This window comes from Carex rostrata, chromosome 23 (assembly GCF_964058835.1).
Source record: "Carex rostrata chromosome 23, lpCarRost1.2, whole genome shotgun sequence".
NCBI lineage: Eukaryota > Viridiplantae > Streptophyta > Magnoliopsida > Poales > Cyperaceae > Carex > Carex rostrata.
In genome coordinates, this window is record NC_135940.1 from 3,059,556 (window position 1) to 3,203,734 (window position 144,179).

Here is a 144,179-nt window from a genome sequence, read left to right on the forward strand (position 1 = left end):
GAATTTAGGCCGGACTGCCCCGGTTTATTCTTAATTATACCTTTTTTTTCTTAATCAATTGATTTAAGTACTTTGGTTTATTTCTTAATATTCTGATTTATTTCTTAATACCGCGATTTTTTTCTTAATATACTTCGGTTTATTATAAATCAATTGCTTTAAATAAATTAATATATTTCAGTTTGAACCGAAGAAACCGAAATAAAACTTTAGTTCGGTTCGGTTGCAATGCTGAATCGGTTTGGTTCGGTTCTATTTTTGAAACCAAATTATAACTTTCGTTTGCCTAGTTCGGTTTAGTTGAAATCGAACCGAACCGATGAACACCCCTAATCGCTTCCATAAGTACTTCAACACCTTATACTTATAAGTCATTTTGGCATTTTAAAAGTCCAAATAGTTGATCCAAACCGTTCTACATGATATCCATATTAAAACGTGTTTGGAGACTTTATTTTATAGTTTTTTGAATTTTTTTTACTATTTTTTAAGGTAAGTATAAAATAATTGTTTTTTATGGTTCAGAATCTTTTGAATCAATGAATTTTTTACCTATCTTAAGTAAAAAAGTTTTAAAAAATGTCAAATTTGGTCTCCAAGCACATTTTAATATGGATATTATATTGAATGGTTCAGATCGACTATATGGATTTTGAAAAGACAAATATAATTTAATTGGTATATAGTGTTGAAGTACTTATGGAAATGCCATCTCTTTTATGAATATTACTGATACATCCGGCATGCCCAGGAAAGAAGAAATGCACTTTAACAAATTGTATTCATAATTCTTCTAAAAAGAAATAACGCTTCTAAGAAATTCAGCGCTCCTGATGAAATCATGAAGAAGATCATTATCCTGTGCTACTAGGAATGTGTACATATCAAATGTATATTAATTAGACATGCTTAGAATACATACACTTCTTTAATTTCTTTATACTGTGAATTATAATATATACTGTTGCAATCAGAAAGGGCAGATTATATATTAAGCTGATTGTATGCATTAGTTGGTGTACAGTATGTGAATATTTGTTTAATTATCAAAATCATTGTTATATAATACCATTCTAGTAAATCACCCTGTAAGTGTAATTCTGAAGATTTGGTGTGAAGAAGAAATTAAATAAATGGTGATGTAATTAATGTTTTACAAATTTAAATAGCAATAAAAATATATGCTTGCAAGTAAATTAAAAAAATGGTACCGCATCTAATGTCCGATTTAATCTGACACTAATCTTAAAGAGTTCCCATACAATATACATCTAAAGCAGATCCGTATTAACTTTTATTTGACTCAGCTGGAAACTAACAAACTTTGACTCAGCTGGAAACTTACACTTCTGTCATACACGCGCGGTTATGTCAATTCATTAAGATTATTTTGAATGCCAAAAAAAATAATAATAAGACTTTATGTTAGGTATTGGTAAATTTCCAATTATTATGTTACAGCTTGACTAGTTCAATTAGGGGTATTTATTTTTACATTTTGGAACATTCCCTGGAGGTCACCTCCATTTGTGTACTTAATTTTTAATTGGTAAACTTCAGCTCTAGTTAATGGTAGTCATACCTTCATTCAAGTTAAAGATATAACCTGGTCGCATGTATAGTTACCAATTATGTATGAAGAGTAGTATAATCCCAGTATCCCACTGTATTTAAATATAATAAATTAAACTGAGTTCACCATGAGATGTTTGGAAATTTACAAAGCAATACGACCAAGTCAGATGTGGGTCTTATATCGGGGTGAAAACATATTGAATACGGATCGGATAGTGATCAGGCCCGACCCTAGTGCTTTGTTGCCAAGGCAACCGTTCCGGGCCCCAAAATTTAAGGGGCCTCCAAAAAAAATATAAATAAAATAATTTGTATATATTAAAACTAAATAAAATATTATAGCTCAAATTTTGTATATATAAAGGGCTAATAATTTTTTATAAATAGGTATAATCTATATATTGGAATATCAATAAAAAAATCAGATCGGCTAATTGCTTCTAGGGGTGTTCATTGGGTCCGGTTTAGTTGATTTTGAATCAAACCGAATTAGTTTGGACTAAACAGATCGATTTTTTTTAGTTTAATGGTTTAGTTCGGTCTGTTTTTTAAAATTGAATAATAACTTCGGTTCAGTTCGGTTTGAAAATTTTCAAAACCAAAATAACCGAACCGTGATGCGTCTAAAGGGTATGGTGCAAAGTTTCAGTACAAAGATGTACTTTTTAATCATTTAACACACGTTTGAGTTAAATTGCAAGTGCACAATTCTATCAAAGTAGTATTTGAGGTATCGAACCACAGGGAGTATGATAAAAACTTAGTTTAAAATTTACTAATAAATTTCAGAAAATAAAAGGAAAGTAAAGTGCAATAAAAGTAAATTGGGGGGGGTTGTTCTAACGATTCCTAAATTTGGGTTCAATACCCGAATTGAGAGTTTTAAACAATAAAAGTAAATGAATGAAAGAAAGATTGGATTGCTTTCTAGATGAGAAGATCTAGGGGTATTCGGTCTACAATCCCTTGCTAATTCTATCTATTCGGTATTTGTTTAAGTTCATGTATGATTTGAGGAGGTTTCTAACCTAATATGTCATTAAGGGTCACTTTCGTGAATTAATAACGTGTCTAAGTAATTCGAACTTCACGGTTAGGTCCTTCACCCTAGCTACTTAGACCATAAGCTCTTGTTAGTCTCTCATCTCCTCAAATATTGATACTTCATGATTAAGTCCTTCATACCAATACCCGATTTGATTTGAGATGTCCTAATTAGGGTTTGCCTTCACGGTTAGGTACTTCACCAAATTCCTAACCTTAATTTCTGTAGTTACGGCTTAGATTACAAATTGGTTACAATCCTAATCTAACCCTAGGGTATTTGTATTCATAATTTGGTACTCTCCTCTCGTCCTAACTTCTTTGGATCCTTTGACAAAGAGATACCAAAGCGGGACTACTGCGATTTCAAGTACTAATTATGTAATTAACACAGATGATAAATCACATAAATTAACATCAAATCCCATAAAACAATCATAACAAAGACAGATAACCGAATAAGATACAATTAAACAAGTTCATGCATTGACCTAAACCCCTAGAGAGAGAACTACTCCCTCATGGAGAGATCCATTACAAAAATTGGCAAAGTAAGAAGAAATGAAATAAAGGAAGTAATTACACCCTTTGACAAATCAAAAACCTCTATCTTGCCGACTTCTTGCTCAGGAAACCCTTCTTCTCCTTGCTTGAAAGCTTTCCTTTTCTCCAGAATTTATCGCTAAGTATTGTGTGTATAGAGAGAGAATGAAGGAGGAAGGGATGATTTGAATGGAGAATGAACCCCCTCTTTTATAGCCAAGGATCATGCCCAATTAAGAGCCTAGAAAGTGGAGTTAGTGGGTGCTATAATTGGATTGTTTCCCAGGATGCCTTGTCCACATTTGGCTGTAAAACGCGTCCATGAAGTGCCAAAAATAGAAACCGTGTTGAAATTATGTAAATTTGGCTTTTCTGCGGCTCCAGTGCGGATGGCTGATCCGCACTACGGGTGGTCTCACCCGCATTTGGCTTTAAGTTTCCTTTTTTAACTTCTGCGAATTAGTTGAATGCGGATGGCAGTGCGGATGGCTGACCCGCACTGCGGGTGGTTTTTGCTTTCCTGAAGGTTCTGAAATCGGCTAAGTATTGTGTGCGGCTAGGCTCATCCGCACTGCGGGTGGAAGTTCATCCGCACTAGGCTCGGACTTTTCCTGTGCAGCGCTTGGAGGTTGGAAATGCGGCTAAGTACTCAGTGCGGCTGCTCTGATCCTCATTGCGGGTGGTTTGATCCGCACTGAAGAGTATTTTCGCCATTTTTCATCATTTCCTGCAATGAAAAGCCAAACAACCGCAGTAACTTGATTCTAGGTGTATTTAAATCACTTTATATTAAAAATACAAGATATTTGAGGTCATTTTATGATAAAATCTAAATCAAATGTGTATATAATTTATGCTTATCAAACCGTCCGAATTTTTATATATTATGAATTTAGGCCGGACTGCCCCGGTTTATTCTTAATTATACCCTTTTTTTTCTTAATCAATTGATTAAATACTTTGGTTTATTTCTTAATATTTTGATTTATTTCTTAATACCGCAATTTTTTTCTTAATATACTTCAGTTTATTATAAATCAATTGCTTTAAATAAATTAATATATTTCAGTTTGAACCGAAGAAACCGAAATAAAACTTTAGTTCGGTTCGGTTGCAATGCTAAATCGGTTTGGTTCGGTTCTATTTTTGAAACCAAATTATAACTTTCGTTTGCCTAGTTCGGTTTAGTTGAAATCGAACCGAACCGATGAACACCCCTAATCGCTTCCATAAGTACTTCAACACCTTATACTTATAAGTCATTTTGGCGTTTTAAAAGTCCAAATAGTTGATCCAAACCATTCTACATGATATCCATATTAAAACGTGTTTGGAGACTTTATTTTATAGTATTTTTTAATTTTCTTTACTATTTTTTAAGGTAAGTATAAAATAATTATTTTTTATGGTTCAGAATCTTTTGAATCAATGAATTTTTTACCTATCTTAAGTAAAAAAGTTTTAAAAAATGTAAAATTTGGTCTCCAAGCACGTTTTAATATGGATATTATATTGAATGGTTCAGATCGACTGTTTGAATTTTGAAAAGGCAAAAATAATTTAATAGGTATATAGTTTTGAAGTACTTATGGAAGTGTATTAGCTGGCCTCATAAAAAAATTGTATATATAAAGGGTTCCAAATTTTCTCCCATCCCGGACTCCAAAATCTTCAGGACCGACCCTGATAATGATAAAACTATATATATTCATATTTGTTTTTATTTTTCGGATATGAATATGGATCAGATATTAATCGGATACAAATATGGATCGGACATAATTAGGATATTATAACAAAATTAACAAAATTGAAGACTAAATCTTTCTCTTACACAAACTACATCTTTTTCATTATTTTAATAGAGGATCAAATGGCAACTTTATAATTGTAAAATAATTTTAGTAAATAAGACAATAAATTGGATAAATATAAGAATAGTTTAAATTTAGAAAGATAAATGTGATAGAGAGATCTCTATATAAGTATATATAAAACCATCATACTTTTTTATTTTGATATTTTTCTGTCAAAATTAGCTATTTTTCTATATGAATTTTCTTTGGAAGCTCACGGTGCCACCTACTGTTTATATTTTAACGTCTTAAAATAAAATACTAACGGTTGCAATTAACTAAAATAATATTCTTCATATAAAAAGTTTTGGGTTCGAAATCTAATATTAAACTTCCATTATTAAAAATAAATATTTACGATTGACCACCTATGCATATATTGTAGCCATATAGTTCATATTTCAAAAAGAGAAGTTTCTTTATTTTTTTTAAGAACGGTCAAGTAACACCAATATTTAGAGGCACAAGTGGTCACTAACGTTTTCTATCTTATTATTGCATATTCAAAATTAAAATGAATAATTTGAACCATTCATTTTATTATTTTTCACGAGAGATATATCATAGTTTGTGTTGGACAAAATCAAAAGTTCAATTTTTTGCAATCTTTGCACAAATGAACTTAGAATTTTTTTTTTTTTTAAGACATTATCGCTCGTCAAGATTGACAAGAATAACAACTTGAGATTATCATTTAATTTTAGATTTTAAAATACTAACTAAAATATAATATTTGTAATAATGGCAAAACAAATCTATGGTATTGAAATGCTTTTTTGTAATAAAAACTCCAGTAGTGTTAGAAAAAAAAATAAACATATCAAATTCCATTACAACATAACTTTCATCTTTGTGCTATTGTTTCTACAAAATAAAGAAAAAAAAAATGAAGGATACAAAAAAATTAACCCTTATAATATCTGTAGGAATTCACCACGTATGGTCTAATTAATGTTTTCTATCAAAGGAATATGTACGGGTAATTATACACATTTTATTATTTACTTTGATCATAGATATATTGTAATTTACAGAGAATTAATATGAATTGTTGAACTGGTCTTAATGAAAGGATCTCCTAAAATACATGTATTATGAAATACCCACCAAAATTCCCCAGTGGGGAAAATTCCCAAAATTGTATTTTCCTAGTAAAATGCAATAACCGACCTAGATTGTTATAAAAGCACGCATAAACACAAATCATATTCATATCTCAAAATTACAACATTTCATATTTTACCTTATCTAACCTACATACGATGAGTTCCCCTGCTCCACTGCCCTCTAAGCCTATAAGCAAGGTCTGCTTAAAACTTTTTTTTTTGCTTGCTACAATTGCATCATTTAAATTTCTTTATTTTTTTTTTTTTAGCATGAAGAATCTCCTTTCAATGTTTTAAGTTTTCATGTTATATTATTCGAACTATTGTTTTTTTTTTTTTTTTTCTGTCATCATATATATTTTAATTCTATACCACGGAGAAGTATAAATAATATTTTTTCCCTATAGTTTGGCATATTCTATGTTAACATGTTTTAATGCCATCTCTTTTATGAATATTACAGATACATCCGGCATGCCCAGGAAAGAAGAAATGCACTTTAACAAATTGTATTCATAATTCTTCTAAAAAGAAATAACGCTTCTAAGAAATTCAGCGCTCCTGATGAAATCATGAAGAAGATCATTATCCTGTGCTACTAGGAATGTGTACATATCAAATGTATATTAATTAGACATGCTTAGAATACATACACTTCTTTAATTTCTTTATACTGTGAATTATATATAATACTGTTACAATCAGAAAGGGCAGATTATATATTAAGCTGATTGTATGCATTAGTTGGTGTACAGTATGTGAATATTTGTTTAATTATCAAAATCATTGTTATATAATACCATTCTAGTAAATTACCCTTTAAGTGTAATTCTGAAGATTTGGTGTGAAGAAGAAATTAAATAAATGGTGATGTAATTAATGTTTTACAAATTTAAATAGCAATAAAAATATATGCTTGCAAGTAAATTTAAATGAGAAAAACTATGGTGTTCTTAAGTTCACCAAGCTCCTTGGTGAATTCAAGTCTAAAACCCGTTAAATCGGCTTCCAATGACGAATCCGAGCCGTTAAAATCCGCCTATCTTATGAGTGATGTGTCTACATGTAAAATTTTTAAACATTCGAATTAATTTAGTATAAAATCATCGGTCAAAATTAGAAGGTTAATAAATTAATTTTAATGCATTCATTTTTTGAACGTGTTTTGACTGCTTGACTTAATACTAAATTAATTCGAATGTTCAAAATTTTTATATGTAGACGCATCACTCATAAGGTAGGCGGGTTTCAACGGTTCGAATTTGTCATTTAGAGCTAATTTGATGAGTTTTATACTTGAATTTATCAAGAGGCTTGGTGAACTTAAGAACACCCTAGTTCTACTCAATTTAAATTGCTAAGGGCAACATATATATATATATATGCTGCCTTTTGAAGCATGGCAGAGCCCATGGTTTGTGGTACATATATTGTTTGGTTTTTCTTTACTTATAAGCTTAAAACTTGAGTTCAGATTCAGCGAGGTACCGCATCTAATGTCCGATTTAATCTGACACTAATCTTAAAGAGGTCCCATACAATATACATCTAAAACAAATCCGTATAAACTTTGACTCAGCTGGAAACTTACACTTCTTTCATACACGCGGTTATGTCAAATTATGTTAGGTATTGGTAAATTTCCAATAATTATGTTAGAGCTTGACTAGTGCAATTAGGGGTATTTATTTTTACATTTTGGTATATTACCTGAAGGCCACCTACTTAATTTAATTGGTAAACTTCAGCTCTAGTTAATAGTAGTCATACCTTCATTTAAGTCAAAGATATAACCTGTCGCATGTATAGTTACCAGTTATGTATGAAGAGTAGTATAATCCCAGTATCCCACTATATTTAAACATAATAAATTAAACTGAGTTCACCATGAGATGTTTGGAAATTTACAAAGCAATATGACCAAGTCAGATGTGGGTCCTATATATTTCAGGATATTTGATTTAAACTGATTTAAAATATATAGTTTTGATATTCTCTTTTTGACATGCATGCCCTTTTTATTATTTCTTTTCTCTTTCTTTTTAAAAGTAAAAAAATAAAAATTGTCTCATAATTTTAAATAACCTATATTTTCACACCAAATAGATAACCTTGTATTGTTCTTTTTATTCTGTTACTTAATTGCAGGTAACTGGAAGATGATATCAACCACTCTCCCATAATCAAGCAAAAATACCATATAATTCCTCTCAAGGATTCACGCAAGAAGCTCAAGGTCTATCAGGCAACAGGAAATAATTTCTTTGTTGCCCTGATTTGGGTCTGTTATTATTTCTTTGTTGCACCTCTCTTCCATTATTTCGCGAAGAAATAGATATATCGTTGCATGCACAGCGTTTGCGAGACAATGTGCAGTGTGTGTGTGTGTGTGAGAGAGAGAGAGCCAGCAACGGTCCAATGAGCTCCAGGCCGTCCGATCGATTGTCGGCGTGGAGCGCTGGCGCCAATTGGTCGATGCACCCCTTGCCATGTACTATCGCTACAATGGAAGGTTATTTTATTGAGACTTTTATATAATTGTTGCCTGGTATGTTATCTATTTGTTCACCGTGGTGTGTACAATTATTGCTTGCTATGGTAAATTAATTGTACTGGTTCTATTCGGTACAATAATTTTCGCTTTGTATCTTGTTACAGGAGCAAAGCGCTCTCTTTTATTTATAAAACCTCCGACTCTCAGGTATTAATTAATATATTTGATCTTCACCAAACTCGATCCTCACCGATATTTATTTCATTTCACCGGAGAAAATTAAATCAGTGGCTAGCTATTGATTACATTGATTTATTTATTTTTAAATCTAAGACCAAGAATATACATAAAAGAAAATTGATTAAGTTGACAATATAACAGCAACTATTTGAATTATTCATTGCAACAAAAATGTCGCTCACTCAAGGAAGAAAAATATAATACATAATTATATCACATACAGCCTACCAACACAACCGTTATAGCATGCATTTAATTAACAAGTAATTAATCAACTGGCCAGGCTTGTAACTAATTAGAACGGTCATCAGGGGCTTGTTGCGGCGGGAGGCCACTGCCGGACAGAGTAGGGGCATCGGTGCCACCGCCATGATGAGGCCGGTCGACAACGGGGAGATGGCCCGAGGTCCCATATCCCTTGGTCTTGTAATCCTCGAGATCGGAGTAATTGACGTACGGGCTGCTGTCAGTGGGGATGTCGACTTGGACATTACCAGCATCAGCTGTAGCCTTCTTTGTCTTCTTATCATCTATGCTTGCAGATTCAGGTGCAGTTGTAGGTGCAGCTCCAGTTACAGCTGCAGCTGCAGCTGCTGCTTTTGTTTTTGATTCCATCTTTTCTTTGAAGTTATTATTAGTTGAAATTGAAGTGATCTGGTATGTAAAGATATATATAATTATAATTGTGAGATGAGGACAGCGAAGGGAATGCACGTGGCAGGCGGTGGAATACACGTGGCGTGATATTATGTGCATGGAGAATTGGAATGTTGGGGTGGGCCAAATAACTCAAACTAAGGACCTGTTGGGCCTACAAATGGGAATGGGCTTGGGCACGGAAATTGAACTGAAAAATATTGTTTCTGTGAGAAAAAAAAAATTCAGTTGACACGAGAACAGTGATTCGTCCGAACAGGCCCTAAGTGTTTATATAATAATTGGATTGGATTTTGAAGTTTTCTGTCAAAATTGCAGGGAAAACAAATTACTCCACAGTGGAGCAAAGTTGAATTATTCTTTCATAAATAAAATATTTCCAAAAAATTTCCTTGGAAAGCTCTAATGCTTGAACAGTGATTCTTCAAATAACTTAGAGAATCTATAAAACATTCATTGTTATTATTGTGTTTTTTCACAAGGAATGTATACTGTTATCAATTTACTACATTTGGCTACATGATTGAGAGAAATTATACACCACTACACATATATACATGACCGCGTGAGCCCAAAAATAAAAAAGAGATGAATCATAATTAATTAATAGAGTTTTTTTAATTGAAAGTTCATAAGCAATTATATTGATTCAATAAATTACAAAGTAACTACTACATAGATTTTTTTTGTTTAAATTAAGAAACATTACAATTTATACATTAGACTAATTCTGCAATCATATAATTTGCTATGTAAGAAAATAAAAGATACGTGAAATCAGAGAATGCGAATTAGTCTATTCGCATCTGAATAGCAAGTAGGTGGGTCTTCTAATTTTCTTCTCTGAGAATGTAGATCCAACAATAATTTTTTCAAGTTGCATAGCTCGCGGACTATGTCACGTCGAGTCCTTTCTTGAGAACGAAACGTTTTCTTCTTTCCGAATTCGACGTCACTTAGAGAAATTTATAGCCGAGAGATACTGAATCAAACCGGATCGGAACAGTCACCACTCAAAGAGAAGAAAGAAAAGAGCACTAAATCAAACTGAATTAGGACATCACTGAACTGAGATGACACCGAATCAAACCAGACCAGAACAATCATAGGAAGAAAGAGACAACTCTTTGTGTTCTCGTCATTGGCAACAACAACAAAAACACATATCTTATTGTAGATACTACATGGTGGAATGAATTCACATATCTTGAACCCGAAGAGTCGAGACGAATGGAAAAAATAACAAACAGCAGACAGAACCATCTGCTCAATTGAGACGAAAAAAATAAACCGAACAGACGAGGAGAAACGAATGGAGGAGGGAAGTGGAGCAGCCAGCCACAAATGGACTCTCAATCATCCGTCTTCGTTTTAACCGTCAAGATCGCCTTTTTCTTTCTCAGCGGAGTTCCTAAAGGGCGGCGGAGTTTTCTAGGCGTCGTCTTTTTTCAGTGAGAATTGTATTAAAGAATTAGAGTTACAATTCACTGTTCTATGGAAGTAATTAAGTTTAGCGTTGTAAAGTTGTCTATTCTAGAGTATGGTAAGAGTGGTCAACCATCTGACAAGAACAATTTAAAGATACAAATTGAGATTAACCACTTATATAACACAAAATTGATAATAATAACTGTATAAACAACAATGTTTTCTCTCCAGTATTAGCAATTCTAGTACGGGACTATATACTTAATTATGTGGTACAGTCAACACAACAATTAGAAGCAAATTTGGCCGGGAGAAGAGAAGCATCTACTTACTAATCCAAACTCTTCTAATAGAGGTGTGTACCGGAAGGAAGCACCTACCTATCTTTAAGTGCTTCATTTCCTATGGATGGAGGAGATCGGGGATGGGGAAAAGGATGAGCTTCTAAGGCCCTATATGCTAACCATTTTCCAACCGTACAAAAGATACAAAACATAAATATATAAAGAGTACAGCATCAGGAAACTATAAACATATATTACATTTAAACCAAAATCGGGTATGTGAACCCTGAGACAGAGCATTGCAGCCTACGAGCGATATTTGCTAGATAATGAGCTTCCTCATTTTGGTCCCGAGATACAAAACAGCAAGAGAATTGCGGGTGTTTAGCCATAAGAAGCCAGATTTGCATAACTTCCAGATGGGCACGCCAGTCATCACTAACAGGCTTATACACATTGTTCAACATGTGCACCAGTTGTGTCGAATCACTGAAAAAATGCATTCCTGTGTACCATTTACCAGTGCAATTTGCATCCCTTTGAGCAAGCTTGAAGCCTCCATGTGAAATGGGGACAACACAAGTTCATGTGAGGCATCATATCGTACCAAAGTACCACAGTTTTTAATGACAATACCCACACCCCCTTCGTTAGGCTCTTTAAAAGAACCATCCACCCAACAAACAAAGAAAATAGAGTTTACCTGGGTTGGTACCGGTGGTGCTTTAATGGGGGCACACTTACTCTGAAGAAAATTCGCCCGTTGAATGGTATGCATTTTGTGCTTGAACAGCCCGTATAGTGGTGACGTGACAGGAGGGTTTGCCCGCATACAGAGTAGAACATCCAGACTTCCAAATATGCCATAGTATGAAGTGAGAAATGTGTTGGGTTCAAATCATGCGCCAGAGGTCCATTAAAAGGAGGGGGAGCTAGTCACCCGGTCTCAGATCAGTTTTGCTGCCCAAAATGGAATGGAACCACATTGCTCTAGCATGAGGACATTGAAACAGGATGTGCAAAACCGATTCAGATTCAGCACCACACAATGGGCAAGTAGTAGAGAAATGAGGTAACCGTCTTGACAACACGGAACCAGCTGGAAGTGCTTGGTGAATGGCTCACCATAAGAACAACTGAACATGGGGTATTACACCTTTGGCTTGCCAGATTGTAGCCCACAAGTCTCGAGATTGGCTGAGAGGGGAAGATAGAGAATTGTGATGAGGCTCAGCAAGAAGACGGTATGCACTGGGAACAGTAAATACTCTATTTTGTATATATGTAAATACGAGCCTAACTTCTATGTGATTATTGAACATGTGATGAGAGTACTGCTGTAGAATTTCACTGGTAAAGCCTGATCCAAGTGTTTCGGTCATCCCAGCAACATCCCAGGTACCACTATGCAAGTCACACAACTGATTGACCTTGAGCTTTCGCTGTGATTGAGTAACTGAAGTAATTGCCAACCAGTTCTGAAACCATGGCTCGTCAAATACATTACATGCATGTATTACCATTCCCAAAATATCCATTTGACATGAGGTAACAACTCAGAAGTCAGAACGAGCCTGCAACATGGCCTTCCAAAGGCGTGTGCATTTGTAAGTGCGCTTACTTTTCCAAAGAGAGCTATGAGGCAGGTATTTAGATTGCATGAGGGATACACAAAGGGCACAGTTCTCAAAGCGCAGATGCATACAGATCATGAACAGAGCGCTTACATTTCGGACTAATAATTCGTAATAATATGACGTATCATTTTACAATGACTAAGCCACATTGGTCCGGAGCCTCCTGAATTCTGATACTATTATAAAAGTCTTGTCAATTTATAATTCACTTACCAATATATTTACATGCAGAAATATATCGAGAATGTTTTATTTAATCTATCTGCAGGCCCTGTTTTGCAAATTATTTTGTTAAAATTTAAATATTTGGAACTTGTGATATGTGAAACTTGTTTGTGCCTTCTAGGTGAATAGTATATTTAGACTAAAATGTAATTTTCTTATTTACACCGGTACCAACCGAAATATAATTTCAAAGTTTATCCTTTTAAAACACTTGACAACAATGACAAGGCACTTGATGAAAACAATTTTTTATAATGCCTCCGCCACATAGCTTTAATTGTGGCGCTTCACAAAAGATTCAACCAAGGGATTTACAAGATCTGGTGCCTCATCCTGCACAACCCAAAAAGGAAAAGATCAGATGTGACAAACAAATTAAGGATTGATGTGTTCTAAAATGAACATCGGACCAAATTCAGCTCGTACAGATGGGTTTAGATTCACCAAAAATCTAAACCATCCTGTGAATTAAACTGTCCACACAAATCTTAATGCGCACAAGATGGTTTGGAGAGAGCATAGAATAAAATTTAGTTTGATGCCTGTCAGAAGTCAGAACAACCCCCCCACCACCACCACACACACTCATTTAGTTTACACCAGAAAAGCTGCAAACTAGGATTTCCTTGTGTAATTTGTTTAGAGAGAGAAATAAGACATTTTTCAATGAGACACTTTTGGGCATCTGACAATGCTAAAAAAAAGAAATTAGGGGAACATAAAGGGAAGTAAAAAAATAAAATAACCTGGGGGCAATGGCCGACATTTGGAAGCACAATAAAATCTTCGACTGCTTTGAAATCCCCATAAGCTCTTCCTAGCTCCACTGGCTCCCAAGGATCCTTCTCGCCCCATGCCACCAAAACGGGGCACTGTTAATTTATAATCCAAGTAATCACACAAGTTAATAATTAGTTATCTTTATTATTATTATTACCTGTAATATTTTATTACTGGTTTATTGAGAAATACCGTCACTTTTGGAAGAAGCTCCTCGGGGAGAGGTCCATCAGAGTAGCAAATGAACTCCAGAAACACGTCAGCCGCACCCGGATCCAAACCTGGCTGTAGGATTGTCTGAACTAGTTCATCTGTTACAGTTGACGTGTCGTAATAGCACTGGAACAACCAACCAAGAATAAACTGATTATGTATATGTTTAAGAAACAACACGAAAACGACACAACAAAATATCTTCATGTGCTGATTGATGTACCTGACAAAGAATGCTTTTAACAGACTCTGGTGTAGCAACTGCATTGAAGAACAGCTTTCCAACAGGTGTGTTCCTGAGTTACAAACAATGTCAAATTTGCAATGTTCGTGTATGGTACAAATTTATCAAGTACACAGTAGAGGGGAGGAGCTTGTATGGCAATTTAATTACCGGAGAAGGCTCTGGAAGGATTTTATGAAGGGTTTACCATACCACGGTTGCTTTTTGATATGAAGCATTCGCAAAGAAATGTCCAATAACACTATTCCCTTGCAAATGGATGGATCTGTAACAGCAGCCTGGAGGCCAACAAGCCCTGTATTAAATCCAATCATGCATAATTATTTCAGTGCCATATAAGGTACCATAATGTACCAACTAGGTACCAACCCTGATACCTAGTTCATAATAACAGTGATGTGAGTCGTTCACATGCCTCACCTCCAATGGAGTTGCAAATGAAGAAGGCACGGTCCCTTACCACGTCAGAACAGAAGCTGTTGAGTTGATCAGCCCATGTCTCAAATGTATAGAAGCTACCATTGAGCTCTCTTGGGTTGGGTTTGTCTGAATACCCGTATCCGATAAGATCGATGGCATATACTCTGTTTGAGCTTGCAAGAACAGGTATATTTTTTCGCCAGTGATCACTGCACAAGCAGCTCAAAAGGTTAAACAGTAAGACACAGTTTAGTCATATTGGGTTCGGGAAATAAAACCCGAAACTACATTTGTTTGATTATAGTTCAGTTTTCTTTCAAAGTTGACTTACACCTGTTAGCCCCAAATCCATGAATCAAAACCAGTGCAGGACCACTTGTACCAGCATACTGATAACGGATCCTGTACCCGCGCCACATCCAGATGCTGCCACGAAATAGCATACAAAATAAACAAATCAGTTTTCTTCTCGTAATTTAGAAGCAATTTTATTGCGATTTGCACAAGGATATGATGCTAACCTGGTTTGCACTTGGGATGCAGTGGCAGTGGCGGTGACGGCTGTAGAGACAGGATCCGACTCGGATATCTCCTGAATCCGCTCCGCATTGGACGCTTTGAGGCAGTTGAAGGAAGGATTGCTATAGGCGAAAGAAGAGAGAGGCGAGAAGAGAAATTGACTTGGGAGAGAAGAAATTCTCTTCCTACTCGCTACGATGGAGGTGCATGGAGAAAGAGTCCATCTCGCCATAAGCGATTAATGCGAAATTGAAAGAAAAATTACATGAAAAATAGAGAGAGAATATATTTCTGACAAAAAGAGAAATTTCGGGGGAAAAATAATTTTGAGGCATTGGGAGGGATACGTGGAAGCTCCAGAGTCCCTGGATTTTTATTGCGCTTTGGACAAAGAACTGATGCTAACTTTATTTGAACTGGGACCTGATCCCTATAAAGTAATCCAAATTTTGCGTTTTGATCGAATCGTCCGATCAGAATTGGTGCCAACCCAGTTCGTGGTTAAATGACCGGGATGTCTTTAATATTCGTTCCATATAAGATCGAACGGTTCGGATACAAACTGAAAATTTGGGTAACATCAGGGATTCCGAATTCATTTGGACTTGGGATGAGGTCGCGGATGTTGGGACAGGATCCGACCCGGTTACTTAAGGTAACCTAAAGAAAACGAACTAAACACGTACCAGAAATAAAGCGAGGTAGTGTAGGGTAGACTTGTAGAGAGAGTAACCTAAAGAAAAAAGAGAACGAAGAAACAGAGGAGGTGAGACAGAGGGAGGGGGGAGAGAGAGGAGGTGAGACTGAGGTCAAGCAACTGGAGGCGCCGTCAAGGGGGAATGAACTCTGCTGTTTTTCGGATCTCAACCATTCAAATTTGTTGAGATTTGTGCATAAAAAAGTTTCTTTATAGAGATACGTGAATAGAAAATTTTGAATGGTTAGGATCGGAAAAGCAGCAGAGTTATATCCCGTCAAGAGAAGCTACTGCTGGGCCCGTGTGATTATTCCTTTTTAAAAACTAACAATTTTATCAAATTAATTATTCTTTTTTAAAAAATTTATAAAGTTCTCGTTTAATCTTGGGTAAGGCTAAGGTGCTATGGGTTGCATAGAGGGCTACGGTACTACGGCTCAATATTCGAGTTTTCAAAATCTAAACGGTCGATCTGAATCGTTCATCTTGTTCTCTATATTAATATGTGTTTGGAGACCAAATTTTATATTTTTTTGAATTTTTTTACTATTTTTTAGATAAGTTAAAATTAAATATTTGAATGGTGCAGAATTTTTTAGATCAAGTGATTTTCTGCTTATCTAAACAAATAGTAAAAAATTTTCAAAAAATGTAAAATTTGATCTCCAAACACATATTAATATGGAGAACAAGATAAACGGTTCGGATCGACCGTTAGAATTTTAAAAACTCAAATATTGAGCCGTAGCACTGTAGCCCTATATGCAACCCATAGCACCTTAGCCTTACCCTTTAATCTTTATTAAAAATAAAAATATATAGTATGTGTACGTAAAATATTCAACCTACTAATAATCTGTTGAAGAAGAAAAAATATTAATTTTTGTACTTGTTATGCATATGAAGTGACATTTAGGTATATGTTAGTGTACCGTTTTTGTTATGTTCATGTATAACTATTCTAAGTTTATGTGTAGTTTTTGTATGTTCTACCTTTATATACTTCTCAATCTCCTAAATAGTTGCTGCTGAAGTAACGCGAGGCACGTGTCTAATGAAACTTATTTTAGAACAGTTATAGAAAAGGATTTGGAAGAAGTAAGGTTAATTCCAGTAAGCGCGAGCAAATCAAGCTACTAGCCCACAAATTATCTATTGCTTGAGTTCATAAATCATAAGAAGATTTCTACCGTGTTTTGGTACTATAATTAACATTACTCGTTTTCTTTTTAAAAACATGGGCCAGATCAGCCCAATTATGGCTAACTCAAAAAAATAAAATTAAAAAAATAAATAAACTACTCATATGGGATTATTTGTTAATTTGGAAGTTTGTGGAGATCGGAAAGATTTAAACTACTCGTACCTACAAAAGTAAATTATTCACAATTAGCGAAAGCTCCACTTCTTACGTCGTAGAAAATGGGGGAAATCGATCTTTCATACGGGCCCAGCAGTAGCTTTCCTTGACGAAACCCAAAACTAAAAAACAGTTAAACCCGAAACCGCCTCCGCTCTTTATAGACTCTACTTGATTACTTGAAAACTCCAGTGAAAAAACAAAAACATTCCATTTACTCGGTCAATTTTACTTTTACCTCCTCTCTCTCCCCCCTCCCTCAGTCTCACTCACCTCCTCTGTTTCTTGTGCAACTCTAGAAAGGCGCTGGGTCGAGCAACTGGAAACGCCTGTCTCCTCTCTTTTTTTCTACGAGGTTGCTCTCTCTACTCTACACTACCTCGCTTTATTTCTGGTACGTGTTTAATTAGTAGGTTTTCTTTTTGACAATTTGTTGAGAGTTATAGCAAATGGGAGTACCTCAATTGATTCAAGCGAATCGTATTACTCATTTGTGGATTGTAATACATTCTTGATTTTGTAACTGAATAGTGAGGTTATTTTACTAGTCAGTCGATTTGTAGTTTAGGTTTCTTGGAACATTCTTGATTTAGTAACTGGATTCGTTGAAAAACAAGGATGATATTTTCATATTCGTTTAAAAGATAAGTCAATGTAGTAATCATCATATGTGATACAATACTATTCAGTACTGATTTGGTACTAATGAGGTTAGTTACTTAGTTTACAGATGCATTTATGGTTTTAGTGAATATCTTGCACCTGTTTAAATTTCTTGGTTTCAAATATCGCTGTATTGCTGGATTATTCTTAGGTATAGTTGTATGATTTTTATTTTCGCATTCTATTTCACATAAATTCCAAGAAGTATTCTTTCTATGCTCCTTATATCTATTTCATTAAACCTCGTAATCTTGTATTTTTCTTTTCTTAGGTCACTAGATTGGCTTTCTAATAAGATGACTTCACCAGGCAGCCGTGATAAATGTGCTACCTACTTAGAAACTGAAATTGAAAAACAAGTCGGAGGACATATCGAAGAAGAGAACAAAGAAGAAATCAAAGAAGAGAACAAAGAAGAAATCGAAGAAGAGAATGACGAAGAAATCAAAGAAGAGAATGAAGAAGAAATAGAAGAAGAGAATGAAGAAGAAAGCGAAGAAGGGAATGAAGAAGAAAGCGAAGAAGTGATTGAAGAAGAGACAGAAGAGGAGTATGAGCTTGCAGAGCAAAGGTATTCCATGCTCTCCCCTACAAATTTTGAATTATCATTCATGTCCTGTTTAAAAGGCTAATTTCTTTTAGGCCTAGAAACATGGGGAAGGCTAGTTGAAAGATGTTTGAAATTTTTTCAAGAAGAATGGAGAAGAGTCAAATCGATAATCTTTTATATTCATACAAATAGATGATATTCCTTATCTTGTATGGATGGCAGTTTTGCAGTGTCATACATAATTTGATTTGTTCCAAAGGTTGATGTGCAATTTCTCCTTGAGAATATTGATTCCTCAGATGTACATTAATGCTTGTGCAGGAACAAAAAAATAAAGGTTACAAATGAAAGTACTGATGAAAGTACCGATGAAGAAACAGCAGTAAAGGCAGTTGAGGTGCCGGTCAGAGATATCAGTGATGGTATATAATTTTTAACCATGCTATCTGTGTGGAAAATAAATCCAAGAAATTGAATTTGGCCAGTTGTGATTGTAACCATTGCACTGAGCATGACGGGTATAATTGTGTGTGTCTTAATCAATATGATTTATTTAAACAGATTGCTCTTCAGCGGGAAGTAATGCCTCTTCAGCAGGAAGTAATGTCAAATGCTCTCATCCAGCTGTTGAAGAAGCTGGATCGAGTATGGCTTATAACTATATTCACAAGGCATAATACCTTCTCAATCTTCACAAAATTTACAACTTATAATAATTCTGATCAGTTGAACCATGACACGAGCCATTCCTTTATTGAAACTTCAGGATTTGAGGGTTGAACCATTAGAGATGCAGTTGCGAAAACATAATCTGAGAGTCCTTCTGAATGATTTGAAATTGATACTTGTTTTGGGTCTGGACCACACTTTGATTCACTCGACTACGCCGAGTGATTTTATTCCCAGGGAGACATATGTAATACCCCCGGTTTATGAAGGGGAAGGTAAAAAAAAAAACAGCTGTTTTCCCAACAAATAGAAAATTTATGCTGTTCTGACATTTGCACTTGCTAAGAAATATCAAAGTTAAGTTATCCATTGATTTAATCTGTAGCAAACTGCTAAATTGAATTATGGACAAAACTGAAGCTAAATTTGATTAAAATTAGGTTTATACGAATAAATTTAATTCTGTAATCAACACTTATCTGCACAATTAATGAGACCAGAACAATGCAACTAGTTATTGAAATAGATACCAGACTTCTAGTACTTGTTTGGATTTTAAGTCTGACAGTCTGTTTGTTGCCTTCCTTTCTTTGATGTATAACAAATCAGATGACATGAACCCAACCCTCGTTCAGCTTGGCGACAACATGCTGATAAAGCTGCGACCCTTTCTTCGTACCTTCTTGAAGGAGGCCAATAAATTGTTTCGAATGTACATATACACAACACGTGAACAGGATTATGCTACGGAGGTTGCAAAGCTGCTTGACCCTCAATGTGTGTATTTCCCCTCTACTGTGATATGTCAGTCTAACAACACCACAATGGATCAGAGGGGGCTTGATATTGTGCTTGCGCCTGAAAATCTGGTGATTATTCTTGATGAGAATGAACATGTAAGCTCAAGTCATTATTTTATTTTATTAATTTATTTTTTGTTTGGTAACTACTATTCGGGAGTCACTAGACCCATAGTTTTGCTTGGGTCCTCATTTTCTCTTTAGTGGAAGATTTGTAGGTGGCTTCTTTGTCACTGATTTTTGTGGTACCTCATTTAATTTCTTTCTCAACCCCAGGAATGACAGTAGAGAATTCAATATTGTACTATTATCTTACCATAATGATCGAGCTGGTACTTGCCAGTGGCTGCCTTTTCATCAATGTTTGTACCGGTTTTCTAAAAAGCATGAATATATATAAATCAAACACTAAAGACCAAAACAAAAGGGTTCAACCTGATAAATGCATTACAAATACAGTAGCATAATGCATAATTAATTCTCCTCTGACAGGTTTGGTCGAAGCACAAGGAGAACCTCATTCTAATGAAGAGGTATTCTTACTTTGCTGATGGTGCAAAACTGCACAAATCCGCCCCTCAGACTCTATCAGTGGACTTAGATGATGAAACGGAACCAGACAGGACCCTTGCTAGTGTTCTTAATGTTTTAAAGCGGGCCCATGCGCAATTCTTTGACCCGGTTAGCTTAACTGCTTACTTACATCACAACCTGTGTAAAATTCAAAATTCGCGTTGAAATTCTCATGGAAAAACATTGTACCTGTTAAAATTTGCCAAATTCCTCACTGAAATTGGTTTTTGATTGGTTAGTTATTTGCTTTTGCAGATGAATACGATTGCTCTTCCTACAAGAGATGTGAGAAATGTACATGCTCGCATCACGCTCTTATTTAGTTAAATTTATTTTCTTCTCATGATGAATTACCTGATCTCTCTTTCTGTTCCTCATTTCTGTAGATACTGCAATTAATCAAAATGGAGATACTACAGGATTGCAACATTGTGTTTAGTAAGGTATTCTCAGGTTCCACGGTGTTGCCTGAACTACAGCCGCTTTGGAAATCAGCTGAGGACATGGGAGCGAAATGCTTTCATGACTTGAATGATTCGGTGACACATGTCGTCGCAGTGGTCTCCACCACCGGGGAGGTAAAGTGGGCAAGAGAAAACAACAAGTTTGTGGTCACCCCTCAGTGGATTGAGGCGGCCAATTACCTCTGGAAACGACAGAAAGAGGAAGATTTCCCAGTGCTGGACACAAATGACCAGTGACGGGTTCTTTTAGTAGCTAATTTCTTTCCTTAACCATTTTTTAAATCTGTGCCCGTTAGGTGTTATTGTACTGGGAGGAACAATGTTTCAACATTCCCGTGGTTGTAGTATTTGCAGTGACAAGATTTATTTAGGGTTTTCTTTAGTTTGTTTCTAGAATTTAAAATGTGAAATTAGAGATGTCATGTAGAAATGTGTACAGCTAAAAATGATATTCTTTGCTGGTGGTCAAAGGCACAAGATGGTCGAATTTTTTCTGAAAAGTTTTATGAGAAAATAAAAGAATTGTAGCTTTCAAATTTTTTTGTGTTAAATTGTGCACTTCTTTAGTTCATAGTTATTCACTAACAGCTTATTCTACTCAACTGAATAAGAAAGATTTTATAATAATGTAAGCATAGCGAACCCATTTATTAGTTGAAAAAAATATATTAATTCCATTTTTACAAATGATAAATAATTTATTACTGCATCTGTACCTTTTTGCATATCTACATACACGATTATTATTACAACCGGTGTTGTAAATAACGGTCGACGGACGGATAAGGTACCGCAAAACGATTAAATAGGAATAATCAGCCGATTAATCAGAAAAATTCATAACGACTTGGTCACCGGCAATGACTAATCAGCCGATTAATAGACCTAAACGGATGTTTTTTACCATTGTCTTGCAAGCACCAATTACTACTTGACACGTCAGCTTCCGTAAGAGTATTTCTCGAACATGAGATTGTTCGTGCAGCCTTCTGTGTGATAAGCGTGTTAAAACTGTCGAGTGAGTAACCCACTATCCGCAACACACAAGGCCATACAGATTTAAACTACTACTACTTCGCTCCTGCCCCTTGCGACCGATTTCTTTATTATATGTAGATAGGGCTGCACAAAAAAATCATAGTTCGTGATTCGATTCGAGTTTGATTTGAGTTTGATTCGAAAAAGTTTGTAAAAAATTTGATTCGAAATAATTTGAAATTAATTCAAATCAAATTCAAACTGGACCTGGTTCGTTCAAAATAGGTTCGCGAACTATTTTAGTTTGAAATTCAAAGTAACGTGAACCGTTGATTTCCATTAATGACTTATGTTCGCTGATGATTTAAAAATTAAAACATAAGGCCGCCCAGCCATAAGTCATAACTCGTAAGTCGTAACCCTCGCTCTCAGTTCTAAAACCCTAGACGACATTCACCCCTCGTTTTCGGCGACTACGATCACTCTTCCTTGTCGTAAAAAAGTTCGTAAAAAATTCAATTCGAAATTAATTCAAATCAAACTTAGATTGAAATTAATTCAAACCAAACTAAAGCTGGGATAAGTTTGATTCGGTTTGATTTGTTTGCAGCCTATGTGCAGTACTTGAAAAAGAAAAAAATGGACCAGATCTTATTTCAGAAGCGTTGCGCAGACAACGGGCCAGATTAGGCCACGTTTCCTCAGGAAAAGCGATTTCATCTCTCTGGAAAATTAGTTTATGGCAGGTTTGTTCTTATGGCCGAAAATACAGTCTATAACCATAGTAACCAGTGTTTTAAAATGCGGTTTTGTTCATGCATGCGGAAGGTCACTGCATACTGCATATGCGGTATGCGGACGCATATGCGGATTTTAAAATAAAAATTCACGTATATATATATATATATATTCATATTTATATATTTGAATTTATTTTCACATAATAACATAACCAATAATAATTTTTTGATTTTTTTAATATAAATTTTAATTAAAATACAATCAAATTATCAAAACCGTATGGAAAACCGCATGGAAAACTGCATGGCCGCATATTTCAGTCCGCATGGCCGCATATTCAGACCGCATGACTGCATTTTTAATCCGCATGACCGCATATTCGGACCGCATATTCGGACCGCATATGCGGCCGCATGGAAAAACCGCATGAGAATTCTGAGTACGGCTGCCGACCACATACGCATATGCGGCCGCATTTTATTGAAACAATGATAGTAACTAACAAGATAATTATTGAAACAAAAAAATAAAATTATTATAAATATATTTCATATAGTTTTGATAGATTGTGCATTAACTATGATATTATTTGAAAAAAAAAACTAATATCCATATAGTAATCAATAAGATAGTTATTAAAATAAAAAGTTCAAATTGTAAATATATTTCATATAGTTTGAATAGGTTGTGCATTAAATTTAAAAGAATTAACGGTGTTAATTAGTTTTATCAGTACTTGATCGGTGTTTAATTGATTCTCAGATTATATCAATTTTATAGAAATCTTCAAATTAATTCTATTAATTTTGCTAACAATATTTTTCAACTATTTTGTTGCAACAAAATGTTATGTTAATCTATATATAAGATGAGGAGCAACAAAATGTAATTGTCAATATATATAAATTTGGGTGTATTGCAAATAGTATTTTTTTTTGTCAGCGACTGAGGAGCAAAGAACCTCTCCGAGTAGCTTTTTTTTTTTCCTTAAGCGGAATCGCTCTCAATCTTTGTATCACTCAGAGTAGACTAGTGGTGATGTTTTTATTTATTTATTTACGTAATTGCATTCAGTTTTGCTAAGGAGCGATAATAGTTACGTTAATTTAGGCTACATCGCTAATTATTAATTTTTTTCTTTGCTTATTTGCTCAGTCGTGCATAAAAATCATTCTAAAAATAAATTAGCACACAGATCTCTTTTCTCTCTCTCTAAAATTTGGGTTGTCGCTAATCACTCTGGACTGCGCACATGAAAGAAAAATAAAAATTGTGGACCGTGGATTGTTGTAAAATTGTGAGGACATTTATTTTTTCAAAGTGGGATAAGAGTTCAAAATTCAGTATTCTCAATACTATTTATGAAAATTGTGGACAATTGATTGTTGTAAAATTTGTAAAATTGAGTTCATGGTAGGTTATTTATTTTTTGAAAGTGGGACAAGAGTCCAAAATTAAAATTGTTTTTGGAAATTTAGGATAGGACAATTGCACACCCCTATTTAATGTCACAGTGCATACGTCACAAGTAAATAAATAAATAATTTATTTTTAAAAACTGTCAATTAAAATGCATAATATTTTTCTTACACTGATTATATATATATATATATATTTCTTTTAGCAAAATAATAAAATTTTGCCTTTTTTTTAATTTGAATTGAGTTATAATAGAACAATTAACCGGAACTGGGTACACAGCGCGAAGTGTCCCTGTCTCGCTTCTCGAACCGAATTCGGATATCTTAACTCTAAGTAATCCAAATTTTAGTTTGGATCCGCTCCGTCTCTCTTCTGGGTTCAAGTGGGTCCGTGCATTCCACTTCAGGTCGGATTGACCGAATTATGATCGGACGGTCTGGATTTAAACTCAAAATTTGAGTTACTTTAGAGGATCCGGACCCTGTCGATTCTCCCTCCATCTCTTTTCTTTTCTTGGTTCTCCCGACGCGAGTCGTTCTCAAAACCTCTTAAACCCTGAAGGCCTGAACCCTAGAAAAGGGTCTCTCTCAGCTCCCCAACTCCAAGCGTCATTATATCGTTACTCTACTTCTCTACTCTAGTCGTCGCTATTACCTTGCTCTCCAGTCGGACCCATTCTTTTCGCTTTCCAGTCGCAATTCTACTTTCCAGCTAAAGGCAATCGCAGGGCAATGTGAGACAAGAATCTCTTTATTGTTTACATTAGTACTTTAATTTTAAAGGCAATCAATGATTGGGGTCTTGGGTTTGGGACACAATCTTTTCTTAAAGTTAATACATTTGCTCAGATGATTCACGAAGAAACTAATCTTGGAGGGCTATTTTTTATTTTTTGGGTTTTTTTCAGAATAAAGGAATGGGGAGCATAAAGCGGTTGCCCGATAGTGTTCACAGTATTGTCAGGTCCAGTGTAATCTTGTTTGATTTGCCAAGAGTTGTTGAGGAGTTGATTTATAACAGTATTGATGCGGGTTCCACCAAGGTACTCTCTCTCTCTCTACATTTCCATAGTTGCTGAAACTATGTGATTGTGGTTTAACTTTTGCCTAATTTAAAACAATGTATACTGGTTAAAATTTTTCAGGTTGATGTCTCAGTAAATGTGAAAGCATGTACTGTCAAGGTGACAGATGATGGTAAAATTACCCCATTTCAGTTTCAAATTTTCAATTTAAAATACAATAAATGCTAGTTTTTTATACAATTCTTATCGAACATAATTTCAGGTTGTGGAATTTCTCGAGATGGTTTGGTACTTCTCGGGGAAAAATATGGTACAACAACTATAATATTTGCTTTTATTTTGCTGTTCTGGATTACTATTTTTTTTCTATTACTTCACTCTTATTATGATTGGTTAATTTTTATTAGTTACATCTAAGCATTATCCAGTAGATGGCTTTGAATGTGGCACTTCGAATCTTGGCTTCAAAGGAGAGACATTGGGCTCTCTTTCTGATATTTCGTTGGTTGAAATTAGAACAAAAGCTCGTGGTTGGCCAAATTCGTATTGCAAGATTATAAAGGCAAGAAATTAGTTACATTAAGCACATTTTATAATTTGCTCAGTTATTTGTATTCTATGTAACTGATGTTTGAAGTGTTTGATTTGGTTAATTTACAGGGTTCCAAGTGTATTTATATGGGGATAGATGATAAGAGGGATGCAGTTGGAACCACCGGTACTATTTTTTGCATTTTGTATGTTGCTGAAATGTTGTTGTGATATAGTTATATATTACGATTAGATGCTAGTTGTTATGAATTTTGTATCTAATTTAGTTATTCTACATTTGGTGGCAGTTACTGTCAGAGAACTGTTTTATAATCAACCTGTACGGAGAAGATGCATGCAATCTAGGTTTGCCGTCTGCAAAACTTCTTTTTTGCTTATCTATGTTTGAATGTGCTTTGTGTTTTCTCTGTTTTTTCTATTGTTAATTTATACTTATAAAAGTTTGTTTCTTCTTTTGCTTGTTGCTGTTCTTGAAGCCCAAAGAGAGAAATGCATTCAGTGAAGAAGTGTGTACTTCGAGTTGCACTTGTTCACCCACAAATCTCATTCAAAGTTTATGACATAGAAAGGTGATTCTTTAAAATTGTATGTGTACACACATGTGAACTTATTTTTATGTATGCATGCATGTATGTATATATGTGACATTTTGGACTAGTGCAGTGAGGACGAGCTACTCTGCACAGTTCCCTCCTCATCTCCTTTGCCTCTGATTTCTGACGGATTTGGAAAGGATGTCTCCAGTTCTCTCCACAAAATATTTCACTCTGACCAACTATTAACTCTTTCTGGGTTTATTTCTGGACCTTGTGACACCTTTTCGACCAGGGTACACTCTGTGAACCTGAAATACATATTCTTACAAGTTTGCATCTGATTAAACTATATTACTAAGTTGATTGAAATTTTCATTGCAGGATTTGCAATACCTATGTATCCTTTTTTCCTCATCTAATTGTTCTATAGACAACACATCTTATCTGTTAGCTTGTTGATAAACTGCAAATTTCCACCCACTATGTTTGAAAAAAAAAAAAATTGAGGAACCTGTCATATCTTCAATCAAAATCCAATTGCATTTTATAATATTTGTAAATAGAAAACATCAACTGTTTGGGTTAGCACAATAGAAACTGTGTATTTCATAAAATACTAACAAATTCATCCCTTACTCTAAGGAGCTCCTTTCAGGTACAAGTTAACACAGACAAGACATGGAAGTATTTTTTAGGTTACTATTAAAAATTTGAGCACAATGTACTCATTTTTGTATTGCTTTTGCTAACCTTGGTACGAACAATTAGGCATTATTCACAAATAAGCCCCACGACAGGGTTTCAATTAAAATGCATAAATTGTTCGGTGATTAAGAAACTCAGTGCTTATTTGCAAAAGCACACCAAATGAATGCGACTCTAATGGATCTAAGCACCTAAAAATTTCGGGTATTTAAGAGACTCTTTTCATTGTATTGTCTTAACAATCTAAGACATTAACTCCAGATTTGTCAGGAAGAATCCTATTCATAATTTGATTAACAACTTGGCAACTCAGTGGCAATCATGCTCTTATCCAAACACGGATGAGCCCAAGGCCCAAAGTAGAAAAAGGCAGAAAAATGTTGCATACCCGGCCTTTTTGCTTAACCTATGCTGCCCCTTGTCTATCTACGATCTCAACAATGAACCTTCAAAGACAGTTGTCGAATTTAAGGTGCACTGCTTGTACATTTTTTGTTCTTCCCTATGAATTTCATTTATACCCCTCAAAAAACTTCGAAATTATATATTTCCCCCTCTAAAATTCATAGTATCATATTTACCCTTCTAAATTTTAAAAACTCACAAATTTACCCATTTTATTGTCTTTTCTATTAGAACTCATTTTAAATTTATAAAGTACCTATTTTACCCTTTATTAAGAAAAATAAAAAATATCTAGCATGATTCAGTCTTCTAATTGGTCGGTTTCCGAGGGCAAATGTGTTATTTTTCTAGTTCCGACTCTTACACCGTGACATTTAGGTATATGCTTGTGTAAATTTAGAAGGGTATATATAAATATGTATTACGAAATTTAGAGAAGGAAATACTTGATTTCAAAGTTTTTGAGGGGTATACATGAAATTCCCCCTTTTTTCTAATTGTTATAGTCACATAGTTCCTGACTTCCTGTCAACTATTTTTTTTTTCCCGACAGGATTTAAATGCTGTTTTAGCTTTCTTTGAGAAAACTGTGACGAACTATTGGAAGACGATGCCTCAGCTCCAACCGGAAGGCTTGTTTGTCTTTTCCTTGTTAATGTAACAAATGAATAGATGCTGTATTTTGCATAAATTGCCTTTATAGGTTATTCTCTTCTTGTAGAAATCCATCATGCCGAGGACACTAGCATGTCTTTGGAAAGAGAGATACCCAGTGAAGGTACTATTGTTTCAATGCAAGATATTTAAGCTCCTTTTTCTTGCAAGGAGCAAGGCTATGGTACTATGTATAGCGCGTATTGGTTCGTACTGTGGATCAATATTTTCGTTTTCAATTTTTAAACAGTTGATCTGAACCATTCAACATGATCTCCATATGAAAATGTACTTTCCTACTAAATTTTACATATTTTAGAATTTTTTTAATATTTTTTAGATAGGTAGAAATGATCACTTTTGAATGGTTAAGAATCTTTAGATCAAGTGATTTTAAATCAATCTAAAAAAATAGTAAAAAAAATCTAAGAAATTCTAAAATTTGAGCTACAAGTATGTTTTCATTTGAAGATCATGTAAGAATGGTTCAGATGACTGTTTGAACTTTTAAAATGGAGATATTAATCCATAGTACGGACTAATACGCGCCATGCATAGTACATAGTCTCACTCAAAAAATTCCTTACCAGTAAATTATTACCTAGTTATGAATTGATATTCTGATTACCAGTATGAAATTACAATATTTTAGACAAGACCAAAAAGAAATATGTATACACTTCCATCGGAATCCTCCAATCCTTTTAGAACCTGTAATTATCTATGAAAATTACAATAGGTTTGGATTATGCGTTGTTTGATTTTGTTTATTTATTTATTTTTTTAACCTTTGCCATTTGCTAGAGGGGCAGAAGCCACTGATGAGTGAAAGGAGGAAGAAAGCTAAAGTGGCTTGTTCTAAAATCTCACCGATGAAAAGTACACTTAAGACAACTGATCCGGGCTCTTCAAATCTAGGAAAAATGAAAACTGAAGTGGTCTCTTACAAGAGTATACCAATACAAAATGTTCCAGAAGCAACCAATCACAATGGCTTATATGAAACACCAAGAAATTCATGTGCTTCTTTCTTGGATCTAAATCCATGTACTAGTGGCGTTTCTCAGTCCGATTGGTCAAAGTGTGATCCTTCGCTTCATCTAGAAGATGAGTATGTACCAATTACCACCCCCATGATGGGAGCAAATTACAAAACAACCTATCCTGTTTTGGAAGGAAAACCTTCTCTCAGTTTTCAAAGCTTGAAAGAGGATGAATCTTTCTTACCAGCCTGCTCCATGCCTAGTCGAGAGAAGGCATGCACTTCTCATTACATGGAGTTTGAAAATTCATGTGAAGATTTTTCCGATCGTGAGACTTGTTATCATACTGATAAAATGCTTTATCATGAATCTGGTAATCGTAGCACTAGGGTATGGGATTCGCCAGGTGCTTCTGTGAGTGATTTTGGGTCTCCTCAGAAGGATTGTGTTTTAGATTCACCATTTTGGTCCAGTACTGGGTTGTATCAGAATAAGTGGTGTAGAAAGCAAAGGAGATTGATGGAGGATCAGGATCAATTTCTTGAAACTGCAAGGGATATATTTTCTGAAAGTTCTGTATTAAGCTTTAAGAAAGCTTTGTGGGATCACGACTTCAATTTCAAGAAAAGCCAGTTCTTTGAATTTCCGATTGATCGGACACCCTTTTCACCTTTTCTGGATTCTCCTATAACAGCAAAGAACTCTTTTACTTCTTTGAATGAGAAAGATTTTCCTTGTTTGGATTCTCCTATAACAAAGAAGTCAGATTGGAGTAATGTACTTGAAGACACTCTGGAAGAACAAAAATTACAATGCTACCCTTCAGCTCGTCATTATAAGGTTACATTTAGACCAAGGAGAAGTTGTTCGGCCCCACCATTTTATAGAGGGAAATGCAAATATTCGTACTTGAATGATCAGTTGACTACCTTGACGGGAGAAGGCTCAACTTCCCAGTTCCAGAAAACCATAACAGGTTAGTTGCAAATTTACTCCTCCAATGATTCTATGAACCTGTATGTTTTAAAGCAATCCATCTTTTGGTCTGAAGTGATTTGTAAACAGAAGAGAGGTTCGGAGGATGCTTTTTTTTTAACTGTTATATTTTCTGTAAATATAGTTGTTTTCCTCTTGAGACTAATTCTTGATACTTCTGAAAGCTTGCGAAACAATAATTGAGTTTTAGAGGGTTATGTTGGCAAAATACCTTGCACAATATTTTAGTGGGCGTCAGTACTGACATGCGGTGTAAACTTGCAGAGTCAGAGGCACCTGCACGGAGCACTACTCCAGAAATGCGTTTATCACAGCCATGCCCTGATCCAGTGTGGTCTGAGACTCTAGAGTTAAATTTGAGGTAGTTTCTCTTGACTTCTTTTGGTACAACAAATCAAAACACACTTCTTACTCATTTATTTTTTGTCTATACTAGAGAAAAGGAAAAAAAGGAGACTTCACATACGTCACCTGCTTGCCAGCATGACAATTTTGAGCACACTGGAAATGAATTGACCAAGTGGCGGGTCAATCCAGTCCAACCTCCAGTTGAGCAGAGTCCAATTTTTAAACCCTTTCCCCTTACTTTGCTTAATAGCTTACTGTGGTGTCAAATTACTGAGCCAAGAATTTGTTAGTGAGCATTTCTTCATTTTTTTTTGTAGGCAGTATCTTTTCCACACAGTTCAACTGACGATGTTCTTAATATCTCTTCTGGGTTATTGAATCTCTCAAGTACTTCCTTGATTCCTGAAAGCATAGATCGAGATTGCCTTGAGAATGCAAAAGTTCTTCTCCAGCTTGATAAGAAATTTATTCCTGTAATTGCAAGTGACACACTTGTTATTCTTGACCAGGTTTTGTTTACTGCCCTTTTTGTACTTTTTGGCTGTTATTTAGCACAACCATACAAATGTCAATGCCCTTTATATTCTTTTGTCAAAACTATCTGTAGCATGCTGCTGATGAAAGGATTCGCTTGGAAGACCTGCGTAGAAAGGTATCCAAATTTGAATGCACTCTTTTCTGTGATGAAATTGCAAAAAGAACCCACAGTATGACGAAATTGAAAAGCACGTTTAATTTCCAATATTAGGTAAAAAGATGGTTAACAATTGAGAAATATGGAATTATCATCAATTAACCTTTAGCATCGTTTTAGTTTTATAATTCTTTAATGTGATTAAATATTTCATAATGGCATTATTCTTTAATAGGAGTAGCAATGGTGTTTAAATTCATACAACATTTTATATTTTCAAATATACTGTGGTATAATATAATAACTGTGATTAATGTTTTCATAATATCAGTTAATAAACAGACCATATTTTTTTCTATCCTTTTACAAAATTATCTTTTCTCATCTTTACCTCGGCGGTCTTTTATCCATTCTAAAACAATATTTTTGGGGCTTTCAGGTGTTATCTGGTGAAGGTTGTGGAAGTGCTTTTTTGAACTCAGAAGAAGAGTTGGTAACCCTAAATTGCTCACAAGGAATTCTCTTTTTATTATATGTGTCCACAGGTATAAAAAATGATTACCTTACTGGTATATAAAATACCTATTCCATGTCAAATAGGTGCTTCCTGAGATGGGCGTTCAACTTCTTGAGAAATACAGTGAACAAATTAAGAAGTGGGGTTGGGTCACCAGTATTGACAACCAATCCTCTGATCCCTTCAAAAAGTAACTAGTTTTATTTTTTATTTTTTTTCTTACTAATATACTATTGTCCAATGTGAAGTAATGCAAAAGGTATTTGAAATGATTTTCTCATAATTTCAGGAGCATGAGCCTTTTGAAGAGACATGAGGGAAATAACTCTGTCATTAGTCTTGTTGCTGTAAGTACATGTTTGTTTTGTGCACATGCAACTCATATAACAGTGCCTATAGTATTATCAATAATATTGTGTCCCACAAATTGCAATGCAGGTGCCTTGCATTCTAGGTACCAACCTTACCAGCAAGGATCTTCTAGAATTCCTCGAACAGGTATAATTATTCTTTTATTGTGTCAACTTAAAGTACTATATTTTACATAATTGCTATCTGATTACTTTTTCCTATTTTCCTGTTATAATGTAGCTTGTCGAAACAGATGGTTCGGGAAATCTCCCCCCTGCTGTTGTTCGAATTCTCAACCTTAAAGCTTGCAGAGGTTAGTTAAAATTAGTAATATTGCATGTGGCTATTCATTTTTTTTTTGGGTGTTCGTGTGAGTTGTGAGTGTGAATGTCAATGTATATAGCTTCTTTTCTATGATTACAGGTGCAATTATGTTTGGTGACCCCTTGTTACCTTCTGAGTGCTCCCTCATTCTTGACGAATTGAAAGCTACATCTCTTTGTTTCCAGGTTAGTATATGACTCGTTAGTCAGGTTTGCAGATTGCAGTTTTACTTGGATTGGCAAGAAAATGAGTGGATTGGGAAGAAATGAGTTGAGAAAAAAAATGAATTTGACTCGGGGTAGGCAAATTTGTTCACTAGAGGCAGGCAATAGTCCAAAACACACGGGCTAAAACTTTTTTTCATAATCCACTACCTACCCTTGGGCCTTACTGGGTCCGCCCCTGTTTAGTTATATCTTAACCCTAATAAACTTTAGAGCAGTGAAATCTGTTAATGTTGTATACGAGGTAATTTGTTAAATGGATAGAGAGGGTTTGTGGTTTCACTCAGCTGAAAAAAGTGGTACAAATACCATTAATTGAGAATAGAAGAAGGAAACAGATATGAACTCGAGTTGGTTCCTTAACTGTACTTTGAATCTGTAATTTCAGACCCTTTCTGACCTCTACAAGTATTGGTTGACAAACGAAAACCCTTTAACCCATGTGCTTAACCTTGGGTCTTGGCATATGAAATGGTCAAATATGCAACTGAGATAGACCTTATACTTATTTTAATTTTTTTTGAAGTTATATTTTTAATGTAAAAGTTCGATCTTATTGGAGCCTGGGGTCAAAGTGCTAAATTAGTTTGGTTGGTTCATTACCTCTATTAACCTGACCAATTAGTGAAAAGTCCTGGTCTTGATATAGTCCTTAAAAGATATATTCTTGTAGTGTGCTCATGGGCGGCCAACGACTGTGCCTCTTCTCAACATTAAGCATCTACATGTGGAGTTGGAGAAAATCAAAATGCAGGATGTGGGGCCCAATGAAAAGTGGCATGGTCTTGCACGCCATAAGTTGAGTGTTGAATATGCACAACGGCGTCTTAACTGTGCAAAAGATGTAAATCAAAATTGAGACATATTACACTAATTTGCCATGCTGGAAAAGAATTTACAAGGCAACTTCATTTTGCGCACCTTAGTGAGTTTTAGATTTTACAAGCGAGAACTATTTGCTTGAGATAACCAGTGAGTCTTTGTACAAAATATAGATGTCTTCTTTGTATAGTCGTTTATAAACATATGTGTACACTAAGTGCGGAGAACACCAGCATGTATATAAGTGGTTCTTCACTTCTTTGTAAAGATTCATCTTATACAAGGACTCGTTTGGAGCAGTGTATATATATATTGTAAATTCCAATTTTCCTTGCAAACAAAGCTGCATAGCTTCAAGAAACCGCTGCCATGCACAAGTCCATTTGTTCTTTTGTGCAAACCCAAGATTTAATTATTTGAGTTTGTTATATTTTAGAATTGAAATTTTCAAAGGTTTTATTTCTTTCACTACACATTTTGATAATCCTTTGCATGTGCAGTTTGAAGATGATTAAATTAGCATATGCTTTGCCTTTGAAGACCAAGACCTTTTATTTGTTAATTGGTTATGTATTAGATTAAAAGTGTTTTGGTCAATTTGTTAGATTAGTGTGTGCATACCATTACCAAATACAAGCCAAATAACAGAAGTCACATCAATTGAAGCAAAATCAAACAAAATCGATGACCTCTCATATCCACATATGAATCAACACTTGATGAAAGGTCATTTGATAGATTATCAGTTACAAGGAATGAACAAACCTCAGGCGACTCAGCAAAAGGGGCGATGTTTAAAATTAGACAGCGTAGCAAGCTGAGCTATTAGAATCTGACTTGGCTAACATTTTTCCTCCATAATATAAGTACAAAATTAGACCTGGATTTATAAATAAAAGATTTGTACCATTTAATGATATCAGTCAAAATTGCATTTTTGCAACTTCTAACCTCATGATATACTCATACTAATCTGACTTAATTGATCTCCTCAGCTTGACTAAAATTGCACTGCAGTCCCTCATTGGAAATTTTGCACTTATTTTCCTTTGAACTTGGTGGAAAAATGCAGCCTTGAACTTTTCCAGCTGCAGTTTGAGCACTGTTCCAATTGGTCATCAATTATCAATGAAGGGAAGACATTAAGAGCCCTCAAAGAGAGGTCAAGTGGTATTATCATATTCATTCAAGATTCAACAAAAGAGGTCGAAAACTCAACTAGGGCATTGAAGATTAAGTGGTATTTGTTTAAATGATTTAAACTGATAAGCCAACAAGGTTTTCCCATAAAAAAAATTTTTGCTCTCTTTTAGGATGAGATATCTGGTATGGATTATACCCGATTTTTTCCCATAACATTTTTTCCTAGTCAAAATTTTTGATCTCGCCGAACAGAATCTGAATAATTCATTTATCAATATGGTTGGTAAAGGCAAAGTAGAAGAGTTAGTGACTTCCCATCGCCCCACTGTCAGTAAATGTTGTTCAATTCGTATTATTATTTTATTCTACTATAAATTACTTATTTAAAAGTTGTGCTATTAAACTAATGTTATTATATCAACGGATATGCTAGCGGATCAAATTTTACTTTTACTTCATATCCAAACGTTGGATCCAAAGCATTCAGTAAAATCTTCATGTCAAAATCTTGTAGAATATAAAAATTTACCAATTTAAGAATTTTTGTATATTTTTGTAATTTTAAATGATGATGTTTGATATACAGATATTGATATATATATATTTTTGATTTTATATTTATTATTCAATAAAAAAAAATGACATTAAGTAATGTTTAAAATATTATAACAGTTATATTTAAGTATAATTGTAATACCAGCAGGCAAGCAAATGGAATGAATTTACCTTTTTTTTCAAACAAGGTAAAACAAATTCATTTGAACAAAACACTTTTGAAAATTTTATTTCAGAATACAATTCTAGAAGACGGCCTGGAAAAATGTCGATGAGATTCCAAAGTAAAAATTCTGTGACCCACTGCAAACACTCCACTCTACTATGCACAATTTCTTTTCTTTAAATAGATAACAACAATAATAGTTAACAAGTTCAAGAATCTCAGATATCTTATCTAAGTAAGAACAATAGAAAATAAAATTAAAAAAATTGACTGAACGTTATATATTATAATATATAATATTCAATTACATTGTCCTGAATGTTATAGTTTATAATATATTTTTTTTTATTTAAAGTTTCGTAATTTTGTACCTCTTTTTCGATATTTCTTTTATTTTTCTAATAAAAAAATCGGCTCCAAATACTACGTGCACAAACAATAATCCACCTACCTAAGCTATAAGAGGCTATCATTGAAAATAACACGACAAAACAATCCATGTACCATGTGCAATAATAACTTCCTACTAGCTAAGAGGCTATCAATGACGACCTTACACATGGGGTCCAGTCCTAAGTGACCCATGCATAGAGATTAGAGAGCATGGATAGTTCATAATTGTACATGATTACACAAAACAGAGGATCGGTAACTCCATCATCCAAACTAACATAATTGATTAGTACAAAACAAGCGAGTTTAAGATTTCATTACAAAAATCAAGATACAAAAAGGAAATTGCAATTTCCATATTATTTATACACAATATATAACCGTAAGGAAGCATCAACTAATTAAACTCAGTATTTGTTTGTGTTAAATGGTTGATAATAAAATAAAATCATTAAATTTAATTTATGTCATTTTCCTTGTGTCCGTATAAAAACTTATGACATTTTAACTTTATTTTTTTTTCATGTAAAAAGTTTGTAAAATCCATTGATATGGACAATTTTCATGTGTTGGTTTTTCAAGTTATCGGTTTTCATTAATATAATATAAAAATCATAATATTTTTTGTGTGTTAATAAATTAATTTAGATTACATAATTAGTAAGAATAATATATGTATGAAAAAAAAGTATTTAAATACTTTTCATTCGATTATAGTTTTTTCATAATATTTAAATAACAATCTCGTGGTGGTATCATATGAATTGTATTCTTGTACAATATAACACCTCGATAAAAGCAAAATGAAGAAGTCTCAAAATAATTAAAGAAACAAACAGATGGAAAAAATAAATAAGAGATAACACGAAAGATGTGATTCTTCACGCCAAATGCGATGTACATATGAAATCATCCAACATTTATTTGAAAATGTGAGGGGAAACTTGAATACATTTTTGTGCATTCGAAAATAATCACTACTAAAACAATATTTCATGTTAAGTTCAGCTACTCTTATCTCTTATAAATAAAGTTCCATGAAATTGTGTATTACATTAATATGCGAACATCAATTATTCCATAATATTTTCTAATATGTGATATTGGAGCAAACAACAAATATTTGAATAACTATAAGGTATCATCGTTTAATTTTAAGAATAACTATAAAATTATTCTTAGAAATAATAAAAAAATATTAGTAACATGTTGCATTAATATATATATGTTACAATATTCGGTAGTTTTCAATTATTCTTAGAAATAAAATTATTCTGTAGTTTTCAGATTTGAAAAAAAGTCACAATATTAATATGTTAATTTCTCGCATAGTTTTTATGGTATTACAATTTAATGATATATGCAATTTAGAATTATGAATACAATAGTTATTTTTACTAATATATATCAATATCGATAGAGAAGACATTAGTGTTAATGATAAGTGTGACACAGTTCAAGAGAAAAAAGAAAATAGTTGATGAATAAAAATACTTTCATATTTATAATTGTTATATTAGCAATTTCAGTTTTGTCATTTAAAATAAAGTTGAAACAAAACACTTAAGATTATGATATAAACTAAATTACATGTTTCTGATTATCAACCATAAACAAATACTTTAGATTTCAAATAAGTGGAAACAAAACTGGGACTTTAGTTAATCAAAGTTTGTGTGTTACAAATAATTATAATTTCAATTTTTCAAGATGAATGGGGAAGGGTTAAATAGATAATTTTTTTATGTTTGTACGAAATAGATGACATTTTTTATCTTGTATGGATGATAGTTTTACGGTGCTATAAATATAGTTTGATTTATTCTAAAGGTTGAAGTGAACCTTGACAAATATTGATTGCTCAGAAGCTCAGATTTACATTAGTGCTTGTGCAGGTACAAAAAAAATAATATTAAGGTGTCAAATGGGCTTCTGATATTAGCAGGCTCTGGCTCAGGTCATTTGAAACAACGGAAGATGCCGGAAAGGTGTACGATGTTGTATTCATTTGTTTGAAAGGTTGTGAAATATTATTGAAGCTTAACTTCTCTCTTGTCGTGACATTCGACATGTCATCTAATGATGATATGTTTACTTTTTGAGGATTTAGTATTTGTAAAGTACATATGTTTTTAGCAAAAATTTAATTTTTGTTTTAACTTCATTTAGTCAATCAAAGTTTTTTTGTATGTTATAAATAATTATAATTAGATATTATGACAAATATTTTAGAGCATATAATAACTGTAATATAATGAAGAGCTGTACTAAAGTAGAGTTAATTTTCTATTTACAAGAAATCTTTCTATTCTTTTTCTTAAGAAGTAATTACAAATCAATTTAACATCCCATAATATATTTACAAGCAAGACGAGGTAGCCTTAGTTATTATAATTCTCCCACTAACTATTCGGTGGAATTTTTTTTTTATAAACTAATTGTTTGTCAATGAATTGCTTTTTTTTTTCCTTGAAAAATAAAGATTATTTATCAATCGTAGTATAAGTTCATGCAATGATACTTAAATAAGAGACATAATTTGTTAATTACACGATAACTCATAAGATTCAATGTATTCTGCTACAGCACTAAATTATGACAAGAGTTCTCCAAATTCCATCAAGCAAAGTGCCGTTCTCGCTGCCCATTCTAACACCTAGGGGTGCAAACGGATCGGATAGTGGTAAAACCATATCCGTATCCATTTTAATTTTTCGGATACAGATACGGATTGGATATTAGACGGATACGTACGGATACATATCGAATATCGGATATCCATAAATATAGACATAAATATTTTCACTATATATATTAAATTATATGGGATATATCTACTATTCGAATACGGATACATATCGAATATCCGTATCCGCATGGATATTCGGACCATATTTAATTTTCGGATACGGATCCGAATACGGTCAGATATTATCCGATCCGTTTGCACCCCTACTAACACCCCCTCTTCGTTCTCATCAACAAACGATTCTGCCACTACATTATCATCTTCCCTGCCTCTATTTCTATTTACATCTCCATCTATGGCGAGTTTAGTCGAGCAAGAATCTAAAAATATCTTGTGAGACAACTAGAATTTTGGAGAGTGGGAATCTTAAGTTATGTAGTTTTTATTAGAACTTATTTTTATTAGTTGATTACATTATTTTTACATAGAACTGTCCTTTGGTTGCTTCCTTTTCACCTTTCTTATTTTGAATGAGTTTGAAACTAGATTCCGGTACTAACGACAAGTGAGTTGCAAATTGATTTCATTTTCTGAGTTACTTTTTTCATTTTGTTCTTTTAGATTGGAATATAATCATTTTTTGCTATTTTTTTTTCTTAAGAGAGGAATATTTTGTACAAACACAATTTATAAAAGACTGATTTTATCTTCAGATGGAAAGTATAAAAGACTGATTTTATACTAACAGTATAATTTACATTTTTAAGAGATGTCCTGAGCATAGCAATACAATGTTACTTATTTGCAGATTAATTAATGTACAACGTTACTTATTTGCAGATCCAAAAACTCAGCCTCTTATTTTGTAAAAAGAAAGCAAAACAACATATATCAAATAGAAACATGAAGCAAATGAAGCAACTATGGAGACGAGAAGTTTAATTGAATCCCTGTTTTCCCTCCATCATTCTGGAACTGTTTTAGAATGTAGCAGTAGTTCAACTGATAAAAACGAAAACAAGGATGAGTTAAAATGAGAAATCTATTAATGGGAGCAAACTAAAACCACAAAAGTGTTCAAGTTTAATAAACCAACCCAGTTCTGGTGGCAATAATAACAAGAGTAAGGCTATGGTACTATGCATAGTGCAGACTACGGATCAATATTTTCATTTTTAAAGTCCGAATAGTCAATCTGAACCATTCAATGTGATCTCCATATGAAAATGTACTTGCAGACTTAATTTACATCTTTTAGAATATTGATCCATAGTATGGAACAATCTGCGCTATGCATAGTACCATAGCCTCACTCTAACATAATAATTAAATAATAGGTTTTAAGTAACAAACCTCGAGTCGAAAGATCTTAGTCGGCAAAACAAACCCAACTCCAGTGGAACTTCTACAAGTATCTAGAAATCCGGTAAATGAGAATTTTTTCCAATCATTTTCCTTCAATCTCACAACATTTCCTGCATTAACAAATGCATGGCCATAAACCCCCTTCTCCCTTAAAAATTTTACAGGCAGATCAAATGACAAGTCAGCGAATGCTGTCACAGCTATATCTCCTCCAGTAGCATCAGAACTGGATGTTTCCAGCAGGGTCGAACCTTTGGGTTTTAACCCAAATAGCGAAAGACCGCCTAAACGGGAAGTAGGTGACGTAGTACTGAAGTGGAATTTATATGCCATATTTTGTGGTAAATCAGTAATTTCCTTCCCAAATGGCGTAATAAGACCCGCTGACACTCCTAAGTTGAGTGAAGATTTTAAATATTTTAAAGGAAAGGCAGCTCTCAGATCGAATTCCTGTAAACAAAAGTAGGAGAGTAAAAACCTAAGTTGAAAGAAATCTCAATTTTTAAGAACTATTTTAAATTTTCAATAATGTTTGCACTTTGCTGTAAATCTAAACACCTCCTTCGAAACACTGGTAAGATACAAATTTACTGGTACATACTAGAGCCAGACCTGACATGAAAGGCCATCGCACCAATATCAGGATGAAAATTTCGTCATAAGATGATACTTGGTAACAAATATCATGTAGGTTATCTTGAACAGGAGCAGTGCTGAAATGTATAATAAGCGTACCTGACGAAAAAACCATGATCTCCAATTAGTGGGTGCGAATCCAATCTGAGAAGAAGAAAGGAAGGCATAGCCACATGTCGGTCTGACGAGCGAATCTCTTACGTCAACATTATATGTATATTTTATTGAATTGAGCATGCCATTTGACAACCAATGTTGGATTAAATGTGGCTGTACACGTGTTGGGTCGCTCAAGATGCGCCACGAAAGATCATATGACAAGTTGTGATTGAGTGTGGAGATAAGACCAAAAGAGAGACCCATTAGGCGATCTTTGTACGATTGCCTATTGAATAATTCTTGAGGAAATAGAGATATTCTGGCAACGAAAGGAGATGGCATATATTTGATTACAGGGAGGATTAAGCCAGCACTCAGCTCAGGTGACTGGTCCCACCCATAAGAGGTAGAAATGTCCCATATGTCAGCATAGCCCAGTAGGTTTTTGAGCTTTATAGAGCTGCCTAGCAACCATGCATATTCCTGAAATTTAAATTTTCAAAAACATAAATTTTCTATTTACTGTACTGGCACAGGCTTTACAAAATTCTTCGCACATATTTACTGTGTTTTCTCCTGACTCAATTTGGGTTAGTTAGTCTTTTTCAAGTCAAAACTACCACAATTTGCATTCATTAACCCCAAATCTCTGGTCATAGAACATTAGCTGAACTGGTTTACACAAGGGTGAGAGTACAAGTTCCCAAGTTTTCAATAAAGGTTTTTTAACTCAGCAAATGAGGTGACTTAATCTAAAGAGATCTTTGTTTATAACATTAAGACTATCTTTATATAGAATAAGTGAGTACGCATTATCCTAGTTTTAATATTCCTAATTTGGTTTCGCTAAACTAGAGTCTAGGATCACTTTTACACATTGTTACTCCAAAATGAAAAATTATATCAAATTTAGATTTTTTATCTACAAATCCACAATTAAATTGAAGATCCCAAAATGCTATACATTTTATTATCGGTTGCAAACTAAGTTCATCTGTGCAATTTAACAGGCATATAACCTCGACTAATCCTGTATTGTAAATGTACACCTAAATTGCTCCTGAATTTACCCTCAGTTATTAAACTCAAAACCAAACAAGCCAGCAAATATGCAAAGGAAAACCTGTTCAAATTTGATCAAACTGATACCTTGGTATGTGTCCAAACATTGAAAGGAAACCAATACCTCGGTGTTGAAATCCACAAAAAAATCCCCAGCAAAAGGATGCACAGCCTCATCCACATCAACAACAACAACAGAAGATCCCGGAACCTCATCAGGCCCTGCATCGATGGTGATCCTTACTGAACCAAACACCCCCAATCTCTTCAACCTGGCATTGGCCAATCCAGCCACATAGACCAGCTCTTGGAAGGTACTCGATTTTAAAATTGAGCTCAGATCCAGCACCGACTCGATCAGTTCGCGTTTGGTCCTTGAGCTGTTGTTGATCTGCACGGAGAATATCGATTCACTGTCAGTGGGGCCCTCATCGTCGTCCTCTTCGTCGGCCTCGTTTTCTTCTTCGTCGGAGCCGTGCTGAGTTTCTACAGAAGCGGCGTAGTGAGAAGGTGTAGACATGAGCATCAACTGATTGGTGAGGGCTTCAAGTGTTTGATGAAATGCCCGAGTGAAAATGTGAAATTTTCGTTTTAAGGTAATCAACTGATTTGTTCCAATTTTTGTATTTTAATGGCAGTTTGGTTTCTTATGGCGCTTTCTGTTTGTTAATCGTGTAGTGGACAACTGAGGGCAGGTTATCCGAAGTGTCAGAATGCAATAGCTATGCTCAAACAATTAATGATTTCAGTTTCAAAAAATAAAGAAATTTAATTGCTTGATACTTATTGTTTAACATTTATTTTTTTGCCGTTTTTTTTTTATGTACCACCCTAATAAATAAGAATTAAATCAATACCATCCGTTAATTCCGAATTAAGATTCCGCCACGTTCGCACAATAGATCTGCGAACGGGTCTCTACCCGTTCGCATAATAGATAAGCGGACTGACCCGTTCCCGACGACCCGTGCGCGTAACAGATCTGCGGACGGATGACCCGTTCCCGACCTGACCCGTTCCCGACGACCCGCTCCCGACGACCCGTTCGCATATCAGTTATGTGTACGTGGCGGATCCGGATAAATACCGCTGCGCAGTGGTTTTTACAGAGGCCCTGTCGCTGTCCCTGTCTCCGCATCGCCCAGCACAGTAAACAGGTAATTTTTTTTTTATTAGTTTAATTTTGTTAAATAATTTAATTAGTTTAGTTTTAGTTAGGTAAAAATAATAATGACTTGTTTGAGGTAGATCTGACAGTGAATGACTTGTAAACGAGGCGGATCCGGAGTATTTTTATTAGTTTAATTTTAGTTAGGTACCAAAATAATTGTATATTGTAAATTAGATTAATTTTTTTTTCTAGTTTTAGGTAGTTTATTTTTGTTAGGTACCAAAATAGTTGTATATTGTAAATTAGATCAAATTTTTTTTTGTAGTTTTGTAAATATTTGTGTTAATTAGATCAAAATAATATATTGTCTATGGTTTCTCATGTGTAATTACAATATGTTGATATTATAGTAGTATTATGGTACCAAAATAGACATTTTTTTCCAATGAACAACATAGTAAGCAATCTGATTAAATAGTAGTATTATAGTAGTATTATGGTACCAAAATAGACATTAATTAAAATTGTCTATGGTTTCTCATGTGTAATTTATAATATACTATTATTTGTGTATAATTTTTATTAAATAGTAGTATATTGTAAATTACAGTAAAATAGTAGTTTAGTTGGGTACCAAAATATTTGTGTATTTAAACCAATTTAGAATTGTGATTGTATGTAGAATTTAGAAATTATATTTAGAATTTAGAAATGTACCTATTTAGAAATGTACCAATTTACAAATTGCGGCAATACATGGTCCCCATGCCCATGCTGCTCTCATGAAAAAACGATACCCTGGCTTAGTGGTTGGCTTTGAAACAATTTTATATTGGGTTCCCGGATTTGACATTTTTATTGCCTCCAACAAAGGGGCAATCAGCCCATAAGACCCCTCCCAACTACCAAAGGCCCGAGCAATTGTTAACTCTCTACCACGCCATAATTTGTTGTACTTTGGAACGATGCCCTCGTACCTTTCAGCGCATAAGTCAGCGACTGCCCGGATAGAAATATCAGCATTTTTTTCCAATGACAATTTTATACAGTTGGCGACCATAGTGGACGTCAACTGTGCATGATCTAACTTGGATGCCGATGCGTGACATGTGTGCTTAGCCACATTCTTCGTGATGGCCCAAGTATTACCAAAGCCTGTAGCCCTCGCAACCAACGCCCACCTACACCGGGCGCTAACACACTTGTACCTCAACCTGGTGGTATCGCTGTGTGTATTTTTAATCTCCCTATTTTGTTTGATGTGCCAGTGGTTAATTGTATCTTTCATCTTATCCTTGTTGTCATATGTCATCCCCTCAGACAATTCATGTCTTTCTCCCTTTTATTTTACAAAAGAAACAACAAAAATTAAACAACATCAATTTAATAACAACAATTTAATAATTAAATTAAAATTAAATATAAATTAACAAACATACCTCACAAGTCGCAAAAAAAGAGCTATCGGCCTCTCCAAACCCTGATGTGTCGTGAAATTGCTGAAACAGATGTCTTTCCCCACGATCCACTATAGGCCACTTCCGTCTACCAAGCACAGGAAAACCAGTATCCTTATCACTGTGATCTGATACCCCACCGTCCCCATTATCATCCCAATTAGCCTCTGCCTCCATTTCTTCAGGATCATCGTCCGTATTGTCAGCATAATAAAGCCGTTCAGGGGTTTCAGATCGCTCCCTTTCAGATTGGACTCGGCTAGAGGACGAGGATGGAATCTGAGATCGACCCCTGTCAGATTGGACCCTACTAGGGCCCGCTACACATGGGGCCCGACTAGGACCCGCTACAAATGGGGCCCGGCTAGGACCCGTTACAGATTGCTCGAGCCCCAAACCCTGAGTCAACTGCAACAATTGCCTAGTATTCTGTCTGGAGTTATGTCTAGAGTTTTGTCTGGGGTTGGCTACAACATATAACTCCAGGAACTTGAAAGTCATATTCATTGTCATTTGGACATATAACTCCCAACTGCTATCGTCTTGTACCGGTAGCTGTTGGAACCAGGTTTGATTGCCTTGGCCAATATTAATTCTTGCGGTAATTATCAGTTCATAATTACGGTGGTCAATACCGAGTTGTTGGTACACTTCCCTATTTAAACCTCTAAAATCCAAATCAGGCCGAATATTAAACATTTTCGGCACTTGGTGGCTATAATAAGCGCCATTTGGTCCTTGTAATACTTCACCATCAAAATAACAAGCAATTCCAATCATAATTGGTTGAATAAACCTAATAATAAAAAATAACTAAATTAAAACAACTACAAAAAATAAATTTAAAAAAAAAAGGATGAAAAGGAAAAAAAAACCTACCTATGCAGCAGCTTCGGTGAAAATGAGGGTGTAGAATGCTCTGCAGAACTGATCTTCTATATAGGGAGAATCTGCCACGTGCGCAGATCAATAATGCGAACGGGTCAGTCCGCCGATCTGTTACGCGCACGGGTCATCCGTCCGCAGATCTGTTACGCGCACGGGTCGTCGGGAACGGGTCAGTCCGCTTATCTATTACGCGAACGGGTAGCGACCCGTTCGCAGATCTACTGTGCGAACGTGGCGGAATCTTAATTCAGAATTAACGGATGGTATTGATTTAATTCTTATTTATTAGGGTGGTACATAAAAAAAAAACGGATTTTTTTGCAACGAGGGAAACCGAGAAAAATTGAAGCAATATGAATATATGATACTAGCGTGTGCCATGTAAGAAGATTTGGTGATTACTAGTTAAGTAGCATGGCAGTGGAAACTGATATTATTAAATTATAGTAATTAATCTCAACTAATTATAATCTCATTTGTATCACAAATCACCTGAATAAACAAAATAAGAAAAAATATCCGTTAGAAATGCAAAAAAAGAAAAAACCATGGGGATGAGCACCCTTTTCTTTATGCCTATTTCGACCCCTGCTGTAGTGGTATTTCTACTTTTGTTAACACCTATAAAACTTAATGTGGTCAAGAAAAGTATAGTATCAATGTATAATTAAGATACATGGAGTAGTAGTAGCAGGTAATCCAAGGGCATCCTAAGACACCTCCATTTAACCTGTAAAATCAATTTCCCCAAGAAAAACATCGCCCATAACTCCAAATGAGTGAAAAGGCTACATTTATTTCAGCATGTGATTATAAAACTGAATATTGTTGGGAAATTACAATTAGATCTTATCTAGAGATCAAACAATTACATCTCATCTAGGAGTTAAACACTTACACCTCGGGAATGAGAAACAGTTCCCCACCTTAACCTAATGACCGTCATATGTCAAAGAGACCCAAAACATAAATCATAAGTGCAGAACATAATACCTGATTCCATGTCGTTGTCATGGAATAACCAAAGCCACAGTAGAGCAAGCCATCTCCGTGAGCACGAGACAAGTCTTCAATGGCAAGAAGTTTTTCTCGCATTTTGTCGTCGAGTTGAGGAATAAGTCTTCCAAGACAGCAAGGTGTGGTTCTTGAGAAATATTCTTCATATTTTCTAATGTATTTCTCTTCTCTATTCTTTGATAGTGGAAGAATAAGAGAAGACACACAAAACTGTATTTTTCTTAAAAGAAAAACATATGCCCGGTTTCTATACTTTTCTTGATTACCTTGTGTATTAGGAACCAATCCTTATATATAAGCGAGTGAGATAGTCGGAGAAGTAACGGCTTGGTTTGGATCCAACAATTGAAAGACAACAGCACACCAAAAACATTCACCGGATATTAGGGCTTCTTTTATAATTTTCCTTCAAATATTTTTTGTGCTTCTGGAACTTTATTTTCAATTTCACTTTTCTACATTTTTCTTATTTATTTCTTTCTTTCTTCAAAAATGTAAAACTGATACAACTTGTGTCATGATTAATGAAAATGGGAAGCTAGACTTTTACCTTTTCTTGTCAAAAAAAAAAAAATTGAAAAGTTTTATTCCTTCTTCCTTTCGGCTATTTTTATTAATATCCCTAAAACAAATCAAAATTTTAAAAATGTCCCTGCTCCCAATTTTTTTTTAAAAATGCCCTGACCGCCTGGGCTTTGGGCGGCCCAAAAAAGCCTGTGAGGCGCCGGCCCAAATGGCGGCCCACAACACAAGTGAGGCGCCCCCCCATCTGGCGCCCCACTGCCCATCTATAACCCCCCCATCTGAGCCGCCCCTCCTCTCTCTCCCCCATTGTTTCTGCCGAAAAAAAGAGGAAAAAAAGAGAAAAAAAGAGAAGAAAGAAGAAGAAAGAAGCCGTTCCGAGCCGACCCCTCTCTGCCTCGCGCCTCGATTCGCTTCTCTCTCGATCGAACAAGTGAGTTTTCTTTTTTTCGATTTGATTAGGGTTTAGGGTTTCGGTTAAATGTGATTAAATGATGTAATGTGATTCGGTTTTGTTTGATTCGATGTTTAGGGTGAAATGTTAGTAATTAGTTGAATTGATTGAATTGGTCGAATTGGTTCGATTGGATGGTTGAATTAGATGATTGAATTGCTTGATTGCTTGAATTGCTTGATTGCTTGAATTAGATGGTTGAATTGCTTGATTGCTTGAATTGGATGCTTGAATTGGTGCAATTGCTCGAATTTAGGATTATGATTTATGGTAAAATTGCTTGAATGACATATGGTTGAATTTAGGGTTTGTAGTTGTGAATTGTGAATTTTTTTTAAAATTTAGGGTTTATAGTTAAATTTAGGGTTTATGGTTGTCAATTGTGAATTACTTACAAATTTAGGGTTTACACTTCAATTTAGGGTTTATGATTTAAAAATATCCATATTTATTTTTTGAAAATTATTTTTGTGATAGTTTATAAAAAACATGTATATATGAATATAAAAGATTTGAAGTAAAACTAATTATTTTGAAGTATATCAATATTTGTTTAAAAATGATATATATATATTTTTTATTGTAAGTAAATTGCATGCATTTGTTTACCAAAAAAAAATGCATGTACATGCAAAATTAATTTTGTAAACAAATTGCATATACACCCAAAAAATAAACCCAGAATTGTATATGCATTTTTTTTTGTAAAGTTTATTTATTTTCAACAAAATTAATTTTTGTAAAAAAAAAATGCGTATGCATGCAATTTACTTACATGCAAAGTGTAAATTAATTGTATATACATGCAAATGCATATGCATGCAACAAAATTAATTGTATATTTTTGAACATCATATAAATGCAATTTATTTACATACAATTATTTTTGGATTATATACATGCAATTCTTATTAAAAAAGTAAACCCATAATTGTATATGCTTCTTATTAAAAAAATTTTATATAAATTGTATGTTTTGATTAATATTTTTTGGCAAATGTAGTATGCCTAGAGTTAGATGGTGGGGAGTACGAGCTGAGCCTGCAGAGGGTGCAGATCCTGTGGATCCGAGTGGAGCTGGCACGTCCTCGGTGGATCCGACTGGAGAGGGCCCGTCGTCGTATGATGATACGACTGGCAGGGGTTTTGAGGATCCGACTGGAGCGGATCCGTCGTCTCAGGCCGATTTTCCAGATGGTGTGCATGATCCTGACACATTTAGTCCTCTTCTATGGACCCATCATGTTAAGCACCGCGTCTCATTGGCATCTCTTGAGGTACGTGAATTTTATACTTTAAAAAATGACATTCTGTTGAGTTATTAAAAAAAATGCACGATTTGAGTCTGACAAATTGATAATAAATACAGGACGATGTCATGCTTACGGTGAGGCACCGCAGGTCTGAGATTCCGTATGTCCCCCATAAAGAAATGCAGCGATACATCTTGAACCTCGGCTTGTATCAGCTTGCCACCATGCCGCAGAGTAGGATCGATGTGTCTCTGATGCAGGGTCTAGCGGAGAGATGGCGACCTGAGACTCATACATTTCATCTCCCGGTCGGGGAGATGACAGTCACCCTTGGTGATGTGAGCGCCTTATGGGGTTTACGTATCGATGGCGACCCCATAGGCGGCATCTCAGACCATCCAGAGCTGCAGAGGATGATACCGGAGTTGTTAGGGTGTGATCCGAAGACTCTGCAGAAGAAATATAAGAAGAAGAAGGGGGAGGAGGAGGAGTTTCGTTATTCCGGGTACTGCATTTCTCTAAAGGCACTCCGGTCTCACTTCTTCCATAATCAGATAGATGTTGATACTGATGACATTGAGGCGGTCAGGAGGTACTATTACACTCTTTAAATTAACTTAGTAGTTGCTCAACCGTCTCAATTATTTACATTGATTATTTTATATTGCAGGTATACTAGAGCATATGTGCTGGATTTGTGCGGTGCTGTCATGTTCGAGGATTCCAGCGGTGACGCGGTTCCGATGATGTACCTCTCCCTGCTGAGGGACCTGGAGAAAGAATCGAGATGGAACTGGGGTGGAGCTGTCCTCGCCCACTTATACAGAGGCCTCTGTCATGCTTGTCTGGTAAGTCTGTATTAATATACGTTGTTATTGAAGGATGGATAAGAAGCACCCAGATTGAATTGTAAGTTAAATTTTCAGGTCAAGAATAAACAGCTCTTTGGACCACTGCTTCTGCTTCAGCATTGGTCGTGGTCACATCTGCCCATAAACCGGCCAGTCATACCATTGCCGCATCCCGATTGGGGAGGCCCTGAGCCAGCCAGATGCCCCGCATACGCCGCCATATGGGGCAGTCATCACGATCATGAAGAGAGGGGCAGGGGGATTTCTTATGTCCGGGGTCAGCTCCAGATGCTCCGAGATGGGAATATCGATTGGTTTCCGTATCGTGCATGGTATCAGCGCAGATGGCTGAGCCCGCTGACATTAGAGCAGACACATCTATGGTATTATCGGGGACCGGTCGTCTGTTTCTGGATCGTGGAGTACCATTACCCCGATCGGGTATCCCGGCAGTTTGGCTTGGATGCTTTCATCCCGGAGCACCCGTTGATGGGCAAGGATGTTACCGACAAGTTCCACAAGTAAGTACCATCTACTTAATTAATTTTTAACTTTAATATATCCACTGTTTCTCTACTTTCTAATTAATTGCACTTGCAGAACGGCGCACACTAAGGCTAAAGTCGACTGGAGCCAGCATTTCGTCATGCAGTACAACTGGGCTCGACATCCGGAGCAGCACTTATGGAGCCCGCCAGATACTACATCGTTGGGTGCTGGTCCCGGGGATCTGAGATATGCCGTATGGTACCAGAGATGGGGCATGCCGTCAGTCTACCTGACAGGCCATTATGGCGAGACCCTACGACGTAGGCTGATGGATTCATCCAGCAATTATATGCCCTGGGATCCGATCAATGCTCGCGCGGTAAGTAAAACCGAAACATACTTTAATTTTAAAGTGCAAATCCAGATTACTTACTGTAGGCATAATCATGTTGTGTGCAGCTGTTGACCGCTATGAGAGGAGTTGGACACAGCTTGGCGTGCATGGCGAAGGATGCTTGGCGATATATAGGATGCCAGATGCTCGAGCACACTGCACCAATCGTGGAGACAGGCGGTTTTGAAGGCCGCCTCGTTGGCATGCTGCGCGATGCTGGGGAGAACATCAATTGGCGGGAGATACAGTCTGCACCGCGAAATCCAGATTATCAACGAGTCCCTGTCTACGGCGATGAGATGCCGCAAGCTCCTGCAGGTAATTACAAGTTAATATTAAAAGTACGACACACACAATATTCTTATTTCCGTTGAATTGTTCGTTCTAACTCAGTTAACTTCCAATTATGCAGCTGATGACTCAGGTTGGGCGTTCCACGACTGGGTGCTGAATACCCAAGGATGGGATGCTTATAAAAATAAATACGGAGTTGCAGTAGAGCTTGGCACGGTCAGTCGCCAATTATACCATTATTTGTTGCAGAGTTCTTTGTATGTAGCAAAACTAACATTATTTTAATCTAGGATGGAGCACCTCGTTGGAATGCCGATCCCATATTTAGCATAAATGAGCTGGACCCGGCAGATACAGATGCAGAGGCGTATGGCTCCCACAGACCACGATATGGAGTGGAGATGGAGCATGACTTTGAGGCTGGTGGGAGTTCATCTCAGACTGCAGATGGCTTTGTCTCTGCATTATTTGGCGCACCGCCTCCTTCCACGTATTCTGCAAGCTGGGAGCAAGATCCATGGGAGCTGCGTACACAGCCCGCCAATGCAGAGTCAGCAGCTGGATTTGATCCACGGGCAGCCAGGACAGGTACGCAGCACATGTATACGGGGGACGAGGATGAGGATATGGGGGACGATGAGGAGGATTTGGGAGAGGATGCACTCCGAGATGTGAGTCTGCAGAGGCGCGTGCAGCCGCACAGGCATGGCAAGGGCGTAGCGGCTCCTAGGTTGTCTCTATCCGGAAGGAGACGAAGATGATGATTGTAGAGATTTTGTTTATTGTGATATATTTCTGACTGTAGTATTTTGACTATGGGACTGCTGTATTATGTTGACATTACGTTTTTTTATTTTATGTTCATATTGGTATTATGTTGTTTGCACTTTACATTTCATTATTATAACACAGTTCAACAATACAATTAAAGTTCAACAATACAATTAAAGTTCAACAATACAATTAAAGTTCAACAATATAATTAAAAGCAGCACATGTATACTTCAAGTAATTACATTCAAACTAAGAAATTATATTCAAGTAATTACAATTTCTTCACTATTTGCGACCCACACTCCCAGCAAACCGCCTGTGACAGGGGCGGTTTGCTAGGGTCCTGACCGCCTGGGCCACGGGCGGTCCACTAGGGATGCCTATTTATTCGTTTTTTCTCTCTCTCTCTTCTCACTCCAACATCAGTCTACCTTCCACCTCAAAGGCAGAAAGAAGGGAGAAAGCGCTCAAGGCGATTTCGGGCGATTTTCTGGGCGACTACAGCCACAGGTAATTTAAATAATTTTTTAATAATTTTTTAAATATTTTTTGTAATTATTTTTTAAATATTTCTTTTAATTATTTTTAAAATATTTATTTCAATTATTTTATATATTTTCTAATTATTTTCTAATTAGCCGTTGATTACTGTACAGTTAGTATTTAATTACGCACATAATTAGCCTTCCTAATCAATTGCTGTCACTTGAAACCCTAGTTATAATGGCACCCAAAGTTGGAAAAAATAGAGGAAGAACTAAAACCGAACGCGAAGCAAAAAGAGCACTCATTAATAATTTTTGGACGGCTGAAGCCTACGCGATGAGGAATTTGGAAAGATTGTTTTCACCCAAAAATAATGAAGAATTTCTGAGCACTCTTGATCCATCAATTAGAAAAATGCTGATGGAAGGCTGGGTGGACAGGGTCCCTCCACCTGGATGGGGACAGTGCTGCTTATGTGAGCTGAACGGAGATATGGTGGATATGTTCTTCTGTTATAAATGTGGCAAAGCTGTTCATCCCAATTGCATGGACCCGCATGCAGATCTGCTGAACGACGCTCGTCTCACTACGTGGGAGTGTCCTGCGTGCGTCCGTCGGGCTGAGGAAAAAAAGGGAGCAAGCTCCTCGTCTCGTAAGGCTTAGACCCCAATTATATGTTGTTGTAGTATTTTATGTTTTAACTGTAACGGTTTGTATAATTGATATTTGAACTGGTTGTTGCTGTATGAATTTTATGTTACCTTATTCTATGGACTCGACGGTACTGTATTATTTAGTAATGTATTTGAATTTTAAATTCCTGGATTTATTATGAATTTTAATCCGTTTTTCTTCACAAAATTATTCAAATCAAAATACTAACATTTCTCTATAAAAAAAAAAAAAAAAAAAAAAAAAACACACACACACCCATGAGGCGCCCTGCTGTGTGGCGCCTCACTTGTGCTTTGGGCCGCCCCAGGGGGTGGCGCCTCATAGGCTTTTTTGGGCCGCCCGAAGCCCAGGCGGTCAGGGCATTTTTAAAAAAAAATTGGGAGCAGGGGCATTTTTAAAATTTTGATTTGTTTTAGGGATATTAATAAAAATCGCCGTCTTCCTTTTCTCTGTTATTTGTATTTCGCTGATCTATGGGTCCCACGCAGGGTTTTGTCGGTAAAACCCACAATGGTGGGGGCCCGCCTGTCAGTGTTTCACAGTCCGTTTCTCTCCTCTTTCTCGAGTTTTAAATAAAAAAAGAAAAACAATCGAAATCAAAATCAAAATCAAAATACAAAAACGCTCCCTCTCTCTCACTAGGAAACAAAAATGGCGACGGAGGATGAGCACCGAGAGCTTTTCTCCTCTCTCATCTCCGACATTAAACGCTACTCCGGGTCCGATCCGCTCCGCCCCTGGCTCCAGTAAGATCAGTCCAAATCTTTTGCCTTATACCCTCAGAGCTTCTCTATTTTTGTTTTGGTCTATTTTGGTCTAGTAATGGCTAGAAACTGTATCTATTCACCAGTACTTTCATTTCCGTATCCCAGTTGCAGGTTTAGGATGCCGATTTCTATCAATTTTGCAAATTTTACCCCTCCAATTTTCAAATTGCATTTTCAGTAAGTCTTCAGCTTGTATTATGCAAAGGGGAGGTTAGAAACATCCTCAGCGTTAGATTTGGAACCGTTTAGGCGGTAATATTGAGCATTAATGCTAGTTTGGATTGAGAAATGTGGTAATGGTACCTATCAGAGGCTCATTGATGAAATTGCAAAGCTTGAATCTTATATCATCTACTTTTTGTGTACTCTATGACTATACCCATACGCATATTGGTTGAAAAATGATGCAAAAACTTGATTTTTGTTAGCATTGTTGATAATGTTGCCAATTAGCAATTTCTATGTATTTTGCATATTTTTACCCCTTCAATTTTCAAATTGCATTTCCAATAAGTGCTTTAGCTTGTATTATGCAAAAGGGTGGCAATGGTTAGCACTGTTACTAATATTGAATTGAGAAATGTGGTAATGGTACCTACCAAAGGCTCATCAATCAAATTGCAAAGTTTGAATTTTCTGTCATCTACTTTTTGTCTACTCTATAACTATACCCATGCATTTTGGTTGAAAACTGATGCAAAAACTTAATTTTGTTATTTTGTGAAACAGTGGAATAAAGAGATTGAGGGGGTCATTACCTCCTCAGGAATTAAGTGATAAGCTCCCAAGATTCCTTCAAAAATGCGCACAGACATTTGAATCTGATCATAGATACCGCAACGATGCTAGATATGTCCGTGTTTGGATTGAGTTGGTACAATCCCAATCCCAATCCGTGTTTGGATCGAGGTTTTTCTATTGTTTTTCATTTGAATTTGGGACTCAAAAAAGTATATAATTTGTAGATGGACTATGTGGATGATGCAAAGGTGCTACTGAAGAAAATGGAGAAGAATCAGATCGGATTAAAGAGAGCCTCCTATTATATTGCATATGCATTATATTATGAGAAACATAGGAAGCTTGAAGAGGCCGAGAAAATGTACCAAGTTGGGGTCCAGATGTAATGTTTCTTTGATTATACTTTTTCGTGGATTATATTTATCTGAAGTTTTGCATTAATGTATTTTTCTGTTCTTTTTTATAACAGCATTGCAGAGCCTGTCAGTGAGCTACAAAAATCATACGACCAATTCCTTCAACGTGTCGAGTTGTTTAAGAAAAAACAATTAAAATTAAAGGTAAGCAGATCTATTTTTTATATTTCAAGTATTTCGAATGGTCCTAATTCAGTGCACAAGTATACTTCACAATTTTTTAAAAATCCTGAATATAAATATCAACTCAGACCGACCTTAATGTTCCTATTGAAGTGCACAAGAATAATTTTAAACTACGGAAAATTGATTATTTGCCACTCCAAAATCTTCAAATTGGAAAAATGCCATCCCGAACTTTGAAATTGTAAAAATGCCACTCTAAACTTGCTTAAATTGTAATTTTGCCACCAATACTCAATTCTTATACTATTTTTATTAAAAATTAACTGAAAAATACTGTTTTGAAATACATATTTCTGTATTTCCAATTATACCCTTCATGTATAGCCTCCTCCATTTCCTCCTCTCTTTTCCCACTGACAACAGACCCCCCCACCACAGCCCTTCTTCTTTCCTCTTTTCTTTCTCTCCCGTCCGCACGAGACTGAGGTGACAAACCAGAGATTGAGGAGATTGAGGCAGGAGGTGAGCACGTGCGAGTACGAGGATGTGCACGTGATGTGGGAGATGCTCAGCCATACCAACACTTCGATTGCACGGCCGAGTAGACCTGCCGGGAACCGGCGATTGTGGCCCTGGCACGAGTGGGCCCAGTTCGGCTTGTGTCGAAGCTTCTAGAAGCTTGCTGTTGGATCCCATTTTATAAGCTATAATTGTGTGTGCATCTCCGTAGTCTAAATTTCTCACAAGTTGATTTCTCGCTGCATATAGCAAGTCGTTAGCTTGCAACTTCCTCCGAGTTCGGTTAATCGGGGAATTAATTAGGCGGAATTCACAAATTTAACTGTTTTAGACCTGATGAAGTGCTGTGCATGGAGTTGCTACATGAATTGCTGGGAGAAACAACTTTGGAAATTTGGATTTGCATCTCTATTACCGGCTCCTTTTGTATATAGTTTGGCCGGGGTGGAAGAGTGGAGAGAGTTCCTTTTTTTTTGGTCTCTGGTTTGTTGTGTATTAGTATATATTATCAAGGCCATCTCTGTTCGTATTTTTCTGATTAAGGGTATTTTAGTTATTATTTTTATTTTTTAACAAGACTAATACAGTATAAATGGCAAAATTAGGAATTAATGAAGTTATGAGTGGCATTTTTACAACTTCAAAGTTCGGGATGGCATTTTTCCAATTTGAAGGTTTTGGAGTGGCAAATAACTAATTTTCCCTTTAAACTAATTAACTACCAAATGTGAATATCAAGCTTAAACTGACCCAGAAAAATCTAGGTTGCGTACCGGCAGTACGAGGATTTTCTTAACAATCTGAGAAGTCTAATTTCAGGGACTATGCTGTAATTTATACTTAAGCATCATTATAATAAGTTTTTGAAGATGCAGGGAATGATGCCTAGGAAAAGGGCCACAAAGAGGGACCATCCTATTGTACCCAAAGGTAACTAAATATTCTAGATTTTTTGATCTGCTTACTTGTATGTATATTTTGGACTTGGTTGGAGAGTACACAAGCTTTGTTGGCAGTGGTACAGCTGATCCCGGTCTAGTCATGTAAGTTGGTACTGGACTGAAATTTAATCAGGTTTGGATTGGCTTTGATATTTGTATGGGTGCTTGTACTATACATTTATCAAATTCAGATCCCCTAAAGTAACCCAATTTTTGAGTTTGGATCCGGACTGTCTAATCTGTTTTGGCACGAATATTAAACGGAGGTGTGCATTCCACCTCAGGCCGGATTGGCCCATATTCTGATTGGACGGTCCGGATGAAAACTAAAAAATTGGATTACTTTAATGGGATCCAGACCCACATTTATCTGTGTTTAGATGGAGTTGTAAACATCAAATTTGGCACCATACATGAAAGTCAAAACCCTTAGAGAAATTCGATGTATCTGGTGCTGAGATATGTTGGCTGTTAATTAGTCAAGCATAGGTGATGATGGACCTCGTTTCTCTACAAAGAGATGCAGGTTTATCTGCAAAGAAATTGATACTGGGATTCACGGGAGCTCTTATTTAAAAAAAAAAAATCAATTTTTTTGTCATGACATCAAATATTATTTGAATATATTTTAATTCTTGTGAATCTTCATATGAAAACTTCCATGCTTCAATTAAACATGTCTTATGAACTCAGGCTGAAGAACCATGTTTCTTTGTCAGGTGAAGGTACTTCAGAAAATCCATCTTCAAATGTAGGTCCCACAAAACGAGACAAGCCAAGAGCAGAAACAAAAGTCAAATCAAAAACCGGGTCCACCAAAACAACATCCAATACTGGTACTAACACCCGTTTCAACAGTGAGAACACAATAATGGTGCGCAAATTCGTTGATTCTGCCATAGTTGGCAAGTCTGTGGCTGAAATGTCGTGCCATAATGGCCTTGTGGAGCCCACAATCACTACTAAAGAGGCAATGAACGCCATCAATAACATGTTTCAAGAGCCGTTGGATGTTGATCCAGCAATCCAGAGAAAATCACACAGAAACAAAGGAAACAAAACTCTAAACAAAGAAAATAGTGAGTTTGCAATCTTTGTAGATGAAGAAGAAAGGCCTTGCAAATCCAACAAAAACCCAGGAAAGTTTAAACCTTTTGTGGGTGATTTTACAATTTTACCAGATGAAGAACCACAAAATTTGAATGGAAATTCAAAAAGCTTTAATCACGGGCTCAGAGAAGATACAGTGATGATTCGAAAAATTGTCGGGGCAACAATTTCTGAAGAACCAAAAGTAGAGAATGCATGTCATCATGGCCTAGTGGACCCCACCATGAATTTGAAAGAAGCGATGGATGAAATAAATGGCATGTTTCGAAAACCCATGGATTTTCCAAAGGGTGCGAGACCGAAGAGGGGCCAAAAAGTTGCTTTAGTGGAAACGAATCCAGTTGTTGATGGCACCTTTTCTATCTTACCAGATGATGAATTGGAAAAGAACACAAACCCAACCCATAAACCAAACAGCAATTCAGATAGCAGTTTTTATATTTTACCAGATGATGAATTGGAAGAGAACACAAACCCAAAAAGTAAGCCAAATAACATTTTTAAGGGTGAGAACCCAAAAATGGGTAAAAGTAGTTTTTTGGTAGGAGACAACCCCGTTAATGGTACCAGTTCTAACTCAGCAACTGAGGTTAAATTGAACCCAACCTCTAAAAAGGTTGAAGGTGGAGGATGCTGTGATGGTTTGTTTGAACCGACATTTTTCACTCGGCAAGCCATGGATGACATCAATGAGATGTTTGGAAAGGATATTGATTTCTGATGGCGTAACTTCATAGTAAAGCAAACTCCTTTTTTTCCCCAATATTTTGGAGCAGGAGGAATACTATTGTTCGTTAGTTATGTGGTTTCTGGTTATGTCGTCAGTAGAAAAAAGATAGAGGCGGTTTTTGCAAATGTTGCTTTAGGTTATTTTGGGAGTTATTGTGATATCTGCTTGGAAGAATGGTTTCTTGAGTTTGCTTCTATCTTTATTCTAAAAATGTCAAAAGTACTTTTGTTCAACCACGTACTAATTAGGCCATTATATCAGCTGTTACCAATGGTACTCTTAAAGAAATCTTTTTCTTTTTTTTCTTTTCTTTTTGTGCTTGCCCTTGGGTTTGCTTTGAAATTCATGCCAACTCAAATCTCAAACCCATCCTAAAAATCAAGAGAAGGATCTGCACGGGATGCCCTTGCCAGAGAGGATGAGCACTTGCATATAGGGGTACTGATCCAGGGAGAGCATTTCCAAATGAATCTTTACTTTTCTCGACTTACAAAATGATATATATAACACAAAAAAAGTATATATTTCTCCCTTAGAAAAATGCACACAAGTCATCACCAAAAAAAAAAATGCACACAAGTGATCCATAGTGCTCCTTTTCAGAAACTCTTTAAAAGCCATTACATCACATCCATATTATGTACAACTTCTGTATCAAGTAAAACACACTAAAAAAAATTGAAAAACAGCCCCCCAAAAAGAAAAAAAATATATCCAAAAAATTGCTTGCCAATTTTCCAATATTTTCTCTAGCTACTTTCAGTAGATAAAATTTCAAGCTCAGCCCACCATAGTGGCGAATCTCTTGGTATCGCCGCCTCTGGCGAAATCCTAGAAATCTCCTTCATCTGTTTTGCCACCTCAGCCACACTAGGTCTCTCCTCTGTATTAGGGTTTATACAAGCTCTAATCACCTCACATAAGGCCATCAAAAACTCCTCAGATATAGAATCATCAAGTGTGGGGTCCACCATTTTCATCAATGACCTCTTGCCTGATAGGTAGCTTGAAGCCCATAATACCAATAAACCCGTATCCGCAGAAAACGGTAACTTACCTGAAATAAGCTCCAATAGTAGAACAGCATATTTATAAACTATTGGCTCTTCTTCATCCAAGCCATTTGGGTCATCAGTGACAAACGGGTCTTTCTTGGTATCAACTCCAAACCCGATATCAGAAACCTTAGCAGCATAATCTTCAGAGAGGTAGATAGTGTATGAATTTAGGGTTTTTACCCTTGCAGGTGGGTTAATACTCTCTAGGTACTCCAGACAGTATATTATACCCATAGCTATACGCATACGTGCTGACCAGTCTAGTTGTTCAGCTTCTTTAACTGCATAGTACATGAAAAAAAATATTATTTTCTTCAAAGACAAACAAAAGCAACTTTTATATTTCCTATAAAGAAAAAGAACTGATTTTATCTTTGGAACAATTTCATATATGCCCCTACAAGAAGAGAGATACTTCACCAAATACTGATAAACTCTGGAAGATGTAGACACAACACCCTCTTTTCTTACTCAATTGTTGTAAATAAGAGGAATAATTTGGGTATATATACATTTTTCTGAACTTTTTCGGGATGTGAATGGTATTTGCAGGAGCATACATGAAGTTTCCTATATATTAGTGAGTAAGCGTGTGTGTGTGTGAGAGAGAGAGAGAGAGAGCTTACTGTGCAAATGTTCAAAAAGGGTACCATTAGGGGCATACTCGACCACTAACATACGCGTAAAATGATCATCGTCGTTACAGTAACCCAGCAGATTCATGAAGTTCTTATGGTTTATTTTCGATAAAGTTGATATCTGTGCCACAGAGAAATCAGAGATGAAGAATTCAAATTCAGAACCATAGATTAGTATTTGTAAATTTTATCACTGGATCAGAGCACAAGACTCTTTTTACAAGGCGTTAAAACGAAAAAGAACGGCTAATTATAATCTCACCTTTAGTTTAAATTGATTTTCAGATATGTCCATCCAGTTGTCTGCTGTCATGGTGGTAGAAACAACAGCAATCTCAGATCCATTCGATAGTGTCCCTTTGTAAATAGTGTGATCAGGTGAGGTCAATATTATATTGCTAAAATTTTCACATGCTGCGTCCAGGTCAGCGCGTCCCAGCGATGGTACACCTGGATTGGAACAACCATCTGACATTCCTTTATTTCCTCATAGAAATCTCAAAAGCTTACGTCCATATATTTTCTCACATTTCAGGATAATAAATTTTAAACCCAAACTCAAGATACACATCATATGACAATTTTTTTTTTTTTCCAGAGGGTAAGTACAAGAAAATATAAATAGGACCAGTATGCATATGCATTTCCTTAAAGAAAAACTTGGCCATTTTAAGTGCACACCCTCCAATTGATTGTTAATTTGCACATTATTTATATATATTAAGGCTCAAGCAACCTAAGGTGTCAGTCCAAAACCATACAAGGGTAAAACACTATACGACAAAATTTAGGTACCACTAATCTCTGTATAATAATTTTCTTAAACTCAAAATATTGTACTTTCATCCTCTGGATGTTGTTTTTTGCATGCGCTAGGTCAATGGAGGATTAATCTACTTTCTCCAAAAAAAAAAAATTTATAATTGTATACTTTACTACATTTTCAAGGTGGATATGTAAATCAGACCTGTTATCAAGGCTTTGCTGATGGGCCCGCTCAATCCAGTTTTCCATGGTACGATATTGACCTTTTTTCCTTTGAACAAAAACATATACAAAGCCAATAAGGCTCCTATAATAAATACTCCACCAATTGTCAGTCCCAATATAATAGGAATGTGAACATTCTTCTTGGATGGAGATTGACGGACTGGCGGTGGCGCGCCCGGTGGAGGTAACTCTGATGGAGATGAAGATGGAGAAGGATCGGGAGAGGGATCAGGAGATGGAGAAGGATCGGGAGAGGGATCGGGAGATGGAGATGGAGATGAAGACTCTGCGGTCAAGGATTGCAGCTGCCTCTTTACGATGCCGTTCTTTGAGTACCTGAAATAAATTGAGGCTTAAATCTTCAACAGATACCTAATTAACATAACAATAAAATGTCTAGGTACTTGTACAGATTGTATTTGTGAGGTAATATCAAGATGAAAAATATAAATGGACTTTAGAGAATTGACGTACCTTTTTTCTGACATCTCAAAATCATCTTGCTCTATGACTTCAGAAATAACAGAAAGTTCTTGCAGTTTGGGGGACAATTCACCAGAAATCATATTTCCATTTATTAATCTGAAAAATGACATTACATTATAAAAAAAGAAGTACAGTGTTTTTCAAGCAGAGAGGGAGTATATTAAACACTTACAATAGTTTTAGTGATAAAATGTCATCAAGTTTTGATGGGAGGGTCCCACTGAGACTGTTGTTTCTCAAATCTAATACCACCAATTGCTTCAATTCTCCAATCTCTCTTGGTATAACCCCGTAAAAAGAATTATTACTCAGATCACTACATAAAAAAAGCAAATATAAGGCCTAGAAGCATAAAATGCAGATTTTATTTTCTGACCTCCTTTTATCAAATGAGTGTAAGAGAAAAAGTTAAGAACTTAGAAGGGAAACCAGGGGTACCTTTACCAGCCAGTTGGTACCGATACTGTACCAGCAGCAATATAGTGGTACCAACTATATCAGATAGGTTTCATTTCAATACGCAGATCAGTGAAAAAATAACAAAATAAGAAGCAAGCATCTTTTTGAGGGTTACGTGACAGTAACTAGGGCTTGGTAAGGAATCAAGATTGTGATCCTTTTATCAGTTCTTAGTTCTGGATTATATGTAATTCAACTAAAAAAGGTTCATCTGAGTTTTAACCAAGTAGAAAAATTAACACAACATTAAGGGGTAAAATTGGAATTTAGAAAAACAAAATATAAGAATGCCAAATGCTTACACAATTCTCAAATGGTTGAGGTTTCCAATTTTGGGAGAGATCAGTCCATTCAGAGCAAGATCTGGCAAGTTCCTACCACAAAATTCTTCAAAATTTTAACAAAATTACATGACATTAACATGTAAAAGAAGTGAATTTCACTGAGAAATTATTAGAAGAAAAATGATAAAATGCACTAGAATCCATTTCCAACAACAACAAAAAAAGTATAACAGAAAGCTGAAAGCAAAATAATATTTCTGAAAAGGTAAATGAAAATTATGTTTTCGTCATTCAAAAAATGCACTTTTGCTACAAATAAAAAATAAAAAATTCAATTACTTTCCTAATGAAGGAAGCCACAAAAATGCACTTCTTTTCAAAATAGTATGAAATATAAACTTTTCACATAATATGATAAAAACAACAATTGATCAAAAACAAATTAAAAATTTTGAACCATCTGTACAGAAGGATTTGAGCTAAGGAGGAATTTGGTAAAAAAAACTTACAAAGCTACAACTTTGAAATCGTCAGAACAGACAACACCAAACCAAGAGCAATAATTATCCATAGCTCCATTTTCTCCCCAATTTGATAAAGCGTCATATGGATCATGCTCTATTCCTTCTCTAAACCTCAATAGATGACTTCCTGTTATATCACCAAAAAATAACACAGAGAGAAAAAAGAAATTAGATAATAACTGAGCAATCAATCCATTATCTGAATTTTTTTTTTTTTATAATAAATTTAGTACCTTCAGAAATGAAGGAAGCACCAAGCTGAAATCTTTCAATTACTAGAAAGACCAACAACAGCAAGCCAACTAATCGACCTCCTAAAATCCCCATCTTTCACAAAATGGAAAAACAACTTCTTCCCCTTGGTGAATCCGTACAAATGCTAAGAACAAAAGTTATAAATTAAAAAAAATTGAGATGAAGAGCTGGAATCTTTCAACTGCAAACGCTGAATGAATACAACGACTCGACGAAATTTGAGGAATCCGAATGCTTGTTTTTATTTCACAATCAATTCAACTGGATTTTTTAGTGGTGGTCTACTGACCCGCCCGCTCAATTTCTCAGAAGGAGAGGAGGGAGTGTTGGTTAAGTTAACAGAGAGAGAAAGAAGAGAGAGAGAGAACCCGAGGGAGAATGGGTCTAATCAATGATCTATGAAATGGGTATCGAGTTAAATTAGTCCAATCGACTTTTAGACCGTTTGATCCTCCTTGTTGTTTATTGTTTATATATTTTTTAACTTCCACACGATCTTTGAGACGGATCGAACGGTTTACATAGGATAGGACCTAATTTGGTCAGATGACCATCGGATCTCCTTCGCTCCTAATCTATTATCTCTAGTCTGTGATGTTTGTCTGTTTTGAACTTTTGATTGATTCCATCTAGAGAGAGGGAAGACTTTGACCTTGTAGCACTTGTTAGATCCATTCTCCATTTCAAACAGGCTGGATAAATCCATTTAGTGACAAAAATGCCAAATCAGTTTCTGAGAAATGGAGGCTTCATTTAAGAGTGTAAATTTTCAAGGTTCTTCATTTCATTGTATCCACTATCCACACAGTTGCATTTTATTCAATTTTCAACATTATTTGGATTTACCAAATCAAATAGTACTTAAATAAAATAATAGTAGGTTACCTTTTTTTTTTTTTTTTTTGGTAAAAGCAAGTTAAGACTATCACGCCCGATGTATATCATAGATTAAAATATCTTATTTAAAATATAAAAATAGCCAGGTCCAAGTTAGTTATATATTATTTTAATTTTTGTATAAAGTTAAGCGCTTGTCAAGATTATTTCTTTGTTTGTAACAAGACCAGTTCAAAACTATCTTACCTTTTAAAAATAAAAATAAAAAATTGTTGAAGTGATATTGAACCACAAGTAAAACGTGACCAGGCAATAGGACGTCCGTAGAGATAAGATTGAAATGAAAATAAACAAAAAAAAAAAAAAATGGTAGGTGAATATTACATTTCTTATAGTTCACACATTTTGAATGATCAAATTTTGTCATAATTTTAACTATGTTGCTTATACATAATTAATTGCTAAAACCATTATTATGTTGTTTGTTATAACCGTTTTAGTTATTCATATGATTTATGGATTATTTTATTTTTAATTTTGAATATGTAATAATTATTTCCAAAATTTTCAGCTTGGCTCATTCCATAACATATATAAGGAATATTAATTAAACTCCAAATTCCATCCCTAAATTTTTATAATTTGTACCACGTAAAATGTCAATATTTTGTAACTCTTAATATGATAATATCACCCTTGATGATGTCAACATTTTTAATTACTAGGCCTAGAATACTATTTTTCAAATCAATTAATGAGCAAATATTAACTAATTAATTTGATTACTTCCTCATAATACTTGATTTAATCAATAACAAATTAAGATATATAAAAAGTAGGGTTCCTATCAACAATACATCATTGATAGTTTTCAATTGTTTTTGTGATGACAGAACAAAGATCATTGTCATATATACCAGTCACTAATTATTTTAATTTAAAGTTTAAATTACATACAAAACATAAATAAATTTGAGAGCCAAGGGATTAGATATTTATTATGTATTAATTTGTATTACATTTTTTTTATTAGTTTACACATTAGCAACTTTTCAAAACTTTGACTAGTAATAAAATTACATGTCAATCAAATTTTTATAAAGTATAATCCGGAGTGAAATTGTTTGAATGGCCTCTATTTTTTTGTTTTTCATTTTCATATTTACAATATTTTTTCAAATAAAATTGTTTTTTTTTCCTTGCAATGGTATTGTTTTCTAACATTACTTGTTAGTAAATAATATCTCGGTCAGGTAATTACTTTGTTCTTCTAATTTGTTTAGCAATAAATGCGTGTAACTTTTGTGTCTACATCATTAAACTATTTACAGAATTAATATGGGACCTAGCTTTTTTAAGGATATATGTTATTTTATATTTATGAAGGCTTAATAATGGCTATATTAAAATTACTTTTTTCTGAAAAAGAATAAGAATTATTTATGTATTGGAATCAATCATTTGTTCATGTTTTGAATCTACAATCTCTCACATGATTATCTTATTCCATAAACAAAAAATTAAAAATTTAAACCTAGGTTTTCTATAATTGTTCATTTCACATATTTTCTTTTTAGCGGAATTGTGGATCAAACTATCCAACTATTTTAATATCAACAAAAAGTTTCCAAATTGAGTTCTAATTTTATAATTTTTTACACGAAGAACACTTTTTGTCACTAAATTAGACACTGATTCTCCTTATTCACGTAAAATTGAAGAGATTATTTGGGACTATACTGAAAGATTGTTTATGAAATTAATAAAAAATAATAAAACGGGGTCAACTGTTCGGTCCTGTCAGTGTTGGCCAAAGATAGAGCATTAACGGCCACTTTACGGATTTTAAAAGTAAATAATAATTAAATATTTAGGGACCTTTGTTTAATTATTTCTTTATTTGTTTACCTTTTAATTAATATTTATTGCAGCAATCCAAGAAAGAGCATTGAACTGGTCTAATAAAATCAGCGCACCTTTTAATATATTTATTTTGGGACCTTTGTTTAATCAACGGCTCTCTTCCAACGCTCTGATTTTTGGTGGAAATTGTTTATACAATTATACTTTATACAAACAATAGCAAATATTTATACCAAGATGTAGAGTACATATTTATACCAAGGTGTAGAGTACACCGATATTTTTATTCATAAAAAAATAAAAAATAAAATATTAAAAATAACAAATTCGTTTCTTGTAGGTTGGGTTGTCCCATGGCATTCCACTTCTTCTTTTTTTTTCTTTTCCTGGGATGGCGTCCCACTTATGAATTTTTTTTTGTTTTTTTTTTCACAGTCTTAAATGTGCCATGCTCCCACAGGGACGCCATGGGCCCCTACTGCCTTTACATTTTTCAAATTCTCACACGATATTTCTTATTTTTAATATTTTTTATTTTCCTATGTATAAAAATTTCGGTAGAGTACAACTAGGGTGTTCATAAGTTCATCAAACATTTTTGTGAACTCAACTCTAAAAACTTTCAAATTGACTTCAAATGACGAATCTGAACAGTTGAAATCCGTCTACCTTACGAGAGATGCGTCTACATGCAAATTTTGAAATGTTTGAATTAATTTTGTATAGAGTCAAGTGGTAAAAAGACGTTCGAAAAATCAATGCATTAAAATTAATATATAAACCTTCTATACCAAATTAATTCGAGAATTTAAATTTTTGCATATAGACGCATCACTCGTGAGGTAGACAAATTTCAACAATTCGAATTTATTATTTAAAGTCAATCTATTAAATTTTATAATTAAATTCACAAAGATAGTTGGAGAACTTAGAAACACCATAATTCACTCCTAAGATGTAACAATTTATTATCTGACAGGATTCTCATAGAGTTATATAGACATACTGTGTAAATTATTTGTAATTTTTTTTGAATTATTTGCAATATTTTAAACTTATTTATTTTCAAAACTATATATTCATATAAATTCATCAACCCGCTAAACTCTTATCCAAACTAACTATATTTTGCATTTTAACTATTTATATTCACTATTGAACTTTTCTCATTATGGCTAATATAACATCAGTGTCATTTAAGTCTATATAACACTAACTCCAAAATTTATCGAATCGACTTCAAATGGTGAATCCAAACCGTTCAAACAGATTTACTTCATTAGTTGTGCGTTTATATGCAAATTTATAAAAATTTTGAATTTATTTAGTATCAAGTCAAGCGGTCAAATGAGTGATTTTTTAAGTTAATTTTAATACATTCATTAAAAAATATTTATACAGCTTGATTTGATACTAAAATAACTCAAAAATATAAACAATTTACATATAAACGCATCACTCATAAAGTAAATTAGTTTGAACGGTTTGGATTAATCATTTAAAATCTATTTAATAAATTTTGAAATTAATGTCATATGATACCAATATTATACTAGCCAAACTCTATTTTATAATTATAACTATTTTCTATCATGCTGCGCTCATGTTTGAGTTATATATTTATAATAACTATATCAAATATTTATACAACAACTCTTCATTGACTGAGGGACATTTCACCGTTTCAAACAGTGACACACTAGAAAAATAGTGATGGAGATAACAAAATTTATTTTATAAATAAGCTTGTTTTTTTTAATCAATTCCGAAATTGTTAAGAATTTTGTTTCTCTGTTTATGCTGGTAAGATTTTGGAATAATATTAATGGAATTAAAATTATAAAATTGAAGTAATTTAACTGCGTCATATTGCTTATATAGACTTGCAGTGTAAACTATTTGAGGTTTTTTTTTTCTTTCTAACTATTTGGAATTTTTTTTTTAATTATATCATATGAATTCATTTCCGCCTTCTTCTGATTGGCACCAACGCCTCTCATGTTAACTTATAACAATTCAGTTTTAACTATTTATATTTACTATTTAGTTTTTTTATATTCATCTTTATAATTATTTTATCATCATTTTGCACTAATGTTAGGGTATTTATTATTTAGAATAAATAGATAAAATATTTATACAACTAAATTTGAACTCTTCAATGGAGGGACACTTCACCGATTGAAATAGTGACAGGCTAGAAAGATAGTGATGGTGATAACAAAATTTATTTTAGAGATAATTTTTTTTTTTATCAAATCCGAACTTGTTAAGAATTTTGTTTTCTTGTATTGATCTGATTTTCAAAGAATAATGTAATTAAATTTATAAATTAAGTAATTTAACATGCCATTTTGGTACTATAACCTTAACAACATTTAGATCATACCGATATATATATTTTTTTGAATTATGATTGGAAATCACCTAATTGAATTTCGAACCTGTGACATTTATGACATTACATATCGATATGCTTGTAATAACACAAATAGAACAAAAAATAATCTGTGCGAAGAACATTGTCTTTGCCACTCATCTACCTCACAAAACTTTATAAAGTGAAAATTGCAAAATTTATCAATTGCGGCATTAAATAACTCATATTTTTGAAAATATTTCAAGGTAAATAAATAGCTCCACAAAATATGTAGGATCAAATCAACCATCATAGTAAAAGTTAGCACCAATCTATTGACCAGAGTCTAAATATTTTATTCCAGTGGATTAATTAATCAATACAATCAATAGAGATATGATAAGATTGGCATATGATTAATTTGGATAGATTGAGAGGAGAATGTAATTTGACCGTTTGTGGAGAACATGCCATGTGATCAGGCGTAGATCCAGCTTCCAACCTATTTCAACAAAGCACATGGATGGAGGGGATCATTGTACATAATTAAATTTAAATCATTGCAATTAGGTTAATAGAAATGAGGTTTTATAAATCAATTAGATATCTCCACAAATTTTCTAGGGTGTAGGCAAGAATGGAAATTACTTGAGTGGAAGAAATCTCATTCATTCGATTTTTTTTCTCTTTTTTTTTCATTTTAATCGGACGGCTCGTATATGTTTGTACTGCAACGGTGTAACGCATGAAGAATTTTGCGGTAATTGTATTGCATTGCTTACCATTATACATGTCTTTAAATAATAAAAAAAGAAAGATACTTGTTTATGGGAAAATTTAACTGAAAGTATTTTCTTTATGAAAATTGTCTTCTATTAAGAAAAATTATATAAATATTTTTCAATGTGAAATTCGAGAAGTAACCCTAGTTATTATATATTGGTGAACCAAATTTGAACTATGTAGAATGATATAATGGGAATTTTAATGAGCTCGTTGTCGACTTGACCAATCACAAAATCTAGATTACTTCAACTTATACAAATTAAAGCAGTAAAAAAAAAATTGAAATATTTTAACGGTGCTAATTTAAAAAAATAAGATAAAATAAATTTGGTGCAGATATGTAATGCTCGGCTGCAATTGGGTCGTGATAAAATTCCTGCCACCGGTCGTGAAAACCCATTATTAGTCCACATAGCCCACCATAACAGGCCCAAAATTGCAAAACAGTTCTCATCTCGGCCCAAATAAAAATTGCAAATTCGAAACGGTGACACTCGAAATCGCCTTCGCTATCTGACTTAATTAGTTACTTAAATTGATTTAATAGAAAAAACAAAAACATTCCCTTTACTCTCCTCTTTCTCCCTCTTCTCTGTCTGACCTCCTCTGTTTCTTGTACAACTCAAGAGAGGCGCCTGTATCCTCTCTTTTCTTCTCCAAGGTTTCTCTCTCTACTCTTATCTTGCATTATTTCTGGTTCAGGTTTGGATTTAGTTCGTTTCTTTTTAACAATTTGATGTGAGTTATGGCAAATGTGAGTACCTCAATTGATTTGAGGCGGATCTTATTAGTCATAGTGGATTGTGATTCCACGAATAACAATCTTACTAGTCTGTGTATTTGTAGTTTAGGTTTCTTGGAACATTCTTCATTTTGTAATTGGATTCATTTAGGTTTCTTGGAACACTGCTCTGTTTCTCCTTACTGATGCACAAGAAGGACGAAATTCTCATTACCATCCGTTGCATTGATAAGTGATACAGTACTGATTTGGTACCAATTAGGCTGGTTTACTGATGCATTGTTAATTTTTGTATTTGATCTCTTGCACCTGTTCAGATTGTTATGTATAGCATATGATTTCTATTTTTGCATTCAATATATGAATTCCAATAACTATTATAAGCTCCCTATTTCTATTTCATTGATTGGCTTTCTAAGATGACTTTACCAGCCTAAATCTCTATTTTTGTATTTTGAATTCCAATAACTATTTTAAGATGACTTTCTAATATGACTTTACCAGATTGTTATGTATAGTCTTATGATTTCTATTTTTGTATTTTTCTTTTCTTAGGTCACTAGATTGGCTTTCTAAGATGACTTTACCAGCTAAATCTCCATCGTCATGTCCTTCAAACAGCACTGATGAATGTGCTACCTACATAGAAAATAAAATTGAACAACAAATCGAAAATGATATTGAAGAAGAAATCAAAGAAGAAATAAAAAAAGAGCACAAAGAAGAAACTAAAGAAGAGATTGAAGAAGAGATAAAAGAAGGAATCGAAGAAGAGTTTGAAGATGAAATAAAAAAAGCGATCGAAGAAGAGATAAAAAGACAAAACGAAGAAGAGGTTGAAGAAGAGATCAAAGAAGAGTTAAAAGAAGAAATCGAAGAAGAGACGGAAGAGGAGAATGAGCTACAAGAGCAAAGGTATTCCATGCTTTCCCCTACAATTTTTGAATTTTCATTCATGTCCTGGTTAAAGACTAATATTTCTTTTGGCCTACAAACATGGGGAAGGATAGTTAAAAGATGTTTCAAGTTTTGTATTTCAAAAATCTTTCAAGATGAACGGCAAAGGGTAAAATAGATAATCTTTAATATTTGAAGGAATAGATGATATTTCTTATCTTGTATGGATGGCTGTTTTGCAGTGTCATAAATTGACATTTCTCCTTGACAAATATTGATTCCTCAGAAGCTCAGATGTATTTTAATGCTTGTGCAGAAACAAAAGAATAAAGTTTACGGATGAAAGTACCAATGAAGAAACAGAGTCAGAGACAGAGGAGGTGGACGGAGAAATTAGCGATGGTATAATTTTTAATTACGGTATCTGTGAGAAAAGTTCATCCACTGCATTGAGCATTACTGGTAAAATTGCATGGTCTTATCCAATGTGATTTATTTAAATGGATTCTTTTTCAGCAGCAGGTAATGTCAAATGCTCTCATCCAGTCGTTATAAAACACTTATGCTCACACTGTGGTGAGGTTGTTGAAGAAGCTCGATCGAGTGTGTCTTTGAAATATATTCACAAGGTATACCTTCTCACCAAATCTACAACTAATAATTCTGATCAGTCAAACTATGAAAGACCTAATTGTTTTAGAACGTCAGGATTTGAGGGTTGAAGCATCAGAGATTGAGAAGTTAGGACAAGAGTATATGAAAGGCCTTCTGAAGAATAAGAAACTGATATTGGTTTTGGATCTAGACTACACTTTGCTTAACTCGGCTAGATTCACTGATATTATTAACAAGGAGGGTTATCTATTAGATAATCTCGAAGATGAAGGTAAAACATGAAGCTGTTTTGCCCAAGAACTAGAATATCAAAGTTAAATTATCCATTGGTTTATTCTGTTGCAAACTACTAAATTGAGTTATGGACAAACTGAAGCCAAATTTGATTAAAACTAGGATTTATATGAATAAATTTATGAGTGAGCCTACGGTAATATGCATAGCGCATATTGGCCTGCACTATGGACTCAAATCTTCAGTTTGAAAGTCCTAACGGTTGATCTGAACCATTCAAATATCTGTTCAAATTAATGAAGACCAGAACAATGCAACTAGTTATAGAAAGAGCAAGTAATTGTACACTACAGATACCACGCTTCTAGTACTTATTTGTATTTTGATATATAACAAATCAGATGACCTGAACCAAACACTCTATATGATTAAGCCATACCACATGCTGACGAAGCTGCGACCCTTTGTTCATACGTTCTTGAAGGAGGCCAATGATTTGTTTGAAATGTACATATACACAATGGGCGAACGGGGTTATGCTGACGAATGTGCAAAGCTGCTTGACCCTAAAGGTGTGTATTTCCCCTCTAGGGTGATCTGTAAGTCCGACAACACCACAATGAATCAGAAGGGGCTTGACGTTGTGATCGGATCTGAAAATCTGGTGATTATTCTTGATGATACCGAAGAAGTAAGCTCAAGTTGTTATTTTATTTTATTAATTTTTCTTTTGTCTGGATAAAAAGAAATTGCTGCAACTATGATTCTTGAGTCACTATACCATTATTTTCTTGGGCGCTCATTTTTCTTCAGTAGAAGATTTGTAAGTGACTTTTTTGTGCTGATTTTGGTGGCATCTCATTTTCTTTCTCAATCCCAGGAATGACAGCAGAGAATTCATAATTTATTCTTCTCTGACAGGTTTGGCAGAAGCACAAGGAGAACCTCATTCTAATGAAGAGGTATTTTTTCTTTGCTCATGGCGCAAGACACTACAATACTGGCAGTGAATCCCTATCGGAGGAAATAGAAGATGAAAGGGAATCAGACGGGATCCTTGCTAGTATTCTTGATGTTCTAAAGCGGGCCCATAAACTATTCTTTGACCCGGTTAGCATCACTGCCTACTTACATAACAACCTGTGTAAAATTCTTGCTGAAATTTTCATGGAAAAACCTTGTACCTGTTAAAAATTGCTAGTCCTCAATAAAATTGGTTTTTGATTGGTTACTTGCTTTTGCAGGAGATTCAAATAGATCTTCCTTCAAGAGATGTGAGAAAGGTGATCGCAGCTCACTCTTATTTAGCTAAATTGGTTATTTTCTCAATGATGTATTCTCTGATGTCTCTTTCTGTTCCTTGTTTTTATTTTTTGATAAAACTCTTTCTGTTCCTTGTTTCTGTAGATACTGCAATTAATGAAAATGGAGATACTACAGGATTGCGACATTGTGTTTAGTAATGTATTCGCTTCCAAAGTGTGGCCTCGAGAACAACCGCTTTGGAAATTTTCTGAGTCCATGGGGGCCAGATGCTTTAATGCCATGACTGATTCGGTGACACATGTCGTGGCAAATGTCCCCACCACCGGGAAGGTAAAGTGGGCAAGAGAAAACAACAAGTTTGTGGTCACCCCTCAGTGGATTGAGGTGGCCAATTACACCTGGAAACGACAGAAAGAGGAAGATTACCCGGTGCTTGACAAAAATGACGACTCAGTGCTTGACAGAATCTTTTAGTAGCTTTTTATTCATTTACTTGACCATTTTTGTAAACAGTGCCTGTTAGGTGTTATTGTACAGGGAGGGAACGATGCTTCAGCTTCTTATGGTTGCAGTAACTTACACTAACAAGATCAATTTTGGGTTTTCTTTGGTTTGTTTGTATAATTTAAAAATGAGAAATTAGAGATGTCAAGTAGAAATGTGTACAGATGAAAATGAGAAAATAAAGATCGAGTCGTAGACTTCGATTTCTTTGTGTCAATTTGTTCACCTTTTTAGTTAATTATTCACTCACACCTTTTTAGTTAAGAAAGCTTATAAAACAGATAACATTTTTTTATTAGGTAAAAGTAAATAATATGCATTCTATATTTACATATGATCCACCAAAAAATAATGAATATGATTTAATTTAAGTGCAAATGAATAATATTCGGCTGGCAGAAAAATAAGCTTCCTCAAAACTATATAATAGTGCATCTTGATACAAAAATGCAAATAATGAACAACTGCAGCAACTTCGTTTGGCTGCAGCTCTCCAAACAAGTTAACTATTTGTTTAGATGGATAGAAAATCACTTGATCTTGACTAGGGGTGGCAACAAACCGATGAACCTATCCTAGTTTGAATTTGATTTTTAATATTCAAACCGAACTGGGTTTGAGCAGTAAAAAAAAAAATTCGCATTTAATTGAAATAATTTTAACGGTGCTAATTAAAAAAAAAAGATAAATAAATTTGTTGCAGATATGTAAAGCTCAGCTGCAATTGGGTCGTGATAAAATTCCTGCCGAATAAATACAAAAATAAAGACTATTTTTACGTAGGTTGTAATTAGTGATTACTGATTAAATAAATATAAACCCATTCTTAGTCCACATAGCCCATAACCAGTAGCTTCCCATAACGGGCCCAAAACTAAAAAACAGTTTTCATATCGGCCCAAATAAAAATTGCAAATTCGAAACGCCTCCTCTATCCACTTAGTTAACAAAAAAAAAAAAAAAAAAACATTTCAGCTTCACCTCGGTCAATTTTACTTTTACCTCCTCTGTTTCTTGTGTTTCTTGTGCAACACTGCAAAGGCAACTAAGTGGATTTAATTCGTTTTTTTCACAACCGGAGGCGCCTGTATCCTCTCCTTTCTTCTCCAAGGTTTCTCTCTCTACTCTTATCTTGCATTATTTCTGGTTGAGGTTCAGATTTAGTTCATTTTCTTTTAACAATTTGATGTGAGTTATGGAAAATGTGAGTGCCTCAATTGATTTGAGGCGGATCTTATTAGTCATAGTGAATTGTGATTCTAAGTTTAGGTTTCTTGAAAATTCTTCATTTTGTAATCCTATTCATTTAGGTTTCTTGGAACAACACTCTGTTTCTCCTTAATGATGCGCAATAAATAAGTCAATGTAGTAATCATCCATTGCATTGATAAGTGATACAGTCCTGTTCACTACTGATTTGGTACCAATTAGGCTAGTTGACAATTGCATTAATGGTTTATTTCATTTTTGTATTTTATCTCTTGCACTTGCTCAAATTTCTTGGTTTGAAAGTATGCTGGATTGTTATTTTTGCATTCAATTCATATGAATTCCAATAACTATTCTAAGTTCCCTATTTCTATTTCATTAAAACTTGTAATTTTCTTTTCTTAGGTCACTAGATTCGCTTTCTAAGATGACTTTAGCAGCTAAATCTCCATCGTCATGCACTCCAGGCAGCCGTGATAAATGTGCTACCTACTTAGAAAATGAAATTGGAAAACAAATCAAAGAAGATATTGAAGAAGAAATCAAAGAAGAAATAAAAAAAGAGCACAAAGAAGAAACCGAAGAAGAGATTGAAGAAGAGATCAAAGAAGAAACTGAAGAAGAGATTGAAGAAGAAATAAAAAAAGCTATCGAAGAAGAGATAAAAAGACAAAGCGAAGAAGAAGTTGAAGAAGAGATCAAAGAAGAAATCGAAGAAGAGACGGAAGAGGAGAATGAGCTTCAAGAGAAAAGGTATTCCATGCTTTCCCCTACAATTTTTGAATTTTCATTCATGTCCAGGTTAAAGATAATTTCTTTAGGCCTACAAAGATGGGGAAGGCAAGTTAAAAGATGTTTCAAGTTTTGATTGTAGTAAAAGAATATCTCAAGATGAACAGTGAAGTGTAAAATAGATAATCTTTTATTTTTGTAGGAATAGATTATATTTCTTATCTTGTATGGATTGCTGTTTTGCAGTGTCATAAATTGAGATTTATCCTTGACAAATATTGATTCCTCAGAAGCTCAGATGTATTTTAATGCTTGTGCAGGAACAAAAGAATAAAGTTTACGGATGAAAGTACCGATGAAGAAACAGAGTCAGAGACAGTTGAGGAGGTGGACGGAGATATTAGCGATGGTATAATTTTTAAGTGCGGTATCTGTGAGAAAAATTCATCAACAAAGTTTGAATTCGACCATTTGCGGTTTTATCCACTACAATGAGCATGACTAGTAAAATTGCATTGTCCTATCCAATGTGATTTATTTAAATGGATTCCTCTTCACCAGCAGGTAATGTCAAATGCTCTCATCCAGTTGTTATAAAACACTTATGCTCACACTGTGGTGAGGTTGTTGAAGAAGCTCGATCGAGTGTGGCCTTGAAATATATTCACAAGGTATACCTTCTCACCAAATCTACAACTAATAATTCTGTTCTGTCAAACTATGAAAGACCTAATTGTTTTAGAACATCAGGATTTGATGGTTGAAACATCAGAGATTGAGAAGTTACGACAAGAGTCTATGAAAGACCTTTTGAAGAATAAGAAACTGATATTGGTTTTGGATCTAGACTACACTTTGCTTAACTCAGTTAGAAGCGATGATCTTACTTTTGACGAGGCTTATGTATTGGATTATATCGATGATAAAGGTAAAACATGAAGCTGTTTTGCCCAGAAACTAGAAATTCAAAGTTAAATTATATATCAATTGGTTTATTCTGTTGCAAACTACTAAATTCAGTTATGGACAAACTGAAGCTAAATTTGATGAAGACCAGAACAATACAATTAGTTATAGAAATAGCAAGTAACCAAACTTCCAGTACTTATTTGTATTTTGATATTTAACAAATCAGTTGACTTGAACCAAACCCTCTTTGAGATTAAGAAATTCAACATGCTGATGAAGCTGCGACCCTTTGTCCATACCTTCTTGAAGGAGGCCAATGATTTGTTTGAAATGTACATATACACAATGGGCGATCGGAGTTATGCTGATGAATGTGCAAATCTGCTTGACCCTAGAGGTGTGTATTTCCCCTCTAGGGTGATCTGTAAGTCCGACAGCACCACAAAGGATCAGAAGGGTCTTGATGTTGTGATCGGGTCTGAAAATCTGGTGATTATTCTTGATGATACCGAACGAGTAAGCTCAAGTCGTTATTTTATTTTATTAATTTATATTTTTGTCTGGAGGAAAAAAAAATTGCTGCAACTATGATTGCTTGAGTCATTACTCATTATACCATTGTTTTTATTGGGCGCTGGTTTTTCTTTAGCAGAAGATTTGCAAGTGACTTTTTGGCTCAGATTTTAGTGGTACCTCATTTTCTTTCTCAACCCCAGGAATGACAGCAGAGAATCCATAATTTAATCTTCTCTGACAGGTTTGGCAGAAGCACAAGGAGAACCTCATTCTAATGAAGAGGTATTGTTTCTTTGCTGATGGCGGGAGACACAAAAGTACCTGCAGTGAGTCCCTATCGGAGGAAATGGATGATGAAGAGGAATCAGAGGGGATCCTTGCTAGTATTCTTGATGTTCTAAAGCAGGCCCATAAACTATTCTTTGACCCGGTTAGCGTCACTGCCTACTTACATAACAACCTGTGTAAAATTCTTGCTGAAATTTTCATGGAAAAACATTGTACCTGTTAAAAATTGCTAATGTCCTCAATAAATTGGTTTTTCATTTGTTACTCTATTTTGCAGGAGATTCAAATTGATCTTCCTACAAGAGATGTGAGAAAGGTGATCACAGCTCACTCTTATTTAGTTAAATTGATTATTTTCTCAATGTATTCTCTGATCTCTCTTTCTGTTCCTTGTTTCTGTAGATACTACAATTAATGAAAAAGGAGATACTACAGGATTGCGACATTGTGTTTAGTAATGTATTCGCTTCCAAAGTGTTGCCTCGAGAACATCCGCTTTGGAAATTTGCTGAGTCCATGGGGGCCAGATGCTTTAATGCCATGACTGATTCGGTGACACATGTCGTGGCGAATGTCCCCACCACCGGGAAGGTAAAGTGGGCAAGAGAAAACAACAAGTTTGTGGTCACCCCTCAGTGGATTGAGTCGGCCAATTACACCTGGAAACGACAGAAAGAGGAAGATTACCCAGTGCTTGACAAAAATGACGACTCAGTGCTTGAAAAAATCTTTTAGTTTTTATTCATTTACTTGACCATTTTTGTAAACAGTGCCTGTTAGGTGTTATTGTACAGGGAGGGAACGATGCTTCAATTTTGGGTTTTCTTTGGTTTGTTTCTAGAATTTAAAAATGAGAAATTAGAGGTGTCAAGTAGAAATGTGTACAGATGGAAATGAGAAAATAAAAGAGTTGTAGGATTCGATTTCTTTCTGTCAATTTGTTCACCTTTTTAGTTAATAGTTATTCACTCACACCGAATAAGAAAGCTTATAAAACAATGTAAGCACAGATAACATTTTTTTTTTATTAGGTAAAAGTAAATAACATGCATTCTATATTTACATATGATCCACCAAAAAATAATGAATATGGTTTAATTTATTTAGTACATACCAAAAGTGCAAATGAATAATATTCTGCTGGTAGAAATAAGCTCTCCTCAAAACTATATAATAGTGCATCTTGATACAAAAATGCAAATAAGAACAACTGCAGCAACTTCGTTGGCTGCAGCTCTCCGAACAAGTTAACTATTTGTTTAGATGAATAGAAAATCACTTGATCTTGACTAGGGGTGGCAACGAACCGATCCGAATCGAACCTATCCTAGTTTGAATTTGATTTGAATAAGATTCGAACTTAACTGGGTTTGATTTGTTTCGAATCGAATTTGCAAACTACATATTTTTCGAATTGAAGTCGAATCAAATTACGAACTAAATTTTTTTTTAGCAGCCCTAGTTATACCGGTAGTTTATACATCACAACTTTCTTTTATCTTTTAGGAATTCACACTAATGGATTATGAGCTAGTTTATTAGCTGTTAGATGCTACAATCATGTCAACTGAGCATAGACAAGTGCAAGACTGATCGCTGCTATATTAACTCTCACAATTGTCACTAGGGTACTCAAAAAAGAGTTTCAGTGTAACATCAAAGTATGAAATGAGTATTTTTAAATTGAAAAATTGTTCATGAAAAATACTGTAATTGCCACAACAAATAATCGTAAAAAGAGAATTAAGTACAAAAACTGAAATATGCAGTAAAACAAGTAATCGTATAAGAACTGAGTGTTTTGAGAGCCAGGGAGAGTCGGCTAGGTTAAATTATGACTCTCTATCTTGGATTCTAATTTCATCAGATAAATGAATGACCGATGTTATTATGAGATTCGAATCATAAAAGTTCGCGAACCCATTTCGATCGAACCAGATCTAGTTTGAATTTGGTTATAATTAATTTCGAATCGAACCTGGTTTAGTTCGTTTCAGTTCTAACTAATTTCGAATAGAATTAACTCAAATCAAATTCGAATCGAATCACGAACTACGAATTTTTTTGCCAGCCCTAATTGACTATCTAAAAAATTAATAAAAATTTAGTCTTCAACTTTTAAGTACATTTCATATATAGAGATCATGTTGAACGTATTAATTGTTTGGACTTTGAAAATAGAGATATTCATTCAAAGTAGGACCAATATATGCTATGCATATTAATATAGCCTCACTAGTGTGTGTATATATTAATTTTTGGAAAGAGACTGCGAAAGTCACGAGAGAGGCTCGAACTCTCGACCAATGGGTATCCAACGGTACAAACCATGGAACTAGAGGTGCTATCGGGTCGGGTCGGGTTCGGGTACTATTATATTTGGATCCGTACCCTAAAAGTGTTCGGGTCCGAACTTCGATCCATATACTTATTTGTTTCAAATCGGGTCGGATCCAGATCCGGATACCTATCTACCCGTAGATATTTCGGATCCAGTCTTTCGGTTCCGGGTAGATAGATAACCATAACTTGTTTATGAATTATCGGATCCGGTTCAGATACGGGGCGATTCCGGATCCATAGCGGGTATAAGTCACAACTCCAAAGCATTTGATAAATTATTTACATTTAAATATAATTATAATTTCTTAAACATCTCATATAATAAATCATTACAATATAAATTAAAAACTGCTACAAAATAAAAATTACACTATTAATCTTGTTCATAAATAATAAAATATATCATGCTACATAGCAAAATAAAAATAATAACTCTAAATTATTAGTTATCTATCTAAATTAAAAAAATACTATCATATTGATTCAACATTTGCAAGTACATTATCTCAATTACTATTTTGCCAATCATTGTAACAAATGAGAGCTTCAATTATTGATGCCTCCAAACTTGCTTGTTTGTCATCAATTACTCTGTTACCTGTGCTAAAAGCGGATTCTGAAGCTCATGTGTGTATAAACATAGCAAATTGAATTGGAAGTATCATATATTAGATTAGTCATATGAGCAGAATTTTTTTTTATATTAGTAAAATATAGCACAAAAGAACCGAGCTTGTTAAGGCCATAATTAAAAAGCTAGTGTAAAACAACAGCATAAACCTGGTTAAGTTTTACCAAGCTATAGCACAGCTGAAATATATTATCTAACACAAAAACTTGATGCAGAGTTATTAATATATATTTTATTGGATATTTATACGGGTATCGGGTCGGGTTCGGTTATGGGTCGGATAATTAAATGATACCCATATCCTACCCATTATAGTATCGGTTCCGGTTCGGATCCGGGTCGGATATTAAATTATTAATTTTTGTAATTGTACCCATAATTTAACCGGTTATATTTTTTAAACCATACCCTATCCAAATTAATCGGATCCGGGTCAGTTCCAGGTCGGATCCGGTTCGGTTCTGAATCGGATCCGGGTAATCGGGTAAAAGTAGCACCTCTACATGGAACATAAGGAGATGGAATCACTTTCCAGAGTGAAACGTGGCCTAATCTGACCCTATTATCTCTGAAGTAATTAAGATCTGGTCCATGAAATAAAAGTTCGTTCCTTTCTTTTGCCCGTTTTATTTAATTCAATTTCCATGGGAGTGGGACCCACTTCCAAACCGAGGTACTTGGTTCCCTTCGGACGAAAATTCGATGTACTGAAATGTTCTGAGAATTTCTGCTGTCGCCATGTAAACTTTTGAAATAATTAATATTTTTTTATCAATATATTATAATATTTAATATCCATCTGTAAATTTAATATTCTTTCTTCTATTCTCTTTTAATTATTTAACATATTTTATTTACGAATATAATCTCTGATTTTAACTGAAAATGTCCATTAATTTTGAATGTCATCTTCCTCGATTCCTCCATGTACTTCATGCTTATTTGAAGAAGATCACACATAAATGTTACCCCAGGTTCTACCTCGTATGTGTCTGTCTCAGCAAAACCAAGAAAATCAGAGGACATATTGATATTGGTCAATTAATTAATTTTTAAAAATAATTAAATAAAATGTTAAAAAATTAAAAGGAGATAAAAGACATAATATTATATTATTATGGTATTTTGACGGATAATTCGTCTATTTCAAAAGTTTACATGGCCACACTAGAAATTGTTCCTACACTAGAAAAGTTTCCACACAGAAACAATAATAATTACGTATATTTCCTTCTAAAATTTATAATATTATATTTAGCCTTCAAGCTTCAAAAACTCAAAATTTACCCAATTTCTTGAATTTTCTATTAAAACTCATTTTATAAAGTACCCATTTCATCTTTTATTAAAAAAAAAAAATAAGAATTATGTTCCATGTTTAAGATGCTATGCTGCCTTGACTGATTCGGTGACACATGTCGCGGTGAAGGTCCCCACCACTGGGAAGGTAAAGTGGGCAAGAGAAAATAATAAGGGCTTGTTCGGCCTCCAATTGGGAATGGGCATAGGCACAAAAATTGAACTGAAAAGTATTGTTTCCGTGAGAAATTTTTTTTTTTCCACAGAAACAGTAACGAGGCTGAATAGAATCTAAGTCTGTCTTCGGTGGATTGAGGCGGCCAATTACCTCTGGAAACGACCGAAAGAGGAAGATTTCTCAGTGCTTGACAAAAATGACCAGTGATGGCCTGATAGGTTCTTTTAGTAATTTTTGAAATCTGTGCCCGTTAGGTGTTATTGTACAGGGAGGGAACAATGCTTCAACATTCCTGTGGTTGTTTAGTTGAGCAGTACTTGCTGTAACAAGATCAATTTTGGGTTTTTTTAGCTTGTTTCTAGAATATAAAAATGAGAAATTAGATGTCACTGGAATTGTAGAAATGTGTACAGATCAAATGATATTCTTTGCTGGCGGCTCAAGGCCCAAATTTTTTATTTTTAATGAAAAGTTACATGAGAAAATAAAGAGTAGTTGTAGGATTCAATTTTTTGTGTCAATTTGTTTCACTTGTTTAGTTAGTAGTTACTCACTCACAGCTCATTCTACTCAACCGAATAATATTTTACAAGAATGTAAGCATAGAGAATCCTTTTTTATAGCAGCGCTATAGTGTGCTATTTAGAATTTGCATTTTATTCATTACAAATTTACAGTTCATATTGGTAATAATAAGCTATCGTCAAAACTATGTACAATACATCTTATTTAAAAATGCAAAAAATGAATAACTAGAGTACATTTCCAAACAATAAATCATATAATAGTATAATAAACTACTGCATCTCACCTGCATGTTTATTACAACTATATTGTAAGAGCTGCACATTAAATTACCTAAAGAACTGAATTATTTCTTCCCTCTTTCAAGTTCACTGCTCTGTATACACTAATTGTGAAACATAGAGTTGAAAATTTTGTTAGTACTTTGAATCTTTCAAAGGCAAGAAATTTAATAAATCTCGAATTTTCTTTTGTATGAAAAGTTTTAGAATTGCCATCCAGGGATTTTGGATTTGAGCAGTAAAAAAAATCGCATTTACTTAACGGTGATAATTTAAAAAAAAAAAAAAGATAAATAAATTTGTTGCAGATATGTAATGCTCAGCTGCAATTGGGTCGTGATAAAGACTATTTTTAGGTAGGTTGTAATTAGTGATTAGTGATTAAATAAATATAAACTCATTCTTAGTCCACATAGCCCATCACTAGTACCTTCCATAACGGGCCTAAAACTAAAAAAACAGTTCTCATCTCGGCCCAAATAAAAATTGCAAATTCGAAACGGTTGAACTCGAAACAGCTTCACCTGAATCACCTCGGTCAATTTTACTTTTACCTCCTCTTTCTCCCTCTTCTCTCTCACCTCCTCTGTTTCTTGTGCAACACTGGAAAGGCAACTAAGTGGATTTAATTCGTTTTTTCCACAACCGGAGGTGCCTGTATCCTCTCCTTTCTTCTCCAAGGTTTCACTCTCTACTCTTATCTCGCATTATTTCTGGTTGAGGTTCAGATTTAGTTCGTTTTTTTTTAACAATTTGATGTGAGTTATGGTAAATGTGAGTACCTCAATTGATTTGAGGCGGATCTTATTAGTCATAGTGAATTGTGATTCTTAAGTTTAGGTTTCTTGGAACATTCTTCATTTTGTAATCCTATTCGTTTAGGTTTCTTGGAACACTCCTCTGTTTCTCCTTACTGTTGTGCAAGAAATAAGTCAATGTAGTAATCATCCGTTGCATTGATAAGTGATACAGCACTGTTCACTACTGATTTGGTAGCAATTAGCCTAGACAATTGCATTTATGGTTTTATTTCATTTTTGTATTTTATCTCTTGCACTTGCTCAAATTTCTTGGTTTGAAAGTATTGCTGGATTGTTATTTTTGCATTCAATTCATATGAATTCCAATAACTATTCTAAGTTCCCCACTTCTAATTCATTAAAACTTTCTTATCAATGAAAAAACGTAAAATGGCACGTTGCCATTTTACCCTAAAAAAAAATTCATTAAAACTTGTATTTTTTCTTTTCTGAGGTCACTAGATTGGCTTTCTAAGATGACTTTACCAGCTAAATCTCCATCGTCATGCTCTCCAGGCAGCCTTGATAAATGTGCTACCTACTTAGAAAATGGAATTGAAAAACAAATCAAAGAAGATATCGAAGAAGAAATCAAAAAAGAAATAAAAAAAGAGCACAAAGAAGAAACCGAAGAAGAGATTGAAGAAGAGATCAGAGAAGAAACTGAAGAAGAGATTGAAGAAGAAACAAAAAAAGCAATTGAAGAAGAGATAAAAAGACAAAGCGAAGAAGAAGTTGAAGAAGAGATCAAAGAAGAAATCGAAGAAGAGACAGAAGAGGAGAATGAGCTTCAAGAGCAAAGGTATTCCATGCTTTCCCCTACAATTTTTGAATTTTCTTTCATGTCCTGGTTAAAGACTAATTTCTTTAGGCCTACAAACATGGGGATGGCTAGTTAAAAGATGTTTCAAGTTTTGATTCTAGTTCAAAAATATCTCAAGATGAACAGGGAAGTGTAAAATAGATAATCTTTTATATTTGTAGGAATAGATGATATTTCTTATCTTGTATGGATGGCTATTTTGCAGTGTCATGAATTGAGATTTATTCTTGACAAATATTGATTCCTCAGAAGCTCAGATGTATTTTAATGCTTATGTAGGAACAAAAGAATAAAATTTACGGATGAAAGTACCGATGAAGAAACAGAATCAGAGACAGTTGAGGAGGTGGATGGAGAAATTAGCGATGGTATAATTTTTTAACTACGGTATCTGTGAGAAAAAATCATCCACGAGGATTGAACTCGACCAGTTGCAGTTTTATCCACTGCATTGAGCATGACTGGTAAAATTGAAAGGTCGTATCCAATATTATTAATTAAACAGATTCTTCTTCAACAGCAGGTAATGTCAAATGCTCTCATCCAGTTGTTATAAAACACTTATGCTCACACTGTGGTGAGGTTGTTGAAGAAGCTCGATCGAGTGTGGCCTTGAAATATATTCACAAGGTATACCTTCTCACCAAATCTACAACTAATAATTCTGATCAGTCAAACTATGAAAGACCTAATTGTTTTAGAACATCAGGATTTGATGGTTGAAACATCAGAGATTGAGAAGTTAGGACAAGAGTCTATGAAATACCTTTTGAAGAATAAGAAACTGATATTGGTTTTGGATCTAGACTACACTTTGCTTAACTCGGCTAAATGCGATGATCTTATTCTCGAGGAGGCAGCTTATCTATTTGATAAGATTGAAGATGAAGGTAAAACATGAAGCTGTTTTGCCCAAAAACTAGAAATTCAAAGTTAAATTATCGATTGGTTTATTCTGTTGCAAACTACTAAATTGAGTTATGGACAAACTGAAGCTAAATTTGATGAAGACCAGATTCACCAGAACAATACAATTAGTTATAGAAATAGCAAGTACTTGTACACTACAGATACCAAGCTTCCAGTACTTATTTGTATTTTGATATATAACAAATCAGATGACCTTAACCAAACCCTCTTTGAGATTAAGAAATTCAACATGCTGATGAAGCTGCGACCCTTTGTCCATACCTTCTTGAAGGAGGCCAATGATTTGTTTGAAATGTACATATACACAATGGGCAATCGGAGTTATGCTGATGAATGTGCAAATCTGCTTGACCCTAGAGGTGTGTATTTCCCCTCTAGGGTGATCTGTAAGTCCGACAGCACCACAATAAATCAGAAGGGTCTTGATATTTTGATCGGGTCTGAAAATCTGGTGATTATTCTTGATGATACCGAACGAGTAAGCTCAAGTTGTTATTTTATTTTATTATTGCTGCAACTATGATGCTGGTTTTTCTTTAGCAGAAAATTTGCAAGTGACTTTTTGGCTCAGATTTTAGTAGAAGATTTGCAAGTGACTTTTTGGCACTGATTTTGGTCGTACCTCATTTTCTTTCTCAACCCCATGAATGACAGCAGAGAATCCATAATTTAATCTTCTCTGACAGGTTTGGCAGAAGCACAAGGAGAACCTCATTCTAATGAAGAGGTATTGTTTCTTTGCTGATGGGGGGAGACACAACAATACCCGCAGTGAATCCCTATCGGAGGAAATGGAAGATGAAGGGGAATTAGACGGGATCCTTGCTAGTATTCTTGATGTTCTAAAGCGGGCCCATAAACTATTCTTTGATCCGGTTAGCGTCACTGCCTACTTACATAACAACCTGTGTGAAATTCTTGCTGAAATTTTCATGGAAAAACATTGTACCTGTTAAAAATTGCTAATGTCCTCAATAAAATTGGTTTTTCATTTGTTACTCTATTTTGCAGGAGATTCAAATTGATCTTCCTTCAAGAGATGTGAGAAAGGTGATCGCAGCTCACTCTTATTTAGTTAAATTGATTATTTTCTCAATGATGTATTCTCTGATCTCTCTTTCTGTTCCTTGTTTTTATTTTTTGATAAAACTCTTTCTGTTCCTTGTTTCTGTAGATACTGCAATTAATGAAAATGGAGATACTACAGGATTGCGACATTGTGTTTAGTAATGTATTCGCTTCCAAAGTGTGGTCTCGAGAACAACCGCTTTGGAAATTTGCTGAGTCCATGGGGGCCAGATGCTTTAATGCCTTGACTGATTCGGTGACACATGTCGTGGCGAATGTCCCCACCACTGGGAGGGTAAAATGGGCAATAGAAAACAAGAAGTTTGTGGTCACCCCTCAGTGGATTGAGGTGGCCAATTATACTTGGAAACGACAGAAAGAGGAAGATTACCCGGTGCTTGACAAAAATGACGACTCAGTGCTTGACAGAATCTTTTAGTAGCTTTTATTCGTTTACTTGACCGTTTTTGTAAACAGTGCCTGTTAGGTGTTATTGTACAAGGAGGGAACGATGCTTCAACTTCCTATGGTTGCAGTAACTGACACTGATAAGATAAATTTTGGGGTTTCTTTAGTCTGTTTCTATAATTAAAAATGAGAAATTAGAGATGTCAAGTAGAAATGTGTACAGATGAAAATGAGAAAATAAAGAGTTTGTAGGATTCAATTTCTTTGTGTCAATTTGTTCACCTTTTTAGTTAAATAGTTATTCACTCACACCTTATTCTATCTATGTACTCAACCGAATAAGAAAGCTTATAAAACAATGTAAGCACAGATAACATCTTTTTTATTAGGTAAAAGTAAATAATATGCATTCTATATTTACATATGATCCACCAAAAAATAATGAATATAATTTAATTTATTTAGTACATATCAAAAGTGCAAATGAATAATATTCTGCTGGTAGAAATAAGCTCTCCTCAAAACTACATAATAGTGCATCTTGATACAAATTAAAATGCAAATAATGAACAACTGCAGCTCTGCAAATAATGAACAATTGAATTTTTGACTGATATTGTTAGATGGTACGGATCTTTAAATCTGTACAACCAAGTCTAATTTTGGAATTAAATTAACAAAGAAATTAATATGTCTTACTCGCTATGTCAGATTCTGATTACTCAGCTTGCTTCACTGTCCTGGTTGAGTAACTTGTACTGGCACGACACAAGTTCAGCAAGGTGCTCAATTTTAAGCTGAGAGTCATGTGTAATCTCATTTAAAATCTTCAGATTGGTCACATGACAGTAGAGATCTAGGCACTATTTTAAAAAAAAAATTGTTCCTGATAAATCTGAATATATAATTATTTAAAAAACAAAGAGATTAAAGATTTAAAATGTTTTCCAATTTAAAATTGGTTTCCTCTCCCATGTTTCCATATACAATTGGTAAAAACACAAATCCATATTATGAGAGCCAACATGGCGCCAACAATATAATATATGAGGTGCATGTAACTCCCATGTACAACTTGTTATCATTTTTATTTTTTAGAAGAGAACCAACATTCCGCCAACAATATGAGTTCTTTTGACACATTAAGGTGTCCGATTAATACAATTTAAATAGTTTTGGAAATTTACATTTTTTTTTTCAAAGTAGTTTAAGACAATTCAGAACGCGGTCATATGTGTTTTTGGCGGATTAGGTCTAGGGTAAATCCAGGGCTTTAATTTTTGGTTGCCTTTTCTTTTAACCAAGTAGTAGTTTTGGAAAGAAGGGTCCATGCTACTCTGGTTATTTTTGTCATTCCACGTGTGACCAACTTCACCGTTGGACATGGCGTTCCAACTTAAATTGCATCTCAGGACAACTGTCATGCCCTTCCAGTATAAATATTGAATTGAAGTAAAAAAGGTCAGGTATTAACTTATTATCCAAAATAATAACACCACAAATAATGAGTATATCCAAGAAAATAACATGCATGAACCCGCCGACACACAGCACGAGGTTTGCGGAGAACACAAGGAGATATTACCCCGTCATGGCTTATATAGGACATCCCAAAATCAATTAATCCCCAATACCCCATTTCACAACTTCCTCAAATAATCAAAACTAGACGTAAACACAGAAAATGAGTGCTTGCGGAGATTCTGGCAACTACCGAATGGAGGTACGGAACCAGCCACACGAGTTGTTTTTCCATCCGAGGTCAGGGCCATGGCTTTGACAACAGTATTTTATGTCTTTAATGGAAAGGCAGTGGCCTCCAGAAATCGAGGAGTTTTTTATTTGGACGGTTAATTATTTAGGCGGGCCATATCGTAAGTTCAAAGTTAATTAGTATGATAACTTTGATTGTTGAAAGTAAAATCAAACAACTTTGGTTTGAGTGCTAGATTTGGTTATTTACAAGTATTTTAAAATTATTTTTGCCCACTTTCCATTTTTTATGATCAATGCAGGAGCTACACCGGCCATGGTTGTGCAAACTATGCGGGCGCCTGGCCTGACGATCACAAATGTCACATGCTATCTTGTAGTACAAGAATTATTTTGATGCACTTCTTTATCGATATTCTATTTGAATGATTTTTACAGTATTTAATCATTATTAATCTAGCCTCTGTTAGGCATCAGAATGGTATAAAGTAATTAATTTGTCCCTTCTATCTCTACCAACTAAGAGATAACTTTTAGAGAAAAGAATGGATAGCACCTGATTTTGGTAGATAACACCTGATTTTGGATAGCATCTATCTGTTTTGGTAGAAAACACTATCTTAAGCCAAAAAGTAATTGTTTTGTCCCTTCTTCTATTGCCAGACGTCCAGACGGGTCTCAAAATGTTGTTGTGTTGGTTGGTATGTATTTGACTTACTCTCTTTTGGATTTTTGCAGATTTACAGGATGATGATTGACAACAATGCTATAATAGGTAGGTCTAATCTACGTACTTCAAGCTCTAAGTTAATATGAAATTTTCAATCGATTTCTATTAAATCTTTTTGTTAAAATAGCTAATGATCTTCTCATGTACTTTTATAGGAGGAATGGAACAATTTTCGCCGAGTTTTGTGAATTGGAGTTTCCTAGATCCTCCAATGTAATTAAACTAATGAAAGTTCTTGTATTTGATGAAAAAAAATAGTATGAGTACACCAGGACCTATGCCGGTAGAACGAAAATAAGACAATTTGATTAAGAAGAAAAGTGCAGTTGCGATCAATTTCTTAATCACATGTAGAACTAATTAAGATCGTGAAACTTCTATTATAAGTTAAGAATCTAGGCTTGAGATTTCAGGATCTAGCATATGATCCTAGCTAAGCTCTGAACTCTAAATTTCAAGTCAGTAACTGATCATAATTAATTATAGTTGACAAAAGTACACGATGTCAAGTTATCAAGCAATATATATAAATTCTGAATCTCTGATGTTAAATAATTTAGTTTAGCATTTTGGGTATACGTCATTATGTCATTTATATAGAAAAATCATGTATGCATGCTGCACATTAGTAATGCTTTATAGCCTACTGGATTGAGAATTCATAGGCTCTAGGAAGTGCTGTAACTTGTCAGTTATAACTATTCTTTTTAATATATCAGTGTGTGAGCAATTTGCTCACAGACGTTAAGAAAAAAAAAATGATCTCTAGTTTATATTAATGCTCATACATAAATTTTATTTGCTAACAAAAAGGTATTTTGGCCCACCTGGAAATGGAGTTTTCAACAATTCCACCTACTCATTTTACACACATCCAAGACTGATGCATTTGAACTATATGCTCCCTACTTTGAGCGCACTTCCAGCTAGCCTGAATCTCGCTCTGCCTTCAACCCAGTCGTCTCCATCTGTCAATGAGAACTGGGCCCCATTGGGAAGTGCCCAAAATAACGAAGTACGAACGTCCAACCAGCCCGACTTGAGTCTGTCCCTGGGCATTGGTTCTGGGCCTCACATGTTCGCTGATGCAGACAGTAGAAGGTATTCCAGGGATGAAAATGGAGGTCTTGACTTGTCGCTTTCTCTCGGGATGAAAATGGAGGTCTTGACTTGACTAATTTTTGGATTTTACCGACTCATGAGTTAGGAAAGAAAAATTTAGAGAAAAAAAAAAAGGAGAGGGTAATGAGGCCTATGTAGGCCCATTGATTCTGTCATCTTTTCTCTTTTGATGGGCTCAGGAAGGGACTTTAGGCCATTTAAGTATTGAGATCCATTTGGGAATATTAAATTATGGGAAATGATTTGAGTTTAGATCCAACGGTTAAATTTGATATTTTTTTTATCCTTATTTCAGGGTGCATACTGTGGAAGGGCTGCATTTATTTCAAATATTAGTGCATCTTTAGAATTATATGGTTTAAGAGAAGTGCAATGTTAGCAATTTTAGTGTATCTTAAGAATTAAATAGTTTCGTTCAATTTGCACGACATGTCGGCATCAGTTTAGCGATGTTAAGAGATGTTTATAAGCCGAATCTAAATCATTTTTGAATTGAATAGTTACAAGCTCCCATAAAGAGGGGACAAGCAAATTTTCTTGGCGCGAAGGATTGTTGAAATGCATACTTAAAAACACAGAATAGTTCAAAACAATTAGATGGGAATTTAGGCAAAACAGATTGCTGCGCGAAGTTTGATATAGAAAAGAATTCGGAAGAAATTGGAGGATTGAAAAATAAATCGCATATTACCTGTTTATATTTGAGTTTTATTGGATATGAATTATTCTATACCTGAATATATACAAATATTAAGTAGGATACAAATAAAATTTAAATATAAACTGACATAATTTTAAATTACACAAGTTAATATATATAGATAATTATCAGTATCTGCAATTTTTTTCAATAAAAAGCAGATATCAAGTTATTTTACTTGGTTGCACACTTGGACTGCAAGCTTCACTCGTTTTCACTTTTTGATATACAACAAGCACAAGCTGAGTTCATTTGCACATAACAGCTAATATATCAATCAAGCAAATCAGATACAACTGTGCACAACTATAACTGTAACAGTGCTGTAACCAGTTATTAGCAAGAAATTCAAACAGATAAAGACTCTGTTTGCATTTCATTAATTACCTAGGAAGCCAAATATAAAAACTCCATACTAATCAAGTCTAACACTAAATTTTAACAACAGTTAAATGACACAAGAAAAAAGAAAGTGAAGGAATAGCAAATGATGAAAGAATAATGTGACTCTGCATAGACACAAATCATCTAATTCTCCAACTGAAAAAAAAATAAAAATAAAAAATAAAAAAGATCAAAAAAGGAAAGAAAACGGTATAAACAGTGGCACAAAGGATTTGTGGCAAGCAAAGAAGAAAACATCAAGCAACTATGATACAATAGTACAGAAATACAAGAAAGGTTAAGAAAATGGACATCCAAAAGATCGTAAAACGCTGAAAATTGCCCCGTCTCACACAATCTCAACCTCACTAAATTTACATCGGTGTGTGATTTTTGATCCCTCAAATTAAGTGATATAAGTACCAATGTACATTGCTAGCAGTTGACATCTGTCACTCCCGCATGAAATTAATGCAAACCAGCACACAACCTAACAACTTGTAGAATTTAATTAACTGGACAGCTGAAACCGCCCTGTGTGTCTCTTCTTTCTCCATCCCTAACAACATACATAAATGAATTTTAGACGAAGGAAATATTTTCCCTATTAAAGCCATCGTATAAAACATGAAATGCCCAATGTAACCTTAAACAGGCTGGAAAGATTAAATTAAAACGAAAATAAGAACTCTGACACAAACAAAATGATTTTGACCAAAAGATTGTCATTCATGATTTTGACAAATTAGATAGGGACCAAAATGATACAAAGATCAGATTATTTAAAACCAAAACAATAACACACACACAAATAAAACCTGATGTTGACTTTTTTACTGTGTCTAGTTTACTTTCAATAGCTCCTCTGCAACTAGGGATAGAGAAAATAGATCCACTTTCTAAATATGTAGACTAAGGGATCATCTGGGTAGATTTCTCATAATTTTATGGTCATACAAGGCATATTCCATGTTTCATAGTCTTATCTTGGTTAAATGAGGTGATAACAAATAAGATGAGATAGCTTACAAAGCACGAATAGTAAAAGAGTGTGATAATGGCAAAAGCAACAAATCCATACTGAAACACATTGTACCTGAAACACGCACAGTTCAGAATAAGTTTTGATAGAAACGAAAAGAAATCACAACTAAAGATAAATTCATTTTGTGTTTTATGAGGCTCACTTGTAAAGGTACTTAATTCCCCGCAGAGACTCTAGTGTGTGCCCAAATATCTCCTGAGCAGCTGTTGCTTGTGCATAGTAGCCAAAAGCCGTTGAACAGAATTGAATCACACTGAAAAAGGGATTAAATTGTAAATTTGATCAAAAATATTAGGCACATGTTACTTTACACAATTGCCTTTATTCCATCTCACTACCACCTAAAACAGCATTATACTTCTCATCAAATACATTTTTTGAGAATTATATAGCCAGTTAACTGCAAAGGTACAACTATTTTAATATTTCAAGCTCTCACCTGATCGAGCAAAGGAGTATAAGGCCAACATTGAAGAGAAAGGAGTTCATGAGTGTTGCTCCCCATCTGCAAAAATAAAAGTAAATTATGTCAAACAGAACCTGAAAAAAAAAAAAAATCTGAAGGTTAAAGAAGATAATGGCTAATTACTTCATTGGGTGAATGGTGATGAAAACTAGTTTAAGCCCCAGCATCATTTCACCAGCAATCACTGCAACTAGAAGATAGAAGCAAAAGAATGCAAATGCCGCTGTACCTAGAAGACCTGGTAAAAAAATTTATTGACTTTTAGAGAGAGAGAGAGAGAGAGAGATAAGAGTAAATACAATCTTATAATTATTAAGTTTATTAGTTAAATACCCCAGACGCTATCAAGCTTAATGAAGATTTCATTTAGGAATGGAGACAAAGGAGGATCGATCAGCAAGTACAACACGATATGCGCAACCCATGCAATTGATACAATTAACCTGAAAAAGAGAATTACATTGAACTAACCAAATCCAAATTGAGAAAAATTGCTTTCGATCTATTAAAGAACATTACCCAACAACTCCGAGTACGAGCTTCCCCAGGTAAGAAAGGACAGTCAGAGCCCAAGTAGTCTCCGCCTATGCAAGAAAAAGAGTTAAGTGAACCCAAATTATTTATAAGCACTTATTAATACTTTATCTTTATTTTGCTTCTATTATTACTTGCTCTCCTTGGGGATACATCTCCTCCAAAGCTTTCATATCATCTTCCAAAAGAAGCAATTCCTGCGTAAAGAAGAAATATTTGCTTCACATCCAAGTACAAGAACCAGAAATTTTATTCCAAATGGTTGTTGGTACAAGAAAAATTGAAAACTTGCCTTCTCCAGAGATTTGACATTTTTACGCCATTTCCGGTCTTTTTTACCATTTCTCTCCTCCTGGTGAAGTGCCTCAGCAGCCTTCTTCAGCTCTCTTGCTTTCTTCGCCATCTCAGTCGCCTCCTAAGAAAGTTCAAACAGATGAGCATATGAGTAGTGCAAGCACAGAAAACAGTGAACGAATTAATTTGAGAAAAACTGGAACCTTGATGTACTGAGAGCGTGTTATGACAGCCTTGGGGCGCCTTACAAAGGCGGTAATGAGGCTTAATGGAAGGCAAGCTATCCCGACTCCTCCAAAAATCTATAACATATTATTAAGGATGAAATCAGGTCCTTTGCAATAATACAATGACATTTTACTGTGCAACAAATTTTCTCTTGTTTGCTAATAAGGTCCTTTGCAATATTAACAAAATTTTACAGCTTGCATCCTACCGATATCTGTAACCAGAACAAAGTAACTTAGTGCTACGGCACACATATGTTTATTCAAGAATTGACAATATTACACTTAGCTAATAAGGTCCTTTTCTCCCATGCATGAACTGACCTAAAACAATGCCAAGAAAATTTAAATGCTAAAATTTTCTCAAATAAACACATCAAGGACATGTTTCTTGTGTTGATTGCAAATGAGGGGAAATGTCAATTGTAATTTGCAAAATCTATGTACTGAATATAGAAAAATGAACGTACAGTAAATAACACAGAGCCAACAATAGTGGCAAGAGCAACGATGTATTCTGGGAAGGAGGTACGCATAGTCCAGGTTGTCTCTGACGAAGGTGGTGCCACATAGGCATCACACTAAAGGGCAAGAAAGAAAAATAGAATAAGTAGATGACAAACTTATTTATCTCATATATACACCAACAATAGTGCAAGGTTCAGTATAAGATGCATATGAAAAATCATCTAGAACATAAAATAGAAATTTAAATCAAGAGTTTGAAGGAGGTACAAACGAAATATCATCTCGGATTATAAATGTTAAAAGAAAACCTGCTTAGTCAAGGGGCTGATGCAAGGTTGGCCACTGGAGAATTGATTCCAAGTAGTTGGAAAAGTCTGAACTGATGATGAGAGGTGTCTGACAGTGAAGTCAACTTTACCGATCAATGCTGATAACACACAAAAGATGTATTAAGTTTGCCTATATGCAATTTCCAAAAGCAGAATGATATGGTCAAGGATTACAAATTTCTGTTTTTGTGAAGGTACTGGACTGTCCAGTACTTATACCAGGTTTAGAAGTTAGTCAACCCAATACAGCAAAGGTTACCCGCCTTTAATTGCGCAATTATTAAAAAAAATAATAAAATAAACAATTACTGGTAGAAATTTTGGTCAAACCATTATGGGACCATACAGGTATCAGATACAGGAAAGGTATTACATACAAATAGTAAAATCTGGCATAGTAATGCTTGAATCTAGATTAGTAAAACCCAGCATAGTAATGCTTGAATCTAGCTGTACCATGTGTATCAGTCAGGATATTTTTGTAGGAATCACACTAAAACTAAAAAAAAAATCCAAGAAAGGGCTTCTTAACAAATTACACTATACTTTGTGACATTTTGCAGTTGGAAATTAAATGTTAACTTCTGAGGGGCAAGTCATGTCCTTAATTAACCTATCTATTTTAGTGTTAATGCTATTTGGAGATAATTCATTCCATTCATAACTTGCGCACAGAGCAGAACCAAAGTGCTAAGCTCTGAATGGTAAATAAACTTTAACAAATGCAGTATTAGAAATAGTCATGTTTATCACAAACTACTATTTCCTTTTTCCATTTATTAATGTAAGCTACATTTCAGAAGAAAAAAATGGGCTAAGAAACAACGGATAAACAATAGAATCGCGTACTGTAAAGAATTCCAAGGCAGAGAGCGCAGACAAACGCCGAGCAAAACACCCAAATCAACGCACTCTTCAATCTCTTTCCAACGCTCCTGCGACAAAATCCCAGATCGAATCAGATAAATTCCGAACAAATTGACGCAAAAATTAACCAAAATAGACTCGAACTTTAAAACGCACTTGTCAAGATCTCCTTCGTAGTAAAACATCGCAAAAGGAATAACGAGGAAAACGAGCACGGCGTCGACGATGTACACGATGAGCCAGAGGGTCTTCATTGGGAGCGTGAGGTTGCACGCGCCATTGTAGATTGCGTGTCGACAGGCCTGTCGGTTAGCCACGTCAGCAGGAAGCATGAGAATGGAGATCGCCGCCACGGCGAGACCGAGAACCACCACCAGTTTGGGGAAGTACGCCTGATTAGCATCGTCGGGGTGTTGATAGTTAATCAAGAGGTAGAAGCTCACGAGAAGAACCAGTACAGACACCACCACCGCAACGATCACCAGTGCGAGATTGAAATCCCCCATCTTCTACGCGGGGTTTGCAGAATGGCCCCTCGCAGGCGGATCTGGAGGGGGGAATGTGGAAATGTGCTAGGGTGTTTTAGCAATTTGTGCTGATTTGCAAGGAGATCCGATCGGAGGTGGTTTGCTCGTTTGACGAGAAAGAAAGAGGGAGAGACGAGAAAGGGTGAAACGGGGTGGGGGAGGCACTGGGAGAGGAGACACGGGAGGTGCCTGCCTGAGGAGTCCATATCCTCTGAGGTAACAGGATATTTGGTTTTATATCCTAACCGTCCAATCAGAATCCGGGCCAATCGGCTAGAGGTGGAATGCCGGTCCACTTTAATATTCGTGCAGATTCTGATCAGGTGGTCCAGATCTATATATAAATTTCCTGTTACCTTAGGTGCTGTGACTTCTACCTGACGCGTACTAAGTCTCAAAATATCAAATATACCCCTCCAAAATCGGAATATATATATTTCCCACTCAATAGCTTTGCTTAGAAAATGATATTATTTACACCGTATATGATGAAAAATATCCTATTTGAATTTATGATTCCCTCAAAATAAAATATAAAAATACTGTTTTAATGCTGCTTGCTCTGTTAACTTCAAAAGATGTCCAAAATACACATTTTTTTAGTTACAGTTTATATTGTAAAATATGAGTTCGTATTCTCAGCAATCTGACAAAATTAGGTTGACTTGAAACAAAAATATTTCAATTTCAGATCTATTGAAATATAGAGGATCTGCTTTAAGATTCGTGAAAACTTAAATTAAACAGTTCAGGTCTAACTTGACTCTATCGGATACCTTACCTGATCCAAATGTGTAAAATATTGAGATGTCACAAAAACAGACTCTATCGGATACCTTACCTGATCCAAATGTGTAAAATATTGAGATGTCACAAAAACAGACTCTATCGGATACCTTACCTGATCCAAATGTGTAAAATATTGAGATGTCACAAAAACAGATGACTTGTTCAGTTTAAAAGAAAAAATGAACGAGTAATCGATAATATTTTTTTAGTTTTTCCGTGGCGTAAAAATACGTATTGTGTCAATTGAATCAAACAGTTCAGATCCCATATTATATTAATTTGTATCGAAATGATAAATATGACAATAGTAACCAAAGGTCTAAATGGAGTTTATCGCATTATAGCGGAACGGTTAAAAAAACAGCGCTAGGCGCTATGCTCATATAACACCGCTATAGCGTGATAGAGCACCGATAGCGTCATAACTTTTATAGTCCGAAAACGCTATAGCACGTTATTTAAAACTTTGATAATGACTTGAATTTTTCCATTATAGGCCGCTATGAGAAGGTAGAATTAATTCGAAAGAATTATGAGGTGGTAGAAGAGAGAATGTTCTCCTCTGACAGCGCTGCTCTATGATTTAGTTGTTGAGACTTGAGACAAGCTGATAAGCATCCAGGCTGTAGGAGAGGCAGGTGATACAAAATTGCAAAAAATTTAAATAAATACAGAGGTAACTCAAATTTTGAGCTAGTGCACAAAGAATCAGGACCGTCCATTTTGAATTAACATGAATATTGAAGGATCTTATAAATTTTTATTTTTTAAATTGGTTCGGATCGGTTCGAATTTTGATCGAATGTTCCGGATTCAAAACACAAATTTCACATTTGTGGAGAATATGGATTTTATTTAACCACCTTTGGCATTCTAATGATGTGTTTTGAGTAAAGCAAGAATGAGACGAAGTCATCAATTAATATAATAAGGTTCATGAATATAATTTTAATCTTTTCAATCACATTAGAACGATGGTACTGAATCGTTAAAATAAATTTATTTCAATAATAATATATTGGAATATTAAATTTGAAGATTTTCATTTTGTTTATTTAGGATATGTTTGAAACTTCGAACGTAAAGTAGGTTAGTGAGCTTAGCGTGCTAAAATAACACTGAAATAGTCCTGAAATTTTTAAATATACCACAACCTTAAAAAAGATAAATCAAACCACCATATTTTATGAAAATTTCGAATTTTGACACGGCTGCATCCCCTAGATGTGACCACTTTTCTGCGGGCCGCATCTAGGGGATGCGGCCCGAAAAATGGTGGCTGCACCTAGGGGATGCGGTCGTGTCAAAATTCAAATTTTTCAAAAATCGTAGTTGTTTGGTTTATCTTTTTTGGAGGTATGGTATATTTAAAAATTTCAGGAAATAGTCACTAACTCAATTCTTAGTTAGATAAAACAATGAAGTTAAGGTAGCGTTTATTTTCCAAACAGCTGCTCTCGACTTCGCAGTAGGTCTAATGCCCATTAAATCTACTTTAAGTTCGACGGGCTCCAAAACCGTCCAATCCTCTTTTAAATTAACTCCAAAAGTATTAAAGTTATGAAACATCTCAAAGGTTTAAATAGCGTTTATTGCGTTATAGCGTGCTGGCTGAAAAAACAGTCGCTTTTCTTGTTGCAACTAGAGATTTTCAATTAGAAAGAGGGCTAAAGATGATCAGGGCCATAACTAATTTGTCTACTTTTGGATAACTAATTTGCCTACTTCTTAATAGAGTCAAATATGCATTCTCTATATTAACGTACTGTTTGAGATAATTTTCAGACCTTGTATTTAGAATTCGAACCAATTCAATCCATGCCTATAGCACACTAGGCTCTTTAATATTATGCTAGATCTTCACTTTCTGGAGTTCTTTCAGGAAAAAGATGTCACTAATGAAGCAAGTCCTATAGGGCTCTATCAACTGGTTTAACAACTACTATTGGTGATCGACTAGTGGTGGTGGTGGTGGTGCAGGTGCAATAACATCCAATGATAACCTCTATTACGGGCTTGAAATATTTTCTCGTATGCTGGTGGCTCTTAAAGATCTTTGAGATTATTTTTGCCCACCTTCATTAAGTAGATATTTACTTTTGACATGCACTACAGAAAAATAAGGAAAAATAATAATATAAGTAAACACTTGAAATAAAAAATCATCATTTTAAATGTAAACACTTGGAATATACATACCTTTGCATAATCTCTAAACATCTCTTCCACCATTCTCGGCTTCTTCTTTTTGCAATGTAGTCTAAATGTGTCTGAAACCCATGTATCATTTCTGGTTGCCTTGCTAAGGATCTCTGCAACGTGTTGCATGCACAACCTGTGCACACCCTCGCCAGTTCTTGTTGACCAACTGTAATCTGTACGATCAAAAACATATTTGATTTCTTTGTGCTGATCTGATATTGACACAAAAAAACCTCTCCCCTACCACTCGTCTTCGTAAAAAACTCATGAAGAATCCCCAATACTCATCATTATCTTTCTCAACAATTGTAAAGGCCAAAGGCAACAACTGATTTTCAGCATCATATGCATATGCTATTAGTAGTCTCCCATCTTAACGGCCAGACATGAAGCATGCATCAATACTGATAACTAGTTTGATGTATGGCACAGCTTGAATATAAGCACCAAAAGCTCATGCTATGCCCTTCAATTATTGAACTCCCTCCATTAGTACTCCATTCTCGTCATATATATTGACATGCCACTACTCATATACAGTGCCAGGATTTGTACTTACTATGGCCTGGAGCAATGGTACAAGTAAGTCATATGAACCCTCCCAACTACTGAATATTCTGCAAACCGCAAGTTCACGACCTCTTCACAACTTGTTGTATTTTGGGATTGCATGTTAGTATTTTATTCTGACACTTCTAGCCACCTCCTAAATGCTAAGAGTGTAAACGGTTAGTTACAGATCGGATAGTGGTCTTACCGTATCCATATCTGTTATAATTTTTCAAATACGGATAGTCTCGGATACATATACGGATTGAATATTAAACGTTACGGCTATAGATCAAATATCGACGGATATGAATATTTTTCATAATTAGCTTGTTGGTTACAAAACATATATTATATTATTAAAATATTAGTCACTAATTATGTCATAGTGTTATATTGTTCATCAAAATATATATCTATATGCAATTTAATAAATCAATTTAATTACATATAGCACATTTGTCGTGGTTTAAAAGTGTAAACAGTAAGATACGGATAGTTAAAAGTCTTACCATATCCTTCTCCGTTATGATTTTTTGGATACAGATAGTCTCGGATACGAATATGGATCAGATAATTTAAGTAATTTTCGGATTCATACAAAATCGAATAAAACATCTGATCCGTTTACACCCCTACCTAATGCTCATCGATGGGTCATTCTTAATGTCTTTCTCAATTACATCAGCAATTAGTGATGTCGTCAGCTATGCATGGTCTGTCCTTGTGGATGCAGACTTATATGTATGAGATGGTTCAAATTTCTTAATCATCCATGCTTCCCCTTAACCAGCAGAGGTTGCAAAAAGGCAGAACTCACAACGCGGGGCCATTTTATATATATCACAACCAATCTTGTTTAGTCCCTTTTTTGTATTTTACATTACCAGTTACTGTTAACATGAGTTTCATGATTTTTCTTCACAAGTTCCTCTATGTTGCTATAAAGTTGCCCTAGGAGAAGTTCTTGATTGTATACACTATGCTTACTAAAAAAACTAATATTTGCCTCTTAAAAAGCTGTGGTATCGTTGAATGTGGCGACCAGATACCTATTCTCCCGACCTCTAATCGAAAATATGTCTTCCCTGAGAGTAGGTAGTATATCTACATTACCATATGATAAGTGATCAGAATCCCAAGCCCTTTCAAAATCATCCCCCGTGTCCATTTTCTTTTCTGGTATGACATCAATCCCATCAGTATCAATCTCAGTATCATTTCGATTAACGGGTAACAGTAACGGTACTGACTCTGGTATAGATGGAAATCTAGGGATTACAGGTTCATGTTGGGGTGGTGGTTAAAATCAAGGGTATAATAATGGATATAATTAGGTGCATAATTGTCATAAACATGTAGTACGTACGGTGGCACATAACCAGAGTTATGGTACCCCGGGTTGTTATAACTGGAGTTGTGGTACCCGGGTTATCATAACCGGAGTTGTGGTACCTGGGGTTATCATAACCGGAGTTGTGGTACCCTGAATTGTCATAACCTAAATTTACCCTAGAAGGTCAAACCCCGGGCAGATGCAGAACCCTCCTAGAATATAAGTCCATTATTGGGATATTCCTCAACTCAAATTGATTGTACACACTTCTCCACAATCCCTCATCTGTTATAGGATACCTCACAAAGAAAGGTCTATTACCTCCCCCCTTTGTGTGTCAATCCGTGTAATCAATTCTATGTCATACTGGTTGGGGTTTACACAAGTTTTTTCATATATCAGTTGCTTAAGTTCCAGAAATGTAGTACTTTCATTAACCTCGAAGTCATAGACATCATCTTTCGTGTATTATGCGCCCTCCACACCCCGAGTTAGCTTGCTGCCCACATACAATGCAATTAATATTTTTTCCTTAACAAACTACATTATTAGCCAATAAAATAAATAAAAAATTATTAGTAATTAAAAAAATTAAAAAAAGTTAAAAAAAACATTTAAAAATAAATTAAAAAGTTAATAAAAAAAATTACCTGTAGTCACCAAAAAAATCGTTCAAAATCTCCTCTTTTCTTCTCTTTCTCTTTATCTTTCTCTTTACTCTGAAGTTGGAATAAATTTTGAGTGGGCAAGAGAGAAAAATTGAATATATGGTAGGTTTTATACCAGACCACCCAACTAGGGGACAGTTTGGTATTGATACATGACCCCCCATTGGGGAGCGGTTTGGTGTTGGAAGCTAGGCACCCCCCATCTGAATGGTCAGAACATTAAAAAAAAAAGAGAAGCATATTTGATATATATATATTTTTTTAAGAGTATTAATAAAAATCTCGGAAGAAAACTAAACATCACTCCAAAAGTCAATTTTGATAAAGGTAAATGCTCTCAAATGTTTCAGGAATGGTTATGTCATTTTCATTTCTGGGTAGTTAGTAAACTAGTCTTTTTTTTTTTTTTTACAAAAGTAGTAAAATAGTCAAATTGTGTGCAGTTATAATATGAATTAAACAAAAATTCCATATTTAGTGAGACCATGTCATTATTTAAAAATGGATGTTTGGTCACATAAGCATTCATATCTACTATTGTAAATTGCAAACCTAGTTAGCAGTGGTGAGCACGCATGTAGCTTTTTTAAGAATTCACACCGATTAATTTTACACTTCTCTATATTTTCTTATTATTATTTTTCAGACAGGTAGAAAACTATTGATCTAAGTCAGGTCGAAAAAAAGGAGACAATTTGAAAGTAATGATTATGATCATTTTATAAATCTAAAAATATAGCAGAAAATTCTAAAAAAAAAATGTAAAATTTGATTTTCAAAGACAGTAAATTTTCATATGAAAACCATATTGAACAATTGAGATCAACTATTTTAGACTGTTAAAATGAAGATGTACATTCCTAAGATCAATCGCATATTATATATGCATAACTCTGAAAAGCAAAAGGAAATTTGTCTGGTACAAGTAGAATACGGGAGCAATCAACCAAATGCCAAATCCAAGGATTAAATATATTGCATCCTGATATAGGAGTAATGCAATAAACAGAGAACTAGGGCAGTATCCGAGATATTATTAATAAAACAGAGAAATTCTAACTGTAATCTATCTAAAACTTGCCTTTTGGAATGGGTTAAATGTTGAACACATTTAAAATGGTTTATCAATACAATCCAGCAACAACTTGCAGTACTAACTTTCAGACACACACACACTAACTTAGAAATAGAGAACAAAAATGCAGGATCATAATCCTCAACCTAAGATCTCATAAGAAATCATACAGTAGGCAATTTAATTTTCTTGTTGATATCAATCAAGAGGATTCAATATCAGATAGATCCAAACCCTCCCTGTAAACTTCAAATTCATCCTCTGAGCATCTGCACAATAGGTTCAACTTAAATGTTGCCAATTTTATCCCTAGTAGTCTCTGCCAAAAAAAAAAAAACAGTGATATCAACAAAAAATAAAAATAAAATACATCAAATTCAGAACAAGTCCTCTAAAAGATGGGCAAATTGTGCACCACAAGAAAAACCACATCTCACCCTTACATCACCTACAAACTCCTGTAAAACAGTACCCTCCTCACTGTAAAAATACTTTTTATTGGATGAAATATGTGCATGCAACACCTTGGCCATTACTATGGATATTTAAATGGAAGCACAAAAAACAACAAGTACAAATAATAAAATTGAATAAAAATAGGTCCATACCAAAGCACGAGCAGCTTCGGGAGACAGGGGTTCCCCTTCTTCACACACAAGATGATCAGATATTAATTCTATATCCCCTGTATTTCAATAAAATGAAACATATATATTAAACATCTATATAGAATGAAATATTATAACAGATCTAGCAAAGGGCAATTTGATATTTTTTTTACCTTTATTCAATCGAACAGGCAACCCCTGTTTACGCAGAAATGGTTCCATTTCATGCGAGAATTGATCCAAAGGCCCAGCTTTAAGCTCTATCTGTTAATCAAATCAAAAATATCTTTATTACTTTCAATGGTAATTAATCACGAACTCGACAACAAAAATAAATAAAAATAACTCTAGTAGCAACCTTTTCTGTAGCAATAGTCCCAGTTCTCGCAAAGTCTTGCTCCTCAAATTCTCTGAATATTCTGAAATGTCGGAACAAATTTATGTGGGAATTGCTTTCTAACAAATATCCACCTTACCAGAAGAAAAAAAAATTAAATCAGAGGGCATTTACCTTTCAACATCCTCTTTCGGTAGGTTAGTCAAAAAGAGACCTGAATCACCACGAAGTAACTGTAATTTTCATAAAAACAAAATAAAATATATTAAAACAGAAATATTACGGTTTTCACTGTAGCATCCACTATAAAAATAAGATGGTTGTGAAAACTAACCTTAGAGAGCTTATGTATACGCGGTCTAGCTTCATCAGCTGGGGACCGACCGAGTGCTACTTTCATTACTTTATTTGATCCAAGAAAAAACCTACAATTTAACATTAGAAATTTAACTTTTAGCTCAAGCAAATAATTAGTAATAGAAATCTTCCTATCAATGCAAACAAAACAGTAACCATTAAACTATAGCATTCCAAATAAATCATTTAGAAAATACAAAAACAAAGCAGGTTTATGAGGTGTACCTGCTGCTGGATTTGAGCTGTTCTTTAAATTTCTTGAAGTTCTGGTTTCTCATGTTTTCATAAGTGAAAACATAAGCGGTTTTATACTGCTCAAGCCCTTCTTTTATGGCATTTACCAATGACTCCTTGGCCACCCTTCCCTTCTTTTTTGTTTTTGACAATGTCACTGTATGTTTCAATAGGCAATTTGAACATAAATAAATAAGGCTAAAGATCTTTAGATAAAATCACAATAAGCAAATATTTTGGTTTTCGGGTTATATATCCTTAAATTGTAATGAGAGCACCATGATTATGAAGTACTACAAAATAATTAATACCCGCAAAATCTATTTCCCATTAATTTGAAACAAGATGCATGAAAATCAATTAATTCCTATAATCCACATCACAGGTAGCAATAACAGTACTAGAATTAGAAAATAATAAACAATTACTGGTCACCTAGGGGCCAATTTTTAATGAATCTATAAAGAGACAAACTATCAAGTTTTCAAACAAGAAATCAACCATGTACTTCAGTTTTGCCAATTACTTTCAAAAAACTTGAAATAACAGAAATAAACAAGGGATTTCTACAACTGAGCTTGATGAAAACGGATCGAAGTAAGTGGAAACCTTCGAAAATATTCAAATCTATACTAAAATCGAAACAAAAAGATCATTTCAAGAAACAATGAGAATTCAAACTACCTTCTCGATTGCGCTTTGATAGAGGCATTTTCTCTCTTCCCGCTCCACAAGTTTCACGTCCTTATTTCGCCCCCTCTTTCTCTCTCTCGCTCCCCTCTCTTTTCTGAGATTTCTAGGGTTTCCTCCGAAGTAACTAGGGTTTTGGGTTTTATTTCGGGCCTAAAAAGCCTGGATCTGAGTTTCCGGGATTTATAAGCACAATTAATTGGGCCAGCCAGAAAGGCCTATATTTTATGGGTACCCCTCCAAACAAAAGAATTTAAAAATTGTTAATGAGAAATCCAGGGGAATCTGAATTCGTATCCTCTGAGATATCTCAAACTTTGCGTGACTTTATGGAAAATCCCAACCGTTTAAATACGTTCTGCACGAATCTTAAAGCAAACATAATACTAACCCCTACATCACCCCCGAATAGGCACCGGACACGGAGCTATTTTAGTATTCGTACAGATTTTTTTGGACGGTCTGGATCCAAACAGAAATATTCTATTATGATCCGAATTCCTCGTCTAATGCATCCAAACAAAACTCTTTTTTTTTTTTCTTTTTTTTGCGTTTCTTAATACAAAATGTAGAAATAATTTTGACATAAATATATATATATACCTTAATTTCCCTATATTTGTAATTCCATGTAGTGAAACATAATGTGAAAAAAGAGAGACATTTTGGAGTATTTCTTTTCTCTATATTAAAATGATCGTATGAGATATATACATATTTTTACAGCGTCATAAAAGATATTTTTATATTTTGAAATATGTTTTATAGCGGCATAAAAGATATTTTATATTTTGAAATTATATATAAGATATTTGAACCTTTCCGCTGGTAAATAAAATTTACATATAAAAATATTGAAGAATGTAAAATCTTACTATTCTTTTTAATTTCATTATTATTTTAGTTTTTAAAATATGACCCTAAATAGGGAAAAATATTAATATCTGCATTCAAATATAATCATTTACTTTGTCAATTTCTCTGAGATTTGTTATCAATATTTCATTTTTGATTTGGTTTAATCGGCTGTTTAATTGTTTATGATCGGTTTGAATTTTAAGGACAATATTTTCTTGAATGAGAAGAAATGTATAATCATGCAAAAATAAACCATTTAATTTTGTTTTGGAGCCATTTACAATTTTTGAAATGTTGAGCATCGATCTGAAATTTTAATCCTTATAAAAAAAATTCCATGCATGTATAATGTGTGGTTGTGCCTGGGTGTAACAGAAGAAAAAATAAATTACCTGACCGACTAAACTCTGGTCGGTCCGTATTTTTATTCCAATCGGTTAAAGTTTGATCGATCTGCACATTTTAAAAAATATTCACTAGATTTGGATATATTTAATACTTTTATTTAATGTTAGATATTTAAAAAATATCCTCTCTTTTTTTTTTTTCAAGTATCTTTAAAGAAGATACAAAACAGAAGCGCTCAATTAGAAGTTAGAACCTTACCTGATGGAAATCCGTATCCCCTCAGGTAGCAGACTGACTGAGCACAATACTCTTGCTCAGACCAAATAAAATTCAGTGTCTATTTAAATATGAAACCAATTTAGATTCGATGAGCATCGAACACAAATGTCAGTCCAATAGATTCTACGTCCGTTCGATCCGCTTTAAAATCCGTGTACAAAAATATTACAACTGATACGCATACTTATTGAAGCAGTGTGCATAGATCTTAAAATGGATCGAATAGATGTGAAATCCATCCGACTCAAATTGGTCCCTTTAAATATAGGGGTTGTTCCTTTTAAGAATTTTAACAAATTAACTTGTTTGGTAACATGGAAATTTTGTGGGAATGAGAACTTTTAATATGAGAATGAGAATTTCAATATGTCAAAACTAAAGACATTTAACTTATGAGAATTTTAGAATGTAGGTGTTCGGCAAATGCATGAGAAATTTGTTAGGATGTTGGTTTTCCTTTTTTTTTTTTTATAGATGTAATACTAACATTAAACTATATTAAGTATATTGATATAAATCACTAATTATGATCAATATAATTATACATATCATATTTAAAAAAAAATTAATAAGTGAATTGACTATATACTACAAAGTGATATATATTAGAGTGAACTAATCACATACAACAAAGTGATATCAGAGTGAACTGACCACACACTGCAAAGTGATAAATTAGTAAATTGACCACTCACTGAAAAATGATATCAGAGTGAACCAAGCTTCTAAATAGCTAGCTATAGCGAAGCTATAGCGCCGCTATAGCGGTTTTGGACCCAGAAAGCTAAGCTACGGGTTAAAACTGCGCTAATCAAGCTACGACCGCTATAGCGGTAATAGCGGTCCGCTATAGCGCGTAGCGGCAATAGCGGTAATAGCGGTCCGCTATGCTACATGGGTTATGATTTTGCAATTTTTTTTTTCTGAAAACATGATTTTGCAATTTTAATGGGCCTTAATATCTAGATTGGTTTTTTTTTTACTTTATTAAGCTATATCAATACAATGGAACATGTGCGGGCAATACCGCTATATCAATTAAATTTTGTATCATGCATTAATATATGGTAGTGGTATATTTTGAATATAAAATATATCGATAGTTTTTGAATTAGGGATATTTTGAATGACAATTTGAACTTTGTATTGGTTTAATATGAATAATATTAGAACTTCTTAATTAATTTGATATTTTTTTTCTTGATGAGACATTTTTACTAGGCAAAGCCTTCTATGGACATAAGGACCTATTTGTAAAATGAACATATTTTTATTTTTAAAGTTCAAACAGTCGATCCGAACCGTTCATCTTGTTCTCCATATTAATATGTGCTTGGAGACCAAAGTTTACATTTTTTTGATTTTTTTTACTATTTATTAAGATGGGTACAAAATTCAATGGTCTGAATTTGATAATTTTTATACCCATCTTAATAAATAGTAAATAAATTCAGAAAAATGTAAAATTTGGTCTCCAAAGATATATTAATATGGAGAACAAGATGAACGGTTCGGATCGGCTGTTTGAACTTTGAAAATAAAAATATATTCATTTTACAAATAGACCCTTATGTCCATAGAAGCATCACTCTTTTTAGTTTTTACTATTAGTAGAAATATAAAATATAATTTTTGAAATAAAAAAACGCTATTTATAATAGCTTTCGCTATAGCTCCGCTATTCGCTAAAGCTTTTTTTTTTGGTCTCCCCGCTACACCGCTATAAACGCTATTTAGAAGCTTGGAGTGAACTGACCACACACTGAAAAATGATATCAGATTGAACTGACCACACACTGTTCTAGGCACCCAAAATTGTACAATCTTGAAAGCAAACAATATATTTGCACCAAACACGAGTTCTAAAATCAAGGATGAATCAAGGATATAATATTCATGCTTCTACAAAAAGGTATGCTTTATAATTCAACTTTTAGATAATGTATCAGTCATATTTTTTGTTTATTTTTTATCCACGGTCTTGAGATGAATTCGAGTAGTGTATATATCATCGCATAAAATTAAGATAAGAATATAATGTGAAAAATAAAATTAAGATAAAATCTAATGAGAAAAATATATTTAGTTTTTGCGATAACTTTCTGATGCTATAATGCATACTATATTTAACTGTGGTAATATCATATTAATATGCTATAATTACGTTAATAAGAAAATAACTAATTGAACTACAGTAATATCGTACTATATTATTGCTACAAGAAATTACTAGTTGAGTGATATGGTAGTTTTCATATAATAAGAACCTATAGTAAGAACATATATATGTGCACTAAAATTCAACTGCGTCGGAAAGCTCGCGAGACCCTATGTTGCATCATATAAAACTCTTATACACATGCATCATACAACATTATTTTAAATCAAGGGTCTCTATGGTTGAATTGATTTAAAAGGATTCATCACAAATATGTTTTAAACCATTAGTTTCACATGTCACACTATTTCAACTACATTAGTGTCATACTATTTTTACCGTGTATCAGACTATATATTCTCATATGTAAGTCCAAACTCAAAGTCCTTTCTACCATAGAGAAACAAGAAATAATGGTAGCGTGTAGAAAATATAAGGTAGAAGTGTTCACCAATAAATTCTCTTGAGGAACAAAACATGATGGTAGCGTGTAGGAAAAAGGGAGCAGAAGTATTCACCCATAGATTCTCATGAACTTGCATTATTTTAAAAACTCTCCTTGCACGTGTGGATTTAATTAAGTTAATATCATTCACACTACTTATCAGTATTTTTAAGGCACACATAAACCAAGCTGCTAGTAAGATTACCATTTCTAGTTGAAATATAATAAGAACATATAAGATAACTAGTAATTGTGCCCGTGCACAGCAACGGGAGCAAATTATGTAGTAAAAAACCTAATTTACTAAAGTATTTTTTTTTCATAAAAAATAGAGAAAAAAAATATCGCTAAATGTAAACCAAAGATATTATTTCTGAATTGAATATAGGAAGAAAAAAAATAGCATTCTCTAATAAAAACCATAAACATACAAAGCTAAAACAAAACAAACAACCTAAAAGCTACTGAAGTCAGTAATTGCAATACACTGACACCACATTTGGTAGCACCTCATGGCATGTTGAGTCTGCACATAGTAAACAAACTGTTTTAATCAAGGAACTTCAAGTTGATTAATATTGATTAATTTAAGACAGAGTATTTTGATATTTTAATTTTAGAAGTACCTAAGTCTCAACTCTTCATATTCTGGCATCTGGGGATTAAAATGGACAGTGGAAATATCCGTGGCAAGCAAATGATTATCTGCAAAATATTTTTATTTATTTAGTTTACATTTAGTTTTTAAAATTTGCAATAAACATAAAAGATATAAATTTGTTACATACATGGTGTATCAACAAGTACTTTCACCCGAGTGACGAAAATAATAAACTTTTGTTCAATAGCTTGGAGGACTCCCGAGTTGTTCTCGAAGGGTACCATTGTTTTTTGGGTTCATTATGGTGAAGGAACCATACCCAAGCCGGGCCGGCCTCACCCAAAGCAATGCCATTATAGGGGAACCAAACCCAAAATCCAATTCTACCTGAATGGCAAAAATGAATTAATCACAACAGTCAGGGCTCCTAATCTGACCTCTAATATTTCAATCCATTTATCAGCAGCTTTATGTTCTTCCATCCAATCCACCAGCTGCTCGAACTGTTCTTCACGTGTTCTTCTATCACCTCCTTTGTCAAATTCACCAACAATTGTTTCTTAATCTCATCTACACGTGCTTCTCTCAAAGTGTAGGATATGACATTACCGAGTTAACTTTGTATGGCTTGTCATATTTGAAGTTGGGATTAAAATCCCTATAGATGATAGGCCGGAGATTGCCATGACCACGCAGATAATTCAATGCACTGGCTACACCTAGCACAACCTTCTATCTCTCATTCCAACCAAATGCATCCTTATGTTCTTTTTTGCCTGACAAATAATAAGTACAGCAAGTAAATAAAAATCACTTTTCCAGAAAGGATGAAATGTTAATTAAAGGGAGCTGCCAACATAAAGATAATTCCTTCCCATAAAATGATATCTACATGTTTGAAGACATGCGTTATAATAAATTGAAAGCTATCAATCAAAATTTAAGACTCACTGTGCAGAATTTCTTCCAGACTACCTCTTGGCAAGTACTCATAGACCAAAATTAGACTGTCATTTTCAAAACAGAAACCCACCAAAATTAGACTCTTATTTTGTAATTCTCCTAATGAAGAAATTAAAAGAGAACCCAAAAAATTAACTAAGTCATATTTGTCATGTCTTAGTACATTTTTATAGAAAAAAAAACACCTTGTCAGGCATTTGTTGTGCATTTGGCAGTGCCCCATCTCTGATCGAGTTTGTAGCTGTCTGTTCTGGTTTCAAACTGAAAGATGCATTGTTTGACTTGGCCGTAGAATGAGCTTCTATAAAATTCAAAGACAAAAGAAGAAAGAAAATAGAAAAAATTAAGTGCACTACAAGTAGGTGTTATGAAAAGAACTAACTCTTTGACTGTACCGTATGATTCAAGCAATTTTTTGAGCTCCTTTCTGCATCCAAACAAAGAAAATTTTCTCATAATTAGATATCAAAGAAAAGGGGGTAACAGAAACTGTAAATATGTTCTATCAAATTGAAATAGTCATTGATTATTATATTTGTCTTCAATTTTCTGTCTAGAATCCAATCAAGTCAATTTTTGTACCAGTTTTGCAGTCCCCTACAGTAGATTCTCTTATCCATTACCTCGAGTGAATCTCTTTTGCTAGAGTCACTATCTGTTACCTTCCACCTGATTATCAAAATTAATTAAAATAATGAACATAATTAAAAGAAAGCTAATCAATACTAATGCTAACTTAATATATGAGCTTTAGATATGGTTTGTTCCTTTATTAATTAAAAATATAGAATATCAGAACAAAATAAAAGATTAATCTCCTCAAATACAAGAAAGACAAATTAAATTGTACGAATCCTTTATTTCTCTTTCCATTGGCTTCAAGAAACAGAGAAATAAAATCCGAATTGCCAATCAACAACACTCATTAAATCTTCCCATTTCAAACCGTGTAAAACACTAATTCCAACTTCCTTCTCTATAGTCCTTCATGACACCTATGCCAAAATCGATCCCAAATCCAAACCAAACGTACAATACCCCTTCTAGGACTCATCCTAGGCAGCGCCTCCAATTTCCCACACCAAAAACCGAAAGTGGGGCCCACAACATCTCCTCTGTGCCGACTGAGAAGGAATCCCTACTTCCTAAACGGGCGAGAGAAGGAATCCCTTGTGCGTGACCTTAAACCGTATCCTGCTGGCATGGTGGCGCTCTAGGGTTATGCGCGAGTAGTAGCGCTCAATTGAAGAAGGAGAAAGGAAGAAATATATTGCACTCTCTCGCAATCTCTCGCACAGAGAAAGGAGTCGGTTTTGATTTTGTATTTCCTGCGGCGACGTAGAAAAAAAAGGAAAAGACGGGGCTCGGGAAGGAGAGGTGGTATCTTTGTACATTTATAAAGAAACAACGAGTGGTCTTTTATGTGGCGGGTATTGTTTTAACTTAATTTAGACTTCTACATCTAAAACAGATACATTTAATCAAATGAAAATATATTATTTATTTAAATGACTCAGATTCAATCTGAAAAAAAAAAAAAAATCAAGATCCTTGCAGAATCTAGACATTAAGCTACTTAATAAGGTGGAGAGATTAAGATTATTGCTATATATAGCTCTCATGAGTGAATCTGGAATAAAATTTTATGTATCAAAGATATTATCTATTAGAATAATTTAAGAAAATGCTCAACTATTTTAGACTATGTTTTACTTTGCAGCAAATTAGTATTTAGATCAAGCTAATGTTCCTTCATATTACTAATAAGAATAAAACAGTTAATTTACTTAACAACAAGACTCATATTTTTCTCAAGATATATGAACAATGCAAATAGATAAGGATCCATTAATAGAAAGAGTACTGAGTTACTGATGTAGCATATAATATCATATTTGGAACAAATTAAACTATGCACATATATCAGATTTTGTAGCCACCTAGAATATTATCTAGAAGGACCCCTGCATGGAGAATTTTATTTCAAAGTCAAAGAGAAAGTTAACACACTCACACACCCCACGTGGCCTTTGCTTGAAGGGAGACGATTGATGTGAAAGAAGAGTGGGTTTTGGGTATTGGATATTACCCGTTTCAAAACCGCTTTATTTCTATCCAAGATATCTGATCCGTTTACATCATCATAATAAGAGTATCTAATTTAGTTTTATTTCAATTATAAATCTAAAATCTGGATTAAAGCAAGTAAATTTCATATTTTTAATCACAGATAGCGAACTTATAACGATCAGACATTTTTTATAGCAGAAAGTTGGGATACACATTGCGGATGTTTTGGATCCATACAATTCTTCTTTAATTAGAAACCCATGTGAGACATATCATTTCTATATGGGCCTGATAATTGTCCCCCCACTCTCATCCCCCTATTATTCCCTTAATTTTATTTGTTCAATCTCGTCCACATTTCTCATGATCTATAAGGAATTTTGCGAATCTAAAACCACGAACGTTTTCTACACAATTTTATCTTTCAAATGAGATCCATGATGACATACTTTCGAGCTCATCATCATGCAAGTATTTATAACTCGTCATTTAAGTATTTATACCTAGTATTTTACACATATGACACTGCTGACATTTAAAAGTATTAATATCAAGTATTACAAGTATTTATACCTATGCACTGAAGTATTTACACCTATGTGGCCAACTATTTTTGTTAGAGAAAGGATGACACAGGGACGATTGAGAAAGGTTGATGCGGAGATGCGGGGTCCACGATTGGGGATAAATACTTACAAGTATAAGTATAAATATTTGCACTATGAGGTATAAATACTTGTGTGACGATGAGCCCGAAAGTATGTCATCATGGATCTCATTTGAAAGATAAAATTGCATAGAATACGTTCATGGTTTTAGATTCGCAAAATTCCTCATAAATCGTGAGAAATGTGGATGACATTGAAAAAAGAAATCATCTCTAAAAACGTGTATGATTCTTCTCCCCATGTAGTTTGAGTGGTCCCCCCATATAGTCATATCAAGTTAGACATGCAAGTATTAATTTATTATCTTCCAAGTATTTATACCTATGAATTTAATTAAATTTGGAAGACCACAGTGTTTTGAATAAATTTAATTAAACTAGTTAGTTTATGGAAGTTAAACACGATTGGAGATAAATACTTACAAGTATAGGTATAAATACTTGCACGATGAGGTATAAATATTTGTGTGACGATGAGTCCGAAAGTATGTCATCATGGAACTCATTTAAAAGATAAAATTGCGTAAAATATGTTCATGGTTTTAGATTCGCAAAATTTCTCATAGATCGTGAGAAATGTGGACGACATTGAAAGAAAAAACTTAAAAAGGTGTGTGTGTGGGTGGGGGGTTTAAGAGATGAGGGGATGTGGGGGGATCGAAGTGGGGGGATTCATATAATTATTATTTCTATATATACAGGGTCTTGCAGTAAATTATAACACATCCAATAGGAGCCTAATATGTACGAAAGATGAAATGTGCACTTTATTTGAAAATATGCATGGTAGCAAAGTGCATGAGAATTCAAATATAGCAACTTTATTCCACTTCCATTTATGATAATTTAAGTACACATGCATGAATGAATAGTAATGTTAAGCTATAGTAACCTGACAACTTCTTACTACAAACTATGTCAGAGTTTGAGTAAAACTTTAAGAAAGGTGAATGCTCCAAGAAATGTGAATTCTTTGACTTTGTAGCAAGTGAAAAAAATTATTTTTACCTACTTGACATTTACGTCCTCATAAAAGTGAAAACATATAGATGGCAGCAAAATCATAAAAATGTATATGACTAGGTCTAATTGCATACACTTATAATGGTTTGCCTAGTTCAATAGCTTTGAAGGCCATAGATTATAAGATTCTATTATTTTTGCTACACCTAATAATTATATTTTGTGATAATCTAAGCCAGTTTTAAGATATTTTCTCAAAAGGAAAGCTAGTATTAAGAATGTTAATTATTAAGGATGGACAAGATGACGGTTTATTTTTACATATAACTCAATTTAATGGATTCATGTTTACAATTAAAAATGACAAAAAAGAAGAAGAAAAAGAAGAAGAGAGAGTTAAGTATATTTTAATTAAATTTTTGACAACAATAATTGTCAAAATAATAAATTAATTTTTCTAATAATGTGCAACACAAACTTATAAGAAAAATATATGAGTAACACATTGGGGCTTAATATTGTGAAGCATGGTAACTATATGTCATCCAAAATATCATCCAGTACTACTTTAAAAACTACAGGGAATACTATTTAAATACTATATCAAAACTATAAAAGAATCTATCAATCAAATCATGCAAAATATTTGGCGAGAATCTTGTTGCCACGTTTTTGGTTTGTATTTTGAGATCATATGTTCAAAGTTGGCTTAATATTAGTGTTAAATCAATTAAAGCACCTGGAGACAATTTTTTTTTTGTTTTTAAGTATTACTTTATGAGACAAATAACATCCAAACTATGTTCAATGCAGATTTAGAGAAGGGAAAACAAATATGCAACATGTTGAAACATTGGAAGCTACATGAAAACATCAAGCAACTATAAATACGTACCTTTCCATATTCTCCTTCAACGCCACGGCTGATAAGCACAATAAGAGTCTAGCAAAGAAAAAATAAGTTGAATGAAATCAGCCCAAAAAATAGAGTGAAAAAAAATCAGCTTTTAAGAAGCATTTTAATAGAGAACTTAGTGTAGTGAGTAAAAAAAATGAGAGACATACTAAATATATTTTCTCATTGACCAAGCTCTCAATTTTAAAAAACCAGTCATTCTGACAATGAAGATGACGATTTGCGCGACTTGAATTTTCTATTTTTATTACCTTTTAGCTATTGTGTTTTTTTTTTCTGTTTATTGTTATGTTTTGCTCTCTTCACTTTGTAATTTGCACCATTGTTGAAATATATTTTTGAATGCTAGAAATTAGTAAAGACTGGTTTTCTTGCAGGTGAGTGTGGTGCCTAACACCTTCCACATTCATAACCAAGACACAAACCCATTAATCATGAACTAAAATAAAATTGTTTCCCGTTTTCTGACGGGTGGCAACTCAAAATAAAATTTATATCAAACTTAAGAGGTTTAGTTGAGCGTCAGTCTCGTAGCATGGTAGCTACAATTATAAAGTGATAAATGAGTGAACTGACCACACACTGAAAAGTAATATCAAAGTGAACTAATAACACACTGCAAAGTGATAAATTAGTGAATTGACCACACATTGAAAAGTAATATCAGAATGAATTGACAACACACTACAAAGTAATAAATTAGTTGACCACACATTGAAAAGTGATATCAGAGTGAACTGACGACACACTGCAAAGTGATAAATTTGTGAATTGACGACAAACTGAAAAGTGATATCAAAGTGAACTGACCACACTAAAAAGTGACAAAGGAGTGATCATGACTACTTTCAGATAAAAAAAAAATTGTTTATATATATAGCTATATTGCAACAAATGCTTCTTCACCTCCTTTATGGCAAAGTAATGGATCATTATCTTCAATGAAAAATGAATAATGATAATGAAAATTATACAAATCTCATCATCCCACATATAGAGAGAAATATAATGAAACCAACTCCATAGCATGCATCAATCCTAACTGAATTGATGTATGTTAATGAAGTCTTAGATGGTCATGAGTTGTAAGTGAGAATTTAATATGAAAACTTTTATTTTTCGTACATTTGTCAAGCTGTTGAGAGACAAAGAGTTGCTCCAAGTGGACATATGTTGTTGAAGAACAAGTTGCAATGCTCTTATACACTCTTGCTAACGATTCTAACGGTCGAGTGATACAATAAGTCGTTACTTCCATATTGTAATTAAGGCTATTACTCGACTATCTACATAAATCATAATGTCCCCTCGACTTCATACGCCCCAACTTATCCAATCGAGAACAATATTTAACTCTTTCTTTATGGTAAGTTTAATTTCAATTATTATCAATTAATGTATTTTTAAATTAAACATGAGAAAATCTAAATTATTCATATTTTTTAATCTACAAGATTGTATTGGTACTATTGATGGTACATATGTTCCTATAACTATTGCTTACGAAGATCAAGCTCTATATCGTAATAGAAAACAAACATTATCACATAATGTTATGCTTGTTTGTGATTTCGACTATCGCTTTACTTATGTAATGCCGGATGGGAATGATCAACTTCAAATGCAAATGTACTAAATAGTATACTCAACAACGGATTCACAGTACCACGAGGCAAATATTTTTTGGTTGATGCTGGTTATGCCAATACACCACAATTTATTGCTCCTTATAGGAGTATAAGATATCACATGTGAGAGCAAGGTGCAGCTAATGAACGACTGCGGAATTACAAAGAGCTCTTTAATCTCCGTCATGCACAACTTAGAAGTAAGTCATATTGAAAAACTTATTGGTATTTTAAAAATGTGGTTTCCCATTTTAAAAGTTGCAACATATCACACAATTGATAAATAAGCAGACATAGTTCAAGTAGTATGTATTATACATAATCTTATTGTATATCATAATGGTGATGCCACTTGGACTGCAAATGTTAATTTGAAAATTGATCCAAATGATATTGGAGATGTATCGAATGGAGATGAAGAGTACGGTGAAGATGTTGAAAAACTTAACAATCAACGTCAGGCAGGAAATGAAAAAAAATATGAAATTGCTAGATTTATTTGGAATGATTATGTTAGATGTCAGAATAGAAACTTAACTTAAAAATTAGTTTTGTGTTTTGTTCAATTAAAATTCCTTGTTGAATTAAATTATATTTTGTTAAATTATTTTTAGTTTCGTGATTGATCAATTATTATTGTACTGTTGAAATGCATTTTATTTTTATTTTTGTGCTTGATTGTTACATTTAATTAAGTAAAAATTATGCTTGGATTTCAATCTTTGTTTAAGTACGCTTGAATAGGAATTTTTATGGGAGTAGAAATTTTTAGATTTTAAAAAGTATGCTCGTATATTTAGAAAGTTGTATTTCTTTTTTTTTTACAATTAAACTTTGTTTAATTTTAGTTTAAAGTTTTGTTTAATATTAAAAGAAGTTATTCATAGTATAAGAAGTAATTGATTTTAAAAAATAATTAATTCTAGAGGACCAATGTTGTAAAAAAACGTCTGTTTAGGCCGATTAGTTATTGACGGTAACCAAATTATCATGGATTTTTCTGACTAATTGGATCAAATATGACCAATTATTCCTGATTATTCCCGACTAATCGCTTGGCGATACATTGTCCATCCGATGACCGCATACCGTTATTTACAATACTGTGGAGGACTTTAAAATTCTATTTTGAAGTTTTTTTTTTAATTTTATACAAGAAGTGATTAACTTCACAGTACCATGAAACTAAGTAGTAATTAATATTGCAAACTTCATCAACAAAAATATATAATTTAAACAGCAAAGTTCAGATATAAGAAGGTTCCACTTGTAGATGTAATTAATTCAAGCAGCGTCAGGGATTCATTGGTTGGAAAAGAAAAAAATCAGAGTCCGTTGATTTTTTTTTCATCATACAAATTTATGAGTAGAACTAGGGTGTTCTTAAGCTCACCCAAGTGTTTGGTGAGCTTGACTCCAAAACCCGTCAAATCGGTTTCAAATAACGAATCCGAACCATTGGAACCCGCCTATTTTATGTGTGATGCGTCTACATATGAAATTTTTAAACTTTCGAATTAGTTTAGTATAAAGTCAAGCGGTCAAAAAATGTTCAAAAAATGAATGCACTAAAATTAATTTATTAACCTTCTAATTTTGACCAATTGACTTTATACTAAACTAATTCGAAAGTTTAAAAATTTCACATGTAGATGCATCACACGTAAAATAGGCGGATTCCAACGGTTCGGATTCGTCATTTGAAACCGATTTGACGGGTTTTGAAATCAAGCTCACCAAACACTTTGGTGAGCTTAAGAACACCCTAGTTCTACTCCAAATTTATTACGGGATGATCTTCTTTAGAAATTATATAGGAATAAAAAACATGCTACCGAACAGAAATTAGATAAAATATCTACAATTTGATTTTTACCCATGAAAAGTAATTTGTCCATGAGTTTTCATGGGTAATGGGGCTACCGAACGGGGAACCGACGACTCAGATCTCATTCTGCTCAGTCAGATATTGCAATGGATCTGAATTCCATTGATGGTAGCATAAGACAAAACCTCTTTATCCAAAAAAATAAAAATAATAGAGAATGACTTGGGTGAGTCATGGCTCACCAAGCGTTTGTACTGCACACCGTATTTTCATTTTGAAAATTCAAACGACTGATCCGAACCGTTAGATGTGATCTCCATATTGAAATGTGCTTGGAGACCAAATTTTATATTTTTTAGAATTTTTTTACTATTTAATAAGTAATTTTGAAAATTGCTGTTTTGCCGTAAACAGTAAAATTTTCAGGACCATCGGATCAGCGATTTTCAAAATTGCTTAATAAATAGTAAAAAATTTCAAAAAATGTAAAATTTGATCTTCAAGCATATTTCAATATGGAGAACATGTTGAACGGTTCGGATCGGTTGTTTGAATTTTCAAAATGGCTAAAATGAGTCATAACTCACCAACGTGCAATAAGCCATAGCTCATTTTAACTCAACTGAAAATAATAACAAGAAAAACAAATAATAAAAGCTAAAAAAAGTATAATACACTGTTATTACACATGGATTAAACCAGAGAGTCAGGCCGGAATAAATCGGAATCAGACTGGTTGTAAAATTAATATCCTTATTACGATCGGACATACAATTGAACAATTCAACGAGCTGATCATATGACCCAACGGCCTAATCGGTAAACCAAGTGATCCGAACCAGCTGATTGATATTTAATTGGTCCGGTTATAATAACATATCATGCATGACTAACAATGAAAGAGGCAGAAAGGATTTTGGGACCATCTTAATTAATTACTTAGTTCCCAAATAATTGAGTTAAGTTAAGTTTGTGGTTATATTGCCACATCTACTAAATCAACATCACCTTTGTATAAGAGAAAGAATTGCGTGTGATCTTTCAAATACTATGTTTGTACGGCATATATGATACTCTTTGCATCATAATATGTGAAGTTTAAGATTTTCTTCAAGAACACTAATATGCCCATAAAGGCTATTAATTCAACATGTTAATTCAATGAGATCCAATCCTTTATATATATTATATATATACTCTTGGGTGAGGCAAAGGACTTTGCAATGCACGGATCATTTTGTGTATTGGATTTATATTTCTATTTTCAAAGTTTGAATAGCTGATCAAAGTTTGAAAATATATATATTTATAGACCAAATTTAAATTTTTTGAAACTTTTTAAATATTTTTTGAGACAATTAGAAAACCACTTGATCTAAAACTTGTGGGCCATCTAAAACTAGTGATTTTCTACCTACCAAAAAAAATAGTAAAAGAATTTCAAAAAATATAAAATTTTGTCTCCAAGTATATACATTTTCATATGATAATAATGTTGAATGGTTTAGATCGAATATTTGGACTTTGAAGACGGAGATATATATGCACAGAACGATCCGCACATTGCAAAGTACCATAGCCTCACTATATTCTCTTTTATACAAAGTCATAGATTCAAAATTCAATTAAGTAGTGATTTTTTTTTGAAAAATATTTAAATTTAAAAGACTCAATTCAATTCGTCTAAAAATCCTTAATTGAATAACATGATATCGATGTAACAAACAAACAACAACTCGGTACAACAACATTGTCCCAACCACCTAATTATATAAGTGGTCCCAAATGAGAACAAAATTTCATAAGAAATAAAGTCGAGCAAATTTATATTGAAAAGGTTGCAAAAGAGAAACAAAATTGACCGCTATTATATGTTATCTGAAGGGGTTTATCAAAATCCAATATTTTTGGACCATCTTTGTTACTTCATAAGAGTTGTTTATTGAATTTCGGTCGGAACGAAAAGAAATATTAATTTCTAAAATATTTATATATAAAATATTTTACATTCAGAAAATTATCAGAACAAATAAATATTATTTTTTCGAAACAATAAAGTCATATACATTGGTATATTGCACATTAAACGGATCGAACACATATAATTTTCAATAAAATAGGAAATTTATATATTTACATTAATTATTGAGAATAGGAGTTTAAAATATAAATTTTCTTAAATATGGAACTTTTATTTAAAATGACCCATGAGAAGAAAGCTGACCACCAAATAATGCATATTACTGTAAAAGAGAAGTCTTAATACAAGAGTCACCTAATAAAAAACTAAAGTGAATTAAAATATCAATAATGTGGTATAGGCAAAATGCTTGAAAGCTTAATATTCTTTATGAAGTATCAATTTTCTCACTACTAAATAGATTCACATAATCTTTAATAATATTCTTAGTTTTCAGAAATTATGATTTCGTTTTCATCAATTTCGTTTTTCATATTACTTAAATGGAAAACGTGTCTCTAAGATTATGGTCCCAAATTGCACATCAACATCTAATACCCTCATTCACATAATTAGCTATGACTAGGTATTGTGGATTAACATCTCTCTCTCTCTCTCTCTCAATGGCACCAAGTCCAAGCAATCAAGAGGAGGTGAATGTAACAAGAGATAAGAGCTACAAGGTGCATGGAGAGGTGTTTCTAATTGTGACTGTTTTTCTCTTTGCTATTTTGCTGTTCTTTCTTCTTCTCTGGCTCTATGTGCGCTACCGACGTCGACGACAACTGCAGAGAGATGAGACCGAGCAAATCCGACAAAAGCCGCATTCAAAGAATCAGAGAGGAAGCAAGGCCGGATCACTAATGTTAGAAAATTGAATATATTGTATATTTTGTTTCCTTCTCTCTGTTTCTCCTTTTTTCTTTTACCCTCTGCTGCTCTCTTCATTTATTTCTTAATATTCTTCCTCTTTTACACCCCCTCGCCCTCAAAACATTTTGATGAGTTCTGAATTCTGATCACTAGATTAGGTGATAAAGAAAACATGACAAATTACTTCTCCATTAGAAATTATTGTATAATTTCCTTTTTTATTGTCCTTTTAGTGGTGTGATATATCGATCGTGTCAGAATTGGAAAAAGTTGCTAAAGTGATTAAATTCAGTTCTTAGAATCATTTGATTGGTGTTGAGATTTGTATAAAAAATTGAAATTGTAAACTATTCTGTAAATATAAACCAGATGTACATATTCCGACGTAAATTCAAACGGATCATGTCGGACATCAGACTCTCTCAAATATGAGATGGTGAGGATATGAATAATAGAAACAATTTCCCAAGTGAGGATCATTCTTGTCGTCTTTTCTTTTATCATTATTATTTTTAATTGGTTGGACCAGACAATAATTTGTACTGTTGGATTTAGTGATATATTGATTGTATAACATTGAAATTACATTCATTGTTCGGTCCGTATTAAAATTCGTACGGAAAAATTGTGAATCATCTCGTAAAATTTAAATTGAATGTGCAAATTTCGATATTTAATTGCTCAATTGCTCATTGGTGAGATGGTGGCCGAGGATGGCAGAAATAGAAAGAATTTCTGGGACAAGTATCATATATAATTTTTATTCTCCTCTTTTCGTTGATTCATTTTTTCTTTTTGATTGGTTGGACCACACAATAACTTGTGTTCTGTTAGATTTGGTAATATATTGATTGGATTGTCAATTCGTTAGGCAGAAAGGGTATGCTTCTATGTTTGTTATGAAAAGGTTTTATTTTCTCTTGTTTAATGTAAAGGGGGAATTTCATGTATTCCCTTCAAAACTTTAATATTATATATTTTCCCCTTAAAAATTTGCAATATCATATTTATCCATTATAACTTTACAATATATTAATTGTATCTAAAACTAATTAAATAACAGTATTCAGGTTAGGGGTGCACAAAAAATTCGTAGTTCGTGATTCGATTCGAGTTTGATTCGAAAAAATTCGAAAAAAATTCGATTCGAAATAGATTCGGTTTGAAATTAATTCAAACCAGTTCGATTCGAAATTAATTCAATTTCGAATTCGAATTTGATCAGATTCGATTCGAATAGGTTCGTGAGTTTATTTGATTCGAATTGGGCTGTAAATTGCCAAAAAAATTTTGGAAAAAATTAGACTAAGCTGAACACGCGGCACTCGCATCAGTTATTTAAATAAGGAAAACAACAAAGGGGGTCATCCAAGTTGTCCGCTCGTTCCGATGAATGAAAAATATGGGGATGTATTTGCATATTTCCCTTTCTCTTGTATCTGACAATCTTCTTTTTGCTTCCGCTTACCAGTAAATGGATGTCGTCCCTTATCAGTCCGGCTCTAGGTGAAAGAACTGACTGCTTATTCTCCCGTCGACCTTTGGCCTGCCATCGTGGTGTTCCAGTGAGTAGGTGTGTCTGTCCGGTGAGTTCTCCCTCTTCTTTAATTGGTGATTATTGCCTCAATTTCGAACTAATTTCGAATCAAATCGAACTAGTTCGAATTATACCGAACCAAATTCGAACTGGCTTTTTAGATTTGAAATCTATTTCAATTTCGAATTAGATTTGGTTCGAAATTATTTCGAATTCGAATTCGAACTAGAGCATGTTCGATTTGGTTCGGTTCGTTTGCAGCCCTAATTCAGGTGCTTGTCAAACATTAAATTTTCTTCTCGTTAAACGAACCCCTTTCCGACATGACATTTTTTTCGCTCCTCTCCAAGATGGCCTCGGATGTTGAATATAAGCATATTCAATAGTATAATTAGAAAATCTAATTATATTATTGAATATAGTTAGTTTTTGAAAAGCTAACGGTTTTTCGAAAGAAACCAGAGCTGTGGCAGTGTCTGAGCAACCATTTGCCCATTCTTACCTCCATGGCCTTGTACAGTCGCATTAATTATTATAACAGTGGCACGGGATGGGTCATGGCCTCATGGGTGACAGCATTGTATCTTTGCTCTTTATTTAATTATATCACAGATCGGATCGACATAAGATTTTTTTTTTTTTTTTTAGAAAAACCCGTAGGATCGACATAAGAACTGCATATGGATCACAAGCTCATATTGTCCCTGCCAGTATGGATTGAGAATTGGATTTTGATTTCTCTTCTCTTTAGTTATTTACTTTTTTTTTTTTTGTTATATATTTTTTTTTATGGTATAGATAGGGAAGTCGGTATCCTTTGAGATAACATAATATTTATGTTTAAATAAGGACTGTTTGATAAGAAGTTGAACTAATTCTGTCTGAAGTGGAATGCATAATGTCCCTTTAATCGTGCGGGTTCTGATCGGGCGATCCGGATCTAAATATAAATATTTTATTGGGAGAATCTAGCTATCCCCCGTAACAATCCCCCATTTCATCCCCCAGTCATTAACTACTTCAATAACTACTAATTACTTAGGGGGACCACTTACTATTTGGGGACCACATAATATTTGAAAGATTTTACAACTGGCGTGCGGAAGTATTCATATATAATGCATCAAGTATTCATCTATAACACATCAAGTATTCATACCTAAAATATCAAGTATTTAAAAAAAAAAACTGGACACGTTTTTAGAGGTGGGATTTTTTTTTCTTCGTTCAATCTAATCAATATTTCTGACGATCGGTCAGGAATTTTGCAAATCTAAAACCACGAATGTTTTTGACATAATTTCATTTTTAAAATGAGATCCATAATGATATACTTTTGAGTTGTCCGTTGTACAAGTATTCATCCTTATCGAGAAAGTATTCATCCTCGTCGTGCAAGTGCAAATATAGAAACTGGACACATGACTCATCCATCTTTTACACGTTTTTAGAGGTAGTTTTTTTTCTCCGTTCAATATAACCAATATTTCTGACGATCTATGAGGAATTTTGCAAATCTAAAATCACGAACGTTTTCTACACAATTTTATTTTTCAAATGAGATCCATGATGACATACTTTCGAGTTGTCCGTTGCACAAGTATTCATCTCTTATCGAGAAAGTATTAATCCTCATCGTGTAAGTGTAAATATAAAAACTGGACACATCACTCATCCATTTTTTACATGTTTTTAGAGGTGAGTTTTTTTTTCTCCGTTCAATCTAACCAATATTTCTGACGATCTGGGAAGAATTTTGCAAATCTAAAACCACGAACGTTTTCTACACAATTTTATCTTTCAAATGAGATCCATGATGACATACTTTCGAGTTGTCTATTGCACAAGTATTAATATCTTATCACGCAAGTATTCATACATAAGATATTAAAATTCATTTATACACATTGAAGTATTCATTTCTAAGATATCAAGTATTCATTCATATATCTCTATTTTTTTTCAAAATTTGTTTTTATGTCATTTATTAAATACGCAGTGGCCTAATTCACCATTAATAGAGTTTTGTTCTTTTCAAAACTCGCTACTTCATGAGGAAGGGGAACATAAACATGAAAAAAATTAATTGCATATACATATACAAAATTATTTTGATACGATCGTCAGTGACGGATCTAACCCGGTAGAGACGTGCTCTAGTATTCATTCAAATACATTGAAGTATTCATTCATACACATTGAAGTATTCATTCCTGGCAGAGGCGTGCTTGATTGGGATGGAGTGACGGATGATCTCCGGCAGAACGTTCGCTAGAGCAGGAGCAGCAGGCATAGAGGGAAAAAACCGAGGCGAAAGTTTAAGAGGGAGGGAGCTTATTGTATTTATTATTTCGAGGTGGGAGAGGGAGGGGAGCTTATCAATGGAAAAACGGAGGTGGAGGTGGAGGAGGAGGTGGGATGCGGAGATGAGAGAGGGAGGTAGAGGCGGAGGTGAGGTGAGGTGAAGATGAGAGAGGGAGGTGGGAGGCGGAGGTGGGAGAGGGAGGCGGAGGCGGAGGTGGGAGAGGGAAAAGAGGAAAATAGAGGTGGAAGAGAAAGGGAGAAAGATGAAAGAAATAAAGGTTGTTAGAAATAGTAGTTATAGTTAAAATAGAAAGTTAGTTGGGGGATGAAATGGGAGATGGATAGGTGGGGATATTATAATTACCCTATTTTATTACCTTAAGTGATATGAATTCTGGTCGAAATTTTTTTAGTTACCACTCTAATAATTTACAATTCTAATATTACCATTTTTGTACATTATTTTTGACGCGTGCGCAGACTGGTCACACACCAAATTTAGTGTACATAGACCAATATATTCATGCGGAAATAGGAAATTAAATTAATATGCACAATTTAAAAGTATACTTGAAACTGCTGATCTAGTTTTGATGGATTTTCTGCATATAATATCGGAAAACATTATTATAGCAAGTAACAACCAATCAAACTTTGGTGGTGAAAATGGTATGGATAATATACGATATGTATTCATACTGTATTTAAAAAATTAGATGTGGATATTTGATATCTGAATATTCGTATGGATATAATTAAGAGTGAGTCTATGGTACTATGCATATCACGGGTTGCTACCGTGCTACGGCTCTATATTCGAGTTTTAAAATCCTAACGGTCGATCCGAACCGTTCATCTTGTTCTCCATATTAATATGTGTTTGGAGACCAAATTTTACATTTTTTGAAAGTTTTTTATTATTTTTTTAGATATTTAGAAAATCACTTGATCTGAAAATTCTGGACCATCCAAAAACAGTGATTTTCAATAAATCTAAAAAAATAGTAAAAAAATTTCAAAAAAATGTAAAATTTGGTCTTCAAATACATATTAATATGCAGAACAAGATGAACGGTTCGGATTGACCGTTAGGATTTGAAAACTCAAATATAGAGCCATAGCACAGTAACAAATCGTAATATGCATAGTACCATAGACTCACTCGATAATTAATACTGATATGGTTTTACGTTTCAATTATCCGTATCTGAATAGTAGATAATATATCATATACTTTAATATATATTATGAAAAAAAATATATATTATTCACTATTATAATTAAATAAATATTATGAACGTAGTATTTTTTATATTATTTTAATAAATATTCAATCCGATTCGCATCCATATATGTATCCGACTGATATCCGAATATGCAAAATCTAAAATCAAACTGCAATGAAGTCTGAACAAAATTTTTACTACATGTATGAGTTTATGAGTTATTTTTATGTAATATTTAAACAACTGTTTTAAGTCAATAGAAATACACAATTAATTCTCCCTTGGATATTGTCAGACAGAATTTTAGTAGAAGTTAATTTATGGCTTAAATACTGTTAAACAGTAAACATAGATAAAAAGAATGAAGTAGGTATCACGGATTAATTTACTGTTATACATGTAAGTTAGTTGTAACACTATATATGATCGTGTATGTCTTAAAGCATGACTGTTGTAAAATGTTGATGGCTAATGCAAAAATTGGCAGCATCTGTCAAGGATTTACAAAAAAAAAAAAAAAAAAAAAAAGTCAATAGAGGAAATAAATACTGATATTAATGGGTCATGTATCACAGATAAAGAGATATATAAAACGCACAGAATTCGTATCCTCTGAGATATCTCAAACTTTGCGTGACTTTATGGAAATTCCCAACCGTTTAAATACGTTCTGCACGAATCTCAAAGCACACATAATACTGACCCCTACATCACCCCCGAATAGGCACCGGACACGTCGGTCACGCAAAAGTTGAGATATCTCAAGTCGCACCTCGGATGCTTGAAGGTCATAACAATAAATTGGCCAATGCAAGTGCTCCACGTATTGCCGACTATGTTACGGTAGAATGGTCAGAGGTTTTATAATTGATTTTGACGGTTTGACCACCGACATTTTTATTTTTACCCATTAAAAAATTATTTTAATAATAATAACCAAAGTTTAGCAACAATTTTAAAAATACCCCGTGGAAATTCCACAGGCTGAAATTTTAATTCCCATTTTTTTTTATAAAACATAAATTTGTTTTTAATTTATATTTTTTGTATTGAAATATTAGAAATGTTGGATATATTTCTTTGAAAATAGATGTAATATAATATAATTTGATTTATTAGAAAGACTGTAACAAATAACTCGGATTAATATTTTTCAGGTCGGATTTTTAACGTCTGTAAGAAAAATTAATATATTTCTGTATGTGTTATTGGAAAAAAATAAAAATGCTTAGATTCTGAGATATTGATCCCGGTTCAAAAGTCACTTCTATGTAATCTAGAAAATATTGTGATCCTTCTAGGACATTTAATTTATAAAAAGTTGTATCTATTTTGAGAATTCTTTTTGTATAATAATTATTAAATAACTTAAAGTTTTTTTTTTTTTTCAAAAATAGATAGAACTTTCTATAAATTAAATGTCCTAGAAGGATCACAATATTTTCTAGATTACATAGAAGTGACTTTTGAATCGGGATCAATAACTCAGAATCTAAGCATTTTTATTTTTTTTCCAATAACACACATAAATATATTAATTTTTCTTACAGCCGCGAAAAATCCGACCTAAAAAATATTGATCCGGGTTATTTGTTACAATCTTTCTAATAAATCAAATTATATTGTATTCCATCTATTTTTCAAAGAAATATATCAAACATTTCTAATATTTCAATACAAAAAATAAAAAATAAAAACAAATTTCTGTTTAATAAAAAAAAAATGGGAATTAAAATTCCAGCCCGTGAAAAATTTCCACAGGTGTATTTTTAAAATTGTTGCTAAACTTTGGTTATTATTATTAAAATGATTTTTTTTATGGGGTAAAAATAAAAATGTCGGGTTTGACCAAATTTGGTGATGCTTTTATGTTTTGCCGGATCACATTCGAAGAGACCTGACAGAGGGAACAGTACGGTAAATTAAGTACAATATTTTGTGGGGAACAGCGGAAGCTGAGTCTGCGCACGCTTAAAAAAATAGTGTGCAGACAGCGTGAGTGGTAATTTTTGAAACATTAAAAAAGTCATGATTGTCCGAGTTTTAAATTTTTAGATCGGTAACTAAAAAAGTAGGATGAATTCTGGATAAGGACGCGCATCGGGAAATCTCAAACCCTCAATTATTTTATTGATTTATATCTCCTGATATGGGCAGAGACATGATAATTAATAAGATGGAACAAAAAAATTAGATGAGATATAAATATTAAGTATATTTCTCAAATTTTTCTGAGAAAATATAGAACTAGAAGTATATTTTGGAGAAAAAAAAAATTCAGAAACAGACAAAATTTATAATTGTAGGTATATTTCTATAATTTGTTGTTTCAAAAAAATAAAAGTAAAAGTATATTTTTGAAAAAACCACTTGGCTCTATCCCTGTCTCCGGGCATTTTTATTAATATCCCTAAAACAAATCAAAATTTTACAAATGCCCCTGCCCCCAATTTTTTTTTAAACATGCTCTGACCGCCTGGGCTTCGAGAGGCCCAAAATACCCTGTGAGGTGCCAGCCCCCCGGGCGCCCCATGTGTGTGTTTTTTTTTTTTTTTTTTTTTAGAGAAATCTTAGTATTTTGATTTGAATAATTTTGTGAAAAAAAGTTTAGGGTTTAGGGTTTATGTATATGTGTATGTCAAAAAATAAAATATTATGTATATTTATATGTGTATGCCAAAAAATAAAATATTTGATATATTTACGGAGTGATGTCGTAAATTTTTATAACTTTGATTTTTTTTTTTTTTTTTTTGGTGAACTATATGTATAATATACACATACACATACACATACACATACACATACACATACACATACACATACACATACACATACACATACACATACACACACATATACATACACATACACATACACATACACATACACATACACATACACATACACATATACACATATACACATATACATTTATAGTTCTAAAAATAGTTTAACATAGTTCAACAATAAAAAGTTCAACAGTACAATCAAAAGCGCAATTAAAGTTCATAACATAGTTCAAACCAAATAAATCAATTCGCATAAGCAAAATAGCAAGTTTATCTGCCACCACGTTTGAATAAACCTAACAAACGACTAGTTCTTCTGGTATCAGTGGCAGGTGCGGCATTACTTGTAGAGGCTTGGCTACTAGATGATTGGCTTACAGGAGGAGGGGGTTGTGTTCTACCGGTTGCTTCAGCAACAACTCTGGCATTTTCTCTTTCGTTGTGTTTGTTTATTGCATCTGAATATAACAATGCAATTCAGTTAGTAATATAATTAAAGCATAAATAAATTTTGTACAATTCTACGTACCTGCCCTGCGCCTGTCGGAAACAGAACGGCGAGCCCGATTTCCCGACGGTCGCCTACCACCCATCTCGTCCATGGTCATTACAATACGCTTGTGTCTCCTCCTTCCCTTTATTATCCATCCTTCTGAAGGGAATATTCTATCACCGATATATGTAGGCCACTCATGCTGATCAGGATAAGAATGGAAAGATCCACCCCAAGTGGAAGCAAGGTAATCGGTACGGTACATGTCAGCAACATAGTGATCCATCATTACCCAAGTGGAAGCAAGGTAATCGGTACGGTACTCATTTGGATTTTGCACTTTGAATTCTGTTCCATCATTACCCATCGGGATCACGGTCATAGTTACACCTTTGTCCCTGTGTCGTCTTAGTTTCTCCTCCACCCTTGTTGAAAATGACTGGTTCATCCTTATTAATTCTGCGGCCTTAGCACGCCGTTCCTGAAACCAGACATTTAACTTGTAGAATGTGTCCTCTACAACTGCAGCCACAGGCAACATCCGACTCTACTTGAATACTGCATTCAGCGACTCGGATCCGTTGGTGGTCATAATTCCCCAACGCCAACCTCTATCACGGGATTGATATATTTTCTCGTATGCTGGATCTTCGTTGACATCTTGGGGATTATTTTTGCCCACCTTCATTAAGTAGATATTTGCCTTTGGCATGTACTACATAAAAAAATAAGGAAATAAAATAATGTAAGTAAACAATTGTACTAAAAAAATTTATTTTCTTAAAGTACAATAATATATGTAAACAATTGAAATACATGTACCTTTGCAAAACTGCTAGTCATCTCTACCACCCTTCTCGGTTTTTTCTTTCTGCAATTCCATCTAAATGTATCAGTAACCCACTTGTCGCCCCCGGTTGCCTTGGAAAGGTTCTCCGCAACGTGTTGCATACACAACCCGTGCACACACTGGCCAGTACGGGTTGACCAACCGTAATCTTCACGATCAAAAACATATTTTATTCCTTTGTGCTGGTCTGATATCACACAGAAAAACTTCCCTTCCCCAATCACCCGTCTTCTTAAAAACTGCATAAAGAATCCCTAGTTCTCGCCGTCCTCTTTATGAACAATTGCAAACGCCAAAGGCAACAGCTGGTTCTCAGCATCATATGCACATGCTATGAGTAGCCTCCCCTTGTAACGGCCAGACATGAAGCATGCATCAATGCTGATAACGGGTATGATGTATGGCACGGCTTGGATACAAGCACCAAAAGCCCATGCTATGCCCTTGAATTATTTAGCTCCTTCTATTAGTACTCCGTCTTTATCAAAAAAAGGGCCATGCCATCACTCATATACAGTGCCGACATTTGTACTTGCCATGGCCTGGAGCAATGGTGCCAGATAGCCATATGAATCCTTCAAACTACCGAATATCCTGCAGATGGCAAGTTCACGACCTCTCCACAGCCTGTTGTATTTTGGGATTACATATTTGTATTTGTGTCTAACGGTCATAGCCACCGCCTTGATGCTCATCGTTGGATCCAACTTAATGTCCTCATCAATTGCATCGGCAATTAATGATGCCGTCAGCTGCGCATGGTCTCTCCTTGTGGACGCAGACTTGCATGTATGAGGTGGTTCACACTTCTTAATCATCCATGCTTCCCCTGAACCCGCAGGAGTTGCAAAAAGGCGGAACTCGCAGTGCGGGTGAGTTTTACACAGCACAACTAACCTTGTTCGGTCCCTTTTGTGTATTATACATTCCCAGTTTCCGTGAACATGAGTCTCATTGATTTTCTTTACAAGTTCATCTATGTTGGTATAAAGTTGCCCTGCGGCAAGTTCGTGATTGTATACAACACGAGGACCAAAGAAACTAATGTCTGCCTCTTCGAAAGCTGTGGTGTCGTTGAATGTGGCGACTGGATGCTTACTTCCCCGACCTGTAATCGGGAATTTTTCTGCCCTGGATAAACTTGGTACATTTGCATCACCATCTGATAAAGTCATCAGCTTCCCAAACCCCTTGGTATTCATCCCCCGTTTTCATTTCCCTTTCTGGTATGGCATCAATAGCATCAACATCAATATCAATATCTTTCAATTAACGGGTATCGGTCCTGACTCTGGCATAGTTGGAAATCTAGGGATTATGAGTGTTGTATTATGGTTGTACCTGTCCTATTATCTTGCCATCTTGAGACAGTACTACAGTGGTCCAAACATCTTCTATTAGAGTGTTGTGTTAGGGTTGTAAATGTCCTATTATCTTGCCATCGAGAGACATTCCAGGAGTGCTCCAAACGATCTCAATTCGAGTTTTGTGTTAGGGTTATAAATGCCCTATTATCTTGCCATCGTGAGACATTACTAGAGTGCTCCAAACACATTCAATTGAAGTGTTGTATTAGGGTTGTAAATGCACTATTATCTTCCCATATAGAGACACAACTAGACTGCTCCAAAGACCTTCAATTGGAGTGTTGTATATGGTTGTAAATTCCCTATTATCTTTCCATATAGACACACTACTAGAGTGCTCTAAACACCTTCAATTCGAGTGTTGTATTTGCGTTGTAAATGCTAAATGATCCAACCATCCGGAGACATTACTAGAGTGCTGCAACCAGCTTCATTACGAGAGTTCTATTAGGGTTGTAAATGTCATATTATCTTGTCATCTGGAGACACTACTAGAGGGCTCCAAACACCTTCATTTGAAGTGTTGTCTTACAGTTGCAAATGCCATATTATCTTGCCATTTGGAGACAAAACTAGAGTGGTCCAAATATCTTCAATTGGGGTGTTGTATTACTGTTACAAATATCGTATTATCTTGCCATCCGGAAACACTACTAGAGTGTTCAAAATATCTTCAATTGGAGTGTTGTATTAGGGTTGTAAATGCCCTATTATATTGCCATATTGAGACACTTTTAGATTGCTCCAAACATCTTCTATTGGAGTGTTGTTTTAGGGTTGCAAGTACCCTATTATCTTGCCATCGTTAGACATTACAAGAGTGCTCCAAACACCTTCAATTGGAGTATTGTATTAGGGTATAAATGCCTTATTAACTTGCCATATAGAGACACTACTATAGTGCTCCAAATACATTCAATTGGAGTGTTGTATGACGGTTGTAAATGCCCAATTATATTTCCAGATAGAGACATTATTAGAGTGCTCCAAACATCTTCAATTGGATTATTGTATGAGGGTTGTAAATGTCCTATTATCTTGCTATATAGAGACACTACCAGATTGCTCCAAACACGTTCAATTGGAGTGTTGTATTAGGGTTGTAAATGCCCTATTATCTTGTCATATGGAGACACTACTAGAGTGCTCCAAACACCTTCAATTGAAGTGTTGTATTAGGGTTGTAAATACCTTTTTTATCTTGCCATCTGGAGAAACTACTCGGGAGCTCCAAACACCTTCAATTGGAGTGTTGTGTTGGGTTGCAACAGCCCTATTCTCTTGCTATCTGGAGACATTACAAGAGTGCTTCAAACACCTTCAATTAGAGTGTTGTATTAGGGTTGTAAATGCCGTATTATATTGCTATATAGGGTCACTACTAGAGTGCACCAAACACCTTCCATTGGAGTGTTGTATTAGGGTTGTGAATGCCCTAGTATCTTGCTATCTGGAGACACTACTAGAGTGCTCCAGACACCTTCAATTGAAGGGTTGTATTAGTGTTGTAAATGCCCTATTATCTTGCCATATGGAGACACTACTCATGTGCTCCATAACATCTTCAATTGGAGTATTGTATTAGGATTGTAAATGCCATATTATCTTGCCATATGGAGACATTACTAGAGTGCTTCAAACACCTTAAATTGGAGTGTTGTATTAGGGTTGTAAATGCCCTATTATCTTGCTATATAGAGTCATTACTAGAGTGCTCCAAACACCTTCCTTTATAGTATTGTATTAGGTTTGTAAATGCCATATCTTGCCATATGGAGACACTTCTAGAGTGCTCCAAACACCTTCAATTGGAGTGTTGAGGGTTGTCAATGCCCCATTATCTTCATATATAAAGTCATTACTAGAGTGCTCCAAACACCTTCCTTTGGAGTGCTCCAAACACCTTCATTTGGATTGTTGTATTAGGATTGTAAATGCTCTATTATCTTGCCATCTAGAGACACTACTAGAGGGCTCCAAACACTTCAATTGGAGTGCTGTATTAGGGTTGTAAATGCTCTATGATCTTGCCATCTGGAGACACTGATAGAGTGCTCCAACCATCTTCATTAAGAGAATTCTAATAGGGTTGTAAATGCCATATTATCTTGCCATTTGGAGATACTACTAGTGTTCCAAACATCTTCAATTGGACTGTTGTATTAGAGTTGTAAATGCCCTATTATCTTGTCTTATGGAGACACTACTAGAAGGCACCAAACACCTTCATTTGAAATGCTGTATTAGGGCTGCAAATGCCCTATTATCTTGCCATTTGGAGACACTACTCAAGTGCTCCCAATACCTTCAATTGGAGTGTTGTATTAGGGTTGTAAATGCTAAATGATCTAGCCATCTGGAGACATTGCTAGAGTGCTCCAACCACCTTCAATAGGAGAGTTCTATTTGGAGACATTGCTAGAGGGCTCCAAACACGTTCATTTGAAGTGTTGTCTTACAGTTGCAAATGTCATATTATCTCGCCATCTGGAGATACAACTAGGGGTTCCAAACACCATCAATTGAAGTGTTATATTACGGTTGGAAACGCCTTACTATCTTTCCGTCTGGAGACACAACTATAGTACACCAAACATCTTCAATTGGAGCGTTGTATTAGGGTTGTAAATGCCCTATTATCTTGACATATGGAAACACTACTAGAGTGCTCCAAACACTTCAATTAGAGTGCTGTATTAGGGTTGTAAATGCCCTATTATCTAGCCATTTGGAGACACTACTCAAGTGCTCCTAACACCTTCAATTGGAGTGTTGTATTAGGGTTGTAAATGCTAAATGATCTAGCCATCTGGAGACATTGCTAGAGTGCTCCAACCATCTTCACTAGGAGAGTTTTATTGGGTTGTAAATGCCATATTATCTTGTCATCTGGAGACACTATTAGAGGGCTCCAAACACATTCATTTGAAGTGTTGTCTTACAGTTGCAAATGCCATATTATCTTGCCATCTGGAGAGACAACTAGAGTGGTCCAAATATCTTCAATTGGAGTGTTCTATTACGGTTACAAATGTCGTATTATCTTGCCATCCGGAAACACTACTAGAGTGCTCCAAACATCTTGAATTGGAGTGTTGTATTAGGGCTCGAAATGCCCTATTATATTGCCATATAGAGGCACTACTAGATTGCTGCCAACACCTTAAATTGGAATGTTGTATTAGGGTTGTAAATGTCCTATTATCTTGCCATCTCGAGACAGTACTAGAGTTCTCCACACATCTTCTATTGGAGAGTTGTTTTAGCGTTGTAAATGCCCTATTATCTTCCCATACGGAGACATTACAAGTGTGCTCCAAACACTCTCAATTGGAGTGTTGTTTAAGGGTTGTAAGTGTCCTATTATCTTGCCATCGTGAGACATTACAAGAGTACTCCAAACACCTTCAATTGGACTGTTGTATTAGGGTTGTAAATGTCTTATTATCTTGCCTTATAGAGACACTACTAGAGAGCTCCAAATATCTTCAATTGGAGTATTGTATGAGGGTTGTAAATGCCCTATTATCTTTCCAGATAGAGACATTACTAGAGAGCTCCAAACACCTTCAATTGGAGTGTCATATAAGGGTTCCAAATGCCCTATTATCTTGCCATCTGGAACCACTAGTAGAGTGCTCCAAGCACCTTCAATTGGAGTGTTGTATTAGGGTTGTAAATGCCCCATTATCTTGCCATCTATGGACATTACTAGAGGGTTCCAAACACCTTCAATATGATAGTTGTATTTGGGTTGCAAAAACCATCAATTGAAGTGTTGTATTACGGTTGGAAATGCCTTATTATCTTGCCGTCTGGAGACACACCTATAGTGCTCCATACATCTTCAATTGGAGTGTGGTATTAGAGTTGTAAATGCCGTATTATCTTGACATATGGAAACACTACTAGAGTGCTCCAAACACTTAAATTAGAGTGCTGTATTAGGGTTGTAAATGTCTTATTATCTTGCCATCTGGAGACACTACTCAAGTGCTCCTAACACCTTCAATTGGAGAGTTGTATTAGAGTTGTAAATGCTAAATGATCTAGCCATTTGGAGACATTGTTAGAGTGCTCCAACCATCTTCACTAGGAGAGTTTTCTTAGGGTTGTAAATGCCATATTATCTTGTCATCTGGAGACACTACTAGAGGGCTCCAAACACCTTCAATTGGAGTGTTGTATTGTGGTTGTAAATGCCTTATTATCTTGTCATATAGAGACACTACTAGAGCGCTACAAATACCTTCAATTGTATTATTGTATGAGGGTTGTAAATGCCCTATTATCTTTCCAGATAGAAACATTACGAGAGAGCTCCAAACACCTTCAATTGGAGTGTCGTGTTAGGGTTCTGAATGCCCTATTATATTGCCATCTGGAACCACTAGAAGAGTGCTCCAAGCACATTCAATTGGAGTGTTGTATTAGGGTTGTAAATGAACCATTATCTTGTTATATAGAGTCACTACTAGAGACCTCTAAACACCTTCAATTGGAGTGTTATATTCGGGTTGTAAACGCTCTATTATCTTGCCATCTAGGGACACTACTAGAGGGCTCCAAACACCTTCAATTGGAGTGTTGTATTTGGGTTGTAAATGCCTTATTATCTTGCCATATAGAGACACTACAAGAGCGCTCCAAATACCTTCAATTGGAGTATTGTATGAGGGTTGTAAATGCCCTATTATCTTTCCAGATAGAGACATTACTAGAGAGCTCCAAACACCCTTAGTTGGAGTGTATTAGGGTTCTAAATGCCCTATTATCTTGCCATTTGGAACCACTAGAAGAGTGCTCCAAGTACCTTCAATTGGAGTGTTGTATTAGAGTTGTAAATGTCCCATTATCTTGTTATATAGAGTCACTACTAGAGTGCTCTAAACTCCTTCAATTGGAGTGTTGTATTAGGAGTGTAAACGCTCTATTATCTACTAGAAAACACCTTCAATATGAGAGTTGTATTAGGGTTGTAAATGCCATATTATCTTGCCATCTGGAGACAGAACTAGGGGCTCCAAACACCATCAATTGAAGTGTTGTATTACGGTTGCAAATGCCTTATTATCTTGCCGTCTGGAGACACAACTATAGTGCTCCAAAGATCTTCAATTGGAGCGTTGTATTACGGTTACAAATATCGTATTATCTTGCCATCCGGAAACACTACTAGAGTGCTCCAAACATCTTCAATTGGAGTGTTGTATTAGGATTGTAAATGCCCTATTATATCGCCATATAGAGGCACTACTAGATTGCTGCAAACACCTTAAATTAGAATGTTGTATTAGGGTTGTAAATGTCCTATTATCTTGCCATCTCGAGACAGTAGTAGAGTGCTTCAAACATCTTCTATTGGAGTGTTGTTTTAGGGTTGTAAATGCCCTATTATTTTGCCATACAGAGACATTCCAGGAGAGCGCCAAACACTCTCAATTGGAATGTTGTTTTAGGGTTGTAAGTGCCCTATTATCTTGCCATCATAAGACATTACAAGAGTGCTCCAAACACCTTCAATTGGAGTCTTGTATTTAGGGTTGTAAATGCCTTATTACCTTGCAATATAGAGACACTACTAGAGCGCTCCAAATACCTTCAATTGGAGTATTGTATGAGGGTTGTACACGCTCTATTATCTTTCCAGATAGAGACATTACTTGAGAGCTCCGAACACCTTCAATTGGAGTGTCATATTAGGGTTCCAAATGCCCTATTATCTTGCCATCTGGAACCACTAGTAGAGTGCTCCATGCACCTTCAATTGGAGTGTTGTATTAGGGTTGTAAATGCCCCATTATCTTGTTATATAGAGTCACTACCAGATTGCTCTAAACTCCTTCAATTGGAGTGTTGTATTAGGGTTGTAAACGCTCTATGATCTTGCCATCTAGGGACACTACTAGAGGGCTCCAAACACGTCAATTCGAGTGTTGTATTACGGCTGGGAATGCCTTATTATCTTGCCGTCTGGAGACAGAACTATAGTGCTCCAAACATGTTCAATTGTAGCGTTGTATTAGGGTTGTAAATGCCCTATTATCTTGACAGATGGAAACGCTACTAGAGTGGTCCAAGCACCTTCAATTGGAATGTTGTATTAGGGTTGTAAATGCCCCATTATCTTGTTGTATAGAGTCACTACTAGAGTGCTTTAAACTCCTTCAATTGGAGTGTTGTATTAGGGTAGTAAACGCTCTATTATCTTGCCATCTAGGGACACTACTAGAGGGCTCCGAACACCTTCAACACGAGAGTTGTATTTGGGTTATAAATGCCATATTATCTTGCCATCTGGAGACACAACTAGGGGGCTCCAAACACCATTAATTGAAGTGTTGTATTACGGTTGGAAATGCCATATTATCATGCCGTCTGGAGACTACCACTATAGTGCTCCAAACATCTTCAATTGGAGCGTTGTATTAGAGTTGTAAATGCCCTATTAACTTGACATATGGAAACACTACTAGAGTGCTCCAAACACTTCAATTAGAGTGCTGTATTAGGGTTGTAAATGCACTATTATCTTGCTATCTGGAGACACTACTCAAGTGCTCATAACACCTTCAATTGGAGTGTTGTATTAGGGTTGTAAATGCTAAATGATCTAGCCAATTGGAGACATTGCTAAAGTGCTCCAACCATCTTCACTAGGAGAGTTTTATTAGGGTTGTAAATGCCATATTTTCTTGTCATCTGGAGACACTACTAGAGGGCTCCAAAAACCTTCAATTGGAGTGTTGTATTGTGGTTGTAGATGCCTTATTATCTTGCCATATAGAGACACTACTAGATCGCTGCAAATACCTTCAATTGTAGTATTGTATGAGGGTTGTAAATGCCCTATTATCTTTCCAGATAGAAACATTACAAGAGAGCTCCAAACACCTTCAATTGGAGTATCGTGTTAGGGTTCTAAATGCCCTATTATCTTGCCATTTGGAACCACTAGAAGAGGGCTCTAAACACCTTCAATTGGAGTATTGTATTAGGGTTGTAAATGCCTTATTATGTTTCCATATAGAGACACTACAAGAGCGGTCCAAATACCTTCAATTGGAGTATTGTCTGAGGATTGTAAATGCCCTATTATCTTTCCAGATATAGACATTACTAGAGAGCTCCAAACACCTTCAATGGGAGTGTCGTATTAGGGTTCTTAATGCCATATTATCTTGCCATCTGGAACCACTAGTAGAGTGCTCCAACCATCTTCAATTGGAGTGTTGTATTAGGGTTGTAAATGCCCCCATTATCTTGTTATATGAGTCACTACTAGAGTGCTCTAAACTCCTTCAATCGGAGTGTTGTATTAGGGTTGTAAACGCTCTATTATCTTGCCATCTAGGGACACTACTAGAGGGCTCCAAACACCTTCAATTGGAGTGTTGTAGTAGAGTTGTAAATACCTTATTATCTTGCTATATAGAGACACTACTAGAGCGCTCCAAATACCTTCAATCGGAGTATTGTATGAGGGTTGTAAATGCCCTATTATCTTTCCAGATTGAGACATTACTAGAGAGCTCCAAACACCTTCAATTGGAGTGTCGTATTAGGGTTCTAAATGCCCTATTATCTTACCATCTGGACTACTAGTAGAGTGCTCCAAACACCTTCAATTGGAGTGTTGTATTAGGGTTGTAAATGCCCCTTTATCTTGTTATATAGAGTCACTACTAGAGTGCTCTAAACTCCTTCAATTGGAGTGTTGTATTAGGGTTGTAAACGCTCTATTATCTTGCCATCTAGGGATACTACTAGAAAACACCTTCAATACGAGAGTTGTATTAGGGTTGTAAATGCCATATTATCTTACTATCTCGAGACACAACTAGGGGCTCCAAACACCATCAATTGAACTGTTATATTACGGTTGGAAATGCGTTATTATCTTGCCGTATTGAGACACTACTATAGTGCCCCAAACATCTTCAATTGGAGTGTCGTATTAGGGTTGTAAATGCTCTATAATCTAGCTATCTGGAGACACTTCTAAAGTGCTCCAACCACCTTCATTAGGAGAGTTCTATTAGAGTTGTAAATGTCATATTATCTTGTCATTTGGAGACACTAGTAGAAGACTCCAAACACCTTCATTTGAAGTGGTCTTACAGTTGCAAATGCCATATTATCAGGCCATCTGGAGACACTACTAGAGTGGTCCAAACATCTTCAATTGGAGTGTTGTATTACGGTTGCAAATGCAGTATTATCTTGCCATCTGGAAACACTACTAGAGTGCTCCAAACATCTTCTATTGGAGTGTCCATCTTCAATAGGAGAGTTGTATTAGGGTTGTAAATGCCATATTATCTTGCCATCTGGTAACACAACTAGGGGGCGCCAAACACCATCAATTGAAGTGTTGTATTACGGTTGCAAATGCCTTATTATCTTGCCGTCTGGAGACACAACTATAGTGCTCCAAAGATCTTCAATTGGAGCGTTGTATTACGGTTACAAATATCGTATTATCTTGCCATCCGGAAACACTACTAGAGTGCTCCAAACATCTTCAATTGGAGTGTTGTATTAGGATTGTAAATGCCCTATTATATCGCCATATAGAGGCACTACTAGATTGCTGCAAACACCTTAAATTAGAATGTTGTATTAGGGTTGTAAATGTCCTATTATCTTGCCATCTCGAGACAGTAGTAGAGTGCTTCAAACATCTTCTATTGGAGTGTTGTTTTAGGGTTGTAAATGCCCTATTATTTTGCCATACAGAGACATTCTAGGAGTGCTCGAAACACTCTCAATTGGAGTGTTGTTTGAGGGTTGTAAGTGCCCTATTATCTTGCCATCGTAAGACATTACAAGAGTGCATCAAACACCTTCAATTGGAGTGTTGTATTAGGATTGTAAATGCCTTATTATCTTGCCATATAGAGAAACTAATAGAGCGCTCCAAATACCTTTAATTGGAGTGTTGTATTAGGGTTGTAAATGCCTTATCGTCTTGCCATATAGAGACACTACTAGAGTGCTCCAAATACCTTCAATTGGAGTATTTTATGAGGTTTGTAAATGCGCTAGTATCTTTCCAGATAGAGACATTACTAGAGTGCTCAAAACACATTCAATTGGAGTGTCGAATTAGGGTTCTAAATGCCCTATTATCTTGCCATCTGGAACCACTAGTAGAATGTTCCAAGCACCTTCAATTGAAGTGTTGTATTAGGGTTGTAAATGCCACATTATCTTGTTATATAGAGTCACCACTAGAATGCTCTAAACTCCTTCAATTGGAGTGTTGTATTCGTGCTGTAAACGCTCTATTATCTTGCCATCTAGGGACACTACTAGAGGGCTCCAAACACCTTCAATACGAGAGTTGTATTACGGTTGTAAATGCCATATTATCTTGCCATCTGGAGACACAACTAGAGCGCTCCAAATACCTTCATTTGAAGTGCTGTCTTACAGTTGCAAATGCCATATTATCTTGCCATCTGTTGACACAACTAGAGTGGTCCAAATATCTTCAATTGGAGTGTTCTATTACGATTACAAATGTCGTATTATCTTGCCATCCGGAAACACTACTAGAGTGCTCCAAACATCTTCAATTGGAGTGTTGTATTAGGGTTCTAAATGCCCTATTATATGGCCATAAAGAGGCACGACTAGATTGCTGCAAACAGCTTAAATTGGAATGTTGTATTAGGGTTGTAAATGTCCTATTATCTTGCCATCTCGAGACAGTACTAGAGTACTCCAAACATCTTCTATTGGAGTGTTGTTTTAGGGTTGTAAATGCCCTATTATCTTGCCATACCTCTAGATTCCAGGAGTGCTCCAAACACTCTCAATTGGAGTGTTTTTTGAGGGTTGTAAGTGCCCTATTATCTTGCCACGTAAGACATTACAAGAGTGCTCCAAACACCTTCAATTGGAGTGTTGTATTAGGGGTTCTAAATGCCCTATTATCTTGCCATACCTCTAGATTCCAGGAGTGCTCCAAACACTCTCAATTGGAGTGTTTTTTTAGGGTTGTAAGTGCCCTATTATCTTGCCACGTAAGACATTACAAGAGTGCTCCAAACACCTTCAATTGGAGTGTTGTATTAGGGTTCTAAATGCCCTATTATCTTGCCATCTGGAACCACTAATAGAGTGCTCCAAGCACCTTCAATTAGAGTGTTGTATTAGAGTTGTAAATGCCCTATTATCTTGTTATATCGAGACACTACTATAGTGATCAAAACATCTTCAATTGAAGTGTTGTATTAGGGTTGCAAATGCCTTGTTATCTTGCCATCTAGAGACACTACTAGAAAACACCTTCAATATGAGAGTTGTATTAGGGTTGTAAATGCCATATTATCTTGCCATCTGGAGACATAACTAGGGGGCTCCAAACACCATCAATTGAAGTGTTGTATTACGGTTGGAAATGACTTATTATCTTGCCGTATTGAGACATTACTATAGTGACCTAAACATCTTCAATTGGAGTGTCGTATTAGGGTTGTAAATGCTCTATGATCTAGCCATCTGGAGACATTTCTAGAGTGCTCCAACCACCTTCATTAGGAGAGTTCTATTAGAGTTGCAAATGCCATATTATCAGGCCATCTGGAGACATTACTAGAGTTGTCCAAACATCCTCAATTGGAGTGTTGTATTACGGTTGCAAATGCCGTATTATCTTGCCATTTGGAAACACTACTAGAGTGCTCCAAACATCTTCCATTGGATTGTTGTATTAGGGTTATAAAGAGTAGAACTAGGGTGCTCTTAAGCTCACCAAAGTGTTTGGTGAGCTTAACTCTAAAACCTATCAAATCGATTTTAAATGTCGAATCCGAACCGTTGAAACCCGCCTACCTTACGTGTGATGCGTCTACATGTGAAATTTTTAAACATTCGAATTAATTTAGTATAAAGTCAAGCGGTCAAAAAACGTTAAAAAAATGAATGCACTAAAACTAATTTATTAACCTTCTAATTTTGACCAATTGACTTTATACTAAACTATTTTGAATGTTTAAAAATTTCACATGTAGACGCATCACACGTAGATATAGGCGGGTTCCAACGGTTCGGATTCGTCATTTGAAACCGATTTGATGGGTTTTGGAGTTAAGCTCACCAAACACTTTGGTGAGCTTAAGAACACCCTAGTTCTACTCGGGTTATAAATGCCCTATTATCTTGCCATCTGGAGAAACTACTAGAGGGATCAAAACACCATCAATAGGATAGCTGTATTAGAGTTGTAAATGTCAATATTATCTTGCCATCTAGAAACACAACTAGGGGGCGCCAAACACCATCAATTGAAGTGTTGTATTACGGTTGGAAATGCCTTATTATCTTGCCGTCTGAAGACACAACTATAGTGCTCCAAACATCTTCAATTGGAGCGTTGTATTATGATTACAAATGTCGTATTATCTTGTCATCCGGAAACACTACTAGAGTGCTCCAAACATCTTCAATTGGAGTGTTGTATTAGGGTTGTAAATGCCCTATTATATTGCCATATAGAGGCACTACTAGATTGCTGCAATCACCTTAAATTGGAACGTTGTATTAGGGTTGTAAATGTCCTATTATCTTGCCATCTCGAGACAGTACTAGAGTGCTCCAAACATCTTCTATTGGAGTGTTGTTTTAGGGTTGTAAATGCCCTATTATCTTGCCATACCTCTAGATTCCAGGAGTGCTCCAAACACTCTCAATTGGAGTGTTGTTTTAGGGTTGTAAGTGCCCTATTATCTTGCCATCGTAAGACATTACAAGTGTGCTCTAAACACCTTCAATTGGAGTGTTGTATTAGGGTGGTAAATGCCTTATACTACTAGAGCGCTCCAAATACCTTCAATTGGAGTATTGTATGAGTGTTGTAAATGCCCTATTATCTTTCCAGATAGAGACATTACTAGAGAGCTCAAAACACATTCAATTTGAGTGTCGTGTTAGGGGTCTAAATGCCATATTATCTTGCCATCTGGAACCACTAGTCGAGCGCTCCAAGAACCTTCAATTGGAGTGTTGTATTAGGGTTGTAAATGCCCTATTATCTTGTCATATGGAGACACTACTAGAGTGATCCAAACACCTTCAATTAAAGTGTTGTATTAGGGTTGTAAATGGCTTGTTATCTTGCCATCTGGAGACACTACTAGAGTTCTCCAAACACCTTCAATTGGAGTGTTGTATTAGGGTTGTAAATGCCCCATTATCTTGTTATATACTAGAGTGATCTAAACTTCAATTGGAGTGTTGTATTAGGGTTGTAAACACTCTATTATCTTGCCATCTAGGGACACTACTGGAGGGCTCCGAACACCTTCAATACGAGAGTTGTATTTGGGTTATAAATGCCATATTATCTTGCCATCTGGAGACACAACTAGGGGGCTCCAAACATCTTCAATTGCAGCGTTGTATTACGGTTACAAATGTCGTATTATCTTGCCTACCGGAAACACTACTAGAGTGCTCCAAACATCTTCAATTGGATTATTGTATGAGGGTTGTAAATGTCCTATTATCTTGCTATATAGAGACACTACCAGATTGCTCCAAACACGTTCAATTGGAGTGTTGTATTAGGGTTGTAAATGCTCTATTATCTTACCATCTGGAGACACTTCTAGAGTGCTCCAAACATGTTCAATTGGAGTGTTGTTTTCGGGTTGTAAATGCTCTATTATCTTACCATCTGGAGACATTCATATAGTGTTTCAAACACTCTCAATTGGCGTTTTGTTTTAGGGTTGTAAAGGCCCTATTATCTTGTCATCTTGAGACATTACTAGAGTGCTCGAAACACATTCAATTGGAGTGTTGTATTGGGGTTGTAAATGCCCTATTATCTTGCCATATAGATACACTACTAGAGTGCTCCAAATACCTTCAATTGGAGTGTTGTATGAGGGTTGTAAATGCCCTAATATCTTGCCATCGGGAGACACTACTCGAGTGATCCAAACACCTTCAATTGGAGTATTGTATTAGGATGTCAACTGCCCTCTTCTCTTGCTATCTGGGGACTTTACTAGAGTGCTCCAAACACCTTCAATTGGAGTGTTGTATTAGGGTTGTAAATGCCCTATTATCTTGTCATATGGAGACACTTCTCAAGTGCTCCAAACACCTTCAATGGGAGTGTTGTATTTGGGTTGCAACTGCCTTCTTCTCTTGCTATTTGGAGACATTACAAGAGTTGTCAAAACATCTTCAATTGGAGTGTTGTATTAGGATTGTAAATGCCCTATTATCTTGCCATCTGGAGACACTACTCAAGTGCTCCAAACACCTTCAATTGTAGTGTTGTATTAGGGTTGTAAATACCATATTATCTTGCCATCAGGAGACGCTACTAGATCTCTCCAAAGACCAACATTTGGAGTGTTGTATTAGCATTGTAAATGCCCTATTATCTTGCCATATGGAGGCACTACTCAAGTGCTCCAAACACCTTCAATTGGAATGTTATATTAGTGTTGCAATTGCCCTCTTCTCTTGCTATTTGGAGACATTAATAGAATTCTCTAAACACCTTAAATTGAAGTGTTGTATTAGGGTTGTAAATGCCCTATTATCTTTCCATTTGGAGATACTACTCAAGTGCTCCAAACACCTTCAATTAGAGTATTGTATTAGGGTTGTAAATATCCTATTATCTTGCTATCAGGGGACACTACTTGATCTCTCAAAGA

The 144,179-nt window shown here is 34.7% G+C and overlaps 11 protein-coding genes, 1 long non-coding RNA gene and 1 pseudogene across 15 annotated transcripts; 6 read left to right on the plus strand and 7 right to left on the minus strand.

Moving 5' to 3' along the window:
- Positions 1–9,112: 9,112 nt before the first annotated feature.
- Positions 9,113–9,488, minus strand: LOC144575015 (uncharacterized). Its single transcript, XM_078325130.1, has one exon. The coding sequence runs from the start codon at positions 9,471–9,473 to the stop codon at positions 9,150–9,152; it is 324 nt and encodes a 107-aa protein (XP_078181256.1). The 5' UTR covers positions 9,474–9,488; the 3' UTR covers positions 9,113–9,149.
- Positions 9,489–13,214: 3,726 nt separating this feature from the next.
- On the minus strand, positions 13,215–15,642 carry LOC144575046 (alpha/beta-Hydrolases superfamily protein). Its single transcript, XM_078325165.1, has 8 exons — positions 15,268–15,642; positions 15,080–15,172; positions 14,747–14,955; positions 14,477–14,621; positions 14,306–14,378; positions 14,062–14,208; positions 13,836–13,961; positions 13,215–13,422 (listed from the first exon to the last, which is right to left on the minus strand). The coding sequence occupies exons 1-8, from the start codon at positions 15,495–15,497 to the stop codon at positions 13,363–13,365; spliced, it is 1,083 nt and encodes a 360-aa protein (XP_078181291.1). The 5' UTR covers positions 15,498–15,642; the 3' UTR covers positions 13,215–13,362.
- Positions 15,643–18,121: 2,479 nt separating this feature from the next.
- Positions 18,122–85,148, plus strand: LOC144575187 (RNA polymerase II C-terminal domain phosphatase-like 4). The gene is made up of 9 exons (XM_078325303.1): positions 18,122–18,256; positions 69,217–69,576; positions 74,439–74,527; positions 74,680–74,789; positions 74,869–75,046; positions 75,254–75,543; positions 75,785–75,973; positions 76,109–76,147; positions 84,816–85,148. The coding sequence occupies exons 1-9, from the start codon at positions 18,201–18,203 to the stop codon at positions 85,146–85,148; spliced, it is 1,644 nt and encodes a 547-aa protein (XP_078181429.1). The 5' UTR covers positions 18,122–18,200.
- On the plus strand, positions 19,408–21,365 carry LOC144574757 (RNA polymerase II C-terminal domain phosphatase-like 4). Its single transcript, XM_078324809.1, has 4 exons — positions 19,408–20,100; positions 20,497–20,685; positions 20,833–20,871; positions 20,964–21,365. The coding sequence occupies exons 1-4, from the start codon at positions 19,798–19,800 to the stop codon at positions 21,276–21,278; spliced, it is 846 nt and encodes a 281-aa protein (XP_078180935.1). The 5' UTR covers positions 19,408–19,797; the 3' UTR covers positions 21,279–21,365.
- On the plus strand, positions 24,687–33,599 carry MLH3 (MUTL protein homolog 3). Its single transcript, XM_078324781.1, has 25 exons — positions 24,687–24,915; positions 25,090–25,224; positions 25,327–25,378; positions 25,469–25,516; positions 25,614–25,768; positions 25,867–25,924; positions 26,046–26,103; positions 26,235–26,327; positions 26,422–26,587; positions 26,676–26,691; positions 27,248–27,471; positions 27,958–28,036; positions 28,108–28,182; positions 28,863–30,017; positions 30,302–30,398; positions 30,474–30,585; positions 30,703–30,894; positions 30,993–31,037; positions 31,459–31,512; positions 31,620–31,726; positions 31,826–31,883; positions 31,975–32,034; positions 32,128–32,200; positions 32,311–32,396; positions 33,109–33,599. Exons 2-25 carry the CDS (start codon positions 25,099–25,101, stop codon positions 33,292–33,294), a joined length of 3,375 nt encoding a protein of 1,124 aa, XP_078180907.1. The 5' UTR covers positions 24,687–24,915; positions 25,090–25,098; the 3' UTR covers positions 33,295–33,599.
- Positions 38,925–41,959, minus strand: LOC144574756 (uncharacterized). Its single transcript, XM_078324808.1, has 4 exons — positions 41,490–41,959; positions 40,304–40,786; positions 39,557–40,018; positions 38,925–39,205 (listed from the first exon to the last, which is right to left on the minus strand). The coding sequence occupies exons 1-4, from the start codon at positions 41,889–41,891 to the stop codon at positions 39,125–39,127; spliced, it is 1,428 nt and encodes a 475-aa protein (XP_078180934.1). The 5' UTR covers positions 41,892–41,959; the 3' UTR covers positions 38,925–39,124.
- Positions 49,909–52,602, plus strand: LOC144575144 (uncharacterized). The gene is made up of 4 exons (XM_078325264.1): positions 49,909–50,119; positions 50,214–50,311; positions 50,386–50,649; positions 52,519–52,602. The coding sequence occupies exons 1-4, from the start codon at positions 49,909–49,911 to the stop codon at positions 52,600–52,602; spliced, it is 657 nt and encodes a 218-aa protein (XP_078181390.1).
- Positions 52,630–57,680, plus strand: LOC144574755 (Mad3/BUB1 homology region 1). Of its 2 annotated transcripts, none has more exons than XM_078324805.1 (6): positions 52,630–52,776; positions 53,527–53,671; positions 53,763–53,920; positions 54,008–54,098; positions 55,469–55,529; positions 56,260–57,680. In XM_078324805.1, exons 1-6 carry the CDS (start codon positions 52,682–52,684, stop codon positions 57,369–57,371), a joined length of 1,662 nt encoding a protein of 553 aa, XP_078180931.1. In that variant the 5' UTR covers positions 52,630–52,681; the 3' UTR covers positions 57,372–57,680. The 2 variants fall into 2 exon arrangements, with proteins under 2 accessions (XP_078180931.1, XP_078180932.1); XM_078324806.1 differs by having other exon boundaries at positions 55,475–55,529.
- Positions 57,961–62,402, minus strand: LOC144574754 (protein MALE DISCOVERER 2-like). 2 transcript variants are annotated; one of them, XM_078324803.1, is made up of 9 exons: positions 62,053–62,402; positions 61,805–61,946; positions 61,314–61,385; positions 60,725–60,868; positions 60,541–60,648; positions 60,044–60,402; positions 59,339–59,544; positions 59,065–59,197; positions 57,961–58,719 (listed from the first exon to the last, which is right to left on the minus strand). In XM_078324803.1, the coding sequence occupies exons 1-9, from the start codon at positions 62,144–62,146 to the stop codon at positions 58,130–58,132; spliced, it is 1,848 nt and encodes a 615-aa protein (XP_078180929.1). In that variant the 5' UTR covers positions 62,147–62,402; the 3' UTR covers positions 57,961–58,129. The 2 variants fall into 2 exon arrangements, with proteins under 2 accessions (XP_078180929.1, XP_078180930.1); XM_078324804.1 differs by having other exon boundaries at positions 59,339–59,526; positions 62,053–62,399.
- LOC144575145 (RNA polymerase II C-terminal domain phosphatase-like 4 pseudogene) lies at positions 70,237–71,601 on the plus strand (annotated as a pseudogene). The gene is made up of 3 exons (XR_013518371.1): positions 70,237–70,444; positions 70,809–71,098; positions 71,329–71,601. The product of XR_013518371.1 is annotated as an RNA polymerase II C-terminal domain phosphatase-like 4 pseudogene (transcript).
- A 4,850-nt stretch (positions 85,149–89,998) lies between the features above and the next one.
- LOC144574758 (LIMR family protein Os06g0128200) lies at positions 89,999–94,689 on the minus strand. Its single transcript, XM_078324810.1, has 14 exons — positions 94,153–94,689; positions 93,979–94,064; positions 93,109–93,227; positions 92,803–92,913; positions 92,309–92,407; positions 92,104–92,226; positions 91,946–92,008; positions 91,797–91,861; positions 91,611–91,720; positions 91,401–91,515; positions 91,251–91,316; positions 90,954–91,064; positions 90,796–90,862; positions 89,999–90,325 (listed from the first exon to the last, which is right to left on the minus strand). The coding sequence occupies exons 1-14, from the start codon at positions 94,500–94,502 to the stop codon at positions 90,278–90,280; spliced, it is 1,533 nt and encodes a 510-aa protein (XP_078180936.1). The 5' UTR covers positions 94,503–94,689; the 3' UTR covers positions 89,999–90,277.
- A 6,460-nt stretch (positions 94,690–101,149) lies between these two features.
- On the minus strand, positions 101,150–103,523 carry LOC144574759 (Ribosomal protein L10 family protein). Its single transcript, XM_078324811.1, has 8 exons — positions 103,363–103,523; positions 102,670–102,835; positions 102,422–102,512; positions 102,262–102,320; positions 102,109–102,169; positions 101,924–102,014; positions 101,751–101,827; positions 101,150–101,461 (listed from the first exon to the last, which is right to left on the minus strand). Exons 1-8 carry the CDS (start codon positions 103,388–103,390, stop codon positions 101,345–101,347), a joined length of 690 nt encoding a protein of 229 aa, XP_078180937.1. The 5' UTR covers positions 103,391–103,523; the 3' UTR covers positions 101,150–101,344.
- A 4,293-nt stretch (positions 103,524–107,816) lies between these two features.
- LOC144574981 (uncharacterized) lies at positions 107,817–110,343 on the minus strand. Its single transcript, XR_013518330.1, has 7 exons — positions 109,603–110,343; positions 109,416–109,447; positions 109,206–109,321; positions 109,009–109,064; positions 108,245–108,833; positions 108,083–108,161; positions 107,817–107,982 (listed from the first exon to the last, which is right to left on the minus strand). It is a non-coding gene; the product is annotated as an uncharacterized LOC144574981 (long non-coding RNA).
- Positions 110,344–144,179: the final 33,836 nt, after the last annotated feature.

What these genes read in the sequence shown, in the direction of transcription:
- MLH3 (XM_078324781.1), top strand. Translation starts at nt 25,099, where the DNA reads ATGGGGAGCATAAAGCGGTTGCCCGATAGTGTTCACAGTATTGTCAGG. An exon ending in TGTCAAGGTGACAGATGATG is followed by an intron (nt 25,379 to 25,468) that starts GTAAAATTACCC and finishes ACATAATTTCAG; the next exon opens with GTTGTGGAATTTCTCGAGAT. An exon ending in AAGAGAGATACCCAGTGAAG is followed by an intron (nt 28,183 to 28,862) that starts GTACTATTGTTT and finishes GCCATTTGCTAG; the next exon opens with AGGGGCAGAAGCCACTGATG.
- LOC144574756 (XM_078324808.1), bottom strand. Translation starts at nt 41,891, where the DNA reads ATGCTCATGTCTACACCTTCTCACTACGCCGCTTCTGTAGAAACTCAG. An exon ending in TTGTGGATTTCAACACCGAG is followed by an intron (nt 40,787 to 41,489) that starts GTATTGGTTTCC and finishes TTTAAATTTCAG; the next exon opens with GAATATGCATGGTTGCTAGG. An exon ending in CTAAGATCTTTCGACTCGAG is followed by an intron (nt 39,206 to 39,556) that starts GTTTGTTACTTA and finishes CGTTTTTATCAG; the next exon opens with TTGAACTACTGCTACATTCT.
- LOC144575144 (XM_078325264.1), top strand. Translation starts at nt 49,909, where the DNA reads ATGGCGAAGGATGCTTGGCGATATATAGGATGCCAGATGCTCGAGCAC. An exon ending in GATGCCGCAAGCTCCTGCAG is followed by an intron (nt 50,120 to 50,213) that starts GTAATTACAAGT and finishes CCAATTATGCAG; the next exon opens with CTGATGACTCAGGTTGGGCG. An exon ending in AGCCCGCCAATGCAGAGTCA is followed by an intron (nt 50,650 to 52,518) that starts GCAGCTGGATTT and finishes GGTCCCACGCAG; the next exon opens with GGTTTTGTCGGTAAAACCCA.
- LOC144575015 (XM_078325130.1), bottom strand. Translation starts at nt 9,473, where the DNA reads ATGGAATCAAAAACAAAAGCAGCAGCTGCAGCTGCAGCTGTAACTGGA.
- LOC144574759 (XM_078324811.1), bottom strand. Translation starts at nt 103,390, where the DNA reads ATGCCTCTATCAAAGCGCAATCGAGAAG. An exon ending in ATCAAAGCGCAATCGAGAAG is followed by an intron (nt 102,836 to 103,362) that starts GTAGTTTGAATT and finishes TGAAACATACAG; the next exon opens with TGACATTGTCAAAAACAAAA. An exon ending in CCGAAGCTGCTCGTGCTTTG is followed by an intron (nt 101,462 to 101,750) that starts GTATGGACCTAT and finishes TTTTTTTGGCAG; the next exon opens with AGACTACTAGGGATAAAATT.
- LOC144575187 (XM_078325303.1), top strand. Translation starts at nt 18,201, where the DNA reads ATGCTCCTTATATCTATTTCATTAAACCTCGTAATCTTGTATTTTTCT. An exon ending in TTGTATTTTTCTTTTCTTAG is followed by an intron (nt 18,257 to 69,216) that starts GTCACTAGATTG and finishes TTCTTTTCTTAG; the next exon opens with GTCACTAGATTGGCTTTCTA. An exon ending in CTACAAGAGATGTGAGAAAG is followed by an intron (nt 76,148 to 84,815) that starts GTGATCACAGCT and finishes TTGTTTCTGTAG; the next exon opens with ATACTGCAATTAATGAAAAT.
- LOC144574758 (XM_078324810.1), bottom strand. Translation starts at nt 94,502, where the DNA reads ATGGGGGATTTCAATCTCGCACTGGTGATCGTTGCGGTGGTGGTGTCT. An exon ending in TTGGCTCTGTGTTATTTACT is followed by an intron (nt 92,408 to 92,802) that starts GTACGTTCATTT and finishes AATATGTTATAG; the next exon opens with ATTTTTGGAGGAGTCGGGAT. An exon ending in ATCACCATTCACCCAATGAA is followed by an intron (nt 91,317 to 91,400) that starts GTAATTAGCCAT and finishes TTATTTTTGCAG; the next exon opens with ATGGGGAGCAACACTCATGA.
- LOC144575046 (XM_078325165.1), bottom strand. Translation starts at nt 15,497, where the DNA reads ATGGCGAGATGGACTCTTTCTCCATGCACCTCCATCGTAGCGAGTAGG. An exon ending in CATGGATTTGGGGCTAACAG is followed by an intron (nt 14,956 to 15,079) that starts GTGTAAGTCAAC and finishes CTGCTTGTGCAG; the next exon opens with TGATCACTGGCGAAAAAATA. An exon ending in ATGTCGGCCATTGCCCCCAG is followed by an intron (nt 13,423 to 13,835) that starts GTTATTTTATTT and finishes TGGGTTGTGCAG; the next exon opens with GATGAGGCACCAGATCTTGT.
- LOC144574757 (XM_078324809.1), top strand. Translation starts at nt 19,798, where the DNA reads ATGTATAACAAATCAGATGACATGAACCCAACCCTCGTTCAGCTTGGC. An exon ending in TTCTTGATGAGAATGAACAT is followed by an intron (nt 20,101 to 20,496) that starts GTAAGCTCAAGT and finishes CTCCTCTGACAG; the next exon opens with GTTTGGTCGAAGCACAAGGA. An exon ending in ATGCGCAATTCTTTGACCCG is followed by an intron (nt 20,686 to 20,832) that starts GTTAGCTTAACT and finishes TTGCTTTTGCAG; the next exon opens with ATGAATACGATTGCTCTTCC.
- LOC144574755 (XM_078324805.1), top strand. Translation starts at nt 52,682, where the DNA reads ATGGCGACGGAGGATGAGCACCGAGAGCTTTTCTCCTCTCTCATCTCC. An exon ending in CCGCTCCGCCCCTGGCTCCA is followed by an intron (nt 52,777 to 53,526) that starts GTAAGATCAGTC and finishes TTTGTGAAACAG; the next exon opens with TGGAATAAAGAGATTGAGGG. An exon ending in CCATCCTATTGTACCCAAAG is followed by an intron (nt 55,530 to 56,259) that starts GTAACTAAATAT and finishes TTTCTTTGTCAG; the next exon opens with GTGAAGGTACTTCAGAAAAT.
- LOC144574754 (XM_078324803.1), bottom strand. Translation starts at nt 62,146, where the DNA reads ATGGGGATTTTAGGAGGTCGATTAGTTGGCTTGCTGTTGTTGGTCTTT. An exon ending in TGCTTCCTTCATTTCTGAAG is followed by an intron (nt 61,947 to 62,052) that starts GTACTAAATTTA and finishes GTGATATAACAG; the next exon opens with GAAGTCATCTATTGAGGTTT. An exon ending in ATTTTATCACTAAAACTATT is followed by an intron (nt 60,649 to 60,724) that starts GTAAGTGTTTAA and finishes GTCATTTTTCAG; the next exon opens with ATTAATAAATGGAAATATGA.